Genomic DNA, 117,736 nt, shown 5'->3' on the forward strand with positions numbered 1-117,736 from the left:
TCTATTTCTCTCTCCCTCAACCTTTCTCTCTCTGAAATCAAGAAAAACATATTAAAATAAATTAGTTGGGCAGTTTAAGTATTAAATACATATTTAATAAGATCTAATTTAGAATGCATTTTGATGGACCTTTAACTATGATTTCCGTTGTCTCTATATGATAGTTCTCCCACATGACAAAGAGCATCAAACTGACATACAGAAACAAAAAGACCTAAACTGGTTTAACCAGATTCAGTGAGCCTTTAATGATGCTTCACTTGAGAATCATCAATACCCTATTGAAAAGATTAGAGGGTAAAACAATATTCACTCCATTGGAATAATTCTAATGTTATTTAGTGGGGGTTTTAATGCCTTATTTCTAAATAACATTTGCAACTTACCAAGTACTTTCACACACTTTGTCCCCTTTTCATTATCTCATTGGTTACGAGGGAGATTAGTGTTTTGCTCATCTTGGATGTGAGGACCTGAGGCCCAGAGGAGTGAGGGATTCCTCACACATTACTAAGGGCCATCCTTTGACTCATTGACCCTATTGCAGATCTTTGATCCCAAACCCATAACTCTTTCCTTAAATATAATTATTTCTCTTTATGTGTCTGACAGTTGGTGTTTAATGCCAAATAGAGTATACAAAAGTCAAAAGAATAGTTATCTACAACTTGATAACTATGTAAATTGGGGGTCGGGGGAACACATGATTTCCCTAAATTTCACTTTCCTTATCTGTAAAACAAATATAAATAGTAATTTTTATACCTCCTGTAAAATGGGTACATTACAAATAGTAACTTTTATAGCTTCTATAAGATTTTGGTAAGGATCAAATGAGTTAACATATATGTATGTATTTTATATAGAGTACAATTTAATGCACATTGGTTTTACTATATTTATTATATGACTCTGTCTGAATTATATAAATTTTTAATATTCTTCATGTGAGAAAATGCCATGAGGGAGAGGAGAAAATGCGATTCATAAGATTTCTGGTCTTTGGTCCTACAGTGGACAAGTTACTGAGCTCATCTAAACCTCTGAAAATAAGGCAATCGTGAAGATGAAATATGATGATATACGTCAATGATGTATTACAGTGCTTGACACATGGTAACTGCTCACCAAATGTGAACTTGATAATCCATTTAAGAAATGTGTCTATAATAAGGTAAATAGTCCATTTCATAGGTGCTGAGTTCGAGTTAAGATAATGCTTAACTCCCATACTGCCCATACTGACAATGCAGAAGACGATAAGCCATGGTTTCCCAATTCCTTCCTTTATTATCAGTCCAGACCCACACGTTGGAGCCAAAGTCAGCAGAATGAAGCATACCTTGATTTGTTCCATTCTACTAGTATTATCCTAAGTGAATGAAAATCAAACCACCCTGGGTTATGTTTTTCTGTTCTACCTTCCAAAGTAATGCACATTCACTTGACTGAACTGCTCTTATTTCTTTCTTCTTTGTACTCTGTTGCTTTCATTTTCATCCCTGGCAAGAAACCAATAAAAAACACCACAAATAATTGGCCATAATTCCCAAGGCTACTCAGACCTATATTTTGGTTCTGGCATGGAAATCTGTGTTTTTTTCAGGTCTAACTAAGAGTTTTCTCACATGAAAAAAAAAATGGTAGAATGAATTGAGTTAGAAAATCCTGAGCTGTGATGTGGATCTTCTCACATATGTAACATGAGGTATGCTTTAGTAGACAGAATAAGTCCTCTCCCCAACCCAAGGTGTCCATGTCCTAATCCCCAGAACCTGTGACTATGTTACCCTACTTGGCAAAAGGGACTTTGTACATGTGATTAAGCCAAAGATATGGGCTGAGCATCCTGGATTTTCTGGTAATCAGGAAGGAGATTATAAGAGAGAGGCAGGAGTGTCAAAGTCAGAGAAGGTGTCATATTAGAAGCAAAGGTGGGAGTGGTGTAAGGAAGACATCATGAGCCAAGGAATGCAGAAGGCCTGTAGATGCTGGAAAGGGCAAGAAAAAGGAATCTTCCCTGGAGCCTCCAGAAGGAATGCAGCCCTGCTGATCTTGATTTTAGGACTTCTGACCTCTAGAAGTAGAAGGTAATAAATTTGTGTTCTTTTAAGCCTCTGTTTCTGGTAATTTGTTATGGCAACAATAGGATACTAATACTATGGGCTGAGTATCTTTTCTGAATCAAATTCTGAGATCTCTCAGAAACCTTGATAGGGACTAAATGTATGCATCCTCTAAATTCATGTGCTGAAGCTCTATCAAATCTTCAATGTGATAGTATTAGAAGGAACTAGAGCCATTGGGAGGTAATTAGGTTTAGATGTGATAGAGGGTAGGGTGCCTAGGATGGGTTTCGTGTCCTTATAAGAAGACAAAGAGACTGCTATGTGAGGACACAGCCAGAAGTTACCTATCTATCAGCCAAGAAAGCTGGCCAAGTTCTCTTTGCCCTCAGAGGAAATCAAATGTCTTAAGCACCTATCTTTATATGGGGATGGGGGAGGGGTTGTGGGGAGAGAGAAGGAAGTCAAAATGTTTGCCCCTTTTGTATGATGAAACAAAGTTTTTGGGTAGCTCAGACTACAGCAATTTATTGTCTTCCATTACCGGAGACTTGAAACCCATGATCAAGGTGTCATGTAGGTTAACTTCTGAGGCTGAGAGAAGAATCTGTCCCATGCCTCTCACCTAGATTCTGGTTGTTTCTTGGCAATAATTCATATTGTCTGACTTGCAGAAGCACCACCTCAATCTCCACCTTCGTCTTCACATAGCATTCTCCCTGTGTGTTTCTGTGTCCAAAATTCCCTTTTTAAAAATAAGGACACCAGTTATATTCGATTAGGGGTTTATCTACTTTAGTATGACCTTACCTTAAATAATTACATGTGCTATAATCCTATTCCCAAATAAGGTCACATTCTGAGGTACTGGGGACTAGGAGTTTAACATATGAGTTTTGAGGTGACACAATTTTAGCCACAGCAATGTCTTATCTATGGTTTCCATGGAAATTTGCCTGCATCAGGGAAATCTCTGGAAAAGAGCCAAATTCCCTTATTGCAGCAAAGACTACTAAAGAAATTCCAAGACTGTCATCTCTAAAAAGATCTAAGGTTGGCATGAAAGACTATAGGAAGGGCTAAGCCTTAACACTGCCCAGCTGTTGCAATTCTTTCTTAACAAGCATTATGCATTTGGCATGCCCATCTCCCAAGTGGACAAGCCAGTGTTCTAATAATTCACCTGGTTTCTGCTCAGAGGGCATGCAGGTTTCCATTGCATTGAGGGTAAACATTTATCTCTGTAACTCTTGTCTGAAGAGGGTCAGAATCTTCCTCTAACCCAGGACTGTTCTTTGTATGAGTTATGGCAATGAGGTAGACTTGATACTGGTAGCTTGAGTGGGAAGAAAGTCTTTTCGCCCAAAGAAATGCTAGCAACAACCAAGCCACTGTTTAGGCAGTGACTTTGAACCTCATTTCTGATAGTTGGCATGCTGCTCCCTCCCTAATTCTTCCTCACTGACACATAACAAAATGGTGGAGCATTATTACCCTATTGAACACGCAATTTAGTCACTGTGTTTGCTATTGATTCCCTTGGACTCTACATCAGCCCACAAGACTTCCATACTTTCTCTTTCTGGAAACTGTGTTTCCATAGGCATCCTGTCCTCATTGCCAAAACTGTCAATAACTGTGAATGACTTCGAAGGGTCTGAGATTTTACTCTACATGCAAGTTAACAAGTAAAACTGTCACAGTTTCATAGGTGCTGGCAGAAGACAAGACGCAAGCTTCCTGGGTTAGAGACAAAAGACTTTATTACTCACAATTATAGCAGCCATATCTTACACTGGTTCCCTCGCCCCAGTTTTCACAGGACAATGTGAAGAAAGCCAAGTGATCCCTGCACACACAGTAGGTTTCTTTAGCGGAGAGAAGCCCTACATTTAGGACAGCGGTTCTCAACCTGTGGATCGCAACCCCTTTGGGGGTCGAACGACCCTTTCACAGGGGTCGCCTAAGACCATCGGAAAACACATATATAATTACATATTGTTTTTGTGATTAATCACTATGCTTTAATTATGTTCAATTTGTAACAATGAAATTGGGGGTCACCACAACATGAGGAACTGTATTAAAGGGTCGCCGCATTAGGAAGGTTGAGAACCACTGATTTAGGAACACAATGGGTAGTAAGCATGCCTGCCCTTTGATCTTCAGGGGGACATTATTCTCTAAGATTATTTCCTCTACAAACATCATTTAAAATACAGAGTAGAACAAAGGCAGTAAGTACTCCTGTTTCTCTACAGAAATGCAAGTGATAGAATATTTTCTCCCAACAGACTGTGATGGAGACAAATTGACCCTGAAGCTTGTGCTACTAACAATTACACTTGGATACACTGAGTACAGTTTTATTAAATTTAGGGTATTTTTTTCTATTTTTATTTTATGTTATTTGAAAAACCAGAACAAGTTTTGTTAGAAATTGAAGCTTTACATGCCTAAAAAAAATTACTTTAGTTATATTAGTACCTTGTTTAAAAATAGTTTTTTGAAAACGGATTTTGGTTATACATTGGGCTATGCATAACAAAAGCCTGAAATGATGGTGGTTGTTGGTCCTGGGTTTCCATGCCGTTATGTTGCGTTATGTTGGCGCGTTCCTCTCGCTGCAGCAGCAAGACTTACACCAGAAAGAATGTATTTGTATGTTTTGGAAGAATAGTTTTTATTTTATTCAGTGGTTTATTTTTCTTCTAAATAGAACTCACTTTAGCACTTTTATTATAATATTTATGTGGCAGCAATATCTAACAAGCTTCTGAGACACAGGATAACTTTTTGATAGACTTTGCGACTCTGCCAAAAGCAGAACTCAAACTAAACATGTTATTTAAAGCAGCTATGAAAGTTATAATAAAAGGAGTGTTGTTAGTATCAAAAAGGTTTTCAATGCAAGGTCCAATAACTATCCTCTTTCACAAAGAAAAAAATAAATTACCAAAATTAGAAGAAGTAGAAGAAAACAAGGGCACCAATAGCAATACACATTTACCAAAAGCTAGAGAAAAAAATGTTGAGAGAGATGTTAACTATTTGCTGAAAACAAACAAACAAACAAACTTTACTTGACTATATGTGAATACCCAAGAATCATTTCACAAACAAACAAACAAAAAACACCACAGAGTTCCTTTATTTCTCAAAAATCAATAATGGTCTCTTCTAAACCAAAAGCACAGATTTTTCTCAGTTATCCATTCTCTTCTTATTTTGAACATTATTTACTCTTTCCCCCTCTAAAGAACATGTTCTTAGTTTGAGAGTCTATGCTGTCTCAGTGGGATGACCTAGGAGTAAACTTAAGAAAGTTCCCAAACCTCTTAAGTATATGTAAGTCTTGAGTTAGAAGTTTATCTGCACATTTGGACGGGGTGATGGTCTATATCTTTTATGTTTTATCCAGTTCTCAAAGTGATATGACTTAATAAAAGTGAAACCCACTGGCAATTGAAGCAGTTTCCAAAGTAAAATATAAAGATGCTATACTAGGGTAAGAGAAGAAAATACTAAAATTTCTATTTACCTTCATGTTCATAAATAAAATAAGCTTTACTACGATATCATAGTACATAGGCTTGAAAGCAGCGTATTAAGTCTATTTATCATAAGTATTACTACTATTTATATTATAAATACTTACTTTTGATATTTATAATACATTGTCGGTGTACTGAAATAGTTTACTCATAGTGTGCAGGAATACAAAAAGCTGGAGAACACCACTTCAGATTGGTGAATATCATTTCTGTAATAAGATTTTACAGTGTGTCTTTAATTTACAAGGGGCAAGAAGTGAAGGGGCAGTAAATTCTCAAATATTGATATATTTTTATTCGCTTCAATTTTGCAAGATACAAGTTATTTGGGGAAGAAGGCAGGTCATTGTGAGGGAATAGTGCCTGCAGGCTCCACAGTCCTGAGTCATTGTGAACATCTCTATTTCCCAGAATTCCATGACCATTGTCATTATAATTTTCCAAAAGGCTTCAGTTTGCTACTGTAGAATATTTGGGATTGTCCAACCGCCATAACAGCATTTTTTTGTTTCTCTTCATTTTGTTTTAGTTTCCTGCGAAGCCAATTCATAGTTCTTTGATCAACACAGATGGGTTCGGCAACATTTCAGACTAAATGATTATCTTGGCAGATAATTTAAGATTTGGGCATTGTGCAAAGTCCTTTTCTGACAAGCAGCTTTCTCCACAAACGGTAAGATTTACTGGCAATTTAATATTGTGACATTAAACACTAAAATAATTGAAAGGCAGCCCAAACTTATCTAAAATCTTGTACCAGAAATGTCTGATATTAAGTCTTAGATCTGCCATTTAATATTTTGTCCTGGTTTCTATCCCAAAGTTTAAGTCTAAAATATTAACATTTTCCTGAAACTAAGTATGTTATGATGCAAAAAAAAAATAAAAAAAAAAATACACTGATGCTAAAAGAAGTCTGGATTTTAGAATATCACTTTTTTTCACCTTCTGCTATTTAAAAAAAATAAATCTATGTATTTATGAAGCTTTTCCTTTTTTTGCATGCACTGAATATGGGGAAAAGAGGGCATACAGAAGAATGTAATGGAATAATTTTGGATGAAAAAGTGTGTGGATTGTGTGAGCGTGTCAAAACAGACACAGGTGTGATAGGTTAAGAGGAAAGCTACTTAAAGAGAAATAGTGATGGCAATAAAATGTAAAATGTTTGAAGTGGCTGAAAGTAAGAATATGAAAGGAGTGCACAGCATCAACATAATAAAAGAAGTCTTTAAAAGGGACTCACACTGTACAGAACATCTGAAAGCAAAAACTTGCAGAGAAGAAAATTCAAGACAACAAAGACTACAACAGACTTGAATACTTCCCAAACTCCTGGCTTCTCAGCAGGATTCTTCCACTTCTCACTACGAGATACCAAGATTTCTCAGGATTTGTGAAGAAACCCAACAAAGAGCATACATTACAACACTGTATACCTCGGTTTAAAAGTACATTTGTGTGTTCTCTGCTTCATAAAGCAAGCTGTCCCTGCTTTTAGCCTGTGATTAGACAAGGGAATTGCATTTTCTATCATCTCTGCAGCACTGAGTTTTTGTTTTGCATGAAATTAATCTTTATTTACAGGAATTGCAACACCTCTGGCGTAGCCTCCTCTAGTGACTGGCTGCCCACCTGTCTCCTCATATCCCCCCCATCCTTCTACCCTTCAAAACTGCCTTCATTTAACTTTGCAAGAACAGCCATTTAAGAGTGACACAGCACCAAAGTGCACAATCAGGCAAAGCAAACTCTTTATGTTTTATTGTTCAGTGAAGGGTACTGACCTAGCTAGCCACCCCAACAATATGTATCAAAGAGATTCCGTTTCACTGATTAATACTTATTTCTCCAGGTAAGATTGTCAGGGCCAGCCTGACAGGGTTGAGCCGGGCTGAGGCAGGGAGGTGGGAATTGAGAAAAGAAAGAAAGACAGGAAAGCGGGGTCAGGAGGACCCCAGTTCTCTTGATGAACTGAAGCAACTTTATTAGCCACACAATCCTATTTATACATAACACACTGAATAGGAGGTCTATCAAGAGGAATGTATTCTTTGTTCCTCTTAATCTCTAAGGGAGGGACACAGCAGAAGGACAAGTTCTCAGTACAGCATATCTCAGTAAATAGTTACAGACTTCTTGGTAAGCTATGAAAGGCTGTTCTCATTCTACAAATGTTGCTCTTATTCTACTGATAAACAAGTCTGGGAAAACTGTGTGGGTAAGGATCCCAGCCTTGCTAGCCCCTACAGGTGCAAGGACCTTGCCAGCTTACATCTGGCCCCCAACAGATCCCCCTTCTTTGTTTTTTCTGCGAAGTTCATGTTTCAGTGTCGAACAGTTTTTTATGTGTACATGTCATCAGTAATATTTCAGTTCTGGATGGTGGACAAATGGTGGCAATGCAGGTCCGACCCTTTCTGGTTTGGTCTTGGGCAACCTGCAGCGACGCACAGCTGCTGACCGCTAGCATGATAAAGCATCTTCATCATCTTTATTTCTGGACTGCTTCTCTTCTTGTTGTCTCACGGGGCCACTGCTATTCTGTGGCTGGAGCAGTCCTGATAATTCTCTTCTGTTGCAGGAATCCATATGGTCTTGGAGTTGTTTTCTGAAAATATACAAATGTATTCTCGACCAAAGGTTAATAAAGGAATCATATCTATAATTTAGACTTGGGATTCTTTTAATTTTTGTCCAAGCGATTTTCCTTTGGCTTATTTGACACCATATGTGTTTTCATGGGTGTCTTGTTATTAGCATTATAAATGAAAAAATTTTTCTAGATGTAAATTAGTTACAGGATATTTTTCCTTATATGGTATTCTTCCACTATATTTCCACTATCCTCCCCCCTTTTTTAAAAATTTAATTATTAGGAGGCTTTTGGAAATTATATAATGAAGTCTAGATAACTTTAAATTTTTTGTACAAAAATATGACTGCTTTAGGTTTATTGTATGTTAAGCAATTTTTCCATGAAATGATAATTTTGGTTAATACTTCTTGAGCTAGTTTTAATTAATCTGAAAACTTGACTATTATTTTACTGTCAAATTTAATACTTTAATAACAATCTTAGTTTATACTGTAAATATTAATGGAAAGGATTATTTTGCATCCTTGAGAAGGCCCTGAGCATTCCTGGTGTTAAGCTGGATTTAGATATAGGGTAGTTGCTGATAGCCAAGTCTCTGTTTTCTGGGTACCGATTTCAGCTGGACTAAGTCTCTTTCTGTCATCTAGGTCCCGATCTGAGCTGGGCATGGGAAACGCAGCAACCATGGGGGCAGGAGACCTTCCTCAGAAGGGGCGAGTGTTCAAGCCCCTGCATAGTTGGTGGGGTGAGGATCTCTGCCCCACTTCTGTTGACCCCCAAGTTCTCCCCTGAGGCCCCCTGCGACTGTGCCTGTCTTAGGTCGCCCCTCCCAGAGGGGTCTTACCCGTCATTGACTACCAGCCATCCTCTGGGGCCAAGCAGGGTGATGTGAGGTTTAGTTCTGTCTCCTTGGTAGCGTATGCCCCTGTGGCCTCCATGCCCAGTAACTGCCTTGGGATCCCCTCGCCTGCTGGCGGGGCCCTGGCATTGATCATGGGGAACCCAGGTTTGTTCTCCAGAGAGGGCCCAGCTTACACTATTGGGCAAGAGACAGATCTATGGTACCAGCCACCATGAGGCTTCAACCTCAGTATGAACAGAGAGCTTAGGTAACAGCTATAGGTAATTGGAAGAGGGACCCCCTTGGCAAAAAGGGCAAGAAAGGTCAATATAGAATGCTTAAGTGCCTTCCCACGGGGCCTTCCACACAGTGGAAGGGATAAAATCCTTTCATGTTCTTATTAAATTGCTGCCAAACAATTAGTTTGTAAGCTTGTTTTGAATAAATGCTAATATGCTGTTGTAAAATATTAAAAATTATTAATGAGCTTTTGTTATTTTAAATTATATCTTAAAATTCTACTGTTGTATTTTAAGAAATTTTAAATAAAATAACTTGTTTTGCCCTTTCTTAGAGGCAAAAACTTAAAATATATATTTATTAACTTTTATTTGATAAAGCTTTCTATGTGATTCCAAGTATATTAAATTGCCTTTATTAAAAAATCCTTTAAGAAGAGAGAATAAACTTTTGAAGACATTTCAGGGCCCATGAAATGTCCTAAAGTCATTCCTTGATTATAGTTTTAAAATCTTACTTAAAAGAGTATTAAATATATATGTGTATATATAATTTAAAGATTATATACCTTTTATAATTATTAAGAGATATCAATTAAATTAAAACTGATCTTTGTATTTAAAAATTTTGGTTGGGATTATAAAATTTATCTTCTTTTTTCAATTAGACAAATGTTGAAATTTTACTATAATTATATGATTTCTCCCAATTTATTTAACCAGAACTTTAAACTTTTAGCTGGCAAGTTAAATATTTAGCATTTCTCAATCAGTAACATTTTTAAGAATAAACTTTAAAAATACATGACATAATCAATAGATTTAATTCTGTCCTTTAGATTTTTCTTGAGGGAAATTTAGATTAATATTTTAGCATTTTGTTATTTCAGAATATCTAATTTAAGTTAGTAAACTCTCAAAGCTTCAGGGTGCCATTGACTGAAAACAGGTAACCATTAAAATGCAAATTAGTTACATTCTTTCTACTAAGGATGGGAAACTGAGAAGCAAGCCTCTCTTTAAAAGTTGTCACTGGCAGGAAATTTTTGGCCTACCTGCTCTGTTGGGGGAAGAGAGGCTAGCCCTTCCTCTATTAGAAATTGCTTTGGGAAGCCAGCCTTAAATAGAGGGGGTAGCCGTCTTTTACCTGGGCTACTTAGATTTTTATAATTAATATATTTCAATAATTCTTGAGATTTAAATCTAATTTATTATTTTAAGGCATATTCTTTGGCAAATTTTTGTAACAGAGACAATTATACTGAATTTCCTTTTCAGCCTTGAAGTTAACCTTTTAACACCCTTTATTAGAAATCCCAGACGTATTTTTAAATTTCAGATCCGGTGGCATTTGCTGTAGCTGTATCAGAAATGCAAGGAAATTGTCATTTCTTCTCTATGTGGAAGGTTTTAAATCTAATGATATTTTGTTTATTTCAGTAGGCAAGGGCAGCACTCAGGGCAGACAGAATGTCTTATTCCTATGGATCCAAGGTCCAGCCCGGTACTTCCGGGGGTTGCTTGGAATAGCTCTTGTATCTATTTTGTTTTCTGTGGCAGACTGGATACTGTGCAGCCTGCTGGCCTTGAGACGGCACAGGGACAGGAGGGTAAATAGACAATGCCCCTGTTATTTGTTGTGGCTGGGCTGGCCCCTTTTGGTAGTTTCCCGACTGGTGTTGAGGCAAAGAATTTCCCTGGACATCCGTCTTAGATTTACACTCATTTGCCCAATGTTTTCCTTTTTTACATTTAGGGTATAGTCCAGGTTGTTTGGGACCTCTGCCATTTCCTTTATTAATCCCTTTATTAGAAGGACACTGTTTTGCTATGTGTCCTGTTCCTCCACAAGTGTAACACTTGTATGTTGGACTTTTCCCTGTGCTAAATTGTTGCTGAAGAATTCCTTCAGTGGTGGTTCCCTTTAATGCAGCTGCAATGGCAACTCCTTGTATATATGAGGGACCAATATCTGCGCAAATGCGGATATAATCTGAGAGAGTCCCCTGTCTTTGATAGGGCGCAGTGCAGCTTGGCAGGCAGTGTTGGCGTTTTCATATGCCAACTGTTTAACTATTAACATGCCAGCCTCTCTATCCACCACTACTCAGCCAACAGCCTGTAATAGCCGAGAGACAAAATCCTGATACTTTTCATCTGGCCCTTGAATAATTTTTGAGAGCTCCTCTGTTTTCTGACCAGAGGTGGGCAGCTTTTTCCAGGCTCTAATCCCAGCTCCATTAATCTGTTCATAAGCTTCCTGGGGGTATTGAATTTGATTATGGGTATCAGCATAGACTCCTTCACCTACCAGCATTTCATAAGAAATATTAATCTGGGCAGCTCGATTACGAGAAGCTTGCTCCTTAGCCTTTTCATCATATTCTGATTTCCACAAGAGATAATCCCCTCCTGATAAACAAGCCTTGGCAATAGCTCTCCAATCATTAGGTGGGAGAGCCTCTGAGGCCATAGTTTCCAAGATGGTTAAAGTATAAGGGGAAGTGGGCCCTGACTGAGCACAGGCTGTTTTTAACTCTTTTAAGGTTTTAAAAGGAAGCTGTTCATAAGCACGCTCACGCTGTCCCGTGTGAGGGTTCACCTGTTCCATAACAGGGAAGGCATGAATGCCCAATTCCTCACCACACTTTCGTGCTTCCTGCAAAGCCATCTGGAGAGGGGAAAGTGGAACTGGTGTTGCACAAGGCAGCTGAGAGCTGCGGGAACGGCCCCCGCAGCTTCTCTTTTTCTTGCCAAGAAGCTTTAATTTTTCTAAAAAGCATTCCAACACATCCTCTATATCACTGCCCTCTTCAGTTCCAGCAGAAAAATATTCTTCCTCCTCTTTTGCCTGAACAATACCTGTATTATTATCATGACAAAGAGCAGCAGCTTCCTCAAAATCCCCCTCATCTTGAGGAGTTAAATTGCCTTTAAAAATTACATTATTTCCTTTTAATATACTGTCTTTTTTAGACCCCTGTTTTGTGCTATCATGCTGTTTCTCCTTTTTTTCTGGCTTAAGAGACGGTTGATTATGGTCATGCCTGGGATCTAAACAATCCCGTATTAAATTCCATAAGGAAAATGCATCAACCGGGGTCTTAATTGGCCCAAGGGCTTTATAATGATCACGCATTTGTTCTCCAACTTTCTGCCACGTTTCTAAGTTAACGGTTCCTTCCTCGGGAAACCAAGGGCAGACCTCCTGAATGAATTTTAGAAAATTTTCTACTTGCTTGTCATTAACCTTAGTTCCTCTACTATTAAGCATAGACTTTAACATTTGCCCATAAAGGGCATTTTCTCTAGATTCTAATTGCCCCATGCTTTACTCCCGACTATCAAAAAATTGCTCCTCCCTTACCTTAACCAGTGCACTCTTTATCCGGAGGAGTTCCTCACCGTCGTCTCTCCAAGCCCGACGGAGTTCCTCACCGTCTTTTTCCCAGTTCCTCAGTCCCGTAGCTCAGGCGCCAGATCTGTCAGGGCCAGCCTGACAGGGTTGAGCCGGGCTGAGGCAGGGAGGTGGGAATTGAGAAAAGAAAGAAAGACAGGAAAGCGGGGTCGGGAGGACCCCAGTTCTCTTGATGAACTGAAGCAACTTTATTAGCCACACAATCCTATTTATACATAACACACTGAATAGGAGGTCTATCAAGAGGAATGTATTCTTTGTTCCTCTTAATCTCTAAGGGAGGGACACAGCAGAAGGACAAGTTCTCAGTACAGCATATCTCAGTAAATAGTTACAGACTTCTTGGTAAGCTATGAAAGGCTATTCTCATTCTATAAATGTTGCTCTTATTCTACTGATAAACGCCATCCAAACAAGTCTGGGAAAACTGTGTGGGTAAGGATCCCAGCCTTGCTAGCCCCTACAGGTACAAGGACCTTGCCAGCTTACATCTGGCCCCCAACATAAGATCATTACACTTTAAACTACTACAACAATTCACTCACACATTCTCTTTGAGATGATTAACTGTTGCTTTAACAGGGATTTGCATGTGGCTTTCAAACCATTAGATAGCCCTAGACTTCCTTCAGGCTTTGTATGTAAAGCTCCATTTGGGCACTTTCCGGCTTGAGAAATGTCAGGGGGCCAAGTCCATCCCCAGAACTATGTGAAATAGGCAGTCTCTTTCACTGGCTAGGCCCTCCATAGAACACTGTGCTCCGTCCTAGGACAGCTGCTAACCTAACCACAGGACAGGCCTGGAAGGGTCTGCCTTGTGTGACTGGTAATATCACAGAGAAGAATTTGAAGGGAAGGTTAGTAAAATGCTGAAACAACTCTTCCTTCCTTCCTACCAAAGGATGTGAAGGAATAGTGGCCTTGGAAGTGATATGAAATTCCTATGCCAGACACCCAGCTTTATGTTCGTACTTTGGGTAAAATACCCAGGATGTAGCACAAACCATTGTCTTCTGAGACACAGAAGAATGTTCACTTGGTCATCTATGCAAAGAAACATCAACCCTTATCCATGCTGTTTCTGACACTGCCTTTCAAACACACACACATGATCAGACCATTTCTTCCTTTAGCCTTTGGTGTCTCCTTTGCCTACTGGTTTAAAAAGTGTTAGGGAAGAAAGTGGAAGCTAATGGTCTGCTTCTTTTTTCTGTTTTGCACTTTTTTTTTCCATTTGTAAGATTTGTTTTGAACAAAGCGTTTTATGGAAATGAATAATGATGATGATTACCGTCACCATCATCAAAATCACACATCTTATCATGAAAAAAGAGCCCTCTTCATGATCTGTAGCTAAGTGGTCTTTCTGTCCTTATTCTCTTCCCCTCCACCTCATCCAGGGCAACTTGCCACCTAGGACAGGCTATGCACCCCCAAGACTCCATTTCTTCGTGTGTGCTGGTTTACTTGCTTGGTCAAGTCCTTCCCCCTCTGCTGGATGAACTCCTCTAAGACCAAGACACTTCTCCAAGCACTTAGTGCTCCCACAGAATTTTGAAATTATTTATCTTATGTTTATTTTTAATTTTATTTTCTTGATAGAATGGGTCATGTCTTATCTTTGAATTCCAAAAGACAGCATTATTCCTGGCACATGGTAGTTATTCAAGAACTGATGATTAAATAAATGAAAATGAGCAAGTGAAACTATTCATATTTAGGTTCAAACTTTGCCTGTTCTTACAAAATCTAGATAGAAATAAAAAGATGAAGAAAAATGGGAAGACACTTTTTTAACTCTATTTCTTTTTGCTTCTTGATGCAGACATCTTTAGAAAACAACCATGGAACTCTATGCTTGCTTAAGAAATAGGTATAAAGGCAAATTTATTTTGTGTACTGTACATTTAATAATTGGGCAAGAAGCTGTGAGTGAAAATTAAAAAAAAATCAGGATAAATGAAACAGCTCATGGAATTCTCAGGAAAAACCATCTGATTGAAAAGCAGTCTTGGGACCCCACATTATTATTATTATTATTATTTAAATTCTTCACCTGAGGATATTTTTCCATTGATTTTTAGAGAGAATGGAAGAAAGTGGGAGAGATGGAGAGAAACATTGATGTGAGAGAGGCACATCAATTGGCTGCCTCCTGCACCCACCTCAACTAGGGCCAACGCCCTACCTACTGAGCTAAACCAATGGGGACTAGACCCACATTATTTTTTAGAATAGTTATTCTGGCAACAAGATTCAGAACTCTTGCCCTAACTGGTTTGGCTCAGTGGATAGAGCATCAGCCTGCAAACTGAAGGGTCTCAGGTTCGATTCCAGTCAAGGGCATGTACCTTGGTTGCGGGCACATTCCCAGTAGAGGGTGTGCAGGAGGCAGCTGATCGATGTTTCTCTCTCATCAATGTTTCTAACTCTCTATCCCTCTCCCTTCTTCTCTGTAAAAAATCAATAAAACATATATTAAAAAAAAAAGATTCCAAACTCTTAGCCCCCCACCCTGTCATAAGCCCTCTCTGTCCATTCTTTTCTCCATCCTCAATTCCACTCCTGAAACAGAGCTCCTATTTTGGTCCCTGTTTCCTTGAGAACATACCTTTCCAATTCTCTGCTCCTGGCTACTGTCAGTGGTCTGGATCTGGAAATGTATCCATAACCTCTATCCTCCAAATTGAATAGAAAGGGAAAGGAAATTCCTTCAAGTTTTTAGCACCCCGTTATGGACTTTGAATGCATTCTATCATGGGAATGTTGTATGTTCATCTTGCTTAAGGTCCACAAAGTATTCCATAATTAATGAGCCTTTATAGGCTGGCCTGGGGAACCTATCACAGATTATTTCATTTGTCTGGGAAAATACATGTTTGCTTACTTTTTTATTTAGATAAAATGTCAAACTTATAGAAAGGTTGTAGGACTAGTACAAGGAATTCTCAGATAGCTTTTATTCAGATTATATTTTCCTCTATGGGTTTTGGGGTGAACTCACACACATTAGAAACATACACAGAAAGAAATATTTGTGAATTCTAATTAGCTTAAAAACTTAAGAAAACAAATTAACAAATTGGGGTCTGTTTAAATATTTTTATAAAGGTGACATTTTATTGTATGCCTTTAAATTTCCTTTAATTCCTATTATTTTCCCTATACTGAGGGTTGCATTACAGATGGAAAAATGTATTTTTCTTTATTTTCCTTTTACATATTTTTATTAACTTCATATAATTGTAAGATTGTAACTATATTTTCCCAACACCTATAACAATAAGATTGGTATTTAATGAGACACATTAAGTCCTTTAAAATATTGGGGAATCAGTAAATAATAATCATTGTAATATCTATAGTGGTACACATGGGATACTAAAGGCCAATCAGTAATTACTTTTTATTCCTGAGGTTACTATGGGGTAGCCTGGGAACTAGTGAAAATAATTAAATAATTTTTAAATTGAATTATTTTTTAGAACCCCAAATAAGAGTTCAGTGTATCTATGGCTCTGCTAATGGTGATTTAAAAATGATAATGATCATTTTTCTCTTGCTTTGAAGTTGAGCTCTTTTAAAATAAAAGCCCTATTTAGGTTTAGTTCACCAGAGATCTTAGACTAACATCATTAAAAATTAAAGTTCAAGCTCCAGAAAAAAATGTTTAAAATTTTCCATAATAAAATCACAGCATAATTTTCTTCATCAACACTAACATTCTATTTAAAGAATATCATTGAGATATTTCAACTAGAATAAAACATTCACAGATGTGTACTTAGTGAGACCAAAAAACCCCACACAAACAAAACAAAAAAAACCCTCATGATTCTTAGGAAATATACACACACTAAATTATTCAACACAAGTATTTAAAAATACAGTCAGAAAAAGAACAAGTCTTATTTCCCACTTGTGAACTTAAAATTTTCTTACTGTAACTTTATATGGCTCAGCATGGCAATAGAGCATGTCTGCTGAAATAGAGCCAAATTCCTCTGTGTGTTGTGAGGTGGCGTGGGTGAATGTATGCATGTTGTAAATATCTTGTTTCTGTATTTTATAGTTTGTTCCCTAAATGCTTACTTTACTCCCATGTTGCTTCTGATTAAATTAAATCAGAATGATATTGCATTTTAATATAGGCTATAAGCCTCTTTTATACTGAATACTGTAAAATAGAAATGAATGAATAAGAATGAAAATGCTAATATGAATTAAAATAGCCTTTACCATATATGGAATAAAAAATGTCAAACAAAAGGAAACATTTATTGTTAATGACACATTATGTGGTGGAGAATATTTTTATAAAATAATCTTTGATATTTACAGAAGACCTATTTTATATTCATATTGCATCTAACCCAGAATTCCTTATTTCCTTAAAAAGAAAAAAAGTGCAACAGAGAAAAACCTCAATCTATTTTGTTATATAAGCTAAAAATTAAATGAGAAAATGTAATAAAATTCAGAGTTGAAAAGTTCCAAGAGCTTATGGTATTGAAGACTATAATTTCTGTTCAAAAGCTTTTGTAAGGCAATGCTATCACAAACACACTCTAATAACCATAGCATTCCACCAGGACACAAGATTGCAAGTGACTTCATCACATTGTATAGGTTGCTACAATTACCTGATATATGTACAATGTGCTAAATTTTGAGTACAGATAATAAGTGATATATAACAGAAATCTCCCCCAAAGGTCACTTTTCGAGGTTTCTTTTTTTTATTTTCACTGGAGAGCTGAAGTATTGAAGTGAATACATGTTTGTCATGTTAAGTGGAAGAATAAGTAGATCGTGAGCTCCTGAAATTTTAATACTGTTTTTATCCATCTGCATCCTAAAGTGCTCTCAGAGATTCCACACATGCTCGAAGGAATCAAACCCCAAAGACTAATAATCAGGGACATATTTTGCTAATCTATTCCTGATGCTTTGCCTAAAAAATTGGCATTGCCATCTTCAACATTTTTCTTTTGGAACCATGGTTTTGAATTTGTTCCTTGTTGATAAGCTTCCAGAAAATGACAGATTCCCGGAATTTCACTGGGGAAGTTTGGTGGAAGTTCCTCCCTTGATCGAGGGGTAAAGACAAAACCTGGACAGTCCTTGAGTAATCTGAAAGAGTAAAATAAAATATTACCCTATATGCAAGAAAAGACAACATAAATAAATGAATATTCCTCAAAATATTAATAAACCGTGTTCACTGTGATTGACATAAAGCTCCTAATGATGTTAACAAACATCTTCACAGAAGAAGTACAATGGAAAACAATTCACAACCACAAGAAAATTCTACCCAAATAATCCATTTCACTCATATTCAAAAAATTAATTTTAAAATATTTTGCAAAGATATAATCTATAATCTGAATAACAGTATAATTCACAGTAATGGGGGGAACCCCCAAATAATCCAAAGGTCTAACAATAGCAAAAAAAATGACACCCTATAAATATAATGTTATAGAATAAGTCTTCCTAAGTTGAAAGAGTTAAAACATTGCCATTTATCAATTCATTTATTTTGTAAATATTACTCAGAAGTACTCATGGGCAAGAAGTTATAAAGGAAAAGTTCTACATAAGCTTTATGCATATGTATAAAATACTGTAAGAAGAGCTTTTGATCTCTCAATAGAATTTTTACAAATCCAAGGTTAATAGGACTAAAATGAGATTTAATTGTACATACTGATACCCAATTTTTTTAATTTGCTACTACTTCTTCATTATGCTAAACTCATTTTAATTATGATCCCACTGGTTAAGTTACTCATCTTTCTATTTGCTTCCCTAACTTTCTGTCAAATGCAAACTTAATAAGCATCTCTCTAATCTATTATTTAGGCCATGGATGAAAAATGTTGAATAATTCTGGAATCAAAACCAACTCCTACAGAAGATTAGATTACTCATCACATCTGCCCAACTAGACCATGGGCTTCTACTGATGTTTTAGTCATGAATTCATAAATGTTTTTGGCCTATTATTTATAAGGCATAATATTTGGTGATATATAATAAAAAGTTACAGAATTCCAAAGTATAAGCTTCAAACTCTGTTGTTGAATAGCAACAAAGATGTCAGTTTTCTAACTTTGGAAAATGGGGATAGTTGTGAAGATTAAATAACTCAATTACAAAAGACTGATTAAACGTCAATTAGATATCACCTAACACTCATCATATTGGTAACAATTAATTAGTCTGATAATATCAAGCTTTGGAGAAGAGAAACAAACCTTCATACATTGTTGGTGGAATACAAATTGGTAGAAGCAATTTGGGCAGCTAATTGATTTTTAGTAAAGTTGAAACAGTACAGCCTATGATCTGGGAATACCATGTATAGGTATAATATCTAGAGATATATGTGTAAGAATATCAAGTCACTTTTATAATAATGAAAACTTGATATACTCTAATTAACCTTGGGGAGAAGATAGATTCTTGCTTATTCATACTCTAGAATATATATTATATCACCTGCACATATAGTGACATAGTAACATACTTGATTTGGCTTGTCCTAGCTCCTGAGAGTGAACTTTTAACATTCAAGAATTTTGCAAACTATCAGTCGCCTAAAACCTGCCATGGAAGGAGTATTTACACCATAAAAATTGGTAAATTCTAGAAATCAGGGATTCTCCACTTTACTTCCCAAAGCTGGTTTACCAGTACACCCCTGCATTAGAAATAGTTTTAATAAATGAACTAGATTTATAGGACCTAGATTTACATTTCATCAAGGAAAAAAAATCTCCAAATATGTTGAGTAGGTTCAAGGCAAGTTGTAAAAGAATATGAACAGGGCCAGTGGAAATTTACTTTTCTCTGACTTTATATTTTTTTTAATCTGGAGGAACTTAAATGAAAAGAGTTACACCTCTGGCCTCTTTCTGCCCATTTTCCTTCCTGGTAAACAGAGCAAGATGAGCTATTGCTCTATTCGGTGCCTTCCCGCCTCTCTCTTTAGGAGCCTGCCTGTCTTCAGGAAGTACACGTTCTCAGATGTTCCTACAAACCTTAAGGGATATAAAGTCCAGCATATCAGAGAGAAAATGGGGGCCAGGAGCCTGTCATATTTTGTTTCTTTCATAAAACAGGGATCTGAAACAAATATGGCAAAATGTTGACATTTGTTAAATATTAGTATTGGTTACACGGTATCATATTTTCTTTAAATTTTTTCTGTATGTTTGAAATATTTAAAAATTAACTATAAAAATGAATATAACTATAAGGGTTTAATAAATAAAATGTATAAAACTATAGGTGATTGGTAAATTAAAAAACATTTTTATATCCAGATTAGCCCAACATCTCCTATTAGTAAGGTAATTATAATCATAACCTTTATATCACTTGAATTTGTTAAGTGCTTTGCTCAAGATCTCACATCTGGTATTTGGAACTTGTAAGACACGTCTGCTGAATACGAATCCCAGGCTTTTGAAATAAACTTACAGATAAACACAAAATGTCAAATGAGAAATGACACTCACTTCTCATAAGACATGTTCATTAGATCATCTTCAAAAAAAAAGTTCAAAATTTGTAAGAAAAATAGATTGGAAAAATAAAACCATTTAGGGAATTCTTGATAGCAGAAAGATTCAAGAATCGCAGCCATAGGTCCAGGGCAGATGTCCACATGGGGTAGAAGTTGTACTTTACTCCCTCTAGAACCAGTTCCCATTTCCCCCAGTGAAATAGTAAAAGAATAGAGTTTAGTTTAGGTGGTCAGTGCAATCAGTACCTGTAGGTTGTTGGGCTGACATTGATTTTCCGTGGTACACTGCAGGACTCAAATTTGTTAGCCAAGGTGACATTGTTTCCAAAAAGACAGTAACGGGGCATCTTAACTCCAACAACTCCAGCAAAAACCGACCCAGAATGCAGTCCAATTCGCATCTGAAAGCAAAAAACGTACCACAATGTTCCTGGTCATGGGTTAAAATTCTTCCCACTTGTCAGTGTTGTTTGAATGCCCTGTCTAAAGTATTGTAACAATTGCTCTTAACCACACCACTCCCTCCTTCCTCAAACCTCAGCCAACTTCCCTCTACTCACAGTTGATTAAAAATTATCGGAGAAGAATCAGCTACACCTCTTAACTTTTCTCTACGTATGCCCTTAGGTTTATTGCACAAAGCACTCTTATTTCACCTCTTCAGTATCTGAGACAGATTTCCACGCATACCTATCGCTGTCACCACCGTGACAAGACAGTGTCTATGAGTTGTTTATGTGAAACTGCTCTATCAAGTGAGATAGACATAACTTCTGGATTACAGTTGTTGTTTCCCAAAACATGGTCAGAGAGGAGCAAAAGTTGCTAGCTCTCCCTATATAAAGTGTACATTCTGAGGAAAATAACTTTATGCCAAACATTACTCTACTATTCAAATGACTAACAACTAGAGAAAGGGAATTGCAATATTTAAGTAAAAAATAACACAGGAAGCAGGAAGTGGTTGCTGAGAACCAGATTAGAGGCGGGGGGGGGGGGGGGGGGGGGGGCGGGGGCAGAGAGAGAAAAACATCCATTTGTTGTTCCACTTATTTATATATTCATTGGTTGATTCTTGTACATGCCCTGATGGGGGATAGAACCGCAACTGAGCTATCAGCCAGGGTAAGCCTGGGCTTTGAAGCCAGATAGACATAACTCCAAACACAGATGCATGGGAGACTTGACCACTTTTGTCCACCAGTGAATTGTAGTTTCCTCTTCATAATGCTGTTGTAACTATTAAATGAGATGATGTTTGTCACAATATGCTCCCCTGCCCCCAGTACACAATAAGGATTCTCTCTCTACTGAAAATGCTCTTCCCTTCTGCCTCTGTGATGTTTCGTAGGCAGCTCCTAAAGCCATCAGATAGTCCCGAGGACTGTAGGTTAGAACAAATAAAAGGTATGCTTAACATCTCACTTTACAGGTCATTAAAGCTAGACTCTTATTACTCAGGTAATTGTCTTTGAAACTAGCTATAAATAATTCCTCCAGTTGCAAAACTCTAAAAATACATTTCTACAAATAACAAAAATCCCCCTGGCTCAAACATACACATTTTAATTACAAAATCCATTTATGTGGAAACCACTGATTTTATTGTTAATGTGGATATTTTAAGCATTTACTTTAATGCTATGATTTTCCTCATCAAAACTAAAGAGAGAGAGAGAGAGAGAGAGAGAATTAAAAGTAAGATGCTGTGATGATTTTATTATTATTTTTTATTTGTTAATCCTCACCCAAGGATATTTTTTCCATTTATTTTTAGAGAGAGTGGAAGGGAAGGAGAGAGAGAGAGAGAGAGAGAGAGAGAGAGAGACAGACATAGATGTGAGAGAGACACTTTGATTGATTGCCTCCTGCACGCACTCCAACTGGGCCGGGGATTAGCCTGCAACCGAGGCATGTGCCCTTGACAAGAATGGAACCTGAGACCCTTCACACCCTTCAATCCCTTCAGTCTGCGGGCTGACGCTCTAACCACAGAGCCAAACCGGCTAGGTCTGCTGTGATGCTTTTAAAATAGCCACAATTTATCTCACACTCTCCCCATTAAGACATGAGCTCTATCTCCTCCCCTCCGGGCAGGCTTATGATTGCTTTGACCAACAGAATAGAATGGAAGCATCACTTTGTGTCTCGTAAGGTTAGGTCATAAAAGGCCATGCTGCCACCAATCAAGTTCCCTGGGACATAAGCCACCATGTAAGAAGTGTAACTACTCTGAGTCTACACCACGTAAGCACATGGACTGACAGTCCTAGCTGAGCCCAACCTTTCAGCCATCGCCAGTGAGCAAGGAACCAGGCATGTAAGTGAAGCAGCCACGTCAGAATGGATCCTCCAGCTCCAAGTGGTACATCCAGCTCTTCCAACTGCCCTCAACCCTTTGAGTGTTCCCAGCTGAGGAACTAGAGACTGAGCTGAGGTGTGGTATCCCTGTTATGCGTCATCTAATTTCCGATGCACAGAATCCATGCGTAATAAAAGGTTTGTATTTTTACAGAACTCAATATACAAAATGTGTCACACTGTAACATGTAACTGGAAAGACAGTCGACTTGTAAAACCAACATGATGACTTGCATGTATGGTGTCTACTAATCGTGACGAGGGCCAAGACTAAACTTCTAAATATTATAGTTTTGTTTTTTTTCTTTCTTCTCCCTATATCTAGAGCATACCAGGTAGGATTCTATTCCCTTCAAAGGCCTACTTCTGAATAATCAATTGAGGCCTATTTGATAAAAATGGAGTGCCAGATTGACTACAGTGCTACAAATAAACATAACCTGCTCATGTTCTGTCTATTGAACCAATGCCTAGTGTGTTCATTTTATTTTTTCATGTGCAATGAAATATTATTCTGGAGTCTGACTGATCTAGACATTTTAGAATTTTATGTGTCCTGGAAAATACTGGTGGATTAACAGTCAACATTCATTCTACTGTGATGTCCTCCCCTGCAGTTACTGGAACACTAAAAACTACATATTCCAAACTCCCTGGCAGCACCTAGATGCGTTTAGGTCCAGTGACTCAGAGCCACGTGCATGAGATTTGGGAGCCAGGATTTCTGCTGGGACTCCACTTGGGATGCTTACAAGTGCGGAAGCTTTGGGTTTTCTGTGGGTGCTTAGTGGAGAGCCCAGTTCCCAGGTGCTCATTTTGTGAGGGTCAGGATAAAGGAATTCACGTCGCTGATCCAGATTAGAGGAGGTGCGTGCAGTTGTGTTCTGTAGCCAGCAGCAGAGGCAGCAGCTTTCAGAACACAACCTTTTCCTGACTGGCTACGGTGGTATAGTTCTGGAGCCAGCTTCCCAACAGAGGAAAAAGCAGTGGCGCTGAAATGTGGCTTTAGGACCCATTTTTAAAAAGCTCAACTTATAGATGGCTTCTTTGGTCCTCCCAATGATTCTGGGAACCATTCCATACCAGGTGGTAAATGTTCTCCTGCTTCAACAAGTGAGAATTTGCTCTCTGCAACTAAACCCTGACTGATACATCATTCTTTAGAAAGAGGAAGGGAGGGGGAGAAAGAGATGGAAACATCAATGATGAGAGAGAATCACTGATCAGCTGCCTCCTGCATGCCCCCTACTGCATGCTCCCTGGAACCTGGGCATGTGTCCTAAACGGGAATTGAACCATGACCTCCTGATTCATAGGTTGAGGCTCAAACACTGAGCCACACAGGCCAGGCACACCATTCTTTTGATAACTAACTAAGCATTTATTCTCATTTCCTGGACAATATATGGTCTAGTTTACCTTGATAGGTTCTCCATGGGGAGACATGACTTCATCAGAGAGCTCCATCATCTTGAGGGCCATCAGTGCTATCTGAACAGCATGGGTATCACTTTCTTTGTGTAATCCCCCAGCCACACAATACGCATCGCCAATGGTCTCCACCTACGCATAACAGATTTTCCACATTACAAATAAAAAGCTCAGGAAGAATTATAGCATATAATTTACAGCAGAAATTAAGGATCATATAGTAACAATCTCAGTGTTCTTTGTCTATGATACTGGCTACAAAAAGCTAACAATTAATTTAAATCCACCAAATTGTAATAATCACATTTTTCTTTTCTAAATATTTATTGTAACTTATCAAATCATCTCATTCTTCTTATCCACAGCTTCCAGTGTGGAGAAATGGAGGTGAGAAAAGGAAAAAGAGATGTAAACGTTTACTCAGAATAAATGCTGAAACCCTTATAAGGTGCCCAAGTTTCTTTTTGACCAGCTTGTCTGCGAATTCCTGACACTCCCTGTCAATTCTCCCTGTTGCTCACTTTGTCTCAATACCACTGGCTTCTCCTGTTTTCTCTCAAATATACCAAACAGGCTCCTACTTGCTATCCCTTTGCCTGAAATAACCTTTCTGCAGATAACCATTTGGTTTGTCCCTCATTTCCTTCAGCCCCTCCAAAACATCTCCTTATGAGAAAGGTTACCCTCTATGAAACAGCAATCACTTCTCACCCTTAACCTGCTTTATTTTTCTTCCAGAATTTACACGACATGAAATACTATATATTTACTCATCTGTTTATTGTCTTCCCCCCGCCCCAGTAGAATGTAAGCTCTCTGAGTTTGTCTATTTTACTAATTCCTATCAGTGCCCAGTATGTTCACCAATGAATGAACCAGGCAGCAATGCCTCCCATAAGCTTTGCCTCAGCAGTGAATATATATGAAGTGCTTAACTGAAAGGCTAACATATCACAAGTGCTCAAAAAAGTGTTACTAATTAGAAGTAGAACCCTCACCCCTACTTGTGCCCATTCTCTGTGCTATTATAGCACCTGGTCCAGACTTGTGTGAAATGGGGCTTAGTAGGTCATATGGAAACCTAGTATTTGCCAGTACCCTCCCCCCACCTACACACACACACACACACACACACACACACACACGTCAACTCTTCTCACAGGGATTTTGCCTACCCATGCTGGAAAATGCTGGGTAAGCAGTAGATATTTGCTAAAACAATAGATAAATAAATACTAACACAAAAAGATGACCAAAAGATGGAATGCTGGAAAATGATGTTAAATAAAGTCCTGGCATGATCAGGTCCCTGAATAAATAAACTTGACTATTCCTTGGAAGCCATGACACTCATAGGTCGGCGTATGATTATACATTCTGTGTATCTGAGATTTATTTAGTCTTTAAGACCCTCCTTACTTATTTACAGCTACCTCTATGTATTTTCATGAGAAATCAGAGTGGAGAGAAGGTGGGCATAAGGACAGGAAAGAAGGTGACTGAGGAGCTTAGGCTGCAGTTGGGTGAGTCAGGGAACTCTATGGCTACCATCCTGGTAGTAAGGAGGATAGATTCTAAATACTTGACAAAATAACCAATTTTGTCAAGTTTCAACAAGTTGAAGAAGAGGGCTACTTCTTCTGACATCAATCTCAGTAGTTTGCCAAGAACAGCAAGCCTTCCTTCTCACAACTCTGCTGAGAGAGGAGACATTCTCAAGATAGAAACTGTCTACAAAAAAATACAGCGGATTCCACAAGAGGCCATCAAGCTTAACCTAACCAAAGCCAATTATTTTATCTGTAATTATCCATGAGCCTATTTTTGTCCCAAGGGATCATAGCTCTGTCTGGAATTTCCTGTTAGAGTTTTTAAAGGAAGTTTTTTTATTTTCTCATTTTGTTCTTACTTCTAGCATCTAAATTGAAAAAAAAGCGCAGGGTCTTGTATATTCCCATAAATAATTTTTGTTTCTCCTTAATCATTTTGTATTGGGTTAAGTTCTGAAATGCCAGATTGTTATGTGTCAAATTAAGAGTTGATTTCAAGCCACACAAATCAGAGGCATGCTTTGTGCTTAATGATAATGTCTAAAACAAGGCAAAATACGTTATATCAGTAAAATATATATAAATGTAATTTTACTTCTAAAGGCAGAACATGAAATCTCTTCATTAGTTCTTTCTTTTGACAATAGTTACATTTTAAAAGTAGCTGATTACATGTTGGGGACAATATGTAATGATGCTGGTACATCCCGAGCACCCCAAAAATCCTGCTGCCTGATGAATAACAGATATTATTTACCATAATATTTATAACAATCCCGCTCATAAAGTTTATAGGACATATGTAGGTTTATTCATATAAACCCTTTGGGTAGATAATATTTTCTCTTTCACAAATGAAACACATCAGGTAGAGACAAGATTTGAAGACAGGTCTCTCTTATTTAGGTATCGCTGCCATCGGCTGCTCTACAATAAAGCTGTAAGTAGGTAATTTGAGTTTCTGCTAACTGGCCATAAAAATATCATGTTAACTCTGAATTGAATTAATCTCTTTAAATACGAGTTGTATAATCCCCATGTTTCTTTCATTTTACAGGTACAAAGGATAATCTTTCCCTGTACAAGAGATACTCTGAATTATACCATGCTTAGCAACTCCACTCAGTCAAGTGTCATGTTCATTGACTTCTAAATTTCACTTGCTCATGGGTCCTGCACCCCATCCTCCACTCTGTCTATCATTCCCCATTCTACACTTATTCCTTAAGAAGACAATGTGGCAGTCTTCTCATGGAATCCTCTCTTTTTCTGATCAAATTCAGAGCTATTTCTGGCTGGTCAACACCCAGGTGATTAATGCACAATGCCTACTCCCAGGATGTGGCTCCCAGGATGGTCTTTCATTTGCTTATAACTCAGATCCTAGTTACGGTGCTTTTTCTCAGTGACTTTTGCCTGGAAAATGGGCCCCGTCCTGCTCCACCCCTACCTTGTAGACATCCAGCTCTCCGCACTGCTGGTCAAACCGGGTGTAGAGCGCATTGAGCATGGTGATGACCTGCAGCGGCGAGCACTGGGAGCAGATGGCAGTGAATCCAACAATGTCTGAGAACAGCATGGTGACGTTATTGAACTTCTTGGCTTGCACGACCTGCCCTTGCCACAGCTGCTGCGCCACCTCGGAGGGAAATATAGAGCACAGGAGATCAACTGTCTTCTTCTTCTCCTCCTCCAGGGCTTGGTGGGCTTGCTCCAGCGTGGCCTTCAGTTTTCCCAGCCTCTTCTTCAGGCCATCTTGAGCTCTGGCCTGTTCTCCAATCAAGACCACATCCCTCAGTGCATTGTGAATTGGGATGTCTGAGAGGTAGAGCCCTCGTCCTGTAAAATCTTCTAATCTGTCCACGCAGGGTGACCCCAAGAACAAGATCGAATTGGATTCAATGATGTAGATCATTTGGCCTTTGAGGTCCATAACCTGTGAAGCAAAGGAGAACCAATTGCTGTGACTGATTCAAGTTTCCACCATTTTTGGAGACAAAAGGAGAGGAAGTAGAGATAGTGATCATCCCTTTGTATTGAACTTGATTTTTTTTTCTACCTGCTGACCAAGAACAATATATTTTCATATAGTTCCAATTTACTGTGAGTTCTAAAAATGTATGCAGGTATTTGAAAAGTATACTTTACACATAGATCATACTTTTCAATAAGCTGTGCAAACTATGTTTCCTGCAAGGCTTTCTCAGTAAGTGGCATGTGACTACTGTACTTCCTTTTGATAGGAGCAGCCAGCAGAAACCATTGCACCAAGGGAGCCTTCAGGGAGGTGAGGCTTCAAATGATCATCCTGGATCACAAGATTTACTTGGATGAGTGTGGACAAATATGTACATGTGTGTTGCTCACTACGGCAGAGCCAAAAGCAATCCAAATGTCCTTTTCAGAGCAGATGATTACATGGAGGACAACCTTATAATGAATACTACACAGCTTTTGAAAAGTGAAACAGCCCTATATCTAATGACATGGAAGGATGGCCAAAATAGATTGTTTAGTGAAAAAAAGGAAGTTATAAATAGTATTATTTTTGTTTTAAACACAAATGTATAATCCTCATGTTTCTTTATTTTTACAGGCTCAAAATTTTTCCCTGTATAAAGCATACTCTGAATTACAGCATGCTTGATAACTAATGTCATTGAGTTTTTGTTATTGTTGCTACAATGGACATCTTTAATTATTACCAAATTTTTAAATATTTAGTTATACAATTTTTACGATAAAAAGCAATAAAGCTGTTTTAATTTTGGGGAAACAGTGTATCTGCTGGGGTTATACATGACTAAAATTGATATGCACCATAAGCCTCTCTATTAGCTTAGCTGTACTATTGACTATGACTTGGCAAACTTCGTAAGCTAAGAGTAAATAATTAGCAAAGTTCTCTACCAGGAGGAGACAGAACATTTCTCCCCACATCCTCTAACAATTAATCAAAAGGTATTGATTTTTCCATTTATTGAATATTGAGTAAAGAAATTTACTTAGTTGGCTCCTATAAGAAAAAAAAGTAGTTTTGTTTGTTTGTTATAGAAAAAGACCTCTTATTCCAAATTAAGTCAACTGATGATGATTGCAAGCATATTTTATATAAATATTTTTATAATTCAGTTGTAAAATATTTCATAAAGATGGTAAAGGGTAGACTACATTCAATGAATATTTGTGAAGTAAGGGTCAAGTAGAGAAGAAATACATGCAGAAAGGACCTTATTTTAAATTTATTCCAGCCTTAAAAGTATTTTAGAATTATTTTTAAATATAAATGTTTTAAGAAAACATTTGAAGTGATGCATTTGCATTTGTACCATTTTTTTTGTTTCTGGTCCTTAAATATGAAATAATTGATTTCATAATCAAAATGCTATTATGTTTCTCTTACCCTTGAAGATTTCTTCACAGAGTTGTCCCATCTCCTCACTCGGACCACAAATTGCAAATTCAACATAGTCATGATTCCGCTAAACGTTTGGTTGACTTTTGGAGTGAGAATATCAAAGTACTCTTCAAAATTAGGCTTTCCTTGAAAGTCTCGCCTGTTCATCAGCCTCCTGATGCCATTGCCAAATTGCAGAATTGTCATGTCTTTGTCAAACATGAAATGGAACGGGAATGTCTTACAGAAGAGAGAAGCAGGAATGACCAGTGAGGACTGGGGTTTGCCCGGGGACAGGGATGGTTTGGTGCTTGTGACATGAACGGAGTACAACAAATAGGGCTGATTAACAAACTCACTGCCATCGTTATGGAAGCAGGAAGGCATTAATGACACTTCCACTTCGGTTTCGTACAGGATGTGAGCAGCTGCCTTAATGATGCCCGGAAGAATCAGGGACGTGATCTTCTTCGGAAAGAAATAGTAAACGTTTAAGAAATCGTGGTCCTTATCCAGACAGAGAATGGAGGCCGCCTCCCGCCTGCCTTTCTTCTCTGCTTCTTGGCAGTGGCTGCTCTGCTTCAGGAGGGTGCTGAAGCTATTTAGGAAATCTTTGAGGGTTCCTCCCACCACACCCAGGATGTGTTCATCTTCCTCATAACATATTTTAAAAATCTCTTCACCGAGAGATGCTCTGATGCTCTCCACTGGAACTCCTGAAAGCAGATAACACATGTCCTGCCATGTCAAATAGGCCAGTGTGGGAGAACTGTGCTGTTACAACTATAGTAAATATTGTTTTATTTGATGATTTCATTCCTTTTATATCTGGTAGTAAGAATGCCAACCCAAATTAACCATCTATATTCTAATTATCGATATAGATGAGTTACTAAAATCCTGGTAATGCTGACTAGAAATCCCAAATCATTTCCTTAAAAAAGAATGATCACCCGGCCGGCATAGCTCAGTGGCTGAACCTTGACCTATGAACCATGGGTGGTCATGGTTTGATTCCTGGTCAGGGCACATGCCCAGATTGCAGGCTCGATCCCCAGTAGGGGCAGTGCAGGAGGCAGCTGATCAATGATTCTCTTCCATCATTGATTGATGTTTCTATCTCTCTCCCCCTCTCCCTTCCTCTTTGAAATCAATAAAAAAAATTTTTTCAAAAAAGAATGATCAATTGAATATATTGTACATTTTATCCCCCTAAAGTTAGCTAGAAAAGGGCAATAGGAATTGCAGGAGCAGGTCCATTTTGGAAAAAGCTATCCCACCCTGGTAACAAAAAAAACCCGACCATCCTGATGAAAGGTACTGCCCCCCTTGCAGGGCCTCCAGGAGTGTAAGCTTCAGACACAGGAATTAATTTGAAATCACTGGCTATGAAATTAAATGTTGTCCTTTTTCTTTAGAGATGACATAAAGTATTTTTTTTTTCTGGGTATAATAGCATCTTGTTAGTGTTACTCTAATAAATATGTGTTTGGAATATATTAGTCACTTCCTACTTCTTCCAGAACTTCCTTTATTCTTTCAACTCTGTGTACCACGTTCCGTTCCACCTGTAATTCAGGAAGAGCAATGGTACCCTCTTTATGCCACTGTCACTATGTGTGGGGATGGCGTTTAGAATAGTCCCTGGCTTCTAAGAAGGATTCACTATAATAAGTCAGCCATAATCACCACCATCATCATTATTATTATTAAAATCTTAATATCTTGATGTTCAGAAAAATTTAACTTGTTGGTCCATGCACTCAAACTTTGAAAAGGGTAGTAGGACAAAGTTACTCAGCTACTTGTTTTCCTAAACTAATTATTAATATGACAACACTGTTAACACCTTTCCCCATGATTGTTTCAAATCTTTTTAAAATTCTTTATTTTAATTTGTGGAGTAGGATTTTTTATGCATAAATAAGGAACATGTAGTTAACTTTAAGACCAAAGCATATACTTGTATATGAGTCAGCTTCCCATGTAGCCTTATCTAGTTCTCAGCAAATGAACATTGTACAAAGAGGAAATGAGTCCTGGGGGTGTGAGGGTGGGGAGGTTGGAGGTGGAGGGGGTCAATGGGGGGAAAAGGGGGATATATATAATACTTTCAATAATAAAAATAAATTTAAATAAAAGAAGAGGAAATGTTTAAGGTCAAACAAAAATATATAGTATGACAAAGAGTTATTCTTTATGTTAATACAATACATAGATTGAACAATTCACACTGGAATTCACCAGCTAATAAAAATAAATATTTTAAAAGAAAATGTTAGTTCTACAGGTAAATATTTTTTTACTAATAGAAAACATTAGTTTACAGATAAAACATTAGTTCTATAAGCATAATTAATTCCTAATTACATACACTAGACAATTAACATGAAACAATTCTATTACCTGCTGCAAGCGCTTCATCTGCAATTATTTTTTCAAAGTCTTCTCTTTCCACAGATTTTCTGAAAATATTTTAATATCTTAAATTATAAACTGACATGTGAATGTTCAAAAGTTCAGATAATAACAGACAGAAATCATGACAAATAATTTCAGTAACTTTTTCTGGAGAGGCAAGTCTTGACTATCAAGTTTACAGAAAAGGAGCAGTTACATGTACAACCCAAAGCAATGTAGAAAACCCCCAAATATATCTGAATACGGAGCACTTCATCATTTTTTTATGAAGTACTTGCCTTTTAACTGAACTTCACTTAAGCTAATACTATAGAGGCCTACACTGGCAGGGAACCAGGAGTATGAAAAGACCCACAAGAAGAAAAACCTACATACTGATGGATTTCATTTTTAAGTATCACAATATTTTTCTAAAGTGAATATACAGTAGATTCTGTACATTTGCTTTATAAACATACAGTAAAGCCTGTATATTTAACTCTCAGACATCTTTACATTAAGTGTTACCCTTGATCTTGTATAAAAATGAGTAACTAATCTATTCTTTATTCAATTACTGCACTGGTTTCTGTAGCATAGAAGTTGATAATGGCACACACATTTTGATTAATGATTTCAACTGGACAGCTTGCTGATTCATGTCTGCCTAATTCTTTTGTTGATGATTTCTGATAGTGATGACTGATCATGAGCAAATTTGCCAAACTACAGAAGCATATTTAAAGGCACCCAAGTTCTGATTGTGGTTCAGTATGCCATTAGACAAGCCAAGTTTACAAACAGGCATGAATCTAAAATTGTTTAATAGATTTCAAAGAACATGACACATGTAGAGAAGTTTCAAAAGGGAATATTTTTCAAGAAGGAAAATTGCTCAGTCCACTATTTTATATTTTTCAAGAAGGAAAATTGCTCAGTCCACTATTTTATATTGTTTAATAATTATAAACAATATAATTATTTAAAATACTAGGTGGAAATATTTTCTTATTTTAACAGGTTGAAGAACACTAACTGGCATTATCTAGTTCGACTTTAGAGACCCACAAACACTTTGATATATAGTACTCCTTTATAATACAACATCTGTATACTCTATTTTGTGCTCACCACCCAAAGTCTAGTCTTTTATCATCAAACCCCTTGATATATATTGTTTTGTATTAATCAGCCTTTAATTGGCTCTTTTTTTTTTTGTCATTTAAGCAACTTCTTTTTTTTTCTAGAGAATGAGAGCAAATCTGCTCAGAGAACTATAATGCTGCCAATCCCCAGCACCCATAGTATGAGATATGAGCAAAGTGAGTCCAAACAGCAGATAGTGCAATTCAAAATAAGCCCCCTCTCTTTATCTTCAAAAAGGAGGTAGAAGCTTGAATGTGTGCTACACACACACACACATCAGCCAGTAGTTCATACATATGATGATGTGAGCAACAGATCCTAGAGAAATTGACAAAACAAAAGCTCTATGTGCAACCACCCCAGGGAGCTATCAGAATGGTTCTACTAAAACTCATTTACTTAAAAAATAGATGGTGGTGCGTAGGGAGCTCCAGTACTCCATCGAGGGACAGTTTATTATTTAATATATTGGTGTTTTGCTTTTCAAGAAAACATAAGAGAAGAAGCAGTCTGCAAAAGGGAGCCAGGTGTGTTCAGCAGTTGGCAAAATGAGAGCAGCAGAAACAGCAGTTGCCTTGCCAAAAAGATGGTGGTGCCGGTGGGAGACCCAGACACAAAGAGCATATGCAACAATTTTAAAAGGCAAAGCAGAGAGAAGGCATTTGGCATATCAACAGGCACTCTTATTAAAAAAAAGGGGGGGGGAGTTTCATCTTACTTCAACAACTGAGTAATCACCACGAGGACAATTTAAAAGTATGATCCGCTCTATAAAAAGTCAGGCAAGTGGTTAAAGATTTTTTAAGATTTGCAAATAAAATATTTATTTGTATTTATTTTATTTTATTTTTTTAGTTTTGAGATCTTTAAAAGAGATACACTGCTGGGAACACATCCTGAAGGAATGTCTGCCTCTAGCTTAGGAACATTCAGAACACAAAGCACTGAGAATAAATTTTGTGTGAACTGGCTGCCAACGCCTTAGGCAGACAGACACAGTAGCACAGCTAGGATGACTTGTGGCTATCTTATCAGCCTGACTGAGAATCAAGGTCGGGGGCTCTGGAATACTTTGCATATCGCTCCTGTAAACAAAGCTTCTGTCAGACACACGGGTTCACTCTCTCCTCTGGACCCGTCTGGGACTCCTCTTGGCAGCCTGCTGCCTGCAGTCCGGGACCAGTTAGTCAGCAAGGAAAATTAAGCACAGATAATCCACAGAACAGATTATTCACTCATGAGTAGCAGGGAGATGAATGAATTTATAAAATATCTCTGACAATGGTATTGGTTTGCAAAATGTCAACGTTCAACTCTGTAAATTTGAACTCAAGTATTTATTCTATCATTGGCAGATTGAATAATCCTTGGCATTTCAGGGGATCGAAAACAAGGCCAAGTCAAATTATCCACCAGCAGTGACTGCGCCAAGATATAGTTGAAAAATGAACTATATAAATCAGATTATTTTTTTAAATCACCTTATCTATTAAGCCTCTCCAGAAAGCTAGCTTATTATAGATTAAGCCTCTACAGAAAGCTAGCTTAAATAAAATTTCAAAGACACAGTACAAGAAAAAAAAAAGTATAAACAGAACTGATATTTAGCCAGTGCACACCAGAATAACCATACAGGTTATAAAAAATACTGAAAATTTCTAAGGATTAATAGCTGCTGCCCCAAGGCCCCCGAATTCCCCACCCCCCATCCTTCTTCCATTTCATTTCCTCCTGATGCAGCACCTAAAGTCTAATTTGGGGGGAGGAAGAAGTGGGGACAGAGGGGGCACAGGAACCCTGCTTCAACCTTTTAGCAGTAATCATCAACCAAGGACTGTGCACTGAGGGTGGGCATCCATGCCTGACCTGTTAAGGATTTTAGAAATCACCCTTAGTATGAGAGAAGAGGCCTATGGGAGCTTGTTCAAAGCAGCAGTATATGGCAACAACGTTGAAATAATGGGCTCTGAAAAACCCAGCTTGGAAACTCAGTTCTGCCTTTTCCTAAACCCCTAGAAAATCCTAAACATTTTACATAAACTTGGAGCTTAGGGATGTATAACATGCGAAAATGCACTTATTTTCGGATTAGTAGCAGCTAAAACAGTTCAGTTTTTGGCATAGCATAGTGATTCAAAATATGTGGATACTTTCAGCAAGTGTTGGCTATTAGTAGTGGCCTCAGAGATGGTAATAAGAAGTTCATACAAATAAAACAGCTCAATTTACCTGCTTTCTTTGATTTTGTGTCTTGCCAGTGTCCGCTGAAGTGCAAAGTTCAGCCGCTCAAACTGAAAATCAAAAAGAAAAGTTGTAAACATTCCCTTAGATAATTGACTCGACGATACATTTTAATCCTTCTCCCTGAAAGTTTCTTGCGAAGAAGCGGCTATGTTATCACTGTAATGATAAGTGTCATGAATTTACACTTTGGAAAGTGGGACTGGTTTTCCATGGGTTTTTCAAACTTGGGAAGAAACCATGAGCTCAGACTAATTTGAGTTTGGATGTGGGTTTGTGGGCCTCAGGCTTTACCAGTGGCGGGTGGTCTTCCTGACAGCCACGGACCAAGGTCAAGGTGAGAGGGAATACAAATAGATAGACTCCAGTTTGGCAAAGTCCGGTCTTCCATGAAGGAATTCTGGGCATCACTCCCTCTGGGTCAGGAAACCCCTTTGGATGTGCTACCAATACATCAATGTCCGTGTGGCTCAAGCCAAGCCAACCCCTGTTCCTGTCACCAATTCCACACCCAGCCACGCCAGTGACTCCCTGCCCTTAACTCCCCATGCACATTTATGTTTCATGTATCATTTACACTCCCAGGTCTAGAAAACTGGCATTATCTGTTTCTCCCTTTCTTTTATCCCTTAAATCCAATCTGTTGCCAAAATCAGTTGATCACTGATTTGAAACAAATCTTGGATTTCCCCTAATTTGCACCGATTTCCTTTCTTTGAACTGATTATCTTCACCAAACACATGTAATTTTACTCTCTTTTATTGATTTCGTGAATTTTCCTATACTTCAAGATATTGCAGATAAGCCTCCATACTTTTTAAATACTTGACTCTCAATCTTTCTTAACAGCTTGTTGTCTCTGGTTAATAAGGGAAAGGAGAGCATTGGTAAACAGAGCTGACAAATTTTTTTTTTTTTGCAGAGCATGTAAAAATCATATGTATCTACATGGGTATACATAACCGCTGGTTCTTTCTGTAGTTTAACGAGAGGAAAGTGAAGAAATTTCTGGCTCTATTCCAAGTTGGGAAATTCCTTTCTCCTTAAGCACTATTTATATCTCACTTAGAGTTTCCACTGGTTAAGGGAGGCAGTGGAGTTCAGCAAAATAGACCAAGCTTCTGTTTTAATAAAGTAAATCATGAAAGGGACTTTCATTATAGAGCTTTGGAAAGATTTGAAATTTATTAGGAAAAAAATGCAAGTGCCGAGAAGAAATAAAAGAAAACTTAAATGTAGAATGTAGAACAGCTTCTCTGACTGGTCCGATAAAGAGAGGGAGGACATGTCTGCCTCAGGATGAAAGAAAGGCTGGAAGGTTCATGGATTTTAATACTTACTCCAGCCATAAAAACAAATTGGAGAGTAAAGTCTGATTATCTAAAATGAGAACTATAGTCTGTCCAATGGTATTTTGAGTCTCTTCCTTTGGATAACAGATCGAATTGTTATCCAAACAGTAAAAGAATTAAATGTCTACTTTAAAAATTTTTAAAATGCTATTTAATTAAAGAAATGCAGATGTTTGGGCAGTTGATGGAATAATCTAGATTAGTAGTACTCAGTCCAAATGTATGCAACATTAGACCATTTACTGTTATAAGGCAAATGACCCCAGTTGTCAGAGAGGAGTTCTAGTGAACAATACCTACTGTACCTCTTCTGCCACTTAGAATTCTTATAGTCTTGCCTTTCCATCTACTACCAAGCAGTATTGTCAAATTTTAATAAATACTTCTATGAGTTCACAAACAACAGAGATTATTCTAAACAAAGACAAAGAATCCAGTAAAATATCATTTATATTGATATTTGGAATGTTTTAGCATGTGGGTGACTTCTACTTTAGGAATTCGAAATCTATCAGACAAAATAATGAAGCCAACATGGCAATGACAAGACTCAGGAGAAGCATGGAAGCTCTCCAGCTTCCCCATCATTCCCATCATCCCCACCTGTTCCCCTCTGGGCACCTCACTCTGTCCTTGGAAACGAGACTACCAACCACTCCCCAGACTGGGATGCCAACCAACCAACTCCCTGACAAGGGCTACGTCCCTCATCCCAGCCAAAGCTGGCTGTCTAGTGACTAGAGTAGGATAAGAATATTAAATATTTCTATTTCAAAGGTGGTTAACCAAAGTATTTTTGTGATGATATTATATTCAAAATTAGTCCCTTCAACTTTCAGCTAATTCTAATTCAAGCTTCAATTTAAGTATCTTTCTCACTCACTGGAGCCCATATTGTTTGACAGCAGAAATTGCTCTAGCCTTCGAAAGCTGTGTGACTTTGGTCAAGTTACTTAGCTCTCCTAGTCCTCAGGGATGTGCTTCAATGCTTTGGTGTTGAGTCAATTAAAAATTACCAGTGGATTATGATAGCTGGAGTCTAATTCCGATCTCATAGGTTATGTGAGTGTCTATAAAACTGAACACAGATGGAGGGAAGAAGAAATCATGGAGACTTTCAGCTGCTCTTCTCTTTAGCCCTGCAGGAGGAGAGGAGCTCTTGACATGCCTCTTCTATTCTTAAAATATTTGACCTAATGAAGTATATGCTCTATTCCCAGTGTTCTGTCACAGGTAGATTAACAGAAGATGCTCCATATCTCAAAATGATATTAGGCTAGGCAGCTCACAGAGCTATTTCAAGAAGTGTCTGAATTAACAACTCTGACACAAAGGACCAGGTCAAGCCTGGCCTGAGCAGAGATTTCAGACTCAGGCACAGCAGGAAAAGGGAGATTTCCCCAACTCAACAAATTATCAGGGGATACATCTTACTCTTTGGATTTAGAAGAAGAAAACATGGCAGAAAAGAAGTTATTCTTCAAGGAACTTGATTTTGAAATAACTGTTGACAACTACTGGTCATTTATGGTATGGGAAGAGGTATGGATCACTTCACTTCATGTTCATTAAAACTCTCAAACATAGAGTCTGTCATTGTTTCCATTTTACAGATGAGGAAGCTGATGCTAAGGGACTAAGCAGTTGCTCAAAAGCTTGTCAGAGTCAGGATCCTTTTGAAAACAATTCAAGATGTTAAACATTTTAAGAGAAACACAATTTAAGACGATGATTGCTTTAAAGGAATGCTTTTCTGTGTTTCCAGGAAACACCTATCAGAGACTTGAGAGTGAGAAAGCAAGTGTTTATGTTTTCCTTAGAAAACCATTATTTTACAATTTTCAAAATATCAGTAACATCCTGAACAGGGCAAGCACTCACCTCGGGGAAAATCAGTTTGCAAATGCTCTCTGCCAAAGTGTGAAGGTAGACGCGGCTCCGACTGGTCTTCCTTTGAGGGAGACTTCCTTGCACATTCTTCTCAGGGACGTCCTGACAGATGGGCAGGGTGGCTGGGCAGCTCTCTGCGTTTCCCGCCACCTCCTCTGCTGGCTCTTTTGGAGCCTCCCCTGGTGCCAGTAAGGAGAAAGGACACTCCCCTGTGATCTTGAGATCCTTCAGCTTCGTACAGAACATGGTGTCAGTGGCCTCAGCTTGCTGTGGATCTCGATCTGGTGAGCTGCTCTTCTTATGTGGGACTGACAAATGGAAGCCACGATCAGCTCAAGGACACTGGTGATGGGAATGTCTACGGGCAGTAGAAAGTTGAAACAGAGAGCAAGTGACTTAGTGCACTTAAGAAAACAGAAAAAGACAGGTGTGAACAAGCAAAGACCACAGAGTCATATTGCATTTTTCAAGTAAAAAAAAAATCTGGTGAGAATCTAATCTAATAATAGACAAACAGGGTAATTGACCATACCTTCGCTACGCCTCCCATTGGCTAATCAGTGCGATATGCAAATTAACCACCAACAAAGATGGCTGCTAATTTGCATACTGCAGCTAGTGCCAGCTGCCATCCGGGCCCCCGTGTGCCACCTAAGCCCCACCCCCAGCCGGGACCCCCGTCTGCAGCCCTGGGCGGGCAGGACCCCCGTCCTCAGCCCTGGGCTGAGGGGCTTGGCGGCGCGATTGGCCCAAGGAAGCCCTATTCTTGCAGGAATCCTCCTGCAACGGGCTTCTAGTGTCAATTATAAAATGGATGGAACATTTGGTAAAGATCTATAATATTAGGGCATTGGAAACTAAAGAGAAAATAAACAAACGGGACTACATCAAAATTAAAAGCTTCTGCACAGCAAAAGAAACCATCAACAAAACAACAAGAAAGCCCACTACATGGGAGAACATATTTGCCAATGTTATCACCGATAAGGGTTTAATCTCCAACATTTATAGGGAACTCATACAACTTAACAAAAGGAAGATAAACAATCCAATCAAAAAATGGGCAAAGGACCTAAATAGACACTTTTCAAAAGAGGACATTCAGAAAGCCAAGAGACAAATGAAAACATGCTCAAAGTCACTAATCATACGAGAGAGCCAAATCAAAACAACAATGAGGTACCATCTCACACCTGTCAGAATGGCTATCATCAACAAATCAACAAAAGACAAGTGCTGAAGAGGATGTGGAGAAAAAGGAACACTCATGCACTGCTGGTGGGAATGCAGACTGGTGCAGCCACTATGGAAGACAGTATGGAGTTTCCTCAAAAAACTAAAAATGGAACTCCCATTTGACCCCATGATCCCACTTCTAGGAATATATCCCAAGAAAACAGAAACACCAATCAGAAAGGATATATGCACCTTTATGTTCATAGCAGCACAATTCACCATAGCTAAGATCTGGAAACAGCCTAAGTGCCCATCAGTAGATGCATGGATTAGAAAACTGTGGTACATCTACACGATGGAATACTATGCTGCTGTACAAAAGAAGGAACTCTTACCATTTGCAACAGCATGGATGGAACTGGAGAGCATTATACTAAGTGAAATAAGCCAATCAATGAAGGAAAAATACTACATGAACTCACCCATTTATGGATAATAAAGACCATTATAAACTTATGAACAAAAATAGATACAGAGGCAGAGCAACCTCGAACAGACTGTCAAACTACAGCAGGAAGGCAGGGGAGGGTTGGGGGGCAGGAGGGGAGGGTAAGAGATCAACTGAAGGACTTGTATGCATGCATATAAGCATAACCAATGGACATAAGACACTGGGGGGTAGGGGAGACCAGGGGATTGTCAAGGGCAGGAAAAAAAGGAGACATATGTAATACTTTTTGTAATACTTTAAGCAATAAAACAATTAAAAAAAAGATCTATAATATGTGTGCATTTGGGTATACTAGTAAAATACTTGCTTTTAATATTTTAATATTTTTCAAATGGAACATAATTTTCTCCAAAGTGTCCTCATTAACACAAACTACTGGTGTCCATTTTTATAACCCTTTTAGGCTAGTTTGATTCCACATTGGTGGAACAATATGGTTTTAAGACAGAAGCCAAATCTAAATGTAGTTTTATTAGTGCTCATACTACTACATTCTCACTATGCTATCACTTCTGATAAATCAGAATAGCATAAACTAATGTCTCCCAAACATACCCAAATATATATACTTGATGCCTAAGTACATTTTTTTCAGATCTAAAACATTGAATATATATTTTCAGAACTGAAACACTGTCTGGTTATAAGTTCAGCTTATAAACAATTCTAATGATCGTGATTAACTGGGTTCATCATTCTTGGAAAATAAAAAACACAAAAAAAAAGAGTGGAAAAGAACCTACGTTTATTCACCCCATTCTATGTGCCTGGGAACTCTGTACTTACATTTAAGCCTCACGGGAGTCGTTTGATCCTCATAGCAACCATATGGCACAAACATTCTTATTCCCAATGAGCCAGATGCTTGAAAGTTTAGGTCATTTACTTTAGTTTGAAATGCTAGAAAGTGATGGAGTTTGAGTTCAAAGGTAGGTCCATCTCACTCCAGAGCCAATGCATTTTCTACTAACTCAAGCACAAATGATACTGGTTTCTAAATAATAAGGCTTAATTTAGAAACTAGGATTAGTTTATCTTAAAAGTGGCTTAGAAGTTTATATTAAAGAGCCAACAAGAACATAATTCTCCTGTTCATTGGCTGGTGGTATTTGAATTATCCAGGATAGAGCCTTATACTTCCGTCTTTAGAACTAGAGTTCAGTTCTTTTCTTTTCTTTACTATGCGCCTAAATGCTCTTAATATATTCTTAATATGCATAAGCAATAGCTTTTAATTTGTCACAGGTAAGTTATCTAATAAGTTTAGAGCAATGGACAATTCCTTTTCTGAACTGAAACAAATAGGAAACCTAAATTACCATCTGACAACCTTTGGGGTCTCATGGATATTGAGTAGGTGAAGATTATGGATGCTGACAGGCCAGAAGAAGCTGCCAGTATTCTCTATTATTTAAAGTCATACCCCAAATCTGTGTTCACATGTAATTTATGAATTTTTAAGAAGGTACAAGGAAGACCCTATATATTCAGGAGCAGAAAACACATTCTGCCAGAATAGAATAGGTAGCTATCTCAGCAGGCTACTGAGTGTCTCAAAGGCAATTTGGCAGTAGGTGCAATGGTTACTTGGATTCCGAAAGACCTAAAAACTTAAAGCTCTCAATTGTATTCCTTGGAAGACTCAGTTCCACAAATATTTGTTTCTCGGGCTTTAATGCATATCAGCATAACTCTACTACTATTTACCAATTCCTGACCTCATGTAGGGTTTAGATCTGTGGTCAGCAGGCCTTTCTGCAAAGAGCCAGAAAGTAGGTCTCTATCACTGACCCAGTTCTGTCATTTTTGTATGAAGGCCATAGCTGCTATACAAAGGAATCAATATTGATGTCCTTCAATAAAACTTTATTTGCAAAAACAGGTGTAGATTTGCTATACAGGCTGTAGTTTTCTGACCCCTGGTTGTGAAAAGCTGAGCAAGTTAACTGAAACATTTTAATCCAAACATAATTTTGACTATAGGACAAGTTACTTCCTCATCTCCCAGAATATAACAGCCTCTGCAGATCCAGTTTTGCGCAATATGAAAGTAACAAAAGACATTATAGTAGATGGTATTAAATAATTATTGATTTATAATAAGCATAACACCATTATTTTGTATTAGTTTTCAGGAAGAAAAGCTATAGTAACTGAATGCCATGATTTCAGTTATATTTTGATGTAACTACAACAATTACAAGAAGAAAATATTAGAGGAAGAATCATTAGAATTTTTTGAGGGTATTCAAATAAAAGCAAAAGTGATAAAAAATAGAATTCTGATTATAGGTTGAATGTAATGAAGGTATAGAACTACTTCCTAAAATAAGTTATTCTGGGGCACATTAGAACTTAAATATTGGATTTAGGAGTTTGCTATAATTTCATTTATGTTACCGTTTTTCATCAGCTTAATCTTCTCATTAACAATGGATTTCAACTCTTGCCCTGAAACTCAATATTTTAATTCTCATCTTCCTATTCAATCTCACTGTGGCAGGATACAACTGACTACCCATCCTTCCTTGAGATTCTCCCCTATTACACAGTTCTATAACTTCCAGAAAACTGTGCCTAACACTGTTTTTAATTAACTAAAAACAGCAACAGGAAACAAGTTGTACCTACTTCAAGATCAGTTAAGTGTTTAGTCTCATTAAATCACAAATGTATAAACAAACTAATTAGCATTCTTCATCTGTTCAACTGATGAAATTACACTATGAAACAGATGCATGCAGTGCTGATACCTTGGAAACCTATGTTTGTCTTATGTTTGCCTGCCAGGAAGACAGAACAGGTTCCTCAACACAACCAGTGATGTTTTTTACATGTAACCCTAGTGGTAACTTCACAAATGACGTGGTCACTTGCAACTTAACACATAGCTTATGATAAAAATGAGAACAACCTGTTAAGGAGAAAACACATTAATTATAGTAATAAATTTGGTGGCAAAGGCTTGGCAAACAGTGGCCCTGTATGTTCTCAGAAATTCAGAGAAATATTTGCCATTCCCAAAGTTGATGATTAAACAGCCTCCAAATATACTGAATGCTCTCTCCTTCTTACTAGTAAGTGATTAACTACTGTGGTGAGAATAATGGTCCAGCTCTTGGCCTCATATTAATAATCAAGATGCCTTACTGTTCAGGTAAGGGGGCTCTTCATCATTTCAACTCTCAGAGCTAATTAAGCACAAAAGTCTTTTTTTTTCTTCAAGTAAAATGACCCGAAGAAAACACCCCACAGGTACTCTCTGACACACAAAGCCTTTTTTATAAGAGCAGATCTTAAATTAGAAATGGGGTGTGTGTGTGTGTGTGTGTGTGTAACCTAAGAACTAAATCTCCATATATCCAATGATCAATGTCAGAACTAGCACCTAGTCATGCAAAAATCTGTGGTTAAAGATATATACTAGTAAGAGGCCCTGGCTGGGTAGTTAAGTTAGTTAGTGGACAGGGCACATACAAGAATCAACCCACTAATGCATAAGTAAATGTAACAACAAATCAATGTTTCTCTCACTCTCTTCCTTTCTTTCTCTCTCTAAAATCAATTAAAAAAAGAGATATAAGTGTTTTAAGATGAAATTCCAAAGTCCAGATTTTTAAGAGTAGCTGAAAGGAACTGAAAACGTGCTGAAAGGAACTGAAAACTAAAACAAACGGCCTTAGTAAGGATAAAGTTCGCATACTCCAGTACAAACTATAGCAACCATGTTCATAAACAGATGTCAAGAACACAGCTTACTTTTCAGGCAGACTGAAAATCTAAAAAATCTTAATTCTTCCAAAATTGAAAAAATATTAAATAAATCAGGCTTTTAAAATGTGTTTCATTTCACTTTGCAGTAGGAAATATTTATAGAACTTTCCCCTGTGATATATAAGGAAAGCAGGACAAAGCAGTAGATAATCTGGTGAGAATGCCCAAGTCTTTCCAGTTCTAAGTTAAGAAAAAAGACAAGCAAATGACAGACTCCTTTAGGCCATCACTCCTTCCTAGTGTTACCATTATCTTGGCTCCCCTTATAGTCACACTTCTGTGACATGCTGTGTTCACGTCCTTAAATAACATTTATTCCTAAGTCTCCAACTCTCTGGCTTTTGTGTCCACTATGTTACCGAATTCAACAATCAGCTGCTGAAAGTTAAACCTCAAGGATCTCTGAGCTCTTAATAGTTGAATTCTTCAGGCCATTTGCATCTTCCTTTTCATAATCTCCACTCCCATAGAGTCTTTGATACACTGGATTGCCTCCTACTTCGTTCGTTCACTTTTCATTCTATTCAACAAATATTTATGGGTGGCTACTATATGTCAGGCATTCTTCTTCAGCGGTTCTCAACCTGTGGGTCGAGACCCCTTTGGCGGTCCAACGACCCTTTCACAGGGGTCGCCTAAGACCATCCTGCATATCAGATATTTACATTATGATTCATAACAGTAGCAACATTACAGTTATGAAGTAGCAACGAAAATAATTTTATGGTTGGGTCACAACATGAGGAACTGAATTTAAAGGGCCAGAAGGTTGAGAACCACTGTTAAATGCAGGAACAGAGCAATGAGTAAAGCATATCACCTGCCCTCATGGAGTGTCCAGTGCAGCAGGGAAACTATTTCAGACACATCAGTCCCAAGGTGTGACAAGTGCTATGAAAAAGGCAAGCACATAAGCGCTCTACGAATGCAAATCAAGGCTCCAAACCCAGACCCAGGAGAAAGAGAACTCTGAGCTGAACTGTGACTTTGAGCCAGGTAACGAGAGTTGCAGAGAACAGCAGGCTTGGAGGCTAAGACAGCCCTAGTCATGTTCTAGAAGCTGAAATAATTCCAGCCTGGCTAAAGCACGGGGTCAGGGAGAACAAGGTGGTGGTGGTGAGAGATGAGATAGGCAGAGGTCAGGATTTGGGGGGCTCTGTAAACCATGTTAGACAAAGTAAAACTCGATTCTAAGAGCAATTAACGAAATGACTAAGAAGTAAGAAAGTGAGTAGGTTAGACTGGATTTTTAAAACGTTATTTGGGATACAGACAGAGAAATGGGCCAGAGTTGGATAGGTGGCTGATCTGGGTTGGACTAGGAGTGACCCTGAGAATGAAAAAAGGAGATCAATTCCAGAAATATTTCAGGGAGGGACTCTACAAGACTTGGCTACTGACTAGACCTGGCTAGCTGAAGAAAAGGGAGGATACATTCTTCTGACTTTATTTCTCAATGCTACAGCCAAAGGAAGGCTCTCAGGGCGTGCAAAGCAATCAAAATAGTCTGTAATGTATTTCCCATGGGTTTGGTTATTAAATCATGACTAGGATCCGATTGGGGGTTTTCAGGATTACAAAATACCTTGTAGGAGTTGGCCTGTTCCAACTCTCCTGATAAAATAGCCTTTTGGAAAGCAGTTTCTTCTCTTAAAAAGCTCAGACAAGAGAAAGCAGGCTTCAATTTACATTACAGAATAGAGCATTCACCTTTCCAAGGACTGCATATGCATGCAAGTATAAGGCACTTCCATCTATCTTCAAGAAGAGTGAACGGTGTTTATCCTAAATTTTGTAAGGATACTGGTAACCCTCCTAAAACAAAGATGTTAACTCTAAAAGTGATGGCAGCCTCACCTCCAGGGACCCAACACAGCAGGAATACCCCCTCCCCTGACGGCAACCTCCTCACTAAAGCTACAGTATGGGACACAAATTATGTGTAATAAACTGTATTAATTCTTCATTTAAAATAAGGTGGATGTGATCCACAATCTTTTTCATTGGACTTAGGGGCGATTTCTGTGAGATCTTTGCGGTAACAACAAAGTTTAGTATATTCTATAGCAGGGAGATCTTACCTCTAAGAATTAGCATTTTGTGATTTTCAATTTTTATTTCAAAATGTTTACAGAATGTTTTATAACTTTAGTTATAAAGAGCAAGAGCAAAACCTTTAAGACTATAAATCCTAAATATCTATGTTTTTAAAGTTTGAGTGTCATACTCACTAAAATTTGAATATATGTAGTTGGCATCTCTTCAAATTAAATAGCATTACCACTTATGAGAGGTCATGAGGAAATCAGATAAATGTTTCAATATTTTGTTCCTGAACTCTATAAAACTATTTCCTGCAGCTACTTCGATAGTTCCCATCATAGTTATAGTGCTATAATAGTTCCTTCCAGAGACTTAGTCATTTAAAACTCTATTTACTGAAAATATAGTTATTACAGAAGAAGTTGTTACAGAATTTACCAGGTGACCGAAAAATGCACAGGAGTACTTGAAGACACAGGAAAAACCCATTTATTTTCAGATGTTTCGCATGTACTAGTACAATGACTCAGGGAAGACTGTTTCTCTCCAAATCCTGAGCAAACCAATATGGAGGAAGCTTTCCCTTTATACCCTTTTGGTTTCTTTGTCCCCCAAATATGGATGGGACTTCCAGACCTTTCTCGGGCTTTGCAAAAAGCCCCGTGTGTTGGGATGGGGGCCTTGAGACCACACCTAAAGAAAGGCCTGGCCTGGTGCCAGTGCTAATAACCCCCTCTGGGGGGGTTGTGTATTGTTCATGGTTTATGGCCTCTGTAAAATGGGAGTACTTAGGTAAACAGGTCTTGCAAGACCAGATAATTAAGGAAGGGGCAGGGACTAGAGTCCCAGCCGTGGGCAAACTACAGCCCGCAGGCCGAATCCAGCCCGTACCCTTTTATGTAATGATGTTTACTTTGAACCCATTGTGGCCCTCGAGTCAAAAAGTTTGCCCACCCCTGGACTAGACTATAGGCTAACAAGAATGAACATTAGGCTACTGGCATAGATTCAGATTGCTAGCTCCCCCCGCCCAAAAAATGTCTTATTTTCCCCATCAAAGTAAAGGGAGAGCTATATTGATGGTATGAAAGGAGTTAAGGGAGAAATAGAGTTCCTTTTTACCCTATAAATAAGCCATTTTGTTTTGATCTATTCTCAGATAAATACTGTGTATTTCTGTAATGCAGGAGATAGAACCTTACCCAACCTAATCAAGAACAAATTAACCAAGAAGTGTAGGCATGGCCACACAGCAACCAACAGAGAGAAAAGCAAGGAGAAGAGGAATAAATGTGTCAGGGGAGGCTCAGGCTGTGGAGGAGATGCCCGCACTAGGCCAGGACTGGGAGGGTCAGATAAGGCTAAACCACCACTGAGAACACCAGGCACTCCAGACCCTTGAAAGCAGAGCTTGAAAGCAATGGTTTGTGGGCCAAATCCAACCTGCTGCTGTTTTTGTCCATCCCTTGAGCTAAGAATGGCCTTTCCATAATGAAATGGTTGAATAAAAATCAAAAGAAGAATATTTCAGGATACATGAATCCTAGATGAGATTCAAATTTCCATAACTAAAGTTTCATTGGAACATTCCCTCATTCCTTGTTTCCTGCCACACAGCTCTTAAAAACCCTTGAAATCTCCAAAGTGAAAGGTGTCTTTCTGTATGCTAATGAATAATGGGAGCCACAGGGCTCCTGGATACCTTCAGGATGGGGCCTGGTTGCCAGGGGAACCATCCAGGTGATGAGAGGGTTGGAACATTCCATCTCACCTAGATCTCTGGGGAGGATAAAGGGGCTGGAGGTTGAACACATGGAGGTGCCGGGAGGGTAGTGTGTCCAGAGAGGACATGAATGTTCTGAGTTCTTTTCTCCATACTTTGTTTTATGCATCTTTTCCATCTGGCTGTTCCCTGGTTGTATCCTTTTATAATGAACTGGTAACCTAATAAGTAAACTGTTTTTCTGAATTCTGTGAGCCATCCTATTATGAGACCCAAAAAGAAGGTCCTGGGAACCTTCAATGTATAGCTTGCTGCTTAAAAGGACCAGATGCCCAGACTTGTGATTGTCAGGTGAAGGGGGAGCACTCTGGTGGGATGGAGTCCTTCATCGGTGGGAACTGATGCTACCTCCAGGTTATAGTGACAGAGTGGAATTAAGTTGAAGGACATGCAGCTGGTGTTGGAAATTACTTGGTGAGGAAAACATACACACACATTTGGTGTCAGAGTTAAGTACTGATAGTAAAGGAAAAACAGGAGTTTTACCTCCTCAAGCTCCTTTATTTATGAATGGCCTATGGCTGCTGCTGTGGAAGTACAACAGCAGAGATAAATAATTGTGACAGGGACCACATGGCCAGCAAAGCCTAAATATTTACTCTCTTGTCCTTTATAGAATCAGCTTGCTGACCTCCGTTCTAAAGGGCTACGAAGAACATACACATGTCATTTAATCTTCTCAACAATCCTATGGGGAAAGAGGTGTGTGTGTGTGTGTGTGTGTGTGTGTTTTAAGATTTTTAAAAAAACATTGTTTATTGAGTTTGGAGAGAGAGAGAGAGAGAGGAAAGGATAGGGAGAGAGAAAGAGAGAAAGATCGATGTGAGAGACAGAGACCAAACCCACAACTTGGGCATGTGCCCTGACCGGGAATCAAACCAGCAACCTTTCAGTACACTGGACAATGCTCAACCAACTGAGCCACACTGGCCAGGGATTTCACCTCCTTTTATTCTAGAAGAATCTGAAACAGGAAACAAATCTGGGCCTATCTGATTACAGAGCCAATGCTCTGGGGTGGTCTTTAATACACCATAGTGTTTGTTACTTAAATTCCTCTATGAATAAATACAACCTGGGAATATAAAGATTAAATTCATCTGCTAAACTAGAAGACAGAAGAAAATGGAAGGTCAGACTGTTGGGCATGTCAATTGAGGGAATGAAGCCATGATATTCTGGAATGGTTGGCGTGAGAGACCCTTTCAGGATCCCGGTGAATTCTAAAGAGACTCCCTTTTGCAAAATATTACCTTGAGCCTCTCTCGTTCTAGGAACTAGAGTAGATCTGGATTTTTGCGTAATAATTAGAAGAAATCATTATCAGAAATGAATTTTGGCTTCAGAACCTGTGCTTTGCACATATATATTTGGATACTCACAAAGTTCATGCTGTGCTGAGGTCTTTCCCATTAAACCCCAAACCACAACCGTATTCTATTAATGCCTTCTCGCCTCTCTAATTGTTTGAAAACAGGGAAAGTGAAAGGAAATATTCCTGTTCACAGTAAACCCCAACCAATTTTCTTATTCATCTCTGTATCTCTTACATAAAAGTCTACATGAAAACACAGACATTTCAAGATTAGAAGTTTAGAACTAGAATTTATATAAGATTATGTATTGCAATAGTTTCCACTTGCAGATGACAGAAGTCCAGATTTTAGTGACTTGGCCCACATCCCAAAGCTCGTGAGGTATAGAGGTCAGACAAGATTCGTGCAAGTTTCACCAGGAGACCAGAGTTCACCTCAGTGAAGTCTGATCACCCCCTCAACTGAAATACAGAGAAGCCCTCCTCCTTTTGTGGATCCCCAACAATTACAGCTGCAGCTTTGAGAAAAAATTAACAGTACTTTTAATTCAAGTTCCACACTTAATCGCTTGAGAGTTATCATAAATCATTCATCTTAATCCCACTAAAGGCTTACGGTTCATCTACATTTCACACGAATATTAATGCACACTATAAAATTATTTGGCTGTCTACAATTTCTAAAATATTTCCCCAGGCTCTTTATCATGGTTTTCTCATCACTTTTGGTACGTTCTCAAGAGCTATCTTTAGTCCTTTTCCAATTTTCTAAACATATTTTCTAAAGAAACTTATTCTTCTGTCTTCACTACTTAATTGAGAGTTAGGCATGTTTTCAGCCTTAATCTAACTAGCCAATACAGATGGACAATTTATCCAACTTTGGACTTCCAGTAAGTTATTTTATGCTGAAAGTGAAAGACAGAACTACTGGCTTGAAGACATCTGGCATAAACATGGAAAAGGTATAGGCAGCTTACTCTTTGTTATCAAATTTATTCAATTTTCCCCCCCATTCCCCTTGTAGTTTTGTAGGTGAAGACACAAATACATATATGTAATTGAAACAAAACTTGAAAAGAAAAATGTTTCAAAAGTTTTCCTATATATTTCCCTTTTCCATTTATTATTTTATTAGCTATTTATCTATTTGTATGATTTTTACCAGTTATTTTACTATTTTATTATTTATTTATTGACTTTTTTGGAAGGGAGAAATCTCACTCCACCTAGTACATAGAAATTTATGAAGTTCACTCACATCTGCCAAAGAAACCAAAAATGCTCATGTTATGCACGATCCTCTTTTTCCACTTCACTGTGAAATTATCTTAAATGGAAAACCACACATTCTTCCTATAGTTCTTTTCTCTATCAGAAGCACTGAGCACAATATTACTGGACATTTAATACATATTAAGTAATATAAATAAAATATACTATTAGGCTACTAATATACATAGGACAAAACACAGGCAAAAAAACCCCACACCTATTCAATACAAGTAAAATGAGGCTACTTTGGAACCCATAGAATGTCTTTGCTTTCTGAAAAAAATTATAATGAGTCATTAATAAATTCATTTATAACTCAATCAATATTTGCTGAGCTTCTGAAGAGAATGAAGATATTCCTTTCTATTTTCTTCAAAGTCTAGTATGTATATATTTATATTAGGTATGTATACATATATTCTTAAATGGCTATAATAAAAAGTGGAGATCAGGTAGAGACAGAGAATTAATGATATTTATAATAAATATCATTTTTTAGGCTGTGGCAGCAAAAGGCTGATCAGGGAAACTTCCTTGTAGTGTATGGAATTTGAACTTATTTTTTTAAATGTCTACAGCTTGGGCATAAAAATATTAGCAAAAGGGCATGCCATAGAGAAAGAATAGTGTAAGTGAATTCAAGGAATGAAGGAAGTGGTGGCGAGGGGCAGGAAAGGATGGGTGTTGGAGATACTATAAAATTAACGTTGTCATCATGTGGCAACAGACTAGATCTGAGGAACAAGATGACTCTGAGGTTTGTCTAGAAGAATAATGGTGCCTTTAACAGAAAGAGGCAACAGACGTAGGCTTGAGAGAAGGAATGTGGAATTTTGTTTAATATACAAGGATCTTGAACTGTTAGTGGGGCATCTAGGTAGCGGTGCATTTGAAAATTAGAGTCTTTAATTAAGGAGTGTTTAACAGACTAATGATATGAATTTGTGGTCCTCCACATAGAGGAATCCATTAAAGTCTGGAGTTTATTTCAGTTTATTTCAATCTGTTCAATGTCAAGGGGCTACCTGTAGAGAGAGAAGATGGCCAAATTTACTACTCTGGGAAAAATTCATATTTAAGAACTGGAGGAAGATGTTATGACTAACATGGAGAAGCAGCTATCAGACAAATATGATGAGAATGTAAACAGAAGAGAACACGTTCAAAAAGGAGTGTATGTTGAGAGTCTGAAGAGGGTAAGGGGTGTATTAGTCAGCTTAGGCTGCCATAACAAAATGCCAGAGACTGGGTGACTTTAACAGCAGACATTCATTTTCCCATAGTCCTGGAGGCTGGAAGTCTAAGGTCAGGTCCAGCATGGTCCGGTTCTGGTGAGGTCTATGAGGTCTATCTTCCTGATGTGCAGATGGCCACCTCCTTGCTGTATCCTCACATGGCCAGGGAGAGAAAGAGACAAGCTCTCTGGTATATCTTCTTATAAGGGCACTAATTCCATCATGAAGGTCCCTGCTAATGACCTCAACTAAACCTAATTATCTCCGGGAGACCCTGCCTCTAAATCATCACAATGGGGATTTGGAATTCAACATATGAAATGGAGGTGAGGCACAAGTCAGTCTATAGCAAGAAGACCGAGAAAATATCATTTGACTTTTAGATGGTAAATATGTGACTTTTATGAGGCAAATTTCAATAACAATAGAGTAAAAAAAGAAGAATGTAAGAAATTATGGAGGAAATATTATAGTGTAAACGAGTGAAGATTATTTTAAGGCTAATTACATTAAGAGGAATAGCAAGTTTGAAAGAAAGATTTTTCGGATTAGAAATCTTTTGATGTACGTATGGTTATTGGTAGCTTTTTCTAAATAAGAATACTTACTACACAGTTTGCAAAGTTAGCTCAAAAAAAGTGAAAGACAGAGACTTCCACTTCTGATTAGGTTGTATAAAATCATAAGAGACTCCCACTCTAACCCTAATAATGAGAACTAGCTTGATAAACTGTATGATCATAGCTATACTAGTAAAAAAATATCTATCTGAGCACATATATTGAGAAACTACAGTTAAAGTCATACTTTATTTTTTAATATGTTTTTATTGATTTCAGAGAGAGAAAGAAACATCAATGATGAGAGAGAGTCATTGATTGGCTACCTCCAGCACGTCCCACACTGGGGATGGAGACAAAACCCGGGCATGTGCCCTAACCGGGATTCATGGGTCAACACTGAACCACTGAGCACACCAGCCGGGCTAAAGTCATACTTTAAAGTGAAAGACTGAACACTTTCTGTCTCTGATGAGGAACACAAGGCAAGGATTCCTCCTCTCACATCTAATCAACATCGTACTAAAATTAGCTGCTAGTCATTGAAATAAGAAGAAAAAGGCAACAGATGGCTGCCCCAGCAAGCTCCGCAGCTCAGGGGCCCTGAGCCCCCTGCCCTGGGACCTGGGGATACGTTTGGCTGTAGACATGGGGGTGGTGGTGGTGGGAAGGCAGTAAGATTAGAAAGAGATAAGCATAACTGCCATTTTATGTATATATAATTATTTATGTGAAACTTTCCAAGAGAATCTACAAAATAACAACTAGAACTAAGAAGTAATTTTAGCAAGGTTGCAGGATACAAAACTAATTTTTTAAAAGTCCACTGTAATTTCTGTACTGATAGTTAACAATTGAGAAATTATATTTTTAAAAACCCTTTTATAATAATGTCAACACATATGAAATAATTAGAAGTAAATCTAACCAAAGACTTGCAAGACTGCCAAATTACAAACATTGGTAAAATAATTTTTAAAAAGCCAAATAAAGAGATATACCAGGCTTGATATTGTTAAGGTATCAAATTTCCCTAAATGATCTGAATATTCAATGCAATCCCAGTCAAAATCTCAGTTAGCTTCTTCGAATTTTACTATTTAGTATTCAGCTTTTTAAGATTTAATGAAAACCATAGTCTAGCTAAACCAATACTAAAGAAGAAAACACTGAAAAGCACACACCTGATTTAAAACATATAAAGTTACAGTAATCAAAAAGTTTGGTATTGGTTTGAAATGAGTAACAGAGATTAATGAAACAGAGTCCAAAAACATGTTGACCTGTGAACCAGGAGGTCACTGTTCAATTCCCAGTCCGGGCACATGCCTGGGTTGTGGGCTTGATCCCCAGTGTGGGGCATGCACGAAGCAGCCAATCAATGATTCTCTCTCATCATTGACGTTTCTCTCTCTCTCTCTCTCTCTCTTCCTCTCTGAAATCAATATATATATATATATATATATAAAGAGTCTAAAAACAGGTCCACAATTGTTTATTCAATTATTCAACAAAAGTATCAAGGCAATTCAATGGGAAGAGAAAACTTTTTCATTAAATAATGTTGAAAAACCTGAGTATCCATATGGGGAAAAAATGAACTTTGATCCATATTTCAGATCATACACAAAAATTAATTCCAAATGGATCACAGACCTAAATGCAGAACTTAAAATTATAAAACTTTGAGTTTTGAAAACTTTTCAAAAGATACCATTGAGTAAACAAAGAGACAAATCACACAATAGGAGAAAACATTTGCCACACATGTATCAACAAAATAATTAAATCCAGATTATAAAAAGTTTTACAGCTAAATAAGAAAACAAGCAATTAATTAAAAATTGGGCAAAAGATTCCTCAGTCTATTCCATGCTTCCATGTCTCTGGATCTACTTTGTTCTTCAGTTTATTTTGTTCATTAGATTCCACATATAAGTGAGATCATGACTGAGGAATCTCAAAGGGAAGGGGGGAGGGGAGATAGGAAGAGATTAACCAAAGAACTTGTATGCATAAATGCATAATCTATGGACACAGACAATAGTGGGGAGGTGGGGGGCAGGAGTGGGGTGGAGGGAGTCAATGGGGGGGCGGGAAGGGGACATCTGTAATACTTTCAACACTAAAGATACATTTTTAAAAAATGGGCAAAAGATCTGAACAGATACTTTACTAAATAAGATATATGAATAGCCAATAAATAACTCTTTAGATGTTCAATATTACTAGTCATGAGGCAAAAATCCACTAGGATACCTAACATTTAAAAGTTTGACAATACCAAGAGTTAGCGATGATGTGGAATAACTGAAATTCTCAGACACTGCTGGAGGGTCTGCAAGAAAATACAATCACTTTGGAAAACAGTTTGGTGGCTTCTTAAAATAATAAACATATCCTATCATATCACTTAGCTATTCCATTCCTAGGGATTTACCCAAGAAAAAGGTAAACACTATATTCCAGCAAAGACTTGTATGTAAATGTTCATGGCAACTTTATTTGTAATAGCTAAAAACCAGAAACTGTTGAAATGTCTTTCATCATGTAAATGAATAAACATGATGTTGTATAGCCATACATGAAAAAAACTATTACTCAGCAGATACATGCAACAGAGTAGATAATTGTGTTGAGTGAGAGTTCACACAAACAAGGTTGTATATGGTAATATTACTTTTAAATAAAATCTGGTTACTGCAGCCCTAGCCAGTTTGGCCCAGTGGATAGAGCATTGGCCTGCGAAGTGAAGGGTCCCAGGTTCGATTCAGGTCAAGGGCACGGACCTCGGTTGCAAGCTCCTGGCCCTGGTCGGGGGCATGAGGGAGGCAATCAAACGATGTGTCTCTCTCACATTGGTGTTTCTGTCTCTCCCTCTCCCTTGCACTCTCTCTAAAAATCAATGGAAAAATAGCCTCGGGTGAGGATTTAAAAAATCAAAATAAAAAAATAAAATCTGTTTACTGCAAACAAATTTTTAAGTCCAGAAAGAAGAGCAATGATTGTCTAGGGCAGCGGTTCTCAACCTGTGGGTCGAGACCCCTTTGGGAGTCGAACGACCCTTTCACAGGGGTCACCTAAGACCATCGGAAAACACATATATAATTACATATTGTTTTGTGATTAATCACTATTCTTTAATTATGTTCAATTTGTAACAATGAAAATATATCCTGCATATCAGATATTTACATTATGATTCATAACAGTAGCAAAATTACAGTTATGAAGTAGCAACAAAAATAATTTTATGGTTGGGCGTCACCACAACATGAGGAACTGTATTAAAGGGTCGTGGCATTAGGAAGGTTGAGAACCACTAGTCTAGGGACAGAGGAGGAGGGGGAACTGATTGGAAAGAAACACAAGAAAGCTTTTAGGGGTGATGGAAATGTTATTTATCATGATTGTGGTGGTGGTTTCACAGAGATATACATCTGTCAGATCTTATTCAATTGCATATTTCACATATGTGAGGTTTATTGTACATAAGTTATACATTAGCCAAGTCATTAAAAAAAAAAACTCAGTCAAGGACTCAAAGAAACCTAAATGATCTAGATTCCAAAATAAATAAATAACAGGCCCTAGGAAAGCTGAGAGTCATGGTTACTTTCAGCCCAGATCAAGTGGTAGAAAGTGACAGAATCTCCCATAGACAGAGGTCAAGAGAAACTGGTTAATGTTTATCAAACTTTGAAGTGATATATGACAGATTAGAATCCTGAGGCGCTCCATAACTTAGCATGACTCATTCTTCCATACTTGCAGCCTAATATACATGTGTGATAAGGCACATACACCCATGTGACACCTATACGACACATGAAGAGGGAAAAAAAAGTGACCCATGGTTAAGAGAAAACAATGAAGAGAAACCAACCAAAAATGGCCCAGATGCCCTAACCGGTTTGGTTCAGTGGATAGAGCGTCGGCCTGCGGACTCAAGGGTCCCAGGTTCGATTCCTGTCAAGGGCATGTACCTTGGTTGCAGGCACATCCCCAGTGGAGAGTGTGCAGGAGGCAGCTGATCAATGTTTCTCTCTCATCGATGTTTCTAACTCTCTATCCCTCTCCCTTCCTCTCTGTAAAAAATCAATAAAATATATTTTTTTAAAAATGGCCCAGATGTTGTTATCAGATAGGAACCTAAAAATAACCATGGTAAATATGTTCTACAACCCAGTGGCAGAGTTGGGTAGCATACACAAACAGGAAGTTTTCACTGAGAAATAGAAATAGATAAAAAGAAAGGAAACCTCGTAGACACAGACAACTGCTGGGTAATTACCAGAGGGAAAGAGGGTTGGTGGGGGAGGTAGAAGAGAGTCTAGGGGACATCAATGGTGATGGAAGGAGACCTGACTCCTGGTGGTGAACACACAATACAATACAGATGATGTACTATAGACTTGTACACTTGAAATTTATATAATTTTATTAACCAATGTCACCCCAATAAAAAAGTAAAAAGAAAAATACTATATTAGAAAAAAGTATATAAGAAGCCTAACATCAGAAACCAAAAAAGATCAAGGTAAAAATTACAGTGGAGACAATGTGGCTATAACATAATATTCCAGTGAGAGAACGACCCAGACATTGGCTGGCAGAGCTAGGCCATCAGATTACCTGTATGAGTAGTGCATGATTCCTGCACCACTTAAAATGGCCTTTAGCACACGGTATGAAGCAAAACCTCTTGATGGTTAACACTGACCAATGATTATTTATCAAGGACAGCTGATGTTAGGAATCAGAGCCAGGCACCGTTCTACTGTGTGTAAAACGGATGGTGACAACATGCAGCTACCAGTTTCCACTAGGCATGAAAACAGACCTGATAGTAGGATAAAAATAACTAAACCGATGTTACTCTGGTTTGATTTAAATAGATAATGAAGGCCACAACACGCTGGTGAGAAAAAAAGTTCTAAACACCTCCACCTCCTTGGAACATTTCTTCATTAGCCATGAGGAAAATAGGGAACAAAAGTGAGAAGAAACCGTTCTTTTTAGGACCTTCTCTGCTTTCTTTTGACCTTCCTCTTCCTGTTGAGCACCATGTAGTTGTGCAATGCCCTCAACTTGTAGCCACCTTTCTTGTCTATGGCTCACATATTGGGTCTTTTGGTTTCCTTTTTCTGTTAACTTTAAAAATCTATGTCCAAGAAACCATGCTTTTAATGGACGGCAGAAGGTAACATGATAAGTGACTTCTGCTATTGGGCAAACAAGGTTGTGGTGCTCTTCTGGGTAAAAGAGTTATCCCCTGGTCTCTAAGAGATACAATTCAAAATACTGCAACAATCCAAAGGCAAAATGGCTGAAAATTGTGAATAATAAACAGCTAACAATTTCAGTGCATACATAAAAAAACAGATTAGTAAAATAACAAAGTTTCTCTAGTAAAAACACGCAGTATTTAAGTTATAGGGTTTCTCAACTTCATGAATAGAAACACCTGATATAAGGTACGGAGCCAAATTTCCTTGTTAAGTCTAGAAATGCATGTCTGACTTGGATAGTTTGAAACTGATTTATGAAGATCTAATTAACAAAATGGTTCCACATGACCTAATATAGCAGAGTCGGCCTGCCATTCTGGTCTTGTTTGTAATCTAAGCCCTCTTTACCTTCAATCTTTTTATAAATATTCTCCAGCATAACCTCATTGCTCCAAGCAGGCCTATATCATCTCACACATTTTTACTGAGTGTTTATGATCCATGGAGCACTTCTATTAGGTGTCTGTGAATAAAATGAGAACTGAACAGAAATAATACCTGCTCCCGCAGAGTATCAGGCTAATGGGGAAAATAGACAATTCAGCAAGCAATTGTAGTAGAGCTTAATAATTTGATAGGGAAGTACAGGGCGTTGACGGAAAACATAGAAGGCACTCAATTCAGACCTGGAAGATCAGGAAAAGTTTCTGAGAAGTAGAGATTTAAAGGATGAGTGGGCCTCTCAAAGATCTAGCAAGGGAAAAGGAAATCTAAAGAGGGGGAAGGGAAGTAGTATTTTCCACAGAGGAATACCTCAAAGCTGTGGCTTAAAAAGATTTGGTGTTACCCCTTCCCCTTCCATGCCTTGGTCACACACACACACACACACACACACACACACCACTCACCTGATTTCTGTGATGCTCCTTTCCTCTGTCTAGAAAACACTCTTCCACTATTCTCTGTATTTAAACCCTACAAGTCCTGAAAAGTCCAACACCTTGGTCCTGTTTTAAAATTTCAACAAGTGCTCCATTATAAGAAAGCCTTCTTCAATATCTCCATCTTGCTGAATTCTCTCCCTTCTTTTAAGTTGTTTAGCAGTTATTAAAATTGCACCACAAATATTAAGCTGGTTGTTAAGTGCTGACATGTATAATTCTGAGACTATTTGTGGGTTCTCTTATCTCCACATGCAGACTTTAAATTCCCTCAAGTCAGGGACTGTGCCATAAACTTCACTTGTATCTCTGACAGTGACAAGCATAATACATTATAAACTTCATTGTGAGAAGTACAAAAGGTGACAGACCTCTGAGAAGAGTGTCATAAAACATAAAACAAGCTAAGCTTTCAAAAATTATAAATTCAAAAGAATATTCTTTTCATTCTTGTTAATATTGCTAGATAAAGTGGTAATAATGGCATTTTTATTAGATATAGAAAGAGTTCGCTGATGGAGGATGAAGAAATTCAAATACTAATACTCTATTCTTATTCTGTTTCATCAAAAAATAATATTTATGCTGGCAAAAGTAAGACAAAAATAAAAATTATAAATTTTAAAGCCCAAGATATAGCAGGACATTCAATATTCTAAATGAGTTTGATTTCACTAATTTGGAGAAATTATACTGCAAAGTACTGAAAGCATTTGTTGGTATGGTAAATTATCTTTACAGATACTACAGTGAATAGAATGGTTGACAGAGAACAAAGAGCCACTGTCTCAATTTTCAAAATAGAGAAGGTAGATTCCAGCAACTCCAGCCCAGAAAGCTTGACATTAATTCTAGACATGATTCCCAAGAGATTCTTAAAACTATGGATGTGAGCACTCAAAATGTGAAGTGTCGTTACCTACAAGCTTGTGTTATTTCCTCTTGGTTTTAATAAGGTTACTTGATATCTATTCTGCAGAAAGTGGAAATGCATTTCAGCAAGGAATTCGACCAAGTGTGTGAGAGTATACTCCTGGGCCACACAAAGGAATGTAAACTCTGAGGAAAGAGAGTTACTTGACTATATAACTGGTTGAACAGCCTTATAAAAGGGACTAACTCATGGACTCTTGAAAAGCAAGAGGAAGGTGGCCAGGATCATGCCAAAAGTCCTTTCACTTCAGCATTCTACACATTTACTCAGAAGAAGCTATTAATTACCTCCTGACCAAATCTGTTAAGGCCTCTACATTGTGAAGAATTGCTAATCTATATCATAGAATCAGAATCCAAAAATAGCTTGACCTTCCAAAACAATGGGCTAACTAAAGGTAAAGGTTAAATTTAATTGCAGTATTTTTAAAACTCCTAAATCCAGTGGCCAAGTGTACAATTGTGAAAAAGTATATTTACACAAGAAGCAAAAAAAGATGCATGATTAAATAGTGTAGTATGAATGCAAAGAAAGAATGAGACTCTCAAACCTTGCCAATTCAGGATGAGTTGAAGGAACTGAATATTACCATAGGGACTAGAAGAGGTGTCATATATAAAAGCATTTTGTATAGGTATTCTAAGAGGTAAAAATTGGGATATAAATTGATAGAAACAAATAGTATAGTTCAATATAAGAAAATAGTCTTTAGGCTACAAACAGAACAAATAGAGACATGCCTCTTAGACTGAAGATCAATCATGATAAATAGTTTGCCTAAATTAATCTTCATATTCTCTATGAATTCAGAAATAACTTTATTTGCTAAGGGAGAAAAGAATAAGGATAATTTGAGTGAACTGGAAAACCTGGAAAAATCTGGAACATGTACTGTAGAGATTTTGATATGGAATTATCTAAGAAAGAAACAAATTCCTAGCACTGTTAACCATCCCTTCAACTGGTTAGAGGGAATCAGGTTCTAGGGGCAGGAGATTTGAGGGCTGGAGCAGAGTTGACATTGCTAAGACTACTGTGATAAGTAAAATGAGAAATATGAAAAAATTAAGGGTAGCCAAAGAAAAATAATGGAAGAGGATGGTGTCAGGTAACGGGGAATGAGTGGAATTATTGGAAGGATAGGAGATTGTGGTCGGAAAGAGAATATGAGATTCTCAGCTTTTTCAGCTGGGGTAATTCTGAGTGACATGAAGGCCTTGGTGGGTGAATACCAGTGGATTCCTGAAGGGCAGGGCAGCAGGTCAAGGTCCTGTGAAAGCCAAACACGTAGATGTTCAATGAAGTCCTGAAAAATTCCAGCTGACTAAAGTGAAGAAAGAAAAACCTCCATTGTTTTAGATTCGTAAGGAAAGTGGGATCTCAGGTCATTAAGCATTGGTAATGGGGACAGGATAGATAACATTAATGAAGGTTGGAAACTTAGAAAGACAATGGGTAATTGGGAATGGTGAGAGAAATACAGTTTACAAGCAGTTCTGAATAGGCTGCAAGGCATCTCTGAGAGAAAACCATAATATTCCATGGAGGGTCATTGCAAAATGAATATCATTCTTTAAATTGCATTCTTAAACAGAACAACCTATAGGATCAAGGCATAAAAAACTTAACTCAATAATTACAAGGATCACACTTACTAGACACTTACTCTGTGCCAGGCACTGAGTCCCATGATGAATATCCTGAGGGAGGCTGGAGTTCAGTAAGATACAAACACCTAAACAAGCAATGTAGCATAGTGAAAGGGAATATGTAGGTTAGGTCAGACCTGGAAATAATTTCAGGATTAAGACTTTTCCTTGATCTACCCAACTTCTTTTCCCCAGGGTGTTCACTTCCCAAGCCATTGTCTTCTGTTGTCCTCACGCTAATTCCTACTATGGTGAGAAGAAAGAGTTGGTATGTGAGCTAATTAATTTGAATTGCCTTTGATTTTCTGAAAGGGAGGGTTCATCTTAATAGAAGATTATTAATGACCAGAAAGCATTCCAGGTTGGTGAAGTTAGTAATTATGAGCAGTGAGAATCACATTTTTAAGGGAAGGGCTGGGCGGGGGGGGGGGGGGGGATGCCCTAGAGACCCTCGAGTTTTATAATGTAGTCTAAAGCCCTTCACTCCTTGCAAATAATGCTATCCATAAAAAGATAAAACCTATTGGCCTGAAACCAGGAGAGAGAGAGAGAAAAATATGGCATAGGTCAGATACTTCCAAACTCTTGAGAGAAATAGAAGCAAATATGATTCAGGATAGCCAAAAAATTACTCCAAGCCAAACTAAGTCAACTACTCTATGGGCAACTAAATTTGTTCATCTAAAGACCTAAAAATTGCTAAAACCTCTTCTTCCATCAGGTCAAAATGAAGATATCCAAAACAAAACTATTGGACAGGCTCCTAATCAATACTTACTGAATAAATCTAGATAGTCTAGAGACTAATAAGCATTGACATTACTGATAATTTAGAATTAAAAATATCAGTTTCTACAACTATGCAGAAAAGTAATAAATAGTAATGTTTAAAAAAGTTGCTTGGGCAAATATTTATAATTTAAGTGATAGAAAATCAGTGCTATAAAAGTTATATATCCTAGCAGATAAAAGAAAAGCGTAGAAACTTTCTGGAAAATCTGACATACAGAAAATATTCTGAATAAATAATTTCCTCCAATATTTTGTCCCATCAATAACATACTTTTTGGCTTGGAATTTTCAAATATTGCTTTAAATCCCCATTTCGCTTTACCCAGAGAAATAAATACTTAAGGCCAATTTGATTTTTATCAATTTCTGAAAAAGTTTAAATAGAAACTTGGTGGGTATGGCTGTTGTTTTAAAATAACATGTAAAAATGTCAGTATTCTCCTTCCTGTACTCACATTAATTGTTGGGGAATGCAGCCTACAAATGTAAATATAGAATTTGATTTCTCTTGTATGGTTTCAGACAAAATCAAAAAAGATTTTTTTGCTTGAAAGTGTCTATGACAAAACTGTTGACCTTTAGTCATATAATATTTTATTGGCATAGACATAATATAATTTTAGTTATTGCTTCTTTAGTTTTTAGTAGAAAGTAATATTAACTAAAACAGGTTTCAAAATAAGACCTTAACGCAAGATCATTTAATAAACCATAGTTATAAGAAATATGAGTACTAAGCATTTGAAGTTTCCCGCATTCCTTTTTCCTTTGGCGTTGCCAGGTATAAGTGGAATGTCTTTACATTTCCTTCCGCATTCTGTAAATGACATTTGTCTTAGACCAGTTATTTTCTCCCTGGACATCTAGACACAGGGCCTTTAAGGGCTCTTTACATTCATACACTATGAACCACCACAGCAAGCATAAGTACTTTACATTTTTGTTGGGTTTCAAAGGGAGAGCTATAATTTTATTTCTTTGTCATACACCAGACTAGAAAGAGATCTTACAGTCCAAGAAGAAACAGAAGATACCCATTTATTCATCATAAGTTTCTACTAAATAAATTGCACCAACCTAAGTTTCCTATCTGACATATTTAAAATCATACAAGTGGGTCTGTTTTCAATGACATGTCTCATTATTGTAACACTACTTATTCTAGGATTTTTTCTGCTCTTTTGCCAGAAGGCTTTATGTAGGAAGCTTATTGTTTTGACAAGAAAAAGTGTACTTTATATATTTAACTTTGTGGTTCTTATTTTTCTATGGAGTCGCAGATCTCTTTGGCTATCTGAGGGCTCCAGACTATTTCCCTAAAAATGCAGCAATTCAGATGTGTGAATACAATTTCAGGGACGTCCGTCAGGACTCCTTGAAGCACATCCACAGAACTAGCTGTTTGGGAACTGAACACAGACCACACAGGCAACCTCCACTGAGAAGTAGTCAAGTTTATATAGCTTTTTGACAAATAAGGTTTGCTTTGGAATTTTAGACATTCGTATTGTTTTTACGTTGTTAATGGTTTTGACCACTATTCGTAATATATAGTACCTACAATACCACGGCTGAAGGAAAAAATATAACCATATTAGGAAAAGCAACAGACTAATTTTATCTTATGAACGAAGATATTAAATCTATATCTATCATTAAGTGCTTCAAAATTTTATATATGTAACCAGAGGGTTAATGATTTTCCTACCAAGACTAGTCCTAATAAGTAGGTAGACATTTAACGAAATCACCATCAGAGAACTAACCCTGAAAAATCACTACAGATATGTTATAAACGAAGCTCTAATTTAATATATACATATATAGTTTCATATATATATGTGTGTGTATATATATATATATATATATGAATGAAATGTACAACCTCCTGGTTTACTTCAGAAGAGGTACACTGCTTATCAAGTGCAAAATGAAGGATCAAATGTGAAAACAAGTGAGCAAGAAAATGACACATTTAAATGCATAGCCGGAAACCACATAACCCCATTGCTTCCTAGCCCCTTACACCAATGTCACGGTGAGGCTGCTCAGCCCATGAATTACCGGCTCCAGGCACTGACCTCCTGATGTGCAGAGACGGTGGTGACCCCTTGGGCACAGTTTCCCCAGGTGTGGCAGTCATAAGGACCACAGAAATTAGACTGCCATGCAGTAATTAACACACGGGCGCGCGCGCGCACACACACACTCACACTCACACACACACACACACATACACACTCTCACACACACACTCACACACATACACACACACACACACTCTCACACACACTCTCTCTCTCTCTCTCTCTCTCTCTCTCTCTCTCACACACACACACACACACACACACGCACACTTACTCTTCGGTTGAGCCCCTGGAGCAGCCCCACTGTAAGTTTCCTGCTGCTTTCTGTAAGCGATCCTTAGATCGTGGCTGTTAGCTCTGGAGGAGGGCGAATGGCTCGCCCACGCCGTAGCAAGCGGGACGAAGTTGCAGTGACGCCCAGGCTCCGAGGTCCCGTGTCCCTCGGCGGCTCCAGCTCGCCCTCCCGTGCGCCTGAGGCCGTGGCGCCGCGCGGGGCGGGCGGGCTGCGCTGCTGGGGCGCCCGGGCCGTGGGAGAGCGGCGGCCCCGGCGCGCCCCGCGCGTTCTCACGGCCCCGCGGCACTGGCGCAGCCTCCGGCGCGGCCGGCCCGGCGCCCACCCCCGTCCGTCCTGGTCCTTCGGGCGCCGGAGGTCCCCGGGGCCCTCGGCCGGGCTCCTGGGCGCCGTCTCCTTTGTTCCCTCGCTCCTTCCCAGCGTGGGAACCGGCCCCTGGCCCCCGGGACGGGGCAGGTGGGAGCACCAAGTAGGCTTCCCGGGGTGGGGGTGGAGGGAGGAGATTGAACCCAGGCCGGGGGCACGGGGGAAAGCGACCGCCCCTCTGGGGAGCCCGACCCTCTCGGGGGTGCGGTGACCACTTACTCGGTGGCCTCCCAGAGCTCGGGGCTGCGTTTCCGGATCTCCAGCAGCTGCAGGGCGCGCCTTGCAAATCCGCACCGCGAACGCAGAAGGAGAGTGGGTATCGGGGCGGGAGGCGGTGGGCGGGAGCGGGGACCCTCGGTGGCACCTGCCGGTCCCTGCGCGCACACCCGGGCTCACTCCTGTCTACCTGCTCAACAGGCGGGGCGGGACGCGTGCCTCACCAACCCGGTTCCCATTCAAGCGTTCCGGTAGCGATCTCTCCCTGTATCTCGTGTCTCTCTCTCTGCGATGACCCCCAGAGATCCCTGGCAGTTCCTCTCCCTACCGCGTTGGACTTCTTTTCAGAACCCCTCCCCTTCCCTGCCCCGGAAAACTGAAAAAGAAAGTAGCGGCCCTAACGCACCATGGTGAGGTCACTCAGGGTCCTTCGGCTGCGCTGCGGACGGGCGGCGCTCCCTCTGGGCGCAGGTGGAGGTCGCTGGGGGCGGCTCCCCAGCTGCTGTCCGCTTTTGGCCTCCGGTCTAGCTGGGGGAACGCGTAGGAAAACGGCATAGACATCTGCTTGTGGAAAACCAACTCTGGGCTGAGTCCCACCCACTACAACCAAACCAGGGCAGGGGAATTGACTCCTGGACCCTGCAGCTACCCAATCGCCATCTCAACAGTTACTCTGTGGAGACGAAAACAAGGGGACAGGACAAATAGAAGAGAAAGAAAAAAGGAAGGAGGGGACTCAAGAAAAATTTGGCCTACTTAAAAAAAAAATCTTCTCCACTACGCTCTGGTGCAGAAAAACTGGAGTTCACCGTAGTTAAAGATTCCAACATTTCTGCAGCGAAGTTGATGTCTGTAGGGATGGTTTTCTTGTCCTGGTCTCCAGGTTTCAAGCCCATCTACTCTTGCAAGCGCAGTTCGATGGTTGCAGATATTTACATCTGTCCAGTAAGGCCCTGTTTCTGCTTGGTTTCATATATTTAGTTCTATTTGTTGTTGTTGTTGGGGATGGGGGGCGGGAGGGGAGATTATACGTGTGGTGTGTATCCTAGCACAGGAAAATAAGTTCTGATACTGTGTTTGAGGTCATCTTTCTGACTTAAAAAAAAATAAATCTCGTTATGTGGTTTCATTGTGAATTCACAACTAATCATGATTGTGTGATCTTTCTTCAAACTCAGGAACTCTGAGTCAAATTGTTCGTGGTAATCTCCAATTCTTATATTTCTCCCCAAACCTACCACATAATCTGATCTCATTTTAGAGTCATCCCATTTTTCGCCTACTATTATCTTATCATGACAAGTATCAGTCAGAATAAGCAAAAGAAAAAAAAAACACATTTAAATAACTTTAAAAAACACATTTCAATAAACTTTGCCACCTCTGAAACCTGCTCCTCCTCAACTCCCAACCCATCCACCTATGATAATCAGGGGTCAGTAGAGCTTTTCTCGTCAGGGTGCTTACAATTTAAGATCTAAAAGGATAGAAAAAGAAATACCCACTAGCACATCATTGAAAGAGAATCTCATGCTATTTTCAAAATAAATTCAATGATATGAAAACCCAGAAGGAGAAATACTTCATAAAGGAGCAGCATTAGAGTTGAACCTGAAAAGGTTGGTCATATTTGGAAAAATATATAATAGTTTGTTTTTGTTTTGCTTTATTTTTTCAGTCTGAGCAAAGGCATGGAGATGGGAAGGCGTGAAATGGATATTCAAGAAACAGGAAGTGGTACCAGTTGATAAAAAATACAAAGTAAATTTTACAAGTATAGGGAGACATGGTGCAAAGATCAGTTGGGTCCAAATGGACTCTAGTTGTCATGCACTGTAGACCTGGCTAAAACTTATGGGGTTTTTTGTTTTTCTTTTCCTCTATGGCATTACTCTTGTCAATATTCCTTTAATCCTGGAGTGAGATTTGCTAAAGCTGTTAACTTCTGCTTTTACCATCCTCACATTCTGTGGCACACCCAATCTCTTCGTAAGTACTGCATTTAACCTGAGTAATTTCTGCCAGAGGCTATTCAGTTTTACCAAGGGTTAGACTGTCAGCTGGAGACAGTTTTGTGTTCTTCTCCTGTGCTTTGTGAGTATGGGGTACGTGGGGAAAGCAACCAATCTAAGGTTAAGGGTGGGTGGAGCCACCAAAAGGTGATTGTGAAAGACATTCCCTAATCTGGATCTTTGATATGCCCTGAAAAAGTCATGAGAGTACTTTTGCCCTAGAGAAGTAATTGCACCAGAGAAATAATCTTTTGCACCAGAAAAGTCATCTTTTGCACTAGGGAACGAATCTCTGCAGCCTAAGTGCCTAGCAGTGAGCATGGTTCATAATAGGAATTGAGTAAAATGACTGTTGATTGGATAAATGCATACCTGAATATGTCATCACCCTCTGGGTCCATTCTTCTGTCTTGTCGATGATATGTAGGTTAAAACCTACTTACCTCCACTTCATTGAGAATAGGAGAGTTGTCGTACCAATTTAACAAAAATGTTAACAAGGACTTGTATTCAGTTTAAAGCCCTCCTGGGACAATTTGTCTGCTCGGGCAGAAAAGATGCTTTGTATTCCTATGCTCACAATGACAGCAGTACAAATGTCACTCTTGCAAATGCCAATGCCAACCAGAGACGTGATCTAACCCTCATTACTTAGGTCTGGGTATCAGCAGCATCAACCTGACCTGTGATCTGGTCAGAAATATGGAACATTAGGCGTCACCCCAAACCTACTGAATCACAAGGTCCTTCTAAAGCAGCGGTTCTCAACCTGTGGGTCGTGACCCCTTTGGCGGTCAAACCTACAAAATCGTCCCTTATAAAATCCTCCCTTGATCTCCAGTCAACTCATTAAGTATGCTAGACCTGGGAACAGGTTGTTTGAATCTCTTTATCTTAGAGATTTTTAGAACCAGCTTCTTTTTCTCCCTCCCTCTCTCTTTTCTGGAATATTATTACCATATCAGTTCAAATTAATTAATGGGACTAATAGATTTAGCTCTACTGGTTTCTTGATCCAGTTCATAAACCAAAACCACAAGTTCATAAACCAAAACGAATTGAGAGAAAGGGTGAGGGGGCGATGCAGCAGGAGGGAAGAAATGGGAGGACCATTGCATCCTATTGTATACATTTTTTTTTTATATGTCAAGGGCAGAATTTCACTTTACCACTTAACAAACCATTGATTGTACTACTTATCAAATCAGGATACCATGTCCAATACAAGAAAGAGAAGACAAACTTGATTATCTTTTTCCTCTTTGTTACTCTTTTATACTCCACTTCTTAAGATTATTTTCTTTCAATTTTGTCTTAAACACACCTAGTTAAATATATTTTACACTGTTAGCTTGTAATCATTGAGACATTTAGCACTCCAAGATGTCTCTTTTGGAATGTGAAGTTTTAATTAGAGAAAGCAGACCATGTGAGGTTGGAATCCCTAAATTTCTAGTCCTGGTAGGACATACTAGTACATGAAGAAGCGTGGACTTGAAGAGATTCTAATGGTGATAGAAATGTTGTCCTATATCTTCTCAAAACAGGTGGTTTTCCTCAATAGTTAATACAATGGTAGGCTGAAGAATGTCCCGCAACCCTTGACCCAAAAATGCCCATGTCCTTATTCCTGAAACCTGTGAATACATCATGTTCCATGGCACTTGGCAAGGGGGAATTAAAGTTGTACATAGAATTAGGATTGTTGCCCGGTCAGTGTTGCTCAGTGATTGAGCATTGACCTGTGAACCAGGAGGTTGTATTTCAATTCCTGGTTAGGACACATACCTGGGTTGCGGGCTTGATCCCCAGTGGGGGGAGGGGGGTGTGTACAGGAGGCATCCGATCAATGATTCTCTCTCCTCATTGATGTTTCTCTCTCCCCCTTCCTCTCTGCAATCCATAAAAATATATTTAAAAAAAAAGAATGAGGGTTGTTAATCAGCTGACCTTGAGATGGAGAAATTATCCCAGGTTATCTATGTGGACCCATAGCAATCACACGGTCCTTCTAAAGCAGCGGTTCTCAACCTGTGGGTCGCGATGCCTTTGGCAGTCAAACGACCTTTTCACAGGGGTCGCCTAAGACCATCCTGCATATCAGATATTTACATTATGATTCATAACAGTAGCAACATTACAGTTATGAAGTAGCAACGAAAATAATTTTATGGTTGGGTCACAACATGAGGAACTGTATTTAAAGGGCCAGAAGGTTGAGAACCATTGTTAAAGGAAAGGTGGAAGCAAGAGAGTCAGAGTCAGAGAGAGTCAGAGTGATGCGATGTGAAAAGGAGTTGACTTGTCATTGCTGGCTTTGAAGATGGAAGGGAGTTATCACCAAGGGATGTGTGCACCTCGAGAAGCTGCATCAGCCTGGAAAACGGATGCTCCCTAAGAGCCTCCAGAAAGGAGCACAGCCCTGCCAACACTCTGATTTTAGTCCAGTAAGACTCATTTCAAACGTCTGACCTCCATGTAGGATAACACATGCGTGTTGTCTTCAGTAATTAGGTTGATGGTTATTTGCTACAGCAGCAATGGGAAGCCAGTACAGATTTTGGAACTGGGAAGTGGGGTGCTGGTGTAACCAATACCTAAAAATGTGAAAGTAGCTTCGGGATGGGGAAATGGCCGAGGCTGGAAGGATTTTGTGGAGCACGGTTTTTCAAAACCTTAAGTTGCTTTGAATGCACTGTTGGAAAGGACGTGGATGTTCACCCTGCGAGTGAAGACTCAGAAGCCTGGTAGAGAACCAGAAGCCACGGAAAAGGACACCGGTGTCTTCTTAGGGAATACTGAATATGCCAGAGAGGGACTGCTGGCAGAAATATGATTGTTCCAAGTGCTGCTGGTGAGGACACAGATGGAAATGAAGACCCTGTTATTGGAAAGTGGGGGGAAGGATATCCTTATGATACAGTGGCAGATCTTAGCTGAACTGCAGTGTGCCATATGCAGAAATGATGAATTTACATATTTAGAGGAGAAGATTCTAAGCAAAGTGTTGAAGGCATTGCCTGGCTTTCTCTTGCTGCTTATTGTAAAATGCAAGAGGAAGAAGAGATTGAAGAAAGAACTATTAAGGAAAAAAAGGAACCAGGGCTTGGTGATTTAGAAAATCCTCAGCTTATCTAAATTGAAGAAGCTACGCCATCCTTATCCGGGTAAACATAGCATCCCTGTACTGTGGCGATACTGGGAGATTTTATTGATTTTTATATTTTAAAAAAATATGGCAGATCCCCATATTTTTATTTTATGTCCTAAAGTAATAGTTGTATTGACTCCTTTGTCCCTAATATCATTACATAGCACTGGCATTCCATAAATTGTGCTTCAAAAAGAGACCAAACTGGTATCCATTTTAATGACGCTTTTAAAATGCTTCCTCATAGAAGTAACTTACAATTTCATTGACTTCCAGAAATTGAAAAGAAAGCATCCAGTGGAGACAATGACATAAAAAGTCCCTAAGAGGAATGGATTAACAGATACTACAAAACAAAAGTTTGGGAAACTTGTTCCAAGGTATTTGTTGAGGGTAACTATGTTTGCTCAATCCAGTTAAAGATATTTCACATGAATAAAAATTGACAAGTTTAAAAAGAACAGTGTAGCCATACAAACATATGATGTGTGTAAACAAAAGAGTCCACAGCTATGGTGAAGCTCTTCTCTAACTTAGTTCAAAAACACACTTAGTTTTCAATATTGCTTTTCCTTCTCTAAATTAGTCCCTCACTCCACCCTGCTTTTGCAAGATTTCTTGGCATTCCAAAATAATTGGCCATATAAAGACAGACTCTGAGTCTGTTTTGTGTGTGTGCACCATTCCCAGAGCACTGCAATACCGGGTAGATGTGCAGGATGGATGGAACAAGCTCTGTTCCATCTCCCTGCTCCAAAATGCCATTTAATATAGTGTCCTCAGACAGACAACTTATCAGATGTTAAAATGGTAGGAACAGATAATACACTTGATCTCAACCAAAAGGCCAAGAAGCAATATGTTGTTGGTTTTATTTTTATTTTGAGAGCATGTTTATTAAAGCTGGGGACAGTGAAGCAAGGAAGGGCTTTTATGACAGAAGAAGCAACAGGAGAGCCTAGATGGAGCTGCTTTAGCTCCCTGAAAGGGCATAGAAAAAGTGGGATCTGGGGACGGATTTAGGGGGTTAGCCCGGGAGGAGTTGCCTCTGCCCATTGCTCCCCTGGTTGTAAGTCCTGTGGGGACTTTAGAGTTAGTGAGATGCATGCCTGAGAGGGAAGAAAGGCGTGGGAATGTTTACAGGAGCACACCCTAAGTCTTTGCCTTCATATTTTTTAAATAGAAAAACTAACACTGTCTGCCAACAAATAAGTTATTTGGACTATTCTGGGCTATTCATAACATATTCATAAAAGCCCCAAATTGGAAAGAACTCAAATGTCCAGCAACAGATGAGTGAATGAACAAATTATGGTACATCCATGTAATGAAATACTACTCAGCAATTTAAAAGAAGGAACTACTAATACACACAGCAACATGGATGAATCTCAAAAATATGCTGAGGGGGGAAAACAGACGCTAAAGAGTATGTACCACATGATTCCATTTATATGAAATTTTACAAAGAGAAAAACTAACAAAGGGCAGATTAGTAGTTGCCTGGAGTCAGGGTGGAGAGTTACCAGCAAAGGGGCTCCAGGAGCTCTTTGGGTGATGAAAATGTTCTGGGGTTCTAACATGTTAATTGTTAAAAATAGAATCATAATTGTTAAATTGTAGGTTGTTAATTATGTGCCAGCCACTCTTCTCAACACTATATGTGTTATGCTATTTGTTTCCTCCAGCAAGCACTATTATTTTATCTGCTTCACATATGAGGAAATTGAGGTATAGGGAGATTAAGTAACTTTCCCAAAATCACACAGCTAGCAAGTGGCAAAAGCAGGACTCAAACTCGGGCCATCTGGCTCATCACCCTGGGGTATGAATCACTCTGGTCATCCTGCAAAGAGCTTATTAATTATGTGAAATAAAGAGTTCCAGATTATACTTCTTAAATCAGATTCTTTGGGTACTGGCAGATCCCAGGAACTGCATTTTAACTAGCATCCCCGAATCACTCTGATGATTGAGGATCACACTCAGAAACACTAACTATTTCAAGGTAGTAAAATTGTCTTATTGAGGAACTCCTTAGCAGGTACACATTCCCGACACCATCATGTAACAGGCTTGGGTTTTCAACACTTGCCTTCAACCTATTTATATATTCTCTTAATTTCTTTGTTTGACATTAGTTTAAGCTATCAAGTAAGCAGTGGAGAACATGAGTTTCAATAGCTTTATTTTCTAATAGAATGGTTAACTAAATAGGAGTAGTATATTTTCATTTAATGATAGAGAAAGAGAGAGAGAGAGAAAGAGAGAGAGAGAGAGAAAGAGATTTAAAATAAAGGACAGAAGCGAGAGAGGGAGGGGGTAGGGAGGGAAAGAAAGAAGAAGGAAGATTACTAAGCAGGTAGGCAAAGCATCGAAAGTATAATTAATAAAGCTACTTATAGAAGAAAATATGAAGGAAGTACACTCAGGTAACTTGCATCCAATTCCTTTAATGTCTTAAAAGTTGACTTGTCCATGCTTTCTTTCATGGTAAGAGATGTTAAATAATAATTATTGATCAAATGAATGCCTTTTATAGAGAGTTGGAAATGTTTTAACACTTTCTATTTCTAGGCACTGGACTTACAAACAACTCCTAAGCTCCTGTGGTTAAGTCCCCAAGCAACTTCCTTAATAGTATACTATTTCAGGGGTTCCCTGCAAAGCTGAGTTGAAATAGAGTTTAAAAAAATACACCCATAGCCCTGATAGAATACCACTTTTATTTTTATTTTTTTAAATATATTTTTATTGATTTCAGACAGGAAGGGAGAGAGAGATAGAAACATCAATGATGAGAGAGAATCATGGATTGGCTGCCTCCTGCATGCCCCCTACTGGGGATTGAGCCAACAACCAGAGCATGTGCCCTGCCTGGGAATTGAACCCTGACCTCCTGGTTAATAGGTCGACACTCAACCACTGAGCCAAGCCGGCAGGGCTAGAATATCACTTTTAGAGGAAATCACTTAATCAAAATGAGAAGAATTTCTATATGTGACTATAAATAAGTGAACATCTACATGTCCTTTAATTTTAAGAGAAGCTTTCCAAGGCAACATTACCTACGGACCTACAGAAAAGAGAGCTATCTGTGCAGAAAGGCATGCTTGCAACTTATCAAGTAATGGTGAAAGAAATGAGACGTATCCTTTAGTGACGTGCCCATTCTCCTTTCAAATATTGTAACACATAAAGCTTTTCCTGCTTGCTTTTAAACTTTCCTCATTTCAAGCTGGTATGAGAAAAATATCACATGCCTCTCGCTAGGCAGCTCAGTGGGAGGAAAGCCGGGTGGTTTGCATTATTCTTCACAGGACAGTGACCAACTGGTGATGTGTTGCGCTAACGAGCTAATGAGTCTGTGCCAGAACCAGCCAATGCATGGCTATTAACTTTGCTTTTGGCTTTCACTTTAATTCCTCAAGATGTTTTCGTTGAGCTGTGCTCGTAAAAGTGTTTCACGCATGCTTCTTCTGGGAGAAGTGAAGCACAGAGACCTCAAAGCTAAAAGGCAGCCAAGTAGAATGACATGCTCTTCAACGATGGTTGCTCCAGACGGGCCGGACCCAATATCCTGCGCCTTGGTTTGAAAAAAAAAAGAAATTGATTGAAGCTTCTTCTGAGCAAAGTGAGCTCTGTTTTGACACAAAGAGAAGGCAAATTATGCAGAGACAGACTTGCTGGAAATCTCATTTTATGAAAATTACAATTATGACTGCTGCTCTTATATTTATAGGATACTCTGTTTAAACATTTGACAATATTACCTAAGGGAAATTAGTGTCTCACCAAATCTTTCTTCTTACTTCGTAGAATATTTTATTTTGGTCTGATCATAAAAGTAATGCAAGTGGCACAAAGGCCCTCCCTTTCCAACACCATGGCAGATGTGCCGAGAAACCCTTCCCAGTGGAGAGGACCTGTCCACATTGGGTAAAAATCGAAACACATTAAATAGCTACTTCATGCAAACAAAAACAAACAAATAAAAAACAAAAACAAAAAAAAATTAAAACACGATTTTAAGGCTTCCCCAGGCTGGTGTCCATAAAAGACAAACTGAGGCTAGAGACAATGAGAAAGAAGGCTTCACCCGTAAGCAAGTCCATAGCTGGCAATTACTCTGAGGTCACCTGCTTATAACTAGTGGGCAGGAGCTTGGGATACTGGGCAACATGTGCCTGGGAAATAGAAGACAAAGCCAAAAGCAAATAGGAATGACAAAACACTTCCAAGAAATCTTGGAGGGGTTATTTTTGCACAAGGTACTCTCTCTCTTTAGGTATTGACTCAAATGGAGCAGGGGGAGACAGAGTGTCTCCTGAGTTTTCCTGATCTCAAGCCTGCACTTCCACCGTTTTGGATTGGAAACTCAATCAAATTCAGTGCTTGGACACCCACAGGCAGAACCTTTCACTTAAAGTGGTCAGGTGTTGGAAATGCTGTAGGAGCCTGGTGGAAACGCAAATCTTCACCAGGGAATCCACTGTACAGAAAGTGTTCAAGCAATTTCTGCAGATAATTTCTACAGAAAAAGTGAGACTGTACCAAGGACATCACCAAATACATGGGGCAAAATGCCACCGTAAATGAAGAAAGAAGAAAGTTAATTAGAAGTCAGACCTGCAAGGACTACAAAAGTAAAAATTATTCATAATCCTATATAATAAAGAGCTAATATGCAAATGGTTGTCACGCTCTCATGCCCTCGCACCGGGGCTGGGGGACCTGAGGCTGTGCCCCCTGCCCTGCGAGGCTTGACAGGGGTGGGACAGGCCAGGTCTGGATCTCATGAGATTTCAGGGCACGCATGGGTGGGTGGGGACTTGACTCTCGGTCCCGAAGCGCGCCTCAGACTCTGATAGGAGGGAGATTTTCATATACATTTTACTAATTTTCTTTCATCTCTGACACTTCTATTATAGAGAAAGGGCAAATAGCAATATTAAAATATTTCCTCTAATTAATTCTCTTTTAATGTGCATGAATTTTGTGCACGGGGCCACTAGTAGAATTTATAACAAGTGTGTTTAATACATTTTTAAAATGAAAAGTATTCATAGTGTAAGAAAGGAAACAGAGTATAAACCCTGACCAGCTTGAAACTGGAGCCCAAGAGAACTTCCGGAAGTGAAAAATAGAATTAAAAATAAAATCTCATGGAAGAGTTAAATAGCAGATTAGATAAAAGTGAAGAGAATATTAATAAATTGGAAAATAGGTCCAAAGAAATAGTCAAAGAGTTGGATGAAAATATGGATATGTTAAGATGTATTCAGGATGCTACTGAGAGAGTAGAGGTTTAGTGGAAAAACAATATTAAAAGGGACAACACCTTACGTTTTTCAGAACTTAATTTAGTCATCATCCTCTTGTTTGCCCTACAATTTACAATAGGGATACATAAAAATGTAAAATATCCACTTATAAATTCATTTGATACAATGACAAAGCCAAAGATAAAAAGATCCTAAAAATGACCAGAAAAAACTAAAATTATCTACAATAAAATGACAACTTATAAAATATAATATATTACATATACATTACATAATTCAATATATGTAAATACATTTAACTTTCTCAATTTTGTATATATATATATATATATATATATATCCATTGTATATAACATACATGTATACTTATATATGTACTAGAGGCCCAGTGCACGAAATTTGTGCACTGGGGGGTGGGGGTCCCTCAGCCCAGCCTGCCCCCTCTCATAGTCCAGAAGCCCTCAGGGGATGTTCTACTGACGGCTTAGGCCTGCTCCTGAAGTCTGGCCACGGAGGCTTAGAGCAGGTGCCCTGTGTGTGTTTGTATGTCTCCACTGGGGGCCTGCACCCAGCCACCACGGAGGCTTGAAGCAGGCACCCCGTGTGTGTGTATGTGTGTGTGTGTGTGTGTCCACTGGGGGCCTGCCCCCAGTCATGCAACAGAGGTTCAGAGCAGGCGCCCCTCTGTGTTGATCTCTCAGGCTCAGGCAGAGCCCAGCCCCTCTTCCTGAGCTGGTTGTGACCATGACAGAGTCTCAACCTCATTTGCATATATATATATATATATATATATATATATATATATATATATACTAGAGGCCCGGTGCACAAAAATTTGTGCACTCGGGGGGGGGGGGGGGGAGGGGGTCCCTCAGCCCGGCCTGTGCCCTCTCACAGTCTGGGACCCCTCGGGAAATAACGACCTGCTGGCTTAGGCCTGCCCCCGGGTGGCAGAGGGCAGGCCCAATCCCTAGATGCAGCCCCTGGTCACGCTCAGGGTAGGGCCGATTGGGAGTTGGGGCACCGCCCCCTGTCACACTCAAGGCAGGGTCGATGGGGAGGTTGCGGCGCCACCCCCTGTCACGCACAGAGCAGGGCCAATCAGGGGGTTGGGGCGCTGCCCCCTGTCATGCACAGAGCAGGGCCCATCAGGGGGTTTGGGGCTCCATACCCTGTCACACACAGAGCAGGGCCCATCAGGGGTTGGGGAGCTCCCCCCTGTCACGCAAAGAGCAGGGCCCATCAGGGGGTTGGGGAGCTCCCCCCTATTACTCACAGAGTAGGGCCAATAGGGGAGTTAGGGCACCACCCCCTGTCACACACAGAGCAGGGCGGATCAGGGGGTTGGGGCGCCATCCTCTATCACCCACAGAGCAGGGCCGATCAGGGGGTTGGGGTGCCGCCACTGTCACACTCGGGGCAGGGCGGATGAGGAGGTTATGGCTCTACCCTGTCACACACAGAGCAGGGCCTGTGGGGGGAGGAGGGGTTGGGGTGCCGCACCCTGTCACACACAGAGCCGCAGGGCGATCAGGGGGTTTGGGCGCTGCCCCCTGTCACGCTGAGGAGGCCTCGTGGCTCCACTGATCCCGGTGCTGGGAGGCATATTACCCTTTTACTATATAGGATAGAGGCCTTGGGGCTGGCTGGTTTGCCCTGAAGGGTGTTCTGGATCAGGGTGGGGGTCCCCACTGTGGTGCCTGGCCAGCCTGGGTGAGAGGGAGGGCTGCCTTCAGGCTGGCGATTGACCGAAGCTCCCAACTGCTCCTTTTTCTCTTTTTTTTTTTTTTTTTTTTTTGTTCTGGGCCAGCTTTAGCTCTGGCTCTAGCTCTGAGGCCTCCGCTGCTGGTTTGTTTGCCGTTCTATAATCGAAACAATGTATAACTTCAGCTCTGAGATCCCAGCCGGCTATATGTGTTACAAAGTTTCAAACTGCCAGCTGACAGGCCGGCAGCGCAGGCGGGGGGGGGGGGGGGGGGGGGGGAGGGGCGGGGGGGGGGGGGGACGTTGGAGTCCGCAGTCACTGCAGCAAGCAAGCCTCATGTTCGCTTCCAGCTGCCTGGCTGCCGGCCGCCATCTTGGCTGACAGTTAATTTGCATATACTCACTGATTAGCCAATGAAAAGGGTAGCGGTCGTACGCCAATTACCATGTTTCTCTTTTATTAGTGTAGATATATATATATATACACACACACACACACACACACATATATATACATATACATATATGTGTGTGTGTGTGTGTGTGTGTGTGTATCTGTTTAATTCTCACCTTCTTTCATTCAGTTTCTCTGTGTCTCCCCCTACTACACGTAGGAGGGCATTTTTCCTAGATCTCTCTACCATGAGAATCTGATGGGACTCCTGGAGGTAAAATCCACAAAAGTGTGGGGTCCCTTCTAAGACTGTGGTCTCCAGGAGTTTCTCACTCTCACCCCAGTCTATTGTCAGCATCCAGAAATTAATCTAAATCATCATTTAAATGATCCTACCAGTGTATGTCTCCAGTGGATCCTACTGTTGGTAAGCAGACTTAGCTCTGATTCTCTGGATTCTCCCTTCTCTCCAGAGTTAGGGATTGTGGTTTTCCATGCCACTCAATCTCTGTTGGGTCTAAAACAGTAGATGAGACCCTGGCCCGGCAGTTCTGTTGGTTAGAGCATCATCCCAATATGTCAAGATGCCAAGGTTTGGAGTTTGATTCCCTGGTCAGGGTACATACAAAAAAACAATGAATGCATAACTAAGTGAAATAATAAATCTCTATCTCTTTCTCTCCCTTCCTCTCTAAAAATCTATCAATAAAATAAATAAACAAGTAGTTAATTTTCAGGTTGTCCAGCATTTTTCTTCTTTTATAGGTGGGAGTGACAACTTCCAAGCCCTTTACATGTCAGAGTTGAAACTGAAAGTTCTACTTATGTTATATCCAAGATAGTCAATATAAAAACAATTGAAATATCATTATGATTTAATTTTTACAGACACATTATTTTTTTCATTTAAGAAGAAAATGCTTTTAAAAACATATTTTAAAAATAAATACATATCCACTATGTACTAAAACTATCTTCTTAGAAAAAAATTAAACATTTCAAGGGTTATATAATTTCAATGACTTCTGTATCCTCCTGCACTCTCAAAAGTGTTTGGCTTGGGTTATAAATTATATGGGAAGACTCAGTTATAAAGACCTGTGCCAGTGTTTGACTGTAATGGCTTCTGGTACCATTTACGTAGTTTCTGCATTAGCATCAAGAGGTATAAACTTATCAATAACTAAAGTACACGTATCTCTCTTATTTACCAACAGCAAATTTGATGAGAAGGTTGTTTACCATCTGTTACTTTGGCTGGAAGAAATACATTTCTGTGATTAATTTTCTTGGATTTGTCTAAAATTACTTTATTCCTAAGTGGGATTAGCTATTAGCAATAATAATTTTCTTAGAAGTTATGGAAAAGGAAACATCTGACATCCTCTGTTTATAATAGAAATTTCCTCTGTCCCACAGTGGAAGGGCCTGTGGCCCACAAGTCTTTTCTCTCAGAATTTTTTTTAATAACTGCCAAGGTAGATATATCAAAAGAACAGCAAAGTTGAAAAAGGAGACACTAAAGATTTTTCCTTTAAGTCTTACTCTTAATAGAGCAAAGATCTTTTCCCTTTGGCTATTTGAGATTATAGAATAGAGGGTACAATAAAATAAGAACTAAGAACATCCAGGAGATTTAAAAATGGAGGGTATCGCTAAGGTAGGCACAATAAAGGAGATGGTCACAGATAACTTTTTCAAATTGATTTAACCACACACTTTATTTTTGTGTATTAAATAAAGCCTAGATGAACACATTCACAAAATATAGTGGCGAACAACACAGTTTAATATTTTGCCCACTGGTCCATAATTAGTGAGATGGGAAACACTAGCCAAATATTCAATTTAAAATAGCCTAAGTGTTACGAAAGGGATGTACAGAGAAATACGAGAACTTACAAAGGGAATCTGATATTCACAGGTGGAGGTGGACATGGGGTCAGGGAACCTCCCAGAGGGAGTGAAGTTGAAGCTGAAATATGAAGTATGCATGGGAAATAAGTGGATCATTGGGGAAGGAAGAGGATTTCACGAACAGTATGTGTGAGAACCCTGAGGACAGGAAGCATAGCATGTTGATAGAACTGAAAGGAGGTGTGTGGAGCTGGTGTAGAGATCGCAGAGAGAAAGAAACAGTGGCCTTGACAATGGGTAAGAATTATTTCCTCTGATTCTCATCTGTGTTTAAAAGCACAGTGGTCCAGGGAGGAATCAGAGATCACATTCTGTTATCTCCGCATCCACTTTGGACCCCTGTGGTACTCTACTTTCTTCCCAGAAGGCATCACCACCTCCAGGATGTTGGTAAAGTTGGCTCAGTTGTGAGGAAGCCCCAGCCTCAGTCCCTTGAAGACCCTTCTATGGAGATTTCTTCTTTTTGCACTCAGCGATTAGAGGCCAAGAGTGGTATTGTCATTCTTCTGGATCCCCCTCTCACGCCCCTTACCTGCTCTAACTTCTCCTGTATAAGGTCTTCCCTTTCTATGCCCAAACCCTGAACAAAAGTTGAGCAAGCTTTTGTCTATTTTGCTCATATATGTATTTAGGACTTAGGATACTATATTGCAGTATGTTGTTTACACCTGTCTACACTACTTGACTATGAGCTTTTTGAGGATAAGAACAACGGAATTTATAAATTCCATTAGGAATTTATAAATATTTATTAAATGGATGATAACAATAAAGTTTATATAGTCACTCAAGAGTTAGAACTTTGGCATTGAATTATTCATTCCCTTTAAGCTTTAACTGAGGTGAGTGGCCCAGGGAGCAGAGGGTCTCACCTTGCAGTCATCATGGAAAGGTGGACAAAGGAGGCATTGAGTCAGGCCAGAAACAGCTGCCAATGCAAATCTGCTGCCCTTGACTATGGTCTCAAGGTTTTCTTTACTTTTCCATTCTCAACAAAAGTCTGAACTTCCCCTGACTAGTCTGTATTTGAGAGTCCAATTTATTGTTCAGAATAGAGCTGCTCTTCCTCTGCCCAACAGAGAAAATGACATGCACCATGCCATGTGGGTCCCCCTCTTCTAAGGACTATGGTATAGACAAGACAGGCACAGGTTTGATGGAGTCTTAGGGGAGCTTCCAACGATGTCACTCCCACTTAAGGAAACACTTTGAGATGCATGTGAGAGTGACATTGTTGTAGGGATAAACTTGAATCTACTCTAATTTACTTTTCAAGCCAATCTTGCTCATACTTGTCTGTTCTGCTAAAATTAGTGAATTTTTGAACACTTCACAACTGATCATGACAAACCACAATTTAGAACTTCTATCTCACTTAATACAGTCAGTTTGACTGGGACAGACATGAAACAGTAGATCGCTTAGCAAACTTAGGGATATTTTGTTTTAGGGTTTATATTGGCATAAACTGAGAATCATATCATAGTCATACTATCTCATTTTCTATCATAAAAACTATTGGCCAAAACATTAATATCAAGATATTTACAGGCTCATGGGACTTCTAAGTATTGTGTAAGTTGCATTCTAGGGGTTCCAGTCACATGTACCATTCAACTGTGCAGTTCAACTCATAGTTTTACATAGAATCTTTGTAGCAACTTACATTCATTTTTTTTTTACATAAGATCCTTTCATAAGTAGTCATTAATATTTTTCATAGCAAGGACTTACTAAGTGGATAGAAGGTGAGTTTTAAATGTGGACTCTACATGTACACATATTGTGTTGGTACTAAACACACTTCTAAAGCTGACATTGTCAAATGTGTTTTTACAGGAGCTGCATTTTTAAGATCTCACATTATTGTGCTATAGATAAAGAGATATTATTCCATTTTCCCATAGAAATCAGAAGTCATTTTCATATTGTCAGTAAGAATGGTGTGCTACAATAAAGATTCCAGGGGTACCCAGCCAGGGGGTGCAATATAATACTCACCAAGCAGCTTATTCCAAATATCAGAACCAAAGCCTACCAGACAGTTACTATTAAGTAAATAATGACTAAGGTGAATCTATTGAAGATTTGACTTGAAAGGGGGACAGATATAAAATGTGCTCCCAGTGATGGAATGTTTAAAACAGGAACAACTGCTTACCCTCAACTTGTTTCTCTCACACATCTCCTTTCCCAGTCATGACCACACTTTTTTCAAGGCCATGTACGAGGTTCGAAATAGCTATTTTGTCAGCACACATCTGCATGATTTCAAAAGCTACATGGTGTGACTTTATGATGCAATTAGTGGAGTTTCATTTGGGAGAGTCCAAAAGAATGTAAAAAAGGGGCAAATGTTATTCAATAAGAGACAAAAGGATGTATTCTAGAAGAATAATGATAACTTTCCACATTAGTGCATAGTAAATGTCCATTTTGTAATGAAAAGATTAGCTGAGATTATAAAAGAAGGCTGTAGTCATGGAAGTGATAAAACAAAGTTTGCATAAGATTTAAAATCAACATACTCTTCCTTTCCTAAATTAACAGTTTATATGAAATGAGTGTAGTGATAACTGCTAAATAAGCATTTAGTGATTAAGAATTAGAAAACACTTTTTGGATGGTGGTGAGGGGTGACAGAGGACTGATAGGACAGTGATAATTTGTAGTGTTAATACCTATAAAAAATAGACAGTTGTTTATAAGTTTAGCGCTTATATTGTAAATTAAGTGACAGGAAAGTTTTTGTTTGTTCGTTTTTACATTTAAAGATAAAGTTTAGCCCCAGCCGGTTTTGCTCAGTGGATAGCGCATCAGCCTGAGGACTGAAAGGTCCCCAGTTTGATTCCGGTCAAGGGCACATGCCTGGGTTGCAGTCTCAATCCCCAGTGTGGGGCATGCAGGAGGCAGCCAGTCAATGATTCTCGTCATTGATGTTTCTATCTCTCTCTCTCCCTCTCCCTTCCTTTCTGAAATCAATAAAAATATTTTTTAAAAAGATAAAGTTTATATATAAGACATATCTGCTATAGATGAAGTAGGATGAAATACATTTGATTATTAATATTTATCAGGATGGTGAATAAATTTCATCTTTTTGTCAACTCTAAATCATTGAAGATGGCCGCCTGGGGCATTGTGTTGAGAAAGAGTCTGAGGACCCATTGCAAAAGTGTATAATGATAGATTAGTGATGATTGAGTGATGGCCCATAACCTTAATATTTATTCCCCTAGAGCTAATGTAACTTAGAAATTACCTGCAAAGACAAAATAAATTTGATGATCCATATATCACTGAATACATATTTAACATTTTATTCTACAAAGCTTAAAGAAATTTAAATGTATAGTCAAAGTTTTTTTTTCCCCCTCTAAACATAGTACTTTCTATGCCATATGGTGACTTTCATAATGTTTTCTTATTTGGAGCACATTTTTGGTTGTGAAAATAAAATGAAGAGATTATAGTGAGCATAAAGCATAAGTCCTACTCTTGACAGAGTATTTCAAATAACACTGACATATAACCAAGAGTCCAAAATTTTTTATAAACTGCTTGGATAACAGGTTCAATCTAGAGTGTTTTTAAATTGGAGTTTACAAGAACAAAGCACATAAACAATGATAATGAAGGTTGGCTCTAATATAAATAAGTAAAAACTTTTGAAAAGGAGATCATAATTACTATTTGAAAATTTAAGTTATAGCCTGGCTGGCATGATTTAGTGGATGAATGTTGACCTATGAACCAGTAGGCTATGGTTCCATTCCTCATCAGGGCACATGCCTGGGTGGGCTAGATCCCCAGTGTGGGGCATGCAGAAGGCAGCCAATCAATGATTCTCTCTCATAATTGATGTTTCCATCTCCCTCTCCCTTCCTCTTTGAAAAAAAAATATATTAAAAAAAAGAAAATGTAAGTTACAGAATACACATTTGCTGGAACATTGGGAGTACAAATGCTCTAATTCCTGTTTTGTTTTTGTCTCTAGACAAGTCCTCAGGAATTAATATTTTATAAGTATAAGAACATTAAAAATTTTTAGTTAATACTGAGAGCTCCACAAGAAAGGTTATTGAAGATTTGGTGACATAATTGAAAATGTTAACTATTTTGGCACCATTCAAATATATTTTTCCTGAAGGAAAAAATTTAAAAATTAGGGTTAGGGTTAGGGCCACACATTAACTTGTATATAAGTAATAGACACCTTCAAAATAAGCAATGCAAAAAAGAACAGTCTCATTCCAAAAAAAAACTTCTTAAAAGTTTTATTTTTCTTAAGTTCTATTTAAAATGAGCTGACCCTTATCTGATAGCTGGTTTTCAAAGGAAAAATGAGTCATGTCAGAAATGTTGTCAATTTTGCTTTTATGAGCTTTGGCAAAGGACTTTCCATTTTCTTCATATTTTATGAGACCTCAAAATAGAGTTAGGAATTTCCCCTCCTAGTGTGAACATTATAATACCAACTGGTATTTAAAGGATACTTCTTAGTTTCCAAAGGGCTTTCTCCTATGTTATGCAGCTTTGTGAGTCCTGTCAACTTTGTTCAGTATGGAGTCAAGGTGTTAGTGCTCCTGTTTTACAAATGAGGAAGTTAAGACATGGCGGATTAAGGGGGTTTCCAAGGACACACAGTTGCTATGAGCAAAGCTGGGACCTAGAACCCAGTCTGACTCACACTTTAATTGTACTTCTGACCACTTTAGGTTGAGTGTTTGGAGAGATCCTGAGGAAGTAGAACCCATGACTCTTCTTTAAGAACCAATGCCCTTCCTCTATGGACAGTCGTAAATGGACAGAGTAAGCCATAGAAAATAGCATTATCATTTTATCCTTTTTACTTTTCATTCTTCATACCATCACCCTGGATGACAGCAATCACTCCTTAGCTTAGCTTGCAATCTATATTCTGATGAGTCCCAGATTTATGTCTAACTCAGATTTCCTTTCTTCTATACTTTTAAACCTAAATGTTTACCTACCTACTGGTACTTCTGCTGGAGAGCCAGACTAAAAATGTCCCAAATGTAATTTACCATCTTATTCCCAACCCTGATCCTTCTGTTTTCTGTATTGGAATTGATACTACTCTTTAATGAACTAATCAAAATTTAAACTGCATCCTTACTTCTTCCCTATTAATCCCTCATATCCAAGCATTTGCCAACCACTGCTGATTCAATTTTTCCAAATTGAATCAACAAAAATTTAGGAGAATTCGTTTTCTATACTTTGCACTAATTAGCTATTTATTTACTAATTAGCTTCTTTATTTACACCATCTTTCCCCTTTCTCTTCTTTTTCGTTCGTCCTTCCTTCCTTCCTTCCTTCCTTCCTTCCTTCCTTCCTTCCTTCCTTCTGTCCTTCCTTCCTTCCTTCCTTCCTTCCTTCCTTCCTTCCTTCCTTCCTCCTTCCTTCCTTCCTTCCTTCCTTCCTTCCTTCCTTCCTTCCTTCCTTCCTTCCTTCCTTCCTTCCTTTGTTCCTCTCTACCTTCCTCCCTCTCTCTATATCCCTCCCTCCATTCCTTTATTCTTCCCTTCCCTCTTTCTTTCTCTCACTCTCTCTATCTAACATTGCCTAGTTTTCAAATAATTTCTGAACCTCATTGGACTTACTGTTGTTGACATTTTACAGTCAGTCCATCAGTGGACCTGTTGCAGATCCCAGCCATTCTGCACATGGGGTCACTAATGGATAGTAAATTAAATAAACTGATATCTCAGATGAAGGACTTGGAAGAGAACATAGAAACTAGAGCAGTCATTTACTGAGAATTAAAAATAATTCAAGGTTTTCAGCCTAATAGAAAGCTGACAGCATGTACGTGCTTGGGTTAATGTGACATTAAGGTGTTTTAGGGGAGGAAGGATGTATAAATTTAGGTTTAAATATATTAAATATGGGATGACAGTGATCCACCCAGGTGGAAATACCCAGCAGACAGTGGAGATTAACAAAAAGAAGGAAATTCAGGGATGATGAAGGATGTGGACTTCTAGCAAAGGAGGCAGAGGAGATGTAGAGAGAGGTGTTCTCTTTCTCTGAAAAACTTTGATACAGGTTCATAGAAACCAGAGTGGACAGATTCTGTGGAAACAGTCAAGACTGCATATGGGAGGAAGCATGGAGATGTGTTTGGTTTGTCCAATCTGATGTTCTCTCTGGGACTTTGAATCTCAACTTGAAGAAGACTTTGACTCGCACACAAAGAAGGTTGGAGGTTAAAATATAGCAGGTGTTTGTAGTGTGAAAACAAGACACTGCTTCAGCCACAAGAACTAGGCATAAGTGGATCCTGCTAAGACCCTTATGTTGTTGCTAGTTTTCTTGGCCAGGTACTCAGCTTCCCATTGATGATGAGACCCTCCCATTTTATTGAAGAGCTATAATTTAATACTATCTTAAAGAAACATAGTAACTTTCATTATTCAAAATGTGTTTGTTCCACCTGGCCAGCATGGCTTAGTGGTTGAGTGGCAACCCATGATCCAGGAGGTCATGGCTCAATTCCTGGTCAGGATACGTGCCCAGGTTACAGACTCAATCCCCAGTATGGGGCATGCAGGAGGCAGCCGACCAATGATTCTCATCATTGATGTTTCTACCTCTCTCTCACTACCTTCTTCTCTAAAATCAATAAAAAAAATATATTTAAAAAAAATGTGTTTGTTCCATCATGATGAAATTACCACAAAATCATCCTATCTAATAAAGAGGGAATATGCTAATTGACCCTCACACCATTGCAAAGATGGTGGCACCCACAGCCAATAAGGAGGGAATATGCTAATTGACTGCCCCACCATCAAAGATGGTAGCACACACAACCAATAAGGAGGGAATATGCTAATTGACTGCCATGCCCTCAAAGATGGTGGCGCCCACAGCCACAAGATGGCGGCGCCCAGTCCCCTCAGCCCTGCTGGGGCAGCAGGCGTGTGGCAAGGCCAGGCCCGCCCAGGTTGGCCTGGCTGCTCCTCGTGCCTGCCTCCAGAGACCCCCAGTCCCCTCAGCCCCCTAGCCACCCAGGGCTGGCCCAAGGCAGAGGCAAGCCTCGGATGGCTGCTGCTCAGCCTCCCAGGGTCGCCCGAGGCTCAGGTAACCAGGGCCAGCCAAGGCTTGCACTGCTGGCAGAGGCAGCAGCAGAGGTGTGATGGGGCATCGCCTTCCCCTGTTCACCAGGTTGCCTCCCGCCTCTGAGGGCTCCTGGACTGTGAGAGGGGGCAGGCTGGGCTGAGGGACCCCCCTCCAGAGCATGAATTTTCATCCACCGGGCCTCTAGTATACCATAAGATGGGAGATATTAATATCTCTAATCTAAAAATAGAATATCATAATGTCAGAAGGATTAATTGTCTTGATTCCACAGTCATACAGCTAATGAAGACACAAACTGGGGGCTAATCCTCAGGATTCCTATCTACTAAATAAATTTTCATTACATGTACCATTGTTTTTTTTTTTTCTTTTATACCGTGAAGGCTCCTAATATCTACCAGCAATGAGAGTAAGAATGTTTATGACTTTGACATGAATAAAATTTTAACAGCATTGTCAAATGACTGTTATATTCAGGTCATATGTTAATTGTAAAAAGACATTATTTAAATATGGTTCTCCTGACCTCCACCAATAATAATAATAGAGAGTGGATATTTTTGTAACTAGTATGAGAATTGCCCATTACCCAGCCACATGAGACCTTCAAAGTGTAGGGATAACATAGAAAATAAAATGATCACAGATGAAGACTTACAATTATGCTATTTTAAAACTCTTTTGTAATCTATAGGATGAGAACAAAATACTTCAGTTTCAAGTCAGAGGAGTTCTTCAAAAGATATCATGGGTTACACATAACATCCTCAATATTTTTCCAATTCTGTTTTTCTCAAGACATTTCTTCCTTCCTACAGTGTGTAGGAAAAGGCAGTGCTTATCAACTAAATATTTCTAGGGCTTAGTTTTCATTTTTAAGTACTATATTAAACAGAATTGCTTCTTACATAAATTGCATTTAAGAATGTTCTTGAATGAAATAAGGGTCAGACTTTGTTCTATGATCCTCTCTAAATTGGGAAAATTAATTTTCAGTGAGAAAAAAAGAACTACAGTTATAGAAAATATCTAATGGTCTAGAGGAGATTTTGAAGTCAATTAACTTGATAAAGAAATTTTCAAAAATCTTTAAATACCAATCCCTATGACCACTCACCCTTGAGTAAGAATGTCACATACCTGCTTTGGATACTGGGAAAGATAGTAAAGACTCCATTTTTTTTTCTGGCAGTCAGCATAGAGTACTCTAAATAGTTGAGTGTTAATCTTCAAGATAATTCAGTTTTAGGTCCCTAAAAATGGGCATTAACCTTTGAGCTTTTCCTTAGCTTTCATCAAAAGTGTTAAACCAATAAATGTATCCTGAAAGTTCAAAACTCCTTAGTATTTTCCTCCTTTTTCATCAATACACTCAATCCTTGGTTCAGACAACTGACAATGATGATCCTAATTTAGTGAAATATATTTTGCATGACACCTATGGGGGTTGTTAAAGATTTGGGGTATATGGGAGGAATAGAGAGGGAAGTTCTTTGCCGAAGTTAATTTGAAGAGCATTAAACAAAGTTAAAGCTTTGTTTTAGCACAGTAAAATTTCAAACCATGAATAAGTTAATAGCACTTCTAATCATATGCAATCACTAACACTTACCCAGAACCTCCTAATCCCACCACTGTGGACACCATTTAAATAATTTGTGGGGCTTTAGTGTTCCATTGTGGCCTAACCTAGAAAATGCTGACCCAGAGACTGGCCAGCCACTTCCCCAGTGTGGTGTCTAGCACCTCTGCAATGCCTGAATCCTCCTTGCCTCATTAAGGAAGACTTTTGACATGTTTTCTGGTTATTATTAATCTGTCAAATGAACTAAGCAAACCTGGAGGAAAGCTGAAATAATCCATCCCCTATCCCAATAGTTTCATGTTCAATTTCCTTATGTAGGATTAAATGGCCTTGCTTTTTTAATCCCTAGCTATCCTTTAATTTCTATCAAAAGGATCACAGATAAGTTTTCACTTTGTTCTCTCCTGATTTAGGAAGTATAATAATTTCTTAAATTCTTATATTTTCTCTTCTCAGAGAAAACCAAAAAGACATTTGATGCTTTCAAATTTACCCTGCAAAAGTGATAATTTCTAGGGTTTGTCTGTGATTCATTTTCCAGCATTCTATTATTTATTGGTTACTTATGAAGGAAAGATATATTTAACCTAGATCATTTGATATTACCTCCCACATGTTATTTTGTTAAGATCTCCCCATAACTGGGAATTTTTGCTCAAGTGCAGTGGGAAAGGGAAAAAGGAACTTTACTAGTCAGATTGCAAGTCAACCTAGGGTGAAATTCCTAATTACTTTTTCACCTAAAAAGGAAATGATATCTAACGCTGGCCTTTCATCAGTTAAACAGGCAAAATGACTGAGTTAACCACGGTAAGGGCATTGTTAACATTACAATTTGTTTGGAATTAGGCTGTGGGAAAGAGGAGTTTCTACAGAAAGTTAAGCCAAGTTAAACAGAGAAGGGGAAAAAAAGTTATTCTCTTTACTCCAAGTCTGGGTTAAAGGGTTGATTATGTGGAAAGATGCCAAAGGGTCAGATATTCAAAACCCATGGAATCTGGCTTCTTGACAAATACCTAAATATAACTTATGGTTTAAGTACTTTTTTCTAGTTTGTTCCATTAATTTGGAAATTCTGATATAGATTGTTATCAAAACCCAATAAAGTAGTTTATTCTTTATTATAAATGGTTTAGATACTTACAAAATAAATAAAAAGTCTCTAATATATTTTTGCATACATGCTTAAATGGTTTTATAGACATATTTTTCAGATGAAATATGTCCATTATACAATTAGCCCCTAACACATTTTTATATTTTTACAACATCATGATTTCATTGAATCTTTAGAGAAGATTATTAATTAAATAAACCATGATTTCACATATGACTATGTAGTACTTTCCTTAGTTTAATATAAAGTTACATTAATTTGACACTTTTATGTATTAGGAAATTGACTTAAGATGAGTCGGTTAGTCATGTAAATTACTGAAATCAAATTGTGGGAATGGTTGCTTCATATTAAATCTAGTGTAAGTTTGATGATATGTATCTATATTGTTATTAATGGAAACTTACACTGTAAAATAACTCCTCTGTAGTCTACCATGTGCTATGGTGCCTTATTTTAGCATGACTTTGGTCCAAAATATACACTGCTCTATGTTGCAACATCAATATAAATATTATAGAATTGTTGGTGCAGTATATCCCTCAGATGTACTAATTATTTTATTGAAAAAAAATCTTGATTCTTCTCCAAGAATCATAGTGCTGTTATTTTTGGTTAAGCTTTATGTTCTTTTGGTTGTAATTTTTAGACTTGAAAGAAATCCTCCAATCTCTCTTGAAAGACAAAACAATTTCTGCTTTTCTTTTTCTTCTTCCCAACCCAATGATTGTAACTGCCCCAATTAAAATCTGTTTTGAATTAATTGTTCCTTTGATCAAGAGCTAATTTATTTTTCCCCAAAGTCCATCCACCCTACTTTAGGAAGTTCAAGATGTTTCTGGAAAGGATTGGAAATGTCTTCCCTCCTCCCTAAGCAAGCATTGTTGTTATTTGTCCTCTGGAGAATAAGCAGACAGAAATGTCAGTGAATATGTAGTTAAGATCAGACACTAACTAAACAATTTAATAAGAATAAATAGGCCATACACATTTTCTTACTAAATAATCTTCCTTCAATATGTTTTTATTTGGGCTTGTCATGTAGCTGCTCTGGAAAAGGTACAAAAGAATCTGGTTTTTTATAACATGTGTTAGTCTCATTGAAGAAATGAAATTTCAGAATTGACTTTTTAAGTTGGATATAAAAATATTTTAGATAAAATTAATAACTTCAGTTAGGAGGAATGGAAGAAACTTAAGTTTTTGTTTAGATGGAGAGAAGAAAACTAACTGGTAAATTATATTCTTATCAAATAGAATCAGTTATTCTGTTATCAAATAGAAAATTGAAGAAGTTGGAATTGTTTCCATTCTGAAAGTAGATTGCTGAAACTTCTAGTAAGTATGATGCTTACAAAACAATCTAATAGGCAATTACTTTTTCACGCTGATTTTGCGTGATCTATTTTTGGTTATATACATGTTATCCATTGGGCTTAAGAGAAAATGTTGTCAATTTTGAAACGATAGAAAATAATAATCTTCAGTCAGTATAGGAACTTAAACCTCAAAAGACCAAATGTACTTTGAATGATAGTAAGAGAAAATAAAATTAGTTTATATGATTTGAATTTGTAATTCCTTCTGATTTGCCTTCACATACATGGCATCTTATTCTGGAACAAAACGAGCAGCAAAAGCAGCTTATTTTTACTGTGGCTTGGGGTAATATTCATAATCATCTTAAAAGGACTTAACAATAAATAAGTAAAAATACAGTTATAATACCCAGAGTGTCTATACTTCTTTGCTATAGGTCTTGTAATATCCATAAAAGGTCTCTCCAAATTTAGGAAAACTTTAGAAATAGGTCCAACTCATCATCAGCAAGTTGCCTTCATTCTTTTTTTTTTTTTTAATTTTTATTTTTCACTAAAAGTATTACAAAGGGTATTACATAAGTGTCCTTTTTCCCGCCCGCCCTTGACAAGCCCCTGCCCTCCCTTACCCCCCAGTGTCTTATGTCCATTAGTTATGGTTATATGGATGCATACAAGTCCTTCGGTTGATCTCTTACTCCCCTCCCTCCTGTCCCCCAACCCTCCCTGGCCTTCCCACTGCAGTTTGACAATCAGTTTGAGAAGTTGCCTTCATTCTTGTATGAAGAACTTGTTCTTGATTAACCTTGGCCAAACACACACACACACACACACACACACACACATACAAAAACAACAACAACAACAACAACCCACCCAGTATATTCAAACTCTGTCATAAGAACACGACAGTTGTCCTGTATCTATGATCAAGAACTTTGGCACTGGCAAAAAAAATAAATGAATAAATAAAAATTACATTTTCGCTGAAACCGGTTTGGCTCAGTGGATAGAGGGTCGGCCTACGGACTGAAAGGTCCCAGGTTCGATTCCGGTCAAGGGCATGTACCTGGGTTGCGGGCACATCCCCAGTAGGAGATGTTCAGGAGGCAGCTGATCAATGTTTCTCTCTCATCGATGTTTCTAACTCTCTATCTCTCTCCCTTCCTCTCTGTAAAAAATCAATAAAATATATTCTTAAAAAATTACATTTTCTTTCAGTCTGATTTAACAATAAGTATTAACAAAAGGTTCCTCCCACAAATTAAGTCTTATCAGGGTCCTAGCTGGTTTGGCTCAGTGGCTAAAGTGTCAGCCTGCAGAGTGAAGGATCCTGGGTTTGATTCCGGTCAAGCCTGGGTTGCAGACTCGATCTCCAGTAGGGAGTGTGAAGGAGGCAGTCAATCAGTGATTCTCTCTCTGCATTAATGCATTCGTGTTTCTATCTCTCTCTCTCTCCCTCTCCCTTTCTCTCTGAAATCAATAAAATTATAAGTCTTATCAGGAAAGAAAAAATACTAACAATATATCAGAATGATCCTATAGGGCTTTTTAACTTTCGTTTCTAGAGCAGATATTTCAAAGAGCACGCTGATTCTGCTGTAATCAAGCAACCCTTCATAAACAATTCAAAAGCACGTCTCCATCGGCAGAGTGCTGACACTGACTTGCTTTTGCCACAAATGGAAACACTGATTGAGGAAAACAACCTGACAATTGTGTAGGCAAACACATTGCTTGACAGGAAATCAGAAATGACTCTTCAGTGGGTGTCCCTTATTATCTACAAAATCCGATTCCTACCCTTGGTCCATGGGAGACCCCCTATAGTGCTGAAGCTCGGGATAAGATGGAGAAATCACATCTAATTACTAGTTCCAACTCATGGCTTTCAAGGTTAGACGGTGAAGAAGGAAAAGCCTGGCCAGGAGGGTGTGTCCTCCTAAGGTAGTCACTAAATCGTGAAACTCCTTTGTATAAATACATTACAGAATATGAGGTGGATTACTGTCAGGGAGTGAGCATATTAAAAACCCTCTGTTTACTTCTATCTTCCAAAGCCTTTGCCAAATTCACAATTATATAATCTATGAATGACATCAAGTAATTTGGCATATCTGTCAATGGCTCAAAACTTCAGACGTGTTTAGGAAAATGTCCAGGTTTCTGTGGTTTATGTCCTGAGAATACAAAGGCTTTCAAGTCAGAGGCATGAGTGCCCAGGACTGTGGCCAGCTTTTTTGAAGTGTCCGTGGTCATGCAGGTCTTAGTCAGAAGATGTGGAAAGCACCAAGTTTTCCAAGCCCAATGATTGGCCTTGAAAGCATGACACTTCTAAGATTTCCCTTTCAAAAAGGCTTCAGCGTAACCAAAGAGTACTAGTTGAAGATAGAAAATGCTTTTTATAAGTATTCCAACTAATAATTGTCAAATGAGACAATTAGAAAATCACTACCTTGCATCTTCAGTGATTCAGGCAGCAACAAAATACTGCCAAGCTAGGGCTCAGAGGATCTGATCGTCCTGAGAAGTAGATGTAACCTGGTGGACCCTGTGTAGCTCTGCCTCTGGTTCTGGATTGCCTAATGTTTTTTTGTGTGTTTTTTTTTTTTTTTTTTTTACACTCTTCTAACTTCTCTTCACTGTATCTCCTTGTCCCTGCCTCTCTTCTCCTTCCTTCCTCCCTTCCTTCCTTCCTTCCTTCCTTCCTTCGTTCCTTCCTTCCTTCCTTCCTTCCTTCCTTCTAATAACTGCTTATTAAGACCTTGCTGTAATTGCCACTGAGGATGTGAAAACCTAACACCCAGTCTTTGTTTTGTCCTTGAGGGACATCATTGAACAAGGAAAAGTGCTAGGGCCAGACCCAACTAGATTTGAATACAAGTTCTAGTACTTTCAAACTGTGGGATTGAATATATGTGGCAGGCCTTCTGAGCTTGAGTTTTACACTTCTCAGATTTATTTTGATGATAAATGAGAGAAAATTTGTAAAGTACCTAACATAACCACTGGCATGTAGTAAGCACTTAAAAAAGTAAGTTTATTCCCTTACTGGGTGGCTCAGTTGGTTGGACCATTGTCCTGTATATCAAAAGGTTGTGGGCTGGATTCCCAGTCAGGGCACATACCTAGGTTTTGGGTTCAATTCCTGGTCTGGGCAGGAATGGAAGGCAGCCCATTGTGTGTGTTTCTCTCTCTCTCTCTCTCTCTCTCTCTCTCTCTCTTTCTCTCTCTCTCTCCAATAAGCATGTCCTCAGGTTGAGATTATAAAAAGAAGAAAAAAAGTAAAGTCATGAAATTTTTCACATCCCTCTGCCCCACATTCTGGTGAGGAAGACTAGAGAGTGCTTTCACCCTCGTCCCCTCTCCAATCTGGGCCCTTCTGCCCTCAGAGATCCAGGGATAGTGTGAGGTGAGGGTCCAAAGAGTTCAGAGTGATGGTGGGCCAGCGCAGATGGGGCTGAGGTGTCTTTACCAGCAGTTCAAGGAGTTGTCATATGAAGCAGAGTAGAGATTGTTTAATTTTGGAGAAAAATTCACCAGCAACATCTCAAAAAAATGGTGCTTGGTATTTTAATACTGTGATACACTGCTGGGCTGGCTTTTCAAAAGACTTACATCCAAAGTTCAGCCTAGTGCCTTTTAGATAAGAAGAATTCTTTAAAGAAATAAAATAAATCATACTTATATTTAGTCAGCCTTTTTTTTTAACTTGGATGCATTTTACTACATAAAGCTTCTTAATAGAAATAAATTACAAAAAAACTTCAAGATAAGTTACAGAGTTTGAAATATAATGTAATTCTACAATGCTATTGAATATGAATGTCCATTAGAGAACAATACAGTTTTTTGCACATGGAAGTGAATAAAATGATATTATTCATTTCTCTTCTGTTTAAAAAATGACAGTCAATATAAACTTTTATTACTAAAGATTTCAAACCCAGCTTCCATTTGTAGTCTTATAATTGGTGATATAAAAGAATAAATCATTTTCATAACTAAGGAAATTAATGAACGTACATTATGATAATAGAATGGAAATGACAGTTTCATAATAAACTGTTGGGGTCCAGCCCCAGCAGGTCCAGGGGTTCCCAAAGGTGTGGATGGAGTCGGCAAAGAAGGAATGACACGGAGACAGCGTTCAGTTGATCAGCAGCCTACCAGGTTCTCTAGCCAGGATCTCCAGCCAGATTCTGTGTGTTATTGTCTTGTTACATCTGTATTTATACCAGTTGATTTTAATCCTATCAATTTCTATTCCAAAGGTTAGGGCGCTTCTTATCTCCATTCCAGGGAGTAAAGATTATGTAGCTTAAGCGTGATTGTTCATAGTTAAAGTGATTAACTACCCGCCTGGCACTTAGTTAAGGGGTTTTATTCCTTCCCTAACTTCAGGGAAAAATCCCTACCTGGGGAAACAACCTTTCTCGGAGAGGTGACCTTGGTAAAAACACATAGCGCCAAGAAGGGGAGCAAATATATTAAGAACAGTAGGCCATATACGCCAGGTCCCTTGAAACATATGCTGTGCAGATGTTTCTTTCCTGCAGCGACTGTGTCAAGCAGCAAGGATGGACCGGCTTCCAGCAATAAACCTGAGATTTTCGACCGTGTGCTGCAAGAATTTTTAAAACATGCAATACCTGACTATTCAGTCAGGGACACTGACCTCTTTTCCCTTAGATTGTCAAAATAACAACAGCCAACACAATAGCCCTCCAGTCTGAATGAATCAAAATCATACCTATTTTTTTTTGTCCGATTGGCAAAAAAAATTTTTTTTCGGTGTGCTGCAGGATTTTAGTAATTAGAATTATGTGTGCCACGAGATGAAAGAAGTTGAAAATCACTGATGTAGACTAAGGGAGACAGTATTAGATATTAATAATTGTGACTTCATAAGAAACATTATTTCTTAAGTGTGATCTAATAAAATGATTGCTTGGCAGACAGATTTGTATTACAATCCCTGCTCTCTCACATAATAGTTATCTGAACTGTTATAAGTTCTTTGACATCACTTAGCCTCAGTACCTTCATCAGTAAAATGAAAATGACAATATCTATCTCTTAGGGTTATTTTTTCTTAATAAATGAGATAGTGTTTGGCAGGCCTCTCCTAAAGGGAATTCATAATTAGTAGTCCTTCCACAATTCATCCCATATAAGCCTGTCATCATGCCCTCTCCCTGCTCACATGCCCATCCCTGTCATAAGTGACACTTAATTAAGGCATATCAGGGACTGGTAGGGCTCAATAATGTGGCTAGCTTCATTGGAATTTGGTGAGTTACTTACTGTAGTGATTTATGATGGATATAGACATTATTGCAGAATAGTTTTGTAGAAATAATGGATCTGATGCCTGTATAATCCTTTCCTGATAAGATACCATCATAATATATACTAACATTTGTCTTTTTCATGACAAAATAAGAATGCCTTGAAAACTTTAGCACAATTTAATACTAGATATGGTTCTGCACCCAAATTCTAATGAATGTGAGTGCACGGTGTGTGTGTGCAGGGTGGAGTGGGGATGGTGCCCTGGACCTCCAACCATCTGTGCTCTGGACACCAGCTCAGTGTCCTAAAATTCAACTTAATTTTGATACTATCTACTTGGAGATAGCATCAGACTCCACAGGTTAAGGGTTTAGTCCTACAAGATTGCGCCACTATCGCCTGTGCTTCTTTTTTATCTTTTTAAAAATATATATATATATATTTTTATTGACTTCAGAGTGGAAGGATGAGGGAGAGATAAAAACATCAATGATGAGAAAGAATAGTTGATTGGCTGCCTCCTGCACACCCCACACTGGGGATCGAGCCCACAACCCAGGTATGTACCCTGACCGGAAATTGAACAGTGACCTCCAGGTTCATAGTTCAATGCTCAACCACTGAGCAACACCGGCCAGGCAATTATTCTTTTTTATCTTTTTAAAATGTTTTATTTATTGATTTTGAGAGAGAGAGAGAGAGAGAGAGAGAGAGATCAATTTGTTTTTCCACTTATTTATGCATTCATTGGTTGTATCTTGTATGTGACCTGACCGGATTGAACCAATAAGCTTGGCATATTGGGAGTGCTCTATCTAACTGAGCTACCCGGCCAGGACCAACACCAGCTACAGATTAGAGGTTCCAAAGACCCCCTCTACCTCAGGTTGCCAACCACAAACCCTGGTTGTTACCTGTACTTCTGACCAACTGGCTAAAAACAGAGGTTTCCACAGCCTCCTCTTTGATTCGATTAATTTGCTAGAGCATCTCCCAGAACTTAGCGATCTCAGAGAAACATTTTACTTACTAGATGACTCCTTTCATCTAAAAGAATATGACTCAGGAACAGCCAGATGGAAGGGATGCATGGGGCAAAGGGCATGGAGCTTCCCTTTGGGTTTTCCATTACATAGGCATGATTGATCGAATCTTTGTCCATTGTGGATTAAACTATCTCCAGGGCAGGGTGGAATTGAAAGTTCTAATCCTCTAATTACAAGGTTGTTTCTCCTGGCAACCAGCCAACACCTTTTAAATTACTTAAGGAGCTTCCAAAGTCTCCTCATTAATACAACAAAAGACATCTTGCTCTCATCACTCAAGAAATTCCCAGGGTTTGGGGAGATCTGTGCCAGAAACAGAGATGAGTATATATTTGTAAATCACAGTATCACAAATACATAGCCCCAAAGTAGTTGGAGAGAATGTACCCTGTGCCAATATATATACTATGCACAAGTATACCACCTACCAATGTAGGACATACAAAAAATAACTGAGGTCATTGATGCTACTGTGCTTAAAGAATTAATAAAAGAAAGAAAGCAGAGAATGAAAATAACTATTTAAAGATAGGGATATTTAAAGTCATGGATATGAAACTGACTGTTTAAGGCTCTCAAAACCAAGAGCCAAAGTGATGCTTTATAATCCATGAAACTGGAATATCATGTGCATGCCAGACAAAGCAATGACATATACCAATGACATATACTGACTTTGTCTTCCTGGTTCTTTGGTAGTGTTTCAGAGCATGCATCTTATCTCAAGGAAAATGCATGCAGCTTGCTCTTAGTTCACTGCTTAAATGAAAGAAAGCCAAAGATACAGATGCTCAAAACATGTGTCCCCAAATTTAGCAACTCATTTGCATTGCACAGACCTTACTCTGCCCTGCTACCCCACCCATGCTATTATCCATGCTAATACTTTTCTACCAGAAGGAAAATCAGCTCCACAATCTATGCCCTTCTCTTTTGGTATTACGAAATAAAATGCACATTGCAAAAGGAACAGGAGCAATTTTAAAAGATATTTAAATTACTAATTACTTATTCACATACTAACTTATGTAAATATTAAAGGGATTGGAATGGAAAACCAATCTTATATAAGGATTAAAATGTAGAAATGAGTAAGGTTATCAAAGGGGGGAAAAGGCAACCATAAAACCCCAAACAGGAAAAGTAGTGAATTACAAACAGTAATTGCTAGACTTGCTTGAATTATTAGTAACCAGGAAAAACAGAAACAAGCTGGTCAAGATTTATAGCTGCCGGTGCATGCTATTCCCAGGCCACCACTTGGGAACCTAGAAGAAGAGAAATGTCTCATAAGAGAGAACTTCCCCCAAGTTTGTATTTTACTGACCACTATTATGAGAGCATCTCACTCTGATGACCCATCACAGCAGGTATTTCTGTACCTTCCTCTTACACTGATGAGTAAATCTCATGTGTTTTAGCCCCTTGTGTCCTCTTGCCTTAGTAAATGTGATTATGGTACTGTATTAGTAGTTTACTTTTTTGATAGAGAAACTGGCTTTGTCCTGAAGGAGTTTTGGCTCAAGTTAGCAGGAAAGTAATGAGTTATCTTATATAATAAAAGCCTAATATGCAAATTGTTCCCTTGGGCGGTCATTGGACCAGGAGACTGGGAGTTCAACCACTCGCTATGACATGTGCTGACCACGAGGGGGTGGTGCCGAACATGGCGGGTGTAAGCAACTCAGTGCTGGCAGTGGGTGGCAGTGGAGGCACTGCCAACCCTGATGGGCCCCAATGAGAGCAGGACCACGGCAGGATGGTGGAGCAGGTGATCAGGTGGTGACAGGCCAAGGCACGTGTGAGTGGGGACCCAATCGCCCCACTCCCAGGAGCTGAGGGAGCCGGGCAGGGGGCCTGGCCCCAATCGATCACCCTGCAAACGGCGACCAGCTGTTAGCAGGCCCTGATCACCCGATTGGAGCCAGGTTTTGGGCTGGGGTGGGGAACTGGGGTGGGTGGCAGCGACCAACCTCCCGTGGAACTCAGGCAGAGAGGGCTGTGACCTCTTGCCAGCTACCTGGGGGTGGGCATGATGGGGACCGAGGTGCGGTGAGAATGCAGGGTATCCACGAGCTTGCTCTTACTTCCCCTGCTACCCTCCCCTGGGATGCCAGGGCTCGTGTGCCAGGGAAGGCCCCGCGCTCAGGTGCAGGGTGCCCTTGAGGAACCTGCCTCACACCCATATGGCCTCATTCACGTGATCCGGGACACAGCTGCCGGGACCGCAGGGACTGGTCTGGCTCCCCATGGGCTCACGCAGGAGCCGGGCTGGGAGAGAGCACTCTGTCTGCCCGGCTTCCAGGCAGCACCTCTGGGCAGCCCACAGGCCCATGCTGTGTTCCGGCCTGCAGCATCCGGCTGCACTCTCCACATCTCCATGTGGGGACTTGGGCACCATGACTCAGAGGAGGGCACGCAGGGGCCCGGGGACCCAGGTGCTGCCCAGGGCCCAGAGATCAGCTGGGACCTGCCCTTCCACACCAGGCACTCGTGCTTGGATTGCTGGCCAGCCCTAGGGACTGCACCAGTGCACGATTTTAGTGCACCAGGCCTCTAGTTTTGTAAGAAATGGCATGAACCATTGAGATGGTGAAACAAAATACACTATTCATACATTTCTGCAGATAAATTTATATCAAATAACTTAGAGTTTAATAACAACTGTACCTTGCTAATCAACACAGGTAGAGTATGAATGCTATAGAACACCATGAAATAACCTGAACATCAACAATATATGAACTTGCTATTAAAAATGAACTGTTAAATAGGACACTATTTCATATAACCTACTTAATTCCATTATAATGTATGTTCTTTTTATTATTGTGGCAAAAAAGCACATAACATAAAATACTCTCTGAATAATTGCATGTGTATTATTAATGCTGCTCTTGGCATCCAGTAAGATCATGCAATGCCTTTTCTGAATCAGCAGAGACAAATGTATTCAATATAGTTTTAGAACCATATTTATTTTTATTTATTTATTTATTTTTTTGCTGAAGCGTAATATTTTGAGGGGGAAAAAACATATTCATATAAAGTATTTTTCCTCAAACTTGCCACAGCTTTAGAATTGCCTGGGAAGGGGAATTGTTAAAAGTAGAATCTTCCCTGGAGATGTTGGTTCAGTGGTTCTGGGGTAGAAAAGGGATGTGGAATTTTCACAAGTGCCTCAGGTGATTGTTTTGTATAGGCTGAAAACACAGAAGCAAAGAAATACATATCTCTATTTATTAGAATATCTCACTTCTCAAATATGCTGGATAACATGTTGTTAATACTGTCTCCTAATAGTCATTAATGAGTAATGAAGATACCTATTCTTAGAAGCTTTGAATACTTACAGGTATTGCTGCCACCTTGATTCCCTGTCTGCTGTTGTAACATCAATCATTAGCACCTCTGAGAGTAATGGGCCTGTTATGTGAAGGTCTTGATAAGCCCAAGCATAATTCTACCAGTCCCTTGTGAAACATCCAAAAGGGGAAGTTCCTGAAACAAAGCCTTGGAAAAATTATCCACACTAATTATCCACACTAATGGTAAAGATTGGTTCAACAAATAGTTGATTAACCAAGATAAATATTCACCTTGAATGTTTTATTTGGGGTCAGATAAAAATTTTGGATACTGAGCATGTCTTCTTTTCCTTTATGGATAATAATTACTTTTATATTCACAAGTGACAAACATCTGCCTTTTACATAGAAGAGAAACATGACATAAACATTAAATCATAAAACTAATGAACTGAAACTGTTAGAAAGCTATGAACTGATATTAAAGCCAAAAAGCAAGTTTATAAAATATGTGCAATTTAATTACATTATTTGACAACAAAAATAAATATATAAATAAAGTATATTTCTATATATAGAATAGAAAAACATAAAGACTAAAAAGAAATACATCAAAATACATATAGTAATTTTACTGTTCTAAAAATATAAGTAAGTTTAGTTTCTTCTGATTCTAAAGTAAGTAGTTTTTCTGATTCTAAAAATATAAGTAAGTTTAGGTTTTTCTCCTATTTTAAATCTTAACAATTGATGTGCATTATATATACAATAAAAATTGTTTAAAATTATATCAAATTATATCAAATTATAGTGCCATCAGTTATTATCTACAGTTATTATTAACCCAAACATGTCAATGATCATATTAAGTATATTTTTCTGAAATATTACTGAAAATAGATTTTTTTTGGTAAACTTGCTTTTTAATTAGTCCTTAAAACTAACCTTGGAAATGTTGTCTTATATTTGTACATCAACATTAGCAGTAAATTCATACACCCAAAATGAGTTGTAGAAAGTTCAGACTGAAAGGTGTATTTGATAAGATGACATTAATAATACACTGTCAATTCTATTTATATATCTTCCATCTCATTTGGAAATTTAGCTCCAGATGAAAACAATTCAATCTTTGACAAAAAAAATAACAATATTATTATTTTTTTTAAATTATTTAACAAAAGCTTTAGGGAAAAGGTTATGTAAATAATTGCCTTATAACCTTTTCAAAATCTGAAACTATTTACCTTTCAAAGTGAAAATGTCATTTTATGACATGGTTATTTAGGGAATACTTATGGTTGCCTCCAGTGCATTGGGTCCTAGGGCAAACATTTCCTCCTAAGCCTTAGACTAAGGAGTTGGGTGATCATAGATAAGAATGGATTTGCTGGAAGGTTTAATGTGAACATGATTATGCTCTCTTTTAACATCTTATAGAAGTAATGCAAAGAGAAAATTATAACAGACAGAGATTGCTTTGAAATACTAAAAACACACTTAAAAACCACACATGGTTTTGACCAAGTTAAAGTAAGATGATCCAGATTTAGTCTCCCACCAGAAATAACCAACACAGCTTATCTGCTCTGGATATAGCTCCTAAAGCATGTATTAAAAAAAAAGTTACAGTTACAGTTAAGAAGCCAACAAAGGAGATAAAATAAAACAGTAACAATAAAAATGTCTATTAATCTGAAGGAATGCAGAAGAGGAGGAAAGGAAAGCAAAGAGCAGATGTAAGGAAGAAAAGCCAAATAAGACGATAGATTTAAACCCAAACATGTCAATGATCATATTAAGTATAAATAACCTTAAGAAATGAATTAAAAAGATGACATGAAAAAGAAAAAAATAATTAAGTGCAACCTGTTTTTAATACAAAGACACAAACATGTAAAAATGAAAGGATATATGACTGATACAGATTTTACAAATGGAACCCAGCACAGATTACTCTACATTCAACATTAAAATTTAGAATAAAAAGAATAATAATGATATGTGGTCATGGACGCTTTCCTTCTCTTCTTTATTTGTACACAGGCCAGAGCTTTGTCTCTAAGCATAGACCTTGGGTCATAACTCAGATTCCAGGAGAAGCTAGTTAGGGAACAGACTACATTGAAGTTGAGAACAGATAGTACAACTGAAGATGCTATAATTTATCTAAAGACAAATGAAAATAAATAGAAATCACAGTACATTTTTTTTTTTATGAATCTTTATTGTTCAGATTATTACATTTGTTCCTCTTTTTTTCCCCCCATAACTCCCCTCCTTCCAGCTCCCACCCCACCCTCCACCCTCACTCCCCACCCACTGAGTTCATCTATAGGTGCATGATTTTTGTCCAGTCACTTCCCGCATCTCCCACACCCCTTTTCCCCCAAGAATAGTCAGTCCATTCCCTTTCTATGTCCCTGATTCATTATAGTCACCAGTTCATTCTGTACATCAGGTTATTTATTCACTTGATTCTTAGATTCATTTGTTGATAGATGCATATTTGTTGTTCATAATTTGTATCTTTACCTTTTTCTTCTTCTTCCTCTTCTTAAAGGATACCTTTCAGCATTTCATATAATACTGGTTTGGCGGTGATGAACTCCTTTAGTTTTTCCTTATCTGTGAAGCTCTTTATCTGACCTTCAATTCTGAATGATAGCTTTGCTGGATAAAGTAATCTTGGTTGTAGGTTCTTGGTATTCAGCACTTTGAATATTTCTTGCCATTCCCTTCTGGCCTGCAAAGTTTCTGTTGAGAAATCAGCTGACAGTCGTATGGGTATTCCCTTGTAGGTAATTGAGCCTCTTTCTCTTGCTGCTTTTAAGATTTTCTCTTTGTCTTTTGCTCTTGGCATTTTAATGATGATGTGTCTTGGTGTGGTCCTCTTTGGATTCCTTTTGTTTGGGGTTCTCTGCGCTTCTTGGACCTGTAAGTCCATTTCTTTCTCCAGGTGGGGGAAGTTTTCTGCCATTATTTCTTGAAATAGGTTTTCAATATCTTGCTGTCTCTCATCTTCTGGCACTCCAATGACTCTGATATTAGTCCGCTTAAAGCTGTCCCAGAGGCTCCTTACACTATCTTCACACTTTCGGATTCTTTTTTCATTTTGCTTTTCCAATTGGGTGTTTTTTGTGGAATCTTTGGTTTGATTCTTGTGCTCCTCTGGTCTGCTATTGGGTATAATATTCTTTATTTCAGTCCGTGTATGCTTACTTTCTAATTTCTTTATCGTAGCATCGAGGGTCTCATTAGTTTTCGTGAGGCTCTGCACAAATTTATGGCAAGCCCTCAAAATTGCGATTCTTAGCTCCATATCCTCCATTTCTGTCATGTTTTTTTGTCTCCGCATCTTTTATGCTTTCTTGGTGCACCCCCTTGTGGTCTCTGTGCACAGTCTTGTTCTAGCCAAGCCTTAATTGTTGTAGTTAACACTAGAGGGATTTGACCACCAGGCCGATTGGCTGTGGAAATCAGCTGTGGGAAAACTTCAGTCCTCAGGGGAGGCGCTAGTCCAGCCCTTGCCTGAGGCGATCGGCAAATGGCTGTGCGCAGGGCCTGGGCGGGGCGGGCTCAACAGGGCTGGGGGAGGGAGCAGCTATGGCCGCTCTCAGTCCGTCCCCAGGGGCTCTGCCTCTCTGTCCCAGCAATCGCTGCAAACCTCGGAGGGGCCGTAGCCAGACAGTCCCGCTTCTCCCGTTTGAGTCTGGGTCCCTAGAGACTCACCCGGATCTGTAGCCCAGAGTCTGAGACTCGCTCCTGATTGAAAACGACAACCGCGCCCTCAGCCGCCAGCCCGCTTTGCGCGCACCCTCACCACCGCACCGCCGTACCTTTAAATTTTCCACACTGCGCCTCCGCTGAGCGTCGGAATGCTGTTGTTTTTGCTTCTAGTTGAAGAGACTCTCCTCAGCCAGCCTTCCCGTGGTTCTGGTTGATGTCCGCTCCGACTTTTAGTTGTATTTTTGAAGTGGTTGTCCACGGCGGCAGTCTCCGGTGTTTACCTACGCCGCCATCTTCGATTCCTCTCCTCGATGGAATCACAGTACATTTGAACCAAACACATGCCTACAAATTAGGTGTTTACAACTCTTGGAACAAACAGACTTTGATCCCTCAAAACAATGGGTGTGTGTGCCTAGAACTTGACCAGGCTCAGAATGGCACTGCAACAATATTTGGGGTGCAGAGTCAGGTCCTCTCAAGTGAACCATAGAATGGCCTGCCATTGTTGGAAGCTTCCTTTAATGGATTCATTTTTAGGGAGCATGAATTGAGCTTGGTTCCAAAGAGAATTAATAAAATAGCTCAAAGTGATTTTAAAATTTAATGACATCTGAAATCCGGCCTTTTGTTGAATAGGATGAGACTTGAATAGTGCCATCAGTTATTATCTACAGCTTTCTTATTTGTATTGATTCCTTTCAAGCTCATGATTTGAACCTCTGTCAATGCCTAAGTAGTTCCACTAAATTAAAGATAGGTGCAAATTAGTCACTTCTTTTTTTTTTTTTTTAATTACTAACAACAGCATGCTAATCATAGATATATCTGAAGGGCTGACGACAGAACTTGATTACACATGCAATGATTCTTACATGGGTCTCTCCAGAGGCCCTTCTGAAGGAACAGAAGTAGACTCAGCTTTACAAGGTTTTCCACAAGAACTTCCAGTCATCCTCAGCGGAGGAGGCCACTTACCTGATTGCTTCAGTCCACTATCCAGTGGACAGGGAACATGATTTGGAAGATGTGCTGGAAATGCCCCATTTGCTCTTGAGATCCATTCTCTGTCTTCTCCACTTTGCTCTGTGTCCTGGGGTCCCAACTTGCGAGGAATGCATTAAGTCTTTCTTGCTCTCAGATTTCTGGTTGTAATCAACAAATGAGGGATATTAGGAAGAGATTAGAGGGAGGGAGGGGCATAAAGACCTGGTACTTACTTTTTTTGGCTCCTCTAGGTGGTTCCATGAGTGGTTCTCATCCCTCAACCAAAGGACACACTCCCATCAAGGGGCCTCCCTTCTCAGCAGAGCTCTCACTCTCTGTAACCCAGTAGTGGCTTCCTCTCCTTGCCTCTTTGAGAGGAAGAATAGTAATGGCTCGGCTATCACCAGCTTTGAAGTGGTCATCATATCTATTGCTTTTCCTAAGCCCAGCCCACATCTTTTAAAATAGTTCTTATTAAATGCTTGCTTCCCAATCAACCAGCTTGAAGATACTATCAATTTTTGCTGGGGGTCCAACTAATACACATGTGGAGTGAGGATAAGAAGTAGTTGACCAAGTACAAGAGAAAAGGCCTGATGCTATGGACAAGCTGTCTGAGTAATACAATAAATAACAAATAAGAATGTGTGGGCACCAACAAGGAAATCTGCTTTAGAAGGTATCCTTATAATTCTCTGAAGCTTGTAATTAAATTTAAGTGGATAGCATTCAGAAATCACATAGCAAAATACAGCTTAATTTGATTATTAAGATAGTCTAAGTAAAACTTATCTAAGATATTCTTAAGTTTAATCTTTATTCAAAGATGTAAACAAAATCTGTTTAAAGTTCTTTATCATTTCTATTATCCAATATTGTAAGGGACAAAGAATTACCAGAAAAAGATAATGAGAAAATAAATAAATATGGAAAAGAAGATAATCCTGGGGGAATGGACTGGCATTGAATTAGTCATGAAGCTATAAATTGCTTATGGCTTTCTTACCTAACATGACTTTGCAGAAACTTCTAATGAAAACAAAGTCTTAACAAAACGTGTTTTGGGAAAATTCTATATAAGGAATCCATTTAGTTCTGTTGCAGTGCATTTTTACTGATGAGATAAATAAAATGATGAAATTCTGGATGTCCTATAAAACATGAAGACCATGGGTCTTAGGGGAATTACACAGAGTGAAAGTTCTCATATGACTTACACTCAACAAGCAGGTCTAAAGTGTGCATAGGTGGTATGAAGGCCAATAGCAGTCATGTGAGCTTGAAGTCAGTTATATTTTGTATCTTAGAGTGCTTCACTTTGGAGTAATATTTCCCTGGTTGAGTTCTTGTGTTTCTTCTTTCATCTGAGCAGCCTCATTTGATCCGAGGAATGTTAATAGCTAAGCAGTGCATATGATCAATTCTCTAGTGAGCAGCGAGTTTTCCTAATAATATTTCCTCAGAGAGGAGTGAGTGGATGTTTGCTTATCACACTTCATGTTTCATTAAGCTTAAATTCAGAAACCATTCTCTATTCCAAATGTGCAATACTTAGAAAGCTGAAATGTTCTCAAGAAAATGAAAATGTCTTACCAGTGTATCCAGCTGGACTCTCTCACTACTCAAAATGCGGTTCCATCACAAATGAATTGGCCTTCAGGGGAGAATTTTCACAAGAATATGAACTCTGACTACTTAATAGTACCAGTGAGCATGACTTACACCAAGTGATCTGTGTAAATGACAGCTGTGGATGCTGGAAGCTGGTACGGAATACATTTCACAGAGATATCTTTGTGTATGCTTTAAAAATGTGTGCCTGGGATTACTCAGACGGGGATGTGCTAAATCATCAAGCAACCTTTTTCTCACACTTGGGTCTGCCATGAAAAGATAAGGGGAAGCATTTTATTTTCTTGAAGGAATGTGTATTCCCGTGAGAAGATGGCAAGTTTTTTCCTGAAGGTTTCTGAGAAATGGACAGTTACATTTCTGGGAAAAAGCCGGTGTGGACTTCTTCCATCTAAAGAGTAAATTATGAGCCCTGGCCTGTTTTACTCAGTGGTTAGACCGTCAGCCCGAGGGCTGAAGGGTTATGGGTTCAATTCCCAGTCAGGACACATACCTCCCTTGTGGGCTTGATCCCCAGTCCTGGTCTGGTGGGAACAGGAGGCAACCAATTGATGTATGTGTCTCTCTCACATCCAAATCCATGTTTCTCTCTCTCTACCCTTCTCCCCTCTCCCCTCCATTCTCTCTCTCTAAAATAATAATAATAATAAAGAGTATATTATGATCCTGGAGTTTCTAGGTCCCCAATGACACTGCCAGCCTGCACTCTCAACCTTTAGCCTTTACCATATTTGACTTCCAGGTCTATTTAGGATCTAAAGGAATAAAGGTGAAGTAGCTCCTCTGATGATAAAAAAAACCAGCCTAAGTCACTCTGCATAAATCTATCTGAGGTCCCTCATCTCTTTCAAAGTAAAAGTGAAGTCCTTACAATGGTTCCCAAGGCTTTACTTCAGTCTTTTCCCTCTCTGACCTAATTCCTGTCCATATAAGAATCGTCCAAATCTATAGAGAATTTTCATGAGTTTATTTGAGCCTAAATGACAAGGTACAACTGGAGCCAGATCTCAAACACTCCTGAGGATAACCATTTTGCAGCTTCTTTTATGCATTTGAAATGAAGAAGGGAGGTCAGGAAGTCTACATGAAGGTGGGGATCAGATTAAAGGATAGTTCACAAGATTCTGAGCTCTCTGGAGAGTGAGCATTCTTTATTTACTAGTAGAAGGAGCGGTCTGAGAAGAAGTGTTTCTAAGAGGCATTAGCCCGGATGCACAGAAACAATGGGCAGGGCTCTCTTAAGGCAACGATAAACCTTTTACTAAAAAGGGCATGTCTACTCAGCATGACCTTTCCAGTTAGAAATTTATCATCAGCCTGTCTGGCTTGGCTCAGTGGTTGAGCATGGACCTATGAACCAGGAGGTCACAGTTTGATTCCCTAGTGTAGGGCGTGCAGAAGGCAGCCAATCAATGATTCTCTCTCATCATTGATGTTTCTATCTCTCTTCCTCTCTGAAATGAATAAAAATATATTTTTTTTATAAAAGGAAATTTATGATTAGATCACCCTGTGAAGTTACTTTCCAGAGAGCCCCTGTTTTCCTCCATATTCCTTATTCCTGTTCTGCTCCTCTCCTCTCCTTGCTTGCTCACCGTCTGTTCACTTTGCTCTAGCCACACTGACTGCCTGTCTGTTCACAGAACACAGAAGCATAGGCCTTTTCTCCAGCCTTTCCTGCACTGGATGCTCTTCCCAGATATCTGCATGGCTAACTCCCACATCACTCAGGCTGTTACATTCACCTTGGCACCGACTTCGACCTCGACCCTCTATTTGATAAACAGCCATCCTTTCTCCGCTCCACCAGCTTTGTCCTCCTTCCTGGCCCACTTTACTTCTGTTTCCAAAGTATGTATGACCTTCTAAAATACTATATCACTTATTTATATATCATGTTTATTTTTATTGTCCATCTCCCTCCTCTGGGATATAAGCAGCATCAGGAGGAAGCTTTGGTTCTTTAATTCACTGGGGTCTCATTGGCACCCAGAGCAGTGGCTGGCCTGTAGTAAGTGGTAAAGAAATATGTGTCTAATTTGGGGGACTGCATATGAAAACAGGAATACCCAAGTTAAGGCAGAGATCACCTTGATCTATTTATTTGAAGTGTATTTTAAAAAATAGAAAACCTAAAAATATCTCAAACATATGAATCAATACTGAGAAAGAAAAAAATAGTGCTTAAAGAATCAGCCATAAGTCTTTAAAATATGCTATTTGCTATGTAGAGTAGTTGTCAGCAAACTATGGTCAGGGCCAAATGTGGTCACCTTTTTTTTTTAATCAAAGATTGATTGGAACACAGCAACATCTATGCAATTACTTATTGTCTAAGGCTGCTTTTTCTCTACAACAGCAAAGTTGAGTAGTGTGATAGAAACCTGGCAAGAAAGGCCTAAATTATTATGTGGCTCTTTAGGTAGTTTGCTGAGCCCTGATTTAAATCAAAGTTACTGATATTTTGCAAATAAATTTGTTTCTGAATTCTAGTAGTTTCCAGTAGTTGTCCAAATAAACATTTTCACTTATATGTTAAGAGAGTGGAATGGATATGAACAAGAGAAACTGCTCATGTCATTGCTTCTACACTATAGCTGCTTCTCTCTTCCTCTAACATATCTTTTTTTTTTTTATTTTTTATTAAATCTTTATTGTTCAGATTATTACATTTGTTCTTCTTTTTTCCCCCAATAACTCCCCTCCTTCCAGCTCCCACCCCACCCTCCACCCTCACTCCCCACCCACTGTGTTCATCCATAGGTGCATGATTTTTGTCCAGTCACTTCCCGCATCTCCCACACCCCTTTTCCCCCCAAGAATAGTCATTCTATTCCCTTTCTATGTCCCTGATTCTATTATAATCACCAGTTCATTCTGTACATCAGGTTATTTATTCTCTTGATTCTTAGATTCATTTGTTGATAGATGCATGTTTGTTGTTCATAATTTGTATCTTTACCTTTTTCTTCTTCTTCCTCTTCTTAAAGGATACCTTTCAGCATTTCATATAATACTGGTTTGGCGGTGATGAACTCCTTTAGCTTTTCCTTATCTGTGAAGCTCTTTATCTGACCTTCAATTCTGAATGATAGCTTTGCTGGATAAAGTAATCTTGGTTGTAGGTTCTTGGTATTCAGCACTTTGAATATTACTTGCCATTCCCTTCTGGCCTGCAAAGTTTCTGTTGAGAAATCAGCTGACAGTCGTATGGGTATTCCCTTGTAGGTAATTGAGCCTCTTTCTCTTGCTGCTTTTAAGATTTTCTCTTTGTCTTTTGCTCTTGGCATTTTAATGATGATGTGTCTTGGTGTGGTCCTCTTTGGATTCCTTTTGTTTGGGGTTCTCTGCGCTTCTTGGACCTGTAAGTCCATTTCTTTCTCCAGATGGGGGAAGTTTTCTGCCATTATTTCTTGAAATAGGTTTTCAATATCTTGCTGTCTCTCATCTTCTGGCACTCCAATGACTCTGATATTAGTCCGCTTAAAGCTGTCCCAGAGGCTCCTTACACTATCTTCACACTTTCGGATTCTTTTTTCATTTTGCTTTTCCAATTGGGTGTTTTTTGTGGAATCTTTGGTTTGATTCTTGTGCTCCTCTGGTCTGCTATTGGGTATAATATTCTTTATTTCAGTCCGTGTATGCTTACTTTCTAATTTCTTTATCGTAGCATCGAGGGTCTCATTAGTTTTCGTGAGGCTCTGCACAAATTTATGGCAAGCCCTCAAAATTGCGATTCTTAGCTCCATATCCTCCATTTCTGTCATGTTTTTTTGTCTCCGCATCTTTTATGCTTTCTTGGTGCACCCCTTTGTGGTCTCGGTGCACAGTCTTGTTCTAGCCAAGCCTTAATTGTTGTAGTTAACACTAGAGGGATTTGACCTCCAGGCCGACTGGCTATAGGAATCAGCTGTATGGAAAACGTCTGCCTTCTGGGGAGGCGCTAATCCAGCCTTTGCCTGAGGCGATCGGCAAATGGCTGTGCGCAGGGCCTGGGCGGGGCGGGATCAACAGGGCGGGCGGAGGGAGCAGTTATGGCCACGCTCAGTCCCGTTCCCAGAGGCTCTGCTTCTCAGAACCCCGGCAGCCGCTGCAAACCTCAGAGAGAAAGCTGCCCTCAGGTTCCAACTGATGCCGGATAATCCCGCTTCTCCCGTTTGAGTCTGGGTCCCTAGAGACTCGCCCGGATCTGTAGCCCAGAGTCTGAGACTCACTCCCGACAGAAAACGACAACCGCGCCCTCAGCCACCAGCCCGCTTTGTGCGCGCACCTCGGTACCTTTGTATTTTCCACACTGCGCCGCCTCTGAGCCTCGATTTGCTGTTCTCTTTCCTTCTAGTTGTAGAGTCTCTCTTCAGCCAGCCTTCCTGTGGTTCTGGGTGATGTCCGTTCCGTCTTTTAGTTGTATTTTTGAAATGGTTGTTTGCGGCAGCGGTCTCCGGTCTCCGGTGTTTACCTACGCCGCCATCTTCCTCTAACATATCTTAAGTGTTTGAATTTTCCAGTAATTTATGGACTTAAATTGAAATATGCCAAGATTATACACACAATGGCCTCTTGAAGTCCCTTCTTAACTTATTTTATTACTCAGAATTCTTTATATACCTTAATGTTACTTTACATTTTATTTACATATTATACTATGCTGATTAATTGGTATATATGTCTTCTGTGCCCTTTTTCTATTTAAAAAAAAAGTTTCCTTGACATTATTTAAATGGTATTGTCAGGCACTCTTATACTATATTTATTCTTCAATAATTTCCTTGAAGGAAGATATAATTTTCCTTAACATTTAGTCTTAATGTTAAAATTAGTGTACCCTACTTAGCAACATCATTGTTAACCTAAGAGCTGCATTAAAATTAATGATAGAAAAAATCAGATTAAGGTGACAGATTTATCATTATGTTTAGCAAAATATATAATACATAGTACTTTAAGGTAATGCATTTAGGTGCTATTTTAAATGACACTTAATTGGATATATTCAAAGCTCTTCTCTCATCAAAAATTAGAGTCTTTTTAAGTCAAGTCCCTGGACAATTCTAGTGAAAAAGTATCTTTTCTTAATTCTGTAGGTATGTTTTACATGTGCCCTGGGTGAATGCATTTGCTTAGATAGATAGATAGATAGATGATAGATTTCATGTTAGACCTAAATTACCAGACAACTGACTGCTTCATTTGGAACTTTATAAATATAGACTTAAGGAAAAACACATTTGGTGGCAATTATAAAGGATTTTTGTCTTACCACCATTAATACCATTCTTCATGTCATTAAAATATTAAAGGGTATGCATGCACATTGGATTCACAATAAATATTTGTTCAGCAACTACCAATATAAGAAAGTCCTTGCTGAAAAATATGAGAGTGTCTGGCTTATCTGCTGTATCAGCATCAGTCACATTGCTGGATATTACAAAGTTGTATAGATAGGAAGACATTATCATGCTATAAGTCACGGGGGTCTAATATTGTATGATCATTGCATGTGTAGAAGAAAATAGACAGAAGTAGAAAAGGAGAGGCTCAAATGAGTCATTTAATCCAATTATTTCACCTGGAAAAAAAGAGAGGATCCAGGGAGTACTTTTCATATACATCCTTCAGGAATTCTTCTTAATATGGAACTTATATGCATCTTGTATGTTTTCTAAATTCATTCCTGACTCCAGTTAGTTGCCTGAACAAACCACGTGTTTTCTGAGTTTGCATAGCAAGCTCTTTCTTTTTTTCCTGCTTTTCTAGCTGATTACGCTTCAGCTTAAAACTCTCTTCTTCAGTGTGAGCATCCTCAACTCTTAGAATTTATCTGATCCCTCCAATTGTGCTCCCATTAACCTGTTTTCTTTTCATTACACTTATAATTATTTGTTTAATGTATATTATATTCAATAGCATAACATCTGTATCTAATGTATGTATTCACTGTTTGTGTAACATCTGTATCTCCAGTGACAAGGACATGGCCCGGCACAACTAGATGCTTAATAAATACTTTCTGAATGGATAAAAGAGACTTCCGGTAAGAGGGCTCTGTAAGTTTCAAAGACGTGTACATTTTCAGAGAAGCAGACACCAAGATGGGATTAGTTATGCAAAATATTTGCTATGAGGGGAGCAGGAGAAAGTGGGAAAGCCTTCAGATTGTGACTTCTGTGGAAGGAGAGAGGGGCTGGAGCAGTATGGTGTAGAAAGAATGCTGGACAACATGCCGTTCTAAAGGATCTTTGACCTTGCCAATGGGGAGTTCTGGAAGGAAAGGTATCCATTGGAAGTCTCAGGTCTTACCAGGATGGGTCTGTCTAGGTATTCCCACCAGGCTCAGTCATCACCTAGGATCAACCACCATCCAGAGAGACGATGGCTGGGGTAATCAACCAATGTTGCTCTTTGTAGGAGAAGATCAGAGAGGAGTATTTTGAGGGTTGCCACACAAGATCACACTAAAGGAGAGTCCCTACTAAATGGCTTTTGTGATGCTCATTTACATAAAACCTCTAAAAGTATATGTGAGCATAGTAGAGGTAAAGAATAATTTGCAATTCTAGGTAAATATTGTTCATTACATCTTATTTGGCATGGGCATTTTGATCTAGTTACAATAAAGTTACGCTTCTTGCGCTTAATTTTCCAAAGTCAAAATGAAATATTAAACCTTTGTAAGAAAATGGAAAAGAAAATAAAGGTTAATATAGTGTTTATAAATGGCAGCTTTTCCTGAACTGGACTGCATGGGCTAATTACTGATGCTACATTGGTGGAGCAGGCATTTTGTTTTCTCATTAATCATCTCTTGAGGTACAGTTGACAGCCTCCATGAAAGATTAGCCAGGGCAGAAAATCCTGCCCGATGCCTTTAACGTTCCGTGAGCAGCAGGCAGTGTGGCCCTGGCAGCTAGGATGCCCTTTAATCCCCGAGCTCCATTACCAGTTTCGTTTCAACAACTGGGCCATTTAAAACAGGAAGATGTATTGCCTGTGCTACTAGATTTGTTTAGCAAGCAAGTGAAGAGCCAAGAGCAAAAACACAGAAATGCACTGTTTTTAAGATAGTGCAAAGTCCTGTGGGCTGTGGGCTGACAATGCTGTATGTCAAGATCTTTGCTAAGCTTCATGTGAAAGTCTTAAATCCTGGCTGTTGGGAGTAGGCTTTAGGAAACTATTTTGTCCTGAGTGTGTCAGTTAGGATCTAACTCTTAGGTCTCTGCAGATTCAGGCTAAACCTTGAGGTCTGGGTTCAGTGAAGATGCCTCACTCACTCTGAGAGGAGATAAAATTACCAAGAATACCTTTTTATGTTATACTTGGAGAACTGGCTTTTATATACTCACTAAAGAGATCAATTTCCTTTAGAAGGGCCGTTAAGGTAGCCTAGTATTAAAAATCTGGCAAAATCATGATTAAAATGGCTGGGGTCAATGAAACCAGGTAAAAGCATTAACTTTGAATATTTGATTTTTTTCTTCCTTTAGAAAGATGACATTTACAAATATGGATGATATGTGAATAAAATTTGCTAGGATAAGGTAAATAAAAACATCATTTCCAACACTACTAAAACTATTTTCAAGTTATTACAAATTCAAAAGGTGGAGGTATAAACAAGAAAGATACAAACTATGTTTTTATGAATGACTAGGGGACCAGTGCATAAATTTGTGCACCTTGAAATGAACTGTGGGCTGCGAGGCTGCGGTCAGCACAGGGGCAGGTCTTGGCCCATCCTCCGTGCCCCCATCCAGCCCCTCCCACTTCGGCCCAATCCTCTCTCTACTGGAAGCCCCACTCCCGCTGTCACAGCTCCCATGTGCTGTTGGCGGTGCTGGCCCCACTTGCACCCACTGACAGCGCGGAGCCATTGGGGCCAGAGCCAGCAGTGGGTGCGAGCAGTGGCTGCTGCCCCAATTACCCCTCAGGAGCAGGGGGAGGTGGAGAAGCCCTCAGTCTATTAGTCATTTTTTTTTTCTTTTAGTAAGCATGTACAGGGTGATCCCTGGTGAGAAGTCTGTCATATATATAAAATCTTTATTGTTGAAAGTATTATATATGTCCTCTTTTTTCCACCATTGACCTCTTCTAACCTGCTCCCAGTCCCCCACCCCAGGCCTTCACCACCCTATTGTCTGTGTCCATGGTTTATGCATATACGCATACAATTTCTTTGGTTGATCTCTTCCCACCCACCCACCTCACCTTCCCTCTGAGGTTAAGCAGCATGTTCGGAAACATGCTTCTATGTCTCTGGATCTGTTTTATTTATCAGTTAATTCTGTTCATTAGATTCCTGTCCATATCTTGAAAGAATTTCCAGCATGATCTACATTACAGGCTGGGGAGGTGAAGATTTGGAAGTCAGAAAAGGAAGAAGATGAGCTCCAACTCCACCCCCTGAGAAGGGCCATGTTGTGGTTGCACATGAGGTACTTCCATTTACTCTAGATTTGCTTGGAGACAGAAAGACAGAGCCTAGAAGGGGCTCCACACTGCAGGTAAATGACCCCTCTCCTCAGGAGCTCTAAATTCCTAGTAGGAAGGGAAAATACATCCCGCATATCAGATATTTACATTATGATTCATAACAGTAGCAAAATTACAGTTATGAAGTAGCAATGAAAATAATTTTATGGTTGGGGGTCACCAGAACATGAGGAACTGTATTAAAGGGTCACGGCATTAGGAAGGTTGAGAACCACTAGCTCAAGTCCCTGAAGACGGAAACACATGGCAAGAGAAAAGGAGCTTCCCCATAGGAACCCTCCTTCCTGATATGTCTACAGCAGCAAAACCAAAGTGAAGTTAACATCTCAGTGAATAATCCTGCCAAACTGTATGTAGGCTTTACGAGTACAGGGACTTTACAACAGAATCGAATTCTCTTTCTGGCTACGTACTTCATGGCAAGTCTTCAATAACTACTTATTATGTGCACCTGTGTGAGCAGAGGGATTGTGATTTTCATTTTATTTCCTTAAACACAAACCTTTAAATGACTCACTTTAATTAATTAATTAACTAATTAATTAATTAAAAATATTTTTATTGGTTTCAGAGAGAGGAAGGGAGAGGGAGAGATAGAAACATCATGATGAGAGAGAATCATTGACCCGCTGCCTCCTGCATGCCCCCTACTGGAGATCTAGCCCACAGGCCCAGTATGTGTCCTTGACCAGACTCGAACCTGGGACCCTTCAGTCCGCCGGTTGATGTTCTGTTGCCTGAGCCAAACCGACTAGGGCTGACTCACTTTAATTTATAAGTGAAAGTGGAATTTTCTTATCCAAGCATCCAAGGCTTTCATATCTGCTACTCACAAATCTTTCCATGTTATGTTCTATGCCTGCCCAACAGAATTTTTCCATTCTGATCAAAGGGGGTCGAGTGAAAATTAGTGATGACATGCTCATTTTCTGATTATTTAGATCCTGTTGCGTCTCCTTCTAGCCAATCCTACCCATCCTTTAATATTCAATTCAAATTTTCCTTTTTCCTCATAATTAATTTTCCTAAACTACCCAAGATTTCCTCCCCCCACCCCGAGACTAGTTATAATGTATACTGACTTGTACAACTCAATCGTTATTTTTCAAATATTTTTTTTATATAGCTGTTGATTTTTGTGTGTACGTCTTTTCTCTTAAATGAATACTATTCTGGAGGATAAGAAATGTTCCTATACTTTTTCTTCTTGCTCTTGTGCCTGGAAGAGCACTGAGCAGACCAGAGCCACTCAGCTCATCTCACTGACTGTGGGATAAGTAAACAAAAGCCCGATGTGTCATTTCCTGCCTCTACTGGGCCGTTTAGTGGTCAGCTGAACATCCTTCACAGCAATTTGCGTTTCTGAGTCAAGTAACATTGTAATCAAGCATCCTCCAAAGTCGGAATTTGTCACTGTGCTCCCCTTTTCCAAACGGAGAGGCTATTTTTCTAAGGCATTCTGAGACGTTATCTTTCATCAAAATCAGCACATAATGAAACTATTACTATTAGCACATCAATTAAAATTATACATGATTTCATCTCAGTTTACTTTTGAACATCACAGGATGCCTTCTCCTAGGTTTAGCTTCAGAATATGGTTATGTCATACAGTGTAGGCAGGAGCATAATGTTTTGCATGCTTGGAATTCAACTTGACAATAATGTCAGATGTTTATAAAAGTTCAAAATCTTGATTAGTAAGTTTTTCCCCATATCTTAAGGAAATGGTCAGAAATATGCTCAAAATTTAGTTAAGGGTGTTATTTATCATGGCATTATTTATAAGGATGAAAAGTTGAAAACTCATTCTTTGTCAAGAAGTAGGAATTGATAAAATTGAATTCTAGTATAAATATTGTGTGTGTATATGTGTTATGTATAAATGTATGTAGTTATTAAAGTAAGATAACTGTCTATATCTAAACTAGTGACCCGGTGCATGAAATTTGTGCACATTAAAAGGGAATTAATTAAAGGAAATATTTTAATATTGCTATTAGCCCTTTCTTTATAATAGAAGTGTCAGAGATGAAAGAAAGTTAGTAAAATGTCTATGAAAATCTTCCTCTTGTCAGAGTCTGGGGTGCGCCATGGGAACCAGAGTCAAGTCCCTGCTCACCCACGTGAGCCTTGAAATCACTCAAGATCCAGACCCGGCCGACCCCACCCCTGTCAAGCCCCACCAGGTGGGGTGTGCGGTCTGAGGTCCCCCAGCCCAGGCTGGGGCAGGGGGCATGCCTTGAGGTTCCCGTCAAACCCCACCAGGCGGAGGGGCACAGCCTCAGGTCCCCTGAGCCAGCCCAGTGCCACACAGTCTCAGGTCCCTGCTGACTGTTCATTAAGGCTCATTATGGGAACTCAGCCTCCACTGTGGGTGCAGCCATCTTGTGTTATGGAATCCCTGCCTCCAGTGTGGGCACAGCCATCTTGTTATAGCATGACGGTCAATTGGCATATTCCCTCTTTATTAGATAGGATGTATGTGGTTACTAAAGTAAGATAATTGTCTGTATCCCTGGCCTATGTTGCTCAGTGGTCAGAGTGTCAGCCCGAGCACCAAAGGTTGATAGATTGGATTCCTGGTCAAGGGCATAGTACCTGGATTGCAGGTTCATCCCTGGGCCACTTGGGGTGCATGGGGGAGGCAACCAATTGAAGCATCTCTTTCACATCATGTTTTTATTTTTTTCTCTCTCTCCCTCTCTCTCTCCCTCTCTTCTTCCCTTCCACTTTCTCTAAAAATCAATAGAAAAAATATCCTCAACCGAGGGTTAACAACAACAAAACATGATTGTCTACATGGTGATACATTGTGGTAAAGTGGTTGATGAACTTCATGAATGACAAATCACATTTAAAAATATAAAATACTAGAGGCCTGGTGCATGAATTCGTGCACCAGTGGGGTCCCTCAGCCTGGCCTGTGGGATCAGGCCTAAACTGGCTCTCCAACATCCCCTGAGGGGTCCTGGATTGTGAGAGGGCACAGGCCAGGCCAAGGGAGCCCACCAGTGCACAATCAGGGCCAGGGAGGGATGCAGGTGGTTGGCCAGCCGGGGAGGGGCTGCGGGAGGGCTCCATGGCATGATCAGCTGGACCCCAACAGCAAGCTAACCTATCAGTTGAAGCATCTGCCCCCTGGTGGTCAGTGCACATCAGAGCAAGCAGTTGATCGGCCTTAGCATATTAGCATTTTAAGCTTTGATTGGTTGAACGGATGACTGGATACTTAACATATTAGGCTTTTATTATATAGGATGCCCTGGCCAGTGTGGCTCAGTTGGTTGGAGCATCATCCAGTACACGGGAAGGTCACTTCAATTCCCAGTCAGGATACATGCCTGGATTTTGGTCGGTTAAATCCCTGATCGGGATGCATTTGGGAGGCAACAGATGGATGTATCTCTCTCAAGTCGGTGGCTTATGTTTTGTTTTGTTTTGTTTTTCT

The 117,736-nt window shown here is 39.0% G+C and overlaps 2 protein-coding genes, 1 non-coding gene and 1 pseudogene across 6 annotated transcripts; 1 reads left to right on the forward strand and 3 right to left on the reverse strand.

The window, feature by feature from the left end:
- Window positions 1-10,734: 10,734 nt before the first annotated feature.
- On the reverse strand, window positions 10,735-12,653 carry LOC139010670 (endogenous retrovirus group K member 10 Gag polyprotein-like). The gene is given in 2 exon segments (XM_070415425.1): window positions 10,735-11,322; window positions 11,325-12,653. Coding segments are annotated over 2 exon segments (1,845 nt in total). The 5' UTR covers window positions 12,628-12,653; the 3' UTR covers window positions 10,735-10,780.
- Window positions 12,654-12,666: 13 nt separating this feature from the next.
- On the reverse strand, window positions 12,667-64,894 carry GUCY1A1 (guanylate cyclase 1 soluble subunit alpha 1). 4 transcript variants are annotated; one of them, XM_070415422.1, is made up of 9 exons: window positions 64,610-64,894; window positions 38,015-38,381; window positions 34,769-34,830; window positions 31,400-31,458; window positions 29,000-29,709; window positions 27,047-27,532; window positions 24,035-24,178; window positions 20,501-20,655; window positions 12,667-17,850 (listed from the first exon to the last, which is right to left on the reverse strand). In XM_070415422.1, exons 2-9 carry the CDS (start codon window positions 38,267-38,269, stop codon window positions 17,649-17,651), a joined length of 2,073 nt encoding a protein of 690 aa, XP_070271523.1. In that variant the 5' UTR covers window positions 38,270-38,381; window positions 64,610-64,894; the 3' UTR covers window positions 12,667-17,648. The 4 variants fall into 4 exon arrangements, with proteins under 4 accessions (XP_070271523.1, XP_070271522.1, XP_070271524.1 ...); XM_070415421.1 differs by lacking the exon at window positions 64,610-64,894 and adding an exon at window positions 64,207-64,556; XM_070415423.1 differs by lacking the exon at window positions 64,610-64,894 and adding an exon at window positions 63,604-63,782.
- LOC139011899 (small nucleolar RNA SNORA5) lies at window positions 52,229-52,347 on the forward strand (annotated as a pseudogene).
- A 5,142-nt stretch (window positions 64,895-70,036) lies between the features above and the next one.
- On the reverse strand, window positions 70,037-70,225 carry LOC139011913 (U2 spliceosomal RNA). The gene has a single exon (XR_011471723.1). It is a non-coding gene; the product is annotated as a U2 spliceosomal RNA (small nuclear RNA).
- Between the last annotated feature and the right edge of the window lie 47,511 nt (window positions 70,226-117,736).

Source organism: Myotis yumanensis, unplaced genomic scaffold, assembly GCF_028538775.1.
Source record: "Myotis yumanensis isolate MYYU_CA2020_CCGP unplaced genomic scaffold, mMyoYum1.0.hap1 SCAF_5, whole genome shotgun sequence".
NCBI lineage: Eukaryota > Metazoa > Chordata > Mammalia > Chiroptera > Vespertilionidae > Myotis > Myotis yumanensis.

Bases quoted from the DNA above. Each gene is read 5' to 3' on its own strand.
- GUCY1A1 (XM_070415422.1), bottom strand. From the start codon at position 38,269: ATGTTCTGTACGAAGCTGAAGGATCTCAAGATCACAGGGGAGTGTCCT. The intron at 27,533-28,999 runs GTAAGAGAAACA...TTTGCTTCACAG, and splicing joins CTGTGAAGAAATCTTCAAGG to GTTATGGACCTCAAAGGCCA. The intron at 17,851-20,500 runs GTACTGATTGCA...TTACTCTTTCAG, and splicing joins GTCAGCCCAACAACCTACAG to ATTACTCAAGGACTGTCCAG.